Source organism: Plectropomus leopardus, chromosome 21 (assembly GCF_008729295.1).
Source record: "Plectropomus leopardus isolate mb chromosome 21, YSFRI_Pleo_2.0, whole genome shotgun sequence".
Classification (NCBI taxonomy): Eukaryota; Metazoa; Chordata; class Actinopteri; order Perciformes; family Serranidae; genus Plectropomus; species Plectropomus leopardus.
The window spans coordinates 9169873-9314051 of NC_056483.1; the positions used below are offsets into that span (position 1 = coordinate 9169873).

General features: G+C 40.5%; 2 protein-coding genes across 2 annotated transcripts; both read right to left on the minus strand.

Annotated features, from left to right (window-relative positions):
* Nucleotides 1-2441: 2441 nt before the first annotated feature.
* Nucleotides 2442-42301, minus strand: plod2 (procollagen-lysine, 2-oxoglutarate 5-dioxygenase 2). Its single transcript, XM_042510147.1, has 20 exons — nt 41768-42301; nt 27296-27387; nt 25437-25573; nt 22612-22775; nt 19875-19987; nt 19716-19779; nt 18940-19037; nt 17188-17289; nt 14627-14752; nt 14399-14520; nt 12893-12997; nt 11858-11983; nt 10913-11054; nt 9448-9510; nt 7612-7725; nt 7234-7299; nt 6930-7034; nt 4705-4851; nt 4364-4489; nt 2442-3557 (listed from the first exon to the last, which is right to left on the minus strand). Exons 1-20 carry the CDS (start codon nt 41868-41870, stop codon nt 3402-3404), a joined length of 2271 nt encoding a protein of 756 aa, XP_042366081.1. The 5' UTR covers nt 41871-42301; the 3' UTR covers nt 2442-3401.
* Nucleotides 42302-52211: 9910 nt separating this feature from the next.
* si:ch73-206p6.1 (phospholipid scramblase 1) lies at nt 52212-61911 on the minus strand. The gene is made up of 7 exons (XM_042510153.1): nt 61884-61911; nt 61171-61260; nt 57811-57853; nt 57479-57699; nt 57149-57310; nt 56490-56651; nt 52212-54697 (listed from the first exon to the last, which is right to left on the minus strand). The coding sequence occupies exons 2-7, from the start codon at nt 61237-61239 to the stop codon at nt 54668-54670; spliced, it is 687 nt and encodes a 228-aa protein (XP_042366087.1). The 5' UTR covers nt 61240-61260; nt 61884-61911; the 3' UTR covers nt 52212-54667.
* Between the last annotated feature and the right edge of the window lie 82268 nt (nt 61912-144179).

The following is a 144179-nucleotide window of genomic DNA, read 5'->3' on the forward strand; positions in this document are numbered from 1 at the left end:
ACTTGCTGGGAACTGCTCAGGACTGCCACATAGCAGGATTGCGTCCAAACCACAGACACCAGATATGACCACACATCAACCGGCCTCAGGCACTTGCTTCCTCGAATTATTGCAAACACTTAATTTAAATCCTTTGTTTAGTCAGGCCCAGAGTGAATGCCGCAGTAATGGCTAAATCACTGTATGTCACCGGGCACCCTGCAGTTAGTGGCACACTTGGATTTACTTTGGTGCAGGATCATGTTTCTCATCTCTAGAGCATTTGACCCCAAGCACGGTTATATAAACAGGGCGTTTTGGGCCTCCTGGTGTGTTCAACTTTGACTGTAAAAACGTGCACTCCGGAGCTAAATCTATTTTTTTTTTTAATGAAATGATCTAAAACAACCTGCCTTTGCTTTTCAAACACTCTCTGTTTGACTTTAGAAATAAACCTGGCTGAAAACATTTGCCTTTTGATGGAGCCATTCTTGTGAGAACCTGCTCGTTGAGAAGGTATGCAAGTTTTCCTGCATGCCTGGCTGGGATCAATGTCACCTTTCAGAGGGTCTGAACACAGGGCAGACTGGGGGAAATGATGGCCACAAAGGGCTCTTTCAGCAAGAGAGAGCCTTTCCCCCATGCTGACCTAAATCTCCTCCCTCTCTCCCTCTCTCCTCGCTGCCTCACAGCAGCTACTCAGACATTCAGCCTTCATCGATGCTTCACAGGGAGCTGAAACGTGTGACTAGGCAGGGAGTCAACCTTGCAGGGTAAATAAAAACATGGGCCTTGGGGGGTGGGTGAGGCAAGTCTCCAGAGGCCGTGGGTGCTAAAAAGTAATGGGATTTGATAGGAAAGTGAGATTTAAGATTAGGGATGTCTCAATCACATTTTTATGCCCAAACCCGATCCAAGTCATTCAATACTGAGATGCCGATAATCCGATACTTTTGTTTTCCTAGATAACACAGCTGCAGTGCACACTTCAAGAAGGCTTCTTTAACATTATTTAAAAAAAAAACTTGTTTCTGAGCTGTTCCTTGGGTGTTTTTTAAGCTTTCTATTTATTTATTTATTTTACATAACAGAATACAAAATGACAAGCCCCCACTTAAATCTTAATGGCCTCCTCACCGTCTTCAGGGAAATATCTCTGTCCCATGGAGAGTCCAGTGTTTGTTGCTCCTGTGTAGCCTGTGACTACTTATCTGAAGGATTTGTTTTTTGTTGAGTTTATTTTCATGGTCTGCACATCTTTTGGGGTGGATTATTCTCTAATAATAAATAAGTCATGTTGGCGTTTTGCCTGCAGAGCTTTTTTTTTTTTTTTACTACACAGTGGTCAGCGTGGCTGTAGTGAGCTGGGCACTGGTCTCCTCTGCTCTCACCTCAGAGTGGGGCAGAGAAACACCATGCGTCATAGCTGAAAGCAAAACACGTAACTCTCACCCTGAGCTGAAATGAAACAAGTGTTCATAACTTTGGGAAATAACATTAATAAACAGTCTTAACTTGCGTTTTTGTTTATGGTTTGTGGTGTTTCACGGTGGGTAGGGCTCAGCTGCTGCTCATAAGTTCAGCCGAGAGCAGAGATGGACAGCTGAATATTGCACTCTGCATTGCTCTGCATAAAAGTAAAAACATCACTGTGGCAACTGACACAAAACAAAGGATCCGATACTCTTTAAGCTAAAAATTCCCGATTCGGAACAGTCAAAAAATGCCTTAATCGACCCCCCAATCTGATCTCAAACATTGAATTAGGACATCCTTACTTAAGATGATGTTTCGTAAGTGAAGCAGTGATCTAAGTTTGAGATTGTATTTTGTTTCTAGTTGTTACACAGTAACTGCGCGCAGTTTTCTTGGTTATCCATCTCCAGCACTCAAAAGTTCGGCCCTGTTGCTCAATCCAGCACTGGCGCTCCCTTCTAAAGGACGATCGGTTTTCTGGAGGCCCCACCTCCCAAACTTTCCCCCTCTGCTCCATCATCAGTCTTTCAACCACCGTCTGCGCTCTTTCATACAGTTGCGTGTACATGTTTACATTGAGTCCTGAAGGTAAACTGAACTACATTTGCACTGATGTACATCATCACACCACACCCCAAACACTCCAGTGCTGCTCCCTGCAGCAGAGCAGTACTCCAGTCCAGACCAGGCCTGATTGTTTGTACATGTGACGTGTTCCGTGGAGAACAACTTGACAGAGCCTGAGATGAACTGATACAGTGATAACACAATGAAAGGTTGTCTGCGGTGGAGCGTGATCTTTTCCAGACATTGCTTTGCCTTTGCCAGAAGAATGAGCACAGAGGACTGAATTTCTCGGTATTGAATTCTGAGTGTCTGAATCTACGGTATGCTTAGTCAGTAGAAAAAGACTATTGTGTGCTTTGAATGCAAAATCACATTTTTTTCTGATGCAGATAATAATCAGAATAACACACTAGGAAAGATTTCATTTTTTATAAAGACTTTTATTAAATTCTGACAATAAGTTAAACAACTTGCTGAGTTTCAAAATCCATTCACACAAATCTCTCAGAAAAATATTGCAGAAAAATATCTTCAGAAAAGCAAACGAATGTTACCAATTTGCCAAAAAAAGAAGGGAGAAAAACCTTTCAAGTAAAACAGAATATTGAACTTCATTCGAACAAAATTCATGTTGTATCCTGCTGTCTTGTTTTCTGGTGTGAAAAATTCCAAAAATAGAATTCTTTGTCAAACTTTAATTTAATTACAATCACAAATGGAATTTAAAAATAGATTTCTTTTTCACTGGGCATGTAAAAAACTTCAATTAAAATCACAGATGGAATATGAACCATATCAGGGTAGAAAACACACTCCACCACATTGACTGTTTTGACACCAGGAATAGTTTTTTTAAACAGTGAGAAGTCTTTGTAGTATTAAAAATATCTGACATTTTACCTGAAACACAGACAGAGACATAAAGGGCATATGCAAGCTAGCATGGTTCAGCTAACCGCTAGCAAATCTACCAGTGTGTGCAAATGCCAGCTACCTTATCGTCGTTAAACCAGTATTGTGAAAGCCATGACAGGCTACAGTACAGTTATTAGTAGTAGAAAGTTGCTTGTAAATGACAAAAAAATGGTTTCAATGGAAATGCGAGTGCAGCACATTGTGTTCCCTGCTTCCTTGTGTTACCTGGTTCCTTTTTCCGTATCTATTGTGTGAATTTTGACACTTTCATTTCCACTTTACACTCTGTTTGACAGAGATTCCTTTAATGCAGTTATTTATTCTTTTAAAGCTTTTGCTTTGAAATATAACTGCATCAGCAAAAACATTTGGGACACACAACGTCAAATGACAGAACAAAACAAACAGGACGAAAAAAACGCAAAGCATGGCCAAAAGACTAATTTACGGTAAAATCCGATAGTTCAAGGGTCGATGAAGGACACTGCAATGTAGCGGGTGCCGTTGGTGGTGGGCAGGCCTTCGTGGAGGTGAGTCAGTCGTCCTGGGTGCATGAAGCTCCAACCTTTCCTCGGTGAATCTATGGAGCAGTTGTACCTATGAAAACGGCAACCTCCACCCTAAAACAAGAAAAGGACAGGGATAATAAAGGGTTAAGATTTCCCCAAAAAAGTCATTGTGTTGGCAACTACAGCAAAACTATGTCAAAACGTTTGTTCACTCTCACACAACAGCGCAATCCAAGTCTCATTTATCCAGTCGTCACAGTGCAAATGCGTTACACGTCTCTGCATGCGACTGTTTGTGCAGAAGTGTTTTAAATAGTGAGTTTTTGCCAAAATACACGTGTTTGCCAAGTCCTGAATATACCACTGAATAAATGACACTTTGATTACACTGCATGAGTTGTTTGAGAGTTTGTAAATGTAAATGTAAATAGTTTTTCTGTTGTTAAATGTGGACTTCAACTAGTCAAGAACGTTAGTCTGTTTTTGGATTCTTTGTTCACCAGAAAGGCATGTGAGAACAAGGTTGTCTTCCCGAATTCAACATAACGCGGAGTGAGTAACTGACATTTAATAGATCTTTTGGGGGGGTTGAGTTTTCCCTTTAATACAGTGCTGTAGTGGTTTTTAGCACTGTGGCCTCACAGGAAGAGGAGTTTGCATGTTCTCTCTGTTTTAGTGTGGGTTCTCCAGCTTCCTCCCACAGTCAAAAGACATGCAGGTCAGGTTATTTGGTGACTCTAAATTGGCCGTAGGTGTGAATGTGAGCGTGAATGTTTTTCTGTCTCTATGTGTCAGCTCTGTGATAATCTGTCCAGGGTGTCCTTTCACCCAATATTTGCTGGGATAGGCTCCGGCCTCCATGCGACCCTTCAGATGATAAGTGGTTTCAGCTAATGAATGAATGAATAATTTCTTACCTGAAAGTCCTTTTCTTTGTTATTAAGGGCGATGTTGATGGTGAAGGTGGAGGAGTCGTGATGGGGTCTCAAGTACGCTTGCCTCTCAGGCGTGTATTTTACCACAAAGTTCATTACAGCGTAACCCTGTGATGAGGCACAGAAATACATCAAGTAAGCTGACAGTTTGTGTATCTTTAAACACATCTGATGGAAAACCTGTAAGCCGTTAATAATCACTGCACATGTGAAGATGGGTTCCATGATCTGAGGAAACCTTTCCCTCAGTTGTAGCTTTTGGGCAAATAGAGGTGGTGTTCACTGTTTATTTTTCTTTTATTTCTCCACAAGGTCTCACTAACCTTTGTGTAGTAGCCAGAGAAAACTTTTAACGTGACAGGCGAGATGAACTCTCGAATGAAGTGTAGCCACTCTTTGTCATAGCCGATTTGCTTCATATGAATGTCGTCCGTCGGCACCGTCTCATAGCCGCCGGCGATCCGCTTGTCCTGAGAAAAAGGAGAGAAAAAAAAGCACACTGCAGTGTGATTAACGACGGAACAAATGACCCACCATCCTCTGTGTGCGATCACAAAGTGGTGATGATGATGACGTGTGTGTGTGTGTGTGTGTGTTTAAAACCGCAGGCTGTACTGTTGTCTGTCTGCATGAAGTTTAATGACCCATCCAGCTCAGCCTTTTTTCCCAAACAGAGGAAGTCAAAGTATCTTTACACTTTTAGTCTCCCAGGCAAACTTTTAGACACATTAATTACCAATTTCAAACTACATAAAACAGGCCACATGGAATAGACACCATAAACATAAAACACAACATCATAACCATTTATGTGGTTATATTTGAATGATGGACCTGGAGACGATGGTAATAAAATTAAGCATGTGTGTACAAGTACCCTAAACACCAGTCATGTGTCTGTGTGTGAGATTGTGCGTGTCATGACAGAAATTTGAACATTTAAACATTTTAAAGAATATTCCACTCACTACTCCCTACATCTGGCTAACATTTGACCCCTCTAACCCCAAAAAAGGGTGTAAGGTAGCTTGAAAGTAACAGCTCACCCAGGCATCAAAGACAACTTTAGACATGGTCGGTACAATTAAGTTTACAAGGCAACATAAGGGATTATTTCCTTTCTTCCACTTCTGTCTATTGATGTCTGGGTTGGATTAATTACAACAAACAATTAACCACAACAAGGCATTGAAGTTTACTATGACAATTATCTAACTCAGTTTAAAAGTTGTGGAAGTTTTTTGAAGCGTGCTGAATAAATTACAGTAAATGGCTTCTTCAGAAGGTTAGAAAATGAGCCCTGGGGTCTCCAACTGTGTGCAACTATTGCTGGGAATGATGTGTACAGTAATGGGCTGGCAACCTGTTGTTATTTAGTACTAAAATAATGAGTTTATTTGCAGTTTTTTTAGCCATGTGAGCATTCTTATGCACTAAACTGTGGTGCACATGGTAAATATTAAACCTGCTTAACATATTAGCATTATCATTGTGGGCATGTAATCATGTGACGTTAACTTTTAGCTCAAAGCACTGCTGTGCATAACCTTACAAAGGTGCTAGCATTGCTGTTAACTCTTAAGGCCCCCTTTAACACCTGGAGGGCAGGGGCAGTGCAAGTTTCACACTGACGCGCTTGTCATTTTCATTGCAAGCACTCACGATGTATAAGAAGCACATGTACTTGCACCCATAAGATGCGCCTATATAGGTGGGTTCACAACATGCATACACTCTGCTTGTTACACACACAGGGACGTGCAGATGGATTGCGGGTGGGTGAAGAAATTAATCATTAATAAGGAAAATATTCTCAAAAATGTGAACATTGCAGAGAGCAGAGAAGAGCTGCAGTCCGACTCCCCAAAAATATAATATATAGAAATACATTCTCTTTTCTCTGTCAGGTTTACAACTACAGTTTTTAGTTTTTCTGCTTAAATGTCCCACGATATTTGCTGCAGTGACATTATTGCTCACACTGCATTTCTCTCAGCAGAAAAATGCTCACTTCTCCAATTTGCAGAATCCGCCTCTTAAATAGCAATGCGCCAGGTGCATGTGCACCACTGAATTCATGTTACACTGAAAACACACCTATGATTAGCTAAGGGGCTCAATAAAACCCCTTTGCCCCTGGCACTTTACTTAACACCCAGATTATGCACCTTTGAACTCACAAAGGTGGAGTTGGGCATGCCTTACATGCACTTGTGCAATGCAGATTATATTATGCGCTGTAGATCATTTATATCAGGACCATTAGTCTTGTGTTAACTGTTAACAAAAAATTACGATTGGAGAAACACTTCTTTAGCTTTACATGATAGGCATATGTTCCATACTTTTTAATATCTATAGATTAAACAATTAATTCAAAAGTAGTTAAAGGATAATAACAATAGCAAGAATGTGCAGCCATAATATTATTCTTCACACAGTCTTCCCCTGACAAAGACGTGAACAGATCTGCAGAAAAAATATATGTGTGCCTGCTGTGTGTTGACTACAGCTCTGTGTTCAGTGAACCGGAGTTAACAGTACTGACCTCATGTTTGCCTCCAGACCATGAACCGTAGTTCTCCATCTCCTCAACTATTTCGTCACAGGCCTTCTCAGAAAAGACTGGGAACCAGAATACATCTGGGCAAGGCTGCAATACACACACATGCACAATGAGACCTCTGAGAATAGACTTGAGTCACACCTTCACCTGGAGCTGTAGCGACTGAAATGTAATACCCTGAGATGTTAAAAACAGATGTCTGGGATTTCTCTCCGACGTTATGTCATTGTCTTTCGCTGTCTGTATTTCCAACACATGCGGATACTCGAGCATAATAAATACAAACCTCCTCCAAGTAGTTCTCAGTGAAAATTCGAGTGTAGTTTTGGTGGATGTACTTCTCCTTCCAGTCCTGCAAGGAGAAAGAATTGTGGATTAGATTTTTTTTTTTTTTTTGGACTGTTAGCTGACCTACATACCTCACAGAGCTAATCCCCTCTCCCCACAGGGCAGGTCCCAGCGTGCCAAATACAGTAGTAAATCACAAAGCCTTATCAGTCAGGAGTCTTATCACGCTGAAGTCATTTCTTCAAAATTATCTCACATCTGTAATCTTTCCATTATGGCTAATAACCTTTACAGGTGGCTGACGTTTATCTCAGCTACTCAGAAAAAAATGACTTTCTTTGTGTACGGAGAACACTGAGAACACATAATGACTTACCACAGGGTTTTCAAATATCTGCCACAAGTCATTGTTATAATGAGAAATGTTATAATTGGCTGTGGAAATGAGCCTCCCAAAGTCGTGACGGTTTGTTATGTACATGAAGACTCCCTGCAGCAAACAGGAAAAAGTTGAGTTAGTTTCATGAAAAGTTGGGATCTCTTTATGTTTCACAGGCAGGATTTCTAACACATCTGTATCTACATACCCATAATACATAAATTCACTGCAGGTTATAATTATGTTAACTTTTTACGGCTTCAACACACATCAATGGTTAGCAATGGCATAAAAAGTTACTCACAAACTACTTCAAAGCTTCATTTGCCCCAAAATGATATAAAATTGAGATTTAACCCTTCGAAACCTGAGCAAATTTGCTTGATTTCTTTAAAAACATGGGAAGAGGGCAATGAGCAACAAAAGAAAAAAACATGACCCAAAGTTTAGCAAGGAATTAGTAAAAAAAGTACAAGAACATTATCTGAAAATTATTTTTAAAAAATGAAAAATGAAAAAGAATCATAAAAAACAAGACTTGAAAAAAATCCTAAAATATTACAATAACTTTGTAACATAAAATTACATGAAGAATTAAGATAATTCTATATGTATATTTTTCTTTTTCCCCTTGACATTTTTCCATAGCTTTTTTAAAAATATTGTAATAATTTCTTGCCCCCCTTTTTTTGGACAGAAACCACACCAATTTGCTCAGGTGTCCAAGGGTTAAATACTTGTGAAAGGTATCTAAAAGCAGCACAAGAACAGTGATATCACTAAAGTTTAAAGGGTTGAGTGTGTTTGAACACACTGAAATGAAGTAGGTTTAACTTAGATAGAACCAAAAGAGAGAGATAAATAATCTAAGATTATTTATGGGTGGTGGGGCTGCAGGGTGTTGGTGGGTTGGGGACAGGACAGGGTGGGGCAGTGAGGTGAGAGGAGTGGGAGAACAGGGACAGAGGGGTGCTGGGCAGCTTGGGACAAAGCAATTCCAGGAATGATATTCCATCTACAGTGAAGCACGGGGAGGGCGCCGTGTGGGGGTGGATTTGGACTCAATCAGACTAGGCTTTGAAGAGGAAAAGCGATGATGCATTAGACATGGTATTGCAATATCCAAGTGCAAGTGTCCAAATTGCAAATGTACAAAATGATCTTGTGAAAGCTGTGATTTAGTCGAAGATGGATTACACGAGTGAGAGGAAATATTATTGGAGCCTAGTCTGAGATCAGTCGGTGTGTTTAGAGGGAGCAGCTGGTTACATATGTTTCCTGGAAAGTTTGGCGGTTTTGGGGGTAAAGCATCAGGACAGGGGACTTGCAAGTGAACTGTCTCTCCAAACTTCTTTCTCCTCCTTGATCTCCTCTTGAAAAGCATCATAAAAACAGGACAGAATACAGGTCTTTCTCTGTCTACCTCAGACAAATATCTGCCTTTGGACCTAAACTGGTGCAAAAATATCAACATCAATTTCCAAAGAGCTGCCAGACATCCTGTTATCTTATGTATGGATATAGGCAGCACCACAGACAGCAACTCAATATAAAATTTTATTTATTCTATAAATATGTAACTGTCCAATCTGATATGATTGGTAATTGTCATAAAAATTCAAATGGAGAAGCATTAAATTTCATGGGCTTACTTTACTACACATTTGCAGAATTTAACTCATCATGGCCAAGAAATCCTCAATCAAATCTGGTCTTTTTCATGCGAAAAAGAGTCTGCCTATAAAATGAGCCAAAACTGGGATTGGCTTCTGAGTGCTAACCCATTGGAAATGGATGTTTCAGAAAACAGAATAATCAAAACAAATGAAAAACCTTTGGGGGCCTGAGCATATGGAATGATTCCGGAGAGGGGGAGTCTTTTTCTCTGTGACTGGTCTAAAATAAAGGAGAAGCATTATGTACATATGATAACATAAATGACTGTTTGAGAGTAAGAGACAGGGTGACAGTTAATATATGTCACATACATAGCAACTCAGGAGGAGAGGAAATGCGCCTGCATGAAAAAGGAGCAAGGTTCCCTCTGAAGCTGATGTTTTCGTGGGTTAACATGGGAGGCATGCACGCTGGGGAAAAAAAAGCCAAGCAATCCAAAAGTGCACCATGTTTGGATCAGGCATGGTAGTGTTTAGTACAGAGTGCAGGTGACATGTCAGTGGCATAAAACACAGCTGGATGGATAGTTTAGGAGTGGACAGAAAACACATAAACAACACAAACTTTTGTAAGCAAGCCAGCCAGGCATTGAAACTGGTTGCTCTGTCTGTGGTCATATGACAACAAAGGCAAGACAAAGTGAAGGATAATGAAATACAAGTGGAGCAGAGAACCTTAATGCACCATAGAGCAACCATAAACAAAGGTTCATGCCTTGATGACAGACAAAGACATTTCAGACCGCTTATACTTGCCAGGCTTTGGTTTCCGTTGAGCTGTTGACTTTGTCAGGGTTAAGAGATTCTAAACTAGCAGTACTGAAGCTTTTCTACATGTACATACAGAATTAACGCCTCATTCCCACAGAGCTCTGCGTACGTATGCGAGTCAACCAGAGGTCCATTTGTTCCTATAAAAACCCTCAGGAAAGCCTTTAAACCTTGCTTCCTATTTTTCCCAGTTGCCACATAGTAGCAAAAAAAATCCCCTATGGCCAAAAATGCATTTCCCCAAAGGACCACCATTATTAAAGAGACGTCTGAAAAACTGTTAACAGGAACCCTTAAAATGCAAACGAGGCCAATTATGACTCTTTCCATTACCAATGTACAGGGTGTCTGCAGGACCTTAAAACGTCTTAAATTTAATATTGCGAGTTCTTAATTGCCACAAAAATGTGATCTAATTTCAAAAAATGGATTTCAAACAGGCTGTTTATACTGTGCTACAGGAATTTACCATAAAAACGATTTCCCTAAAAGATTGATGAATGTAACACAGCTCTATTTATTTTAATTCAACTAAATGTTTCACAAAACTGGCTACACATCTGTCAAGCCAACCTCCTGATTTATTTATGGACGCTAAAGAACACTCAAAATTAACTTTTCCGGCATTTTTGCAGTGGCGTTTCAATCCATTCATGAAGACATGCATGTCCACATTCCTTACTAAAAAAAACAAAGTGTGTACCCTGTATACAACACTGAAAAATGGACACAAACTAAAGCTGTGTGGAAATGAGGCGTAAATGTTCTAATGTAAATATCCACTGTTACTTCACACTATGTTTACAATACTGAGACATGAATCCCTGAAGATGGAGGCTGAGCATTCTTACCATTTCTCTGGCATTTCTACAAAAAGCCATATCTGGGTCTAGTTTCTCCAGCACAAAGTAGTTCCTCTCTTTCAGCTCATTCCTCAAAACACTGCCCTTCACAAGGTATACATGTGCCATGAAAGGAATGTTCCACACACCCCTAGAAACAACAAGACATAGAGAAACAAAGTGCTCATTTTGCAGAAACCATTAAAATTCGCATTCTTGGAGTGCTGGAGGAGATTTGTTTATTGTAAAGCTCATGCCAGCCATGACTACAGGTGTTGTTGTAGGAGTTGTGGAGGGATGTGTTGAAGAACTACATGGTAAAATAAGGCAGGATGGTAATAAGGCTGGTAAAAGATATTTTCAGAATCTTGTGTATTTATTCACAGTTACATAGCAGAACATTTGTGAACTTTTTCTTCCTAAAATGTACACCCCTTTTCTCCCACTTTATAATGGCCAACTAATATCTTTGCCGGTCCCAACCGTTTCCCCTCATGCACACGAACCAACCGGCAGGAGTTGCTAGTGCAGCGACAATGACCTGATCCATTACTGTCTTCCTCACCACAGTTAGGCGGGTGATTAAATCTGGGTTTCCACTGTGGTGGGTGAATATTTACTCCTTTACGCCATCTGGTTGCCATTTCAACTTATTTTTAAACACATAAAAAGTGAGAGAGAAGAAGTGAATTTGACGACAGCTTCAGGCTCGGTGCTAAATTACTGCACAGGTTGATTGTGGCTTTAATGACTGTTCATATGTGTATTCTAGCATGTAGCTCATAATGAGGGTATCTTATGTGTTATGGCTTAACATGAATGGTTTCAGCACAAAAGGCAAGATTTATTCTAGTCATGGACACGCTGAGAGATGCAACACAAGTGTGTGAGCCATAGCAATGCCAAGCCAATGCTGTGTGTGTGTGTGTGTACCCTATTGCACTTGTGACTTACACACGTTTTCTCTGCACAATGTCGACATAATCTTCTGAGCGAGCGTAATAACCATCCAGACTCAAGGCTCCCCAGAAGTTGGACCACAGCTTGCCGTGACGAGTGACAAGGGGACCAATTATTTTTCTGTAGGGAAGCACGAGGCAGAGTGAAGAGATGGTAATTCTGTCAGAGCAGAAAAAAATCAGTGACATCTCACAGACAGGCAACCACCTAATGTACTGGGTCTCGCAGCGGTGCTGCATCCAGGCGATCAACCTCCGTGGAAAGATATGATCACTGCCAAGTCAGTAACAGATCGTAGAAGTGCATAATGCAAACCAGAGCTATAAATCATGCCCGACTGGATTAGGAATAACTGCTTGCTGCAGCAGGCCGGTTTTCCCTCAATCTGGTCGATTCTTTGAATTTGTATAAAATGCAGCAACACAGGATTGTTCCACTGCCGTTCTTTTAGTCTTACAAACCCAAACCACAATGAAAGGGATTTTTTTTTTTACGAAATAAACTGGGCAAACTTAAAATAATTGAGCCATAAATCACAGTGCTGGTTGATATGGATGCAGATGGATGCACCATGGTATACTAATGCAAAGCTTTCATGGCTCAGATAGATTGGACTTTCCTCCCACAACTTCAGTGCCAGCAGAGAATTCTCATGCCGTCTTTAAATATCCTAGAAAGGGTTTTTTGCATCGCATGCCTCCAACAGGTCACAATGCCACGCCACTGCCACAGTGAAATCTAGTTTATGGGGAGTTTTCTTCCCAATCACAAGCTGCAGAAGGGAAAAAAAGGTTTGCATGTTTGTTTTTTGTTTAATGCAAAGTGGCATTTCGGGGTTAGAGTAGTAGACTCTTTCACCGTTTCCATGTGGCCAAGCAAAAAACAGGAAGCCAGAGCAGATTATTTTTAAACTTTCATTCACTCCGCTGTAATGTTCCTGCGGTTTTGCCACTTTCAATGCTTCAACGATCACAACAACTACCAGGGAGGCTTGCTAGTGTGTTTTTATTTCAGCTACCTTATTATTACCTGTTCTGCTCAATGAGGAGCTTCAGCGTCTGACTGTTGGTGAGCATCACATCTGAATCAATGCTGAAGTAGTAGTCGCACGTGGCATCCTTACGGCAAAGGTCCCTAATGAAATCAAAAACACAGACATGCCAGGCAGAGAAAGTAGTGATTATTCAATTCAGGGCAGATAACAGTCAATGAAATATTTGAAAGTAATCATGGTCGCAAGTTGAAATTTATCAGCTCCTAAGTATAAGATGTCATTTTCAATTGCAGAGTCAGACTCTCACTGACTATCTTTAAGCCTCCAGTGGATAATGTGATTTAAGGAAGATTAGAGGCTGCTAATAAACCTTAGACTTCTTCATTATAGGGCTGTTCTGACCGATGCTTTTAGGCAGACTGTGTTTTTGATAGGATCTCTGTAATGAGGCCCCACAGATTGAGTTATCACCGTGACAACAGACTATTATTTAACACAGAGCAATGAGAGGGAAAGGGCCCTTATGAGAGGGAGAAATACAGCACCTTTTTGGCTGCTGTGTAATACATCACAGAGGCTACACAATATCTGCTGTGATCACGAGCCAAGAAATGACACATTATCACAAGTCCGGAGAGCTAACTATTGAGATGACAATATTTAAATCACACCACATATAGGTGCGTAAAACTTTTAGTTTAAAATAAACACCTGTTGGCCAAGAGGGCCCATCATTACCACCTGGGAAACAATGCATTAACATTTTCTGCAATATAAGAAGACTTTTATCAAATAGAAATCATGCAAAAGGTTTCTCAGTATGGAGTTGCCTGAGCTGGCAGCTCACATCCAACAGTGCTTAACAAAAGCAACACAACTGACAGCTAACAGTTTTAATCAAGGGGGGAGTGGAGGGTGCACACTACACTTCCTGCAATCCTGATATCTGTTGTAACTGCTGTATGAGCACAATGTAAAGCAGCAGCGATGAACTAGCCAATGGGACACACACATGCACTAACATGCACACACAGTCAGACCGTCTTACCACAACAAACCACAGAGAAGTTCAGATTACAAAACGCACAGAAGTAGCATGACTGTATTGTCTGCTCAGAACAACATTTCACTATATTTCTACAAAGGAAATAGTGGTTTAGTCTTAAAAAGGGATTCACTACTCCAACAACGAGGCTAAAAAATTTTAAATCAATCTTTCAAAAGTCGAAATCTCAAAAATAATTGGAAAAAAAAAAAAAATACAGAATGTCTCTCACATTATAATCATCATCCAAAGAGTCCCGTTACAGTTCTGAATCCTTCAGAACTGTTTTTTGTAAAATTGGTCAAAAATTCATCTGAGTGGCATTTTAAAAAAAAAAAAGTCTGAAAAAGTCTTCAAATCCTCTCGTCTCAAGCTGTAGGAACCATGCATTAGTTTTTCTTTAGGTTATGATTAATCAGGACCAAAACCACCATCATGTAGCTTAATCAATTCTGATCTTCAAACCCTCTGAGAGATGACAGATTTAGAGACATACATGCCCATGTTTCTGGCCTCTCCTTGGCTCAGATTTTCTTCTGGTCCCACAACCTTGAAACTGCTGAACACATTCCTGTTCTCTTCCCAGAACTTCTGGATGTGCTTCTCGTGGTAAACCTCCTGAGCAGGGAGCCAATATTAATGGATTAGAAGCCACATATGAGGAGCCATGCATGGTAGAGCTCTAGAAGATAGCCAAAGGGCGGCTGCAGCTGCAGACACTCACATTGTTGTGGATGAAAACTTTGAGTTTATCTTTGGGATAATCCAGGGTGAGCAGCCGCTGGAAGAATTCGGGAAGGAATGGAGTTGGCTGCTCGATGAATACTCCAACCAACACATTAGGGTGCTCCTGTTTAGATTAGAGAGGAGACAAATGAGTACTATTGTACACAGAACAGGTTTCAGAGAAGGAACATTGTTTAAGGTTAATCATGAATGATTTTACATTTCACGTCAGACATAAACAAACAGTGAAGCTGCGGCAGATGGTGTCCATGACAGCATTCTCTCTGCGTTACCATCACTTGATTAACTGATGCGGTCTCCATTCATTTTTGCAGTGATTCAACTGTTAGCGTTCATGATGAGTGCAATCAGGGCCAAAAAATATGAGTGGTTCTTTTGGCTCTACGGGGACAGTTGAAATCTAAGTAGGTATGCGCTGCTTTACGGAAATTCTAACTTCAAATCCAGATTGCCACGTATGACTCTTTTCAGAGAACAGCCCAAAATGTAAAATAAATGATGGTTCAGACAGTTGGGGCAAAGAAGATATATAGAGAAATGCAGCAAGAGGCGCAGAGAAGAAAGGAGGCAACATTTTCCCATGACACTCTGCTCCAGCCCACACAGTTCAGTCTGGACTCCTCATCTTCCAGTGACCAGTTCACAGCAAAGGTCTGGGCCAGGGATGAAAAAGGATCCGAGCAGAACCGTCTAATTTGCAAGTTCCGCAATGACTGTGTTGCAGGCACAAGCAGAGGGAACTTGAGCATCTTGCCAATCTGAACTTAAATTGTTACACACATACAGCCGGCAGTGAAAGGAAAGGAGTGGCAAAAAGGGCAGAGGAAAGTATAACTAAAGCTCCCATTAAAGCAGACAAAAGCAACAAAGACTTTTATTTGAACAAAGGAGACAAAACTTGGTAGTAAAGGGATCTGGATAGCTCAGTTTAGCGTAGTAATGTAGCACTAACAGTATCTTTGCAAAACCCAAGCTTATTCCTGAAACCAAAGTACACAAAGAAGCACGCTACATGGTCAGTGACCTGGGTTTACAACCACAAGAGAGGCTGGACACAGTGTGACCAGTGTTTTCACATGATCTGATCTCACAGACGTCTCTGTCGCAAACACACAGAGTGGCACAGCGGAATAAAATGTTTTTACTAACTCTATTATTGAGAAGCAGCATTTTTCAGCATTCATTATGGAAGGTCACTGAGAGCAGCTTTCACAGAGATGCCTTTCATGCAGCTGGGTTTGCATTGAATCGGCTCCAGTTCAGCTATTTCAGCACATTTATTGATGGAGCCAAAAGAATAACATGAAAGGATTTGTGACTCACCTACATTTTGTGATAGACATTGTGCTGTTTGTGCAGTGCAAAGATGTTTTTAATTGCAGTTGCACTTTTGAACAAGGCCGACATTTCTTTCTTTCAGAGGCTAGTATGCTAGTATCATATGAAACTTAAAGACCTGAGGAATCCAGTGGTACCAACCATGTCATGTTCACTTGTCGGGAAGAAGAGTCAATAAGACTCCAAAGTTAGGTTAAATTTTGATGATGGAAAAACAGCTTGGTCATTTCACAGGGGTCCCTTGCCCTCTGAAGATATCTGAATGAAAATATGCATACCCATGAGTCCTTACTTTAAAGACATGCCTACTTTGTTTGTCCCATACAGTTTTTTTTAATGTCATTTGATTCCTAATCAAGGCAATCAAAGATTTGCTTTACCTTATCAAATCTGGGCTTCATACCTATTTTGTAATGCAAAATAATGGAATTGAAAATATGATTAAAAAATGTCATTAATCGCGATTAGCTATTGAAAACTTGTGATTAATTATGATTAAAATATTCATTGTCTGACAGCCCAGATTTGTGCCAAAGTAATTAGTAGACACAAAATAGATGAAAACAGGGATAAAAGAACAGATTAAGTGAGATCTTATGCATGCTTCAGTGCTTTGTCCACCAAGAGAGAAGTAAAGTTGCACAACATTGTTGACAGACACATTTTTTAAAGCCTGTTTGTGATGTCTATACGTTGCCAGCCTTGGCTGAACTCTGTGACAAATTCTCAGCGTAACCACTATAACTTACTTTTGTGGATAAAACCCATACTGAGAAGCCCACTAAAGGCAGGCTGGTCGACAGTGACACCCCTTTAAATGAGCCCTTCTAAAAACCGCAGAAGCCATATCCTGCACCACAGCAGTACAGAGCTTCCTCTTCCCCGAGTAGTTTCCCTGGCACTTATGGTCTTTTAAAAGGGTCCAAAAGGACCAACGGGCACATAACCTATTATCATTGGAAAGGGAGTGTGTGCAGCACCAACAGTCTTGCATATCTGTTGAAAAGCTGGGCCTCAATCCTGCTGTCTAGACAGTCACTGATAGATGGATGGTTCACGCTGGAAGGCCAGGCGATGTTTCATCCTTTCCTGTGTCCAAAGGGAGGTGGCTTAGGAAAAAACTTTCCACCGCAGTGCTTTAAAAATGGACTAAAGGAGGACAGCAAATTGAAGGGAAATTACTTTATTTGAAGCGCTTACCTTTAACTGAGACAAGTCCAGAACGTCGTCATCACAGTGTTTACAGCCACGTTCGTAGTTCCATGTATCAGGGACATAGTTGGCCAAGTAGTTCAAGTACATCTGCAAAGGAAAGAATTCAGAGCAGGTGAACGCCAGGTTACAGAAGATTAATAGCAGCATAAGCAAAAACTTTCTGTGATTCAGCGGAGTTCCGTTTTATCATCGTGATGTGTTTATAAAAGCTTGGAATATGACTGTGGATATGAAATATACTTCTTTATTGTAGGAATAAATGACCAGGTAGGATGACCAAGCAGAATCACTTCAGACTAAAGTCCGACTGACCACACGGCTCTAATGTCATTATTATCTCTGCTCTGCATTTAGTGTGCAAGAAAAATTTGTGAAACACTTGTGGCAGATATAGTTGTTTTAGGCAGTGGTGTAATGTAATAAAGTAAGAATACTCTGTTACAATACTTAAGTATTTTGTGGGAGTATCTGTACTTGAGTTTTTATATTTTTGTCAACTTTCACTTTTACTCCACTGTATTCTTACATAAAGTGTATACTTTTACTCCAATGCGTTTCCCCATAAACATTTCAGTTACTTAATGCAAAATAAGGAAGGAACTGAGGAAGAGAAAAAGGGACTGATGGACAAGGAAAAACTTGATTTTATTCTTTAAATCCTTTTACTTGGAAGAAATACCTTATTTTCCTTATGTACTATAGGCTTCATTTAATAGGCAGCGTATGGTACCACTACTACTACTACTAATAATAATAAAAATTCTGACTGCTTGCTTTTTTGTTAACAGCATTTACTTGTACTTTTACTTTCAATACTTAAGTACATTCAGTATAATAAAATTGCTTAAGGACTGCAAATATCAGATACTTTAAGACGTTTGCTCAAGTAATATTCTAAAAGGGGACTTTAACTTCTACTAGAGTCGTTTTCTGGTAAGAAATCTGTGCTTTTACTCAAGTAAGGCTTTCAGGAACTTCATCCACCACTGAGCTCAGCGCACTGCTGTTTATGAATCTCATTAACATTGTGATCAAGAATTTCTAACCCAGTATGAAATATGGAAAATAATAGTGAACTAATGGTCAGGAATCCAACCAGGCAGCCTAAACGGTAGGAACCACTGCAAGGACGCGGACTCTGTGATCTACCATTTAGAGCTTCTCCTCCAGATGCTGAGACTTCTGGGAAGAATGACTCAACAATTTGGTGGGTTTGGTTTATTACCAAGTAAGGCCAGAGACAGGCGGCTGGTGGTGGAGCGAGACTTGTGAAGAGATGGAGGAAGGAAAAAGGCCAGAAAAATACATTGAGGGAAGGATGATGGTATCATTCGGACATCCTGCTTTTTAGCTTGCTGGGCTTGTCACTCTAATTTACAGAGAGCGAAAAGAAACTGGGGGACACATGGGCAAAAGAAATACAGACTAGTTTTGGCCAGACCTCTATCCTCCACTGAATAATGAGCTGATTTTTATGGCTAGGATCACTGGCAAGTGAGCAGTATGTATATTTCCTAAATGTGTGGGAATTTATGCACTGAAATTAAATCTGTGGTGATTAATGTCACTTGGATAAAACCTAAAAGACATGGGCCAGCAGAAACTCATCGGCAAATGGAAAAGAAAAGTTCAATAAGTGAACTCAAAGCTAGAGTCTCGATGACTACCTTAAAGGTGTCATGCAGTGCCATAAGTACGTTACGTGAGGTGTGCCCAGGGGTTAAACTTCTTACTCACTTTGGTGTTTCCGTTGCCATGGACAACCACTGGCAGGGAGTCGTACACTGTGTTTCTAACTCTTACGCGGTCTGTGCCAAACTTGAGAAGCACTTCATCTGCCAAAAAGGGAAACAAGAGACATTTTAGGCCAGGTTATGAAAATCGACTTACCACATGGGCTAGAGCTGTGAAGGTTTATAACTTACTGGGTGCACTGCCAAGCCTGCAAGTTCTCTGAAAATATGCAATCGTTCAGAGTGTGGGAGCGAAACAGCACAATGTTGGTTGAAGTTGGAGCAGCAAAAGCAGAGTTTCCCACAGACTTAGAATCTATATGTGTTTATGTGGTGTGAGCGGATGACATAGATGTGTGTGTGTGTGTGTGTGTGTGTCTGAAATTCTGTATCACCTCTCAAAACTGGGACGTTTTTGCCATGAACACAGCACAGGCAGAGCTCTCTAGTGGTTCTTTTTTTTCCTCAGTGGCATTTTGTGGAGTTCGACTCTTGGCCAATATTGATCTGAACGTTTAGACCCAACACAATTAATGTTTTGAGTTTTACTCTCACTGCGACTGATGTTCTGCTGCCCCATCTGTGCCCACATTACACTCTGCTCTCTGAGAGTGTGGTGCAATGCATAACTGCATAACTCCAAAAATATCAAATCAGTTTGAGGCAGCAGATGTTTTGACCGTGCAGATCGCCTCAATTAACAGAGTTTAAAATATTTGACAAAATTATACAGATTAGCAGCAAATTGAATTATGCAATTCAGTTTCTGTGATGTCTCACCAACAGCCCCATTTAGGTTCTGGAAAATCTGGCACTTGTGGTCCAAAGTCATATTGAGAGTTTGCTGAAAGACATGAAAAGAATATCTTAGCCATCCAAGATAAGTTTTACAGGGATGTATTTTGACATTAAGTGTTGGCGTTGACACAAGATACTTACTCGCTGTAAAGGATCCACGTATATTTTTGTGTAGAAAAGCTGGTCATCATCGTTGTCATGGAGGTTCCACTGTGAAACAATTCTGTTTACGTATGGGGCGTAGCCGATTATACCTGAAAGTAATAAACAGTGTGAAATACATCACCAGCGGTAAAGTACAGGGTTGAGCAAAGTTAACAAGGTCATATACAACCGGCAGGCTGTTGGTGATAATTACCGTATGCTGCTGGAATGTCTTAAACAAAATGTGATTTTTGGCAATAATCCCAAGCACACAAGAAATGGGCAGTGACTGTCTATTCCCACAGTGTGTAGATGGAAAGGAGTGCAATCATGGGCAGTAAGAAATGTACATTATAACCATCTCCCAAAAGTATGTATAGTATCTCACACCCTCCCTAAATGTACATTCGCATGGCAATCTTAACTCCAGTTTTCCCCGTCTCCTCTTTTTCCATCTTTTGCTCAAGGACACTGACCACAGTGACAGATTGCAGGGTTTGGTGATGTCGCTGGTGAGCAGCGTTTTGCATCCCATCATTTTAAGCCGTAGACACTGTAAACAAGTCGGCGGGTAGACATGACATAATCTAAATGGCAGGAGCGAGAAAAAGTTCAAAGGAAATCGTGACAGTTTATGCAGATCACATTGTCGGTAGCTTATCCACAAAATGATGGTTTTAAGGAATGCTGAGAAGTGCGTGCCTTTTTGACCCTATACAAACATTCACTGTTTTGCACCGCTCTGCCGGAAAACACACGGTAGAATATTCTGACTGCAAAGTTGTAAAGAAAGCGTGTAACATAGAACAATTGGACTTGTCTTCATAAAATGTGTCTGTTTTGTCAGACTGTTGAATTGATGGGTTTCATGTCCGTAGTTTCAGTAATTCTCAGCTTGGTTTATGAGCGTCATTTAATGTACTTCAGTAAACACACTCAGCCATACACAAACACAGCCCTACTGTATCTCGATTCTATCCCCTAAATACAGTACTCTCTGTGACACAGTAGTGAGAGTCCAGATGCTATAAAACATTACCCATGGTCACTTGGGCGGTAGCCGTAGGAACATAAACAAAACCTGCAATTTTATACAAACTGTGGCACATTCTAGGGGCCAAGACAGATCCACATGTCATGTCAATGACAATGACTGCTAAAAACAGTCTGTGATCAGTCTGAGACAGCTAGGCTCCAATATGGGAGGTCAGACCAGACTGATGACCACAGAGAAAGCAGTAATTCAATGTCCTGAACAACTGGCAGGATGCAGCTGGCTATGGATTATGGATGATGACTCACTGTTACGGTTTCTTTTGTTAAAAACATTTGAACACATTCAGTACTTTTTTACCTCTATCAGCATATTTGTGTACATTGCCCTTTAAAACCTGAGCGAATTGGCTTGATTTCTTTCAGAAAGAGTAAGTGACTTCATTCTCTGCTTAGGATGCCATTATTTCACTATATCCTCTGTTTTTTTAATGCTCTCAGTGTCATCTTCAGCTCCTTATGACAAAAATCTTCATTTATAATGTAGAGCATGCAAAATTTAGAAAGGGGGCCACTTAAAAATGGTTGAAAAGGTACAAGGTCACATTCAGTATTCACATGAATAGGCTTCTGTCACCTCCTGTCTACTTGGACAGGAAATTCCTCATGAAGCCAGCTTACAGGGAAAATAAACTTCTATTTTACGGGAAAGAGCAATAACAAAAGTCCAGTGGTTTTATATTTTAAAACTAACCCCAGTCTGTTGTCATTTCTTAATGTTGTTCCACTACTTTTGACCAGTAACACTGAGGCTGAACGTCTCCTCAGCCCCCTGAATTCCAAGGCCTGCAGGTCTTCAAACTTTGACAGCTGATAGTGGAACTTATGAACCCATGCACGCCCAGGTTGTTGCTTAAGACAAGGTTTTCAAATACTAGTCTACCCCAACATCAAATTGCTGTGCACATAATATAAATGAAATAGTTATCCAACGTTAGTTTGTAAAAAATCTTATCTTCATGTAATTAACGTTACTTTTTTACAATGTCCCATATTGACCCACATAATAACCACCACTTTACACTGGGATTATTTACTCTGTACAGATTAGTGTATGGGAAATGGTTTAGGTTAGGGTTACCCCATGACAAGAAAACTTTTTGTCACCTAGTAGTTAAGTAATTTAGGTCACTATTGCATTATCTACACCAGCGGTTCCCAACCGTTGGTTTGTGGTCCAAAAGTGGGACACAGGTCCATTCTGAATGGACCTCAAGTGACTCACACACATGTCAAGTTAGTAAAAACACACTTTATTTTGAATTTCTGACACAGGGCTTTTATACTGAAATGCCATTTCCTGCTGCCGAGCTACTTTTAATGCCCTGGTTTTGGTATTACCAAGTTTATTAACATGCTGTGCCCTTGCAGTGTTTTTATGTCACTGATCTTGAAGCAATAACATGCACTTTTTGGTTGCAGTACATGTTTACTAATTTGAAGTATTTGCACTCAATTGTAAAGCCCACGTGTCGTATACATTTTGTGATATGAAATTGAATGTGTTGTAATTTTTCTTATGAGTGGACCTCTAAGGATAAAATCTAGAAAATATGGCTTGACTAGCTGGGAAGCACTGATCTGAACATGTTGAAACAGAATACTGTTAGCCATGACAGAGGGAATTTAACAGGTTAAATATTTCAGCATTTCGATCATATTTCAAATATTTGAAACCCACCTCCAGAGTTGAGGTAGCGCTTGCCACTGCGGATTGAGGGGTACTTGTCAGCGAGTCGTTTATCTGGCCATATCAGTCCCTCTGCAGCAAAAATTACTTTGTGATTGGCTTGCTGGAACTTCCTGAGAATCTCCTCTGGTCCCCCAGCAAAGATAAGATCATAGCTAAAAGGGGGGAGTAAAGAAGAAACACAAAAGATTATTATCTTTTTTTCCCTTTAGGGACAGTGCAGCAGTTTTCTTAATGTGTCTTGCATCTATGGCCTAGGTTTCTACTTGCTTGAGACAGATATAAATCTAAATGTAAACAGTAAGCGTTCCTTGTGAGCATTGTGTAAAAAAGCATTGCTTTACTATAAGGTCTTTACAAAAGAGTCCTGCTTTGACAGACATAAGCCCACACAGTTCTGTGACGGACAGAGGAAAAAGTGCCTAACCCTTCAAATAGGCCTTGTGGTGACTTGTTAAAAAGCTTGCTCTTATTCAAAGAGCAGATATTTTGGGATGTGGAAACTCCTAATGTTTCAGACGACGGTGCTTGGAGGTGTGAAGTCATGACAGTAAAAACGCTGATTCATTTTGGCGACACAATTTCCAGAGTCACTGACTATAAAACAGCCTCTTCTGGATACGGCTTTGGTTCTGTGCTTCTGTCTTTGTACGCTGCATACTAGTCTAAAATTGGCCCACCCACCCCCCAAAAAATCCTTCACTATATACACGCAATTTATATTAAGTGGCAGGAAAAGTAAAAGACATCTTGAACCACCACGGTCAGGCATGTAATGAGAGGAAGAGAAGTCTAACGTAGGTGAGAAAGCCTGTAAGCTCTACTGTTTCCACATCTGGCTGACACATGTTCATAGAAGTACTCTCTGTTCCTTGTTAACTCATCAATCACAGTCATTGCTGCAGTATCAAGAGGACCTGTAATACATGACAACACATTCATGACAGTGTATTTAAATTAAATAAACAAATATAAGACTAATGTGGCCTTACAATGAACTGTCTGCTTTGCATTTGTCTTTTGGGTGTTGCCTATATTATCATCAAAGATTGCTACATCTCTTTGCTTCTATAACAGAACTTAAAGGTGCAAATTAGAGTCTGACTGTAATATTTGCTTTGATTTACTATGTAAGATCACTCGCAGTTTTTAACTCTTGGTACTCGGAATACATTTAATTAGAGGACTCATCCACATATGTTACCAGTGGAGTTGTGTCAATTGCTGACGAGACAGAAATCGCGGTTGTTGCTGCATGTAATGCAGATGTATGTGTCCTCTTTAAAGCTGGAGTGTGACTTTTACATATAAATGCACATCTTTTACAGTCATGGCCTTGCCAGACGAGTCAAGACATTCTCACTCCTAACTTATCGAATACCGATTCTTGGTAAGGGTACTAAAGCTACAGTTACAACACATGATAAATGATGCACAATGCACTCAGTGGTGTGTTTGTATTCTGTATGTCACCTGGGTTTCAACCATGAATCTAGTGGCCTTAACCCTTGTCACACCCAGCAAAAAAGCAAGAATATTTCTAAGTTTTATACCATTGAGAGGAAACATACTTTGTAAATTTAAGAGTGGGAACAAACACCTTTTCATACTGGCATTACAAAGGTGTGGCAATACTAATTACATTTCAATTTTAAAGTTCAGAAGTCATTATTATAACCACTTACATTTCTTTTGCTAATTCCAAATGTGCACAAAGCAAAAAATGTTGTGACTGTGACTTGAAGTTCAAGGTATGTGGCTTTTGAATCGCATGCAATCATTTTCTTTTCATTTTTGGAATTTCAGACCGCCAGCGCTCAGAAGCTCAACAACAGAGTGAATTAAATTCAATTCCACATGCAATCCATTAAGTGAATGAAATATGTACATATTAGAAAAAATGTATAAGGCTACGTCTGAATCAGACACTGTTTTTCAAAATACGTTTGAAAGTCTCATAATCTTCTGTCAAGTACAGATACAGGGTTTTTTATACCTGTTTCAAGGGTGTGACAACTTTGCATAGCAATTATAGGTTGCATTATTCATGTGACATGGTGCACTAAGTATCATCATCTTCTGCTCCATTTGAGGAAATATGGCCTGCAAAGCTGTTATTATTCTAAATCACTCACATTAACTCTGTGAAACTTTCCTTTGGCTCTGAAAACTCATCATTCAGCTACCTGCATGTGAAAATTACGCCCCTCATATACTTGCCGATGCTCTGTAATAATGCCTGAACATGAATGAGCGGAGGGCGGTTTAGAGCTACATGAATGAACAGGACCACCTCTCGCTGAGGAGGCATCGCTTTCAAAGCAATTATTACAGTCTGCGATTGTGAAACTTAGTTTAATTTGTAATTGATAGATTCACGCAGCAATTAAAGACGCTTTGCACCCTGTTCTTGTTATGGAACATTTAAAATCAAAGCTAAATCAGAACAAAGCTTAATGTCTGAGACAAGTAACATAAGTGATAAAGAAAAATAACAGTTTGATCTTTGTCTTTAGCATACTTGTTGGCTGCAGACATATGGAATCAGAATGAGGGACTTTACCTCTCTTATGTATTTCAAAGAAAGAGATCCCTGCAGAATATAAGATAGTGAGCACATATTGAAATACGCCATCCACAGGGGATCACTGAACACAGATTGATTTTGGCTTTGAGATATTCCCTACTGAATCTGAGTTAGTCAGACAACAAAGAAAAGGTAGTGTTGGTCTGAAGTTACCACTAAAATTGCAAAACCATACTCTTTATTAAGCTAAATACAGAAAAAAAGCAAAAGGCTTTATTCATCAACATACCTATCCACGGAAAGGACAACAAGATCTTCCTGGTCAGCCAGAGCCTCCATGGCCTCCTTCAGTAGTCTGACTTTTTGCCCTCCACCGATAGAGCGACCCACGTCACCACCCTTCCACGCTTCTCCCATTCCCAACACCTGAGACAGAGTACATGAAGCTCTAAATCTCAACATGAACTGGCTTGACACCTCACCAGACAGCAGCACTGTAAAAACACCCATCTTCAAGAAGTCTTCTTCAGTTTCTCACTCTAATTCTTTTTATCTCATAAACCCAGTTAGCAGTTTTGCCAGAGACGGGGACATTTTCACTTGTCTTCTAATATGAAAGACATTTACAAGAACTTTCCTGGGATAAGGCACAGTGAGATGGTCCACTAATACTAACAAGTAGCTAAAACGGCAGATTTATAGGCTCATAGTGCTGCCAAAATACACTTCCACACTATCTCAATTGTTGGGAAAACAACTATGAATGAAAAATAAGCACACAGCTGTGGGAGGCGATGTCGATAAGAGTGAGAGCCTTGGAGGTGAAGGCAGTTTCATACTGATAATCCAAATGGGCTAAGTTAAAGGTCCAGTGTGAAAGAGTTAGGGGGATATATAAGCTGAAATGATATTTAATATGTTAGGTACGTTTCCTTTACTGTATAATCACCTGATAATAACAGGGTGCCCCTTGAAAGTCGGAGATTTAAATCATCAGTTGGAGACCCCACAGTCCCCTGACATTGCTTCAAGTCGAGCTGTTTGGTTTTTTTTAAATGCTAGTCAGTGTGCTGTGCTTTGATGGGGACATTTTGGTCCCTAGATTTTGCTGAGGAGTGAACACAGAGAACAGAGAGCCATTTTCGTTTTAGCATTAACCACCATTGTAAGCAACCCCTTTGCAACAAAAGTGTTGGAAAAAAACATTTTTTCTGATGTGAAACTGCTTTATTCAGTGTTTTTATCAGTTAAAAACACCAGGTTTGCTTGTTTTGGAGAAGATTTTGGCTCCCACTTTAAACTTCCTAAATGTCTGGAACTGAAATTATCAGAGAAAAAAGGTGAGCACACATTAGCAGGTGTTAGATTAGTGGCCTGTCTCTGACATGCCAAACAATGTCAGAGAAACACTGATTTGTAACATGAAACTGTTATTCTGTGTTTTTACCAGCTTAAATCACCGGTTTGGTTTGTTTTGGAGAGAAGGATACCTCAGAAAGATAATTGGTAGAAACCTCCTGAATGATTAACACTCAAGGAATTCTGACCTGGAGAAGTTTCAGCTTGCAATCTGCAATCTTCATCGATAGCTGTCACTAAATCCGCTTAAATCTTAAACGCTGGACCTTAAACACTGAGTAACACCTGAGTTGAGTCATATTATCAGGTTGTTGGTATTCTTTGTTTACTTATAAGTCTCATGGGATATGCTGTACAAAGATAAGTGCACACCAAGCCCCAAAAAACAAAATAACCAAGCAAACTATAACAAGAAATTAACTCTTAGAGAGGTTTGCAAGTATGTGTCTGCACAAGATGGAGCACAAACAGGTGCAACAGAGTCACACGAGAGGCAAAGGACTGAGCGGGTGGTGCTCTAACTCTGACCTCCAAGCATGGGACTATTTTTTCCTTTTTTACTACTGGTTTCGACCTCAGAGGGGAATTCCGGACCGACACGGAGAAGTATCCCTTTAAGATGGATGTTTTTACAGCTTGCTCCATTTCATTGTTTCCTTTAACAGGCCTAATCAATCTTGGGAGGTGCCTGTTGAAAAACGTTTGGCTGCTTTGCGAGTGTAGCTTCGTTAGCTGGGACAAGCTGCGCATTTGTGGGTATAATTAAAAAATATGAGAAGACAATCTTACCTTAACAGTGTACTTGAAATAGTTTGCAGACTGCATAAAGCGTAGGAAGCCATCTGTTTCCTCGGTGGCAACAGTAAGGACGAGCAATTTTTCTGCAGGAGAAAGACACACATTTCCACAGCCTTACTTATGGGACTTATAAAGACATCACATATTTTTTGGCCTGCAAATTATAGGGATGTGCAGATATACTCTTGCAGCTGAAAATTGTGGCATTTTAAGTTGTGAATTTAGAGCAAATTCTTGGTTTCCACCAAAGGATGTCCACAGAAATGTGTCTAGTGTTTGACGCTTATATATAGGTATTGAGATTCCCAATTCTGTGAACCAAGTTCCTTGTAAACCTCAGACCTATGTCAACAAACTGGTAGCCAAACTGGTTTAACAGCCTAAAGCTACATCTCAAATTAGGACCATACTGTAGTTTGGATTTGACTCAGAAACACTTTTTTTTCTTTTTCGGTGAAAAGAACTTATATAAACTTCCAGGACATTTCCAGTGGCCGTGAGTGCTGATGTCTGAGGTTTAAGGAAGGGTTAGACCAAATACAAATTAGCACCATAGTCTCATGTGAAACTAGACAGAGGCGGACTACACCCACTACAAGCGTCTTTTCACTTGTTCTATTATGATTTGTAAAACCAACAGGGGATAGCCTTGATTGAAAAAACAAAAAGCTGCAATTCGTGATTGTGAGCCAAGGAAGGAAGTACCCTGGATCTCTGAATCCGGTTCACCAGACTGTCACTGCATGAAGAGGGAGTACTCGCTCGATTTAAGCTTCTAAAAGATCATTTCAAAAGTGCAAAATATTGCTCCGGCTCATACACAAGCAGGCTGACAAAACGTTAATAACACTTTAATATGGCTTTATAGGACCATTTAAATACTAATCCCACTTTTCAAGTTTCAAGAGCCCGTCTGCTTTCTATTTAATATACGACACTACGTTCCACTGAACCCTTGTAAATGATTTATTGGACATTGGCAAGTAGGATTGGAAGTGTTCTGGAGAACAAAGCAGGGTGCTATAAAGGGTCCAAATGTGTACTCTGCCCCAGAACACAGTTTAAAAGCTGTTTTACAGAGATTAACATGCCATTATTGTTTCATTTTTGTGAGAATTTGCCGATAGCCTGATGTTCATTTATAATTTATCTCGCTGACTGCACAGCAAATCTCAACATGCTCATAAAGATTCAGGCTATTAAAAAGACATGTGGTGATGTCAATTTTCATTCGGCGCAAACAAAACTCACACAAACTGGTCACCATGGAAAGGAGATGTTGAGATAGCGATATATACACAAATCCTCCAAAAAAGCTATTGGAGACAAAAATAATATACATGAAGTACGGCACAGACAGTGCTCTGCAGATGCTGAAAAGTCAGACATGAATTGAGATTCTTGACATTCACTGTGTCTGCACTTTATTTCTACACTGGAGATGTAACTAAACAAAGCCTGAGGGCATACAAGAGCCAAGGTCCTATTCTAAATCGTTATGTGTCAGTAAAATCAAAATCGCCCACCTCCCACCCACTCATCCACACTAAAGTCCATTACAAGCAGACTCTTGCAGCTCTTTTCCATCCATTTCCTGTCAATGTGACTTAGCCGTTCTCTCATCACAGTCTAGCCTGCGGCCCTGTCGTCGCTCTAATAGCCATACCAGTTCTCCTCTGACACAGGAGTTCTGTTACAGGTTAGAAATAGTTCCCAGTCTGCCTCTAACCTAACAGCATAAGGTGACAGATAGCAGAGAACTAGGCAGATTCAGAACGAAGGGTTTTAAATTAAGCACTGCACAGTGGGAAGGTGTGTCTGCAGTATGTTCTTGTTCTTGGCTTGGGATGATGATGTCTAGTGCAGGGAGGGGTTAGTGTCTCACATATTTGGGGAACACAATTTCTGGCAAATAGATATGCCAAACGTAATGTGTGCATGCATGACGACCAATTTGTCTGGCAAAAAGAAGCATTTTAAATCAAACCAATCACTTTTTCTCCCCATTTTTGCTGTGTGAGGCAAACACTGGGCAAAACGAAAGGAAACTCTTTTTTTTTTTTTTTGGAATTAAAATATATATTCATATTATTTGATATTGTTTAAATATGCGGGTAACGGAGCGCACTTTCAGGCAATCTCTCCTGGAAGCCATTCATAGTGTTATGTTCATGAAAAGAGACAAAAATAGTTGCATAACAAATGGAAAAAAAGAGTTTCAAAATGAGTTCAAACACAGCTTACTTTCTGATCTCTGTTCATCGGGCCAATGACAGCATGAAGTGTTTGTGAATGTTGGAATGTTGTAATTGGAAAGTTACTGAAATTGTCGGTCACAGCCCCCTCAATTCAGTGTCTGAAAGGTGTGGTGGGACGGGATGTCCGAAACTATTCTGCTGTCCGGCAAGCAGTTCAGACAGCGTGAACTAGTGCCTTAAGAATGTTCTGCTGCGATTTCTTGGCAATACATGGAGACCTTCAGGAAATTTCTTTTTTTCATAATACTGTGATTACAGCCAGGACACATGTTTTTTATTTCTGTCTGCATTGAGCTTGATTTTTTTGTGTGTGTTCTAATATAATGCAAAATCATCTCCAGTAGCTTTGTTTGTATTTGTACATAGAAATCCAGTGGTGAGCTGGATGTGGTGATCCCTGCTTTATCCAGTTAGTATGACTTAATTATTTCAATTTCCTAAACACTAAACTATTAGGGCTGTGCTTGTGCTTTTGCACGCGTACTGACAAACAAACACACTGTGTGCCAGTGATGTGGCAGGAAAAAAAATTGCCTTAAGGAACAAATAGGCTGACGGCTCACTCCAATTACCCCTCCATGACTTTGCCCTGACCTTATGGAGCCACACACTTTCCTACTGTCGTAAACATGCGGGCCACATCAGTGCATCCAAACAAGCAAGCTCCCAGTTAAGTACAGCCTGAGGATGCCAACTACCTTTGATTTAGAAAAGATGAGACAGACACTTTTGTTTCCTGCATTAAACTAGTTATTCAAACACATCAGCAAATCTTTCATGGCTTTTCCATACACAATTCTGGTGGAAAAAATCATCCCTTAGGATTTACAGAGGCCTCATGTGAACTGCGACTGGAAACCTTGGCTGGATGTTGTGACATTGTCTCCAAATACAACTGGAGTGCCTGAGGAAGAAATGTGATCTGCAAATTCTCTGCCAAGCCAAGGCCACACATCTATTTTTTTTTTTACAATATGTTAAACTGGGGGTTGTCAAAATGCTGCTTTGAATCCTTATTTTGATTTGGCTTTCCATCACATACCTGGTTTTCTCTCGTAATCAGTTTAGCACAATGTTCTAAGGAAGGTTATTAAAGGTCCAGTGTGCAGGATTTAGAAGCAGTTATTGGCAGAAATTGTATTTGCATTGAATGTATTCTATTTATAACTACATATGTTTTAGTTACCTTAGAATTTGCCGTTCATATCTATATATGGAGTGGATCCATGGAGTCCACCATGTTGTTTCTACAGTAGCCCAGAATGGACACACTGAGGAGAAATTTTAGTTCTGCAATTCAGTTTCACACACTGGGCCATTAAATTGTAAATCTTATTATTAATAGCAGGCTGAAAGCGACCAACTGTGCACGCTTTAAGAGTCAAGGTAGCAATTTCATGCTGAAAAAGTAGCAGATTATTTTAAGCCAACTTTGACCCACACTTTATGCCATTACACACACTGGTGATGGGCTGTAACAATTTTGTAAGACCAGGCTAGAAGTTCGTTACAGCTGAACCAACCTGATGGTGAAACATAGCAGATTTAAAACATACATTGTGTTTATCTTCTACTGCTATTGTATAAAAGGTAATGGAAGAAAATTCATCTGTTACAAATCCATTATGTCTTTGGGGTGAAAAAAAATGTGTATGTAAAATTTTAATGCATCAAGATGTATAAAGATGCACCAATAATCATTTTATAATCACATCATAGCCCTCTGAACTGGAATCAGATGAGGTGCTTATAGAGATTCCCACCAAAAGTTGTGCTCAGATGACATCCGATTATATGTTACACCAGATGATTTGCGCCAACTTACTTTATTATTGCATTTTAGGAATTAAAAATAAATAAATTTTTAAAAAATCTTAATCTTAAATCTTAAATTTTTGATATTCAAAAGTAAAATATAACCAGAATGTGCATGTATTATTTACAAAATCTAGCCAAGGTACAACCTACACCCCACTGTCATATTCAATTAGCTCATGATTCTACAACTGTGCTGGTTAGTTTTGCTTTTATCTCTAAAAAAAATCATCCGATTGAGCCAAAATGGCTCACTTAATTTCCCTTTTCTGCAAATTAGATCCAAAGAAAACAAAACAAGTGTGGATAACAACAGTACAAATCTACTTTCCAATCTAACGACAAATTTAAATCCTGAGGCAACTGTCCAATCCTTTGATGTGTTTTTTTTGTAAATCAGATGAGTAATGAAATACAACTGTGAGACAAGATGGCAACACTTTAAAGGAGAGGGTTTTTGATCGCAGTGATTGTGCAGGATAAATGTCTAGTCAGAGGGAACACAGGACCCGCTCATGTCTGTGCTGTATGAACAGCCCACAGCAGGAGAGGAATGCAGCCCATAGAGCCCCGCTGTAACTCTTCCCAAAGAAAGGCATGAACGCCAAGTGGTCTTTCACTCCCTCTCACTCTGTCTTTAGACCACATGGGACTCGCCGTCTAGGTAAACTTTCACACACCAATGAGCAAAAGTTCTGACTCACTGGCTGGGGCCTAAACTTAAGTAAGCATTTATTGTAGAACGGAAAGCGGTATCATGGGAATGTTCCCCGGCCTCCAGCATAAGGATAACAGGATCTTTCCTCTTCGACGAGACAGTCCTGGGCAGTGAACACAAACCGCTGTTCTTTCTATTTTAGTCATTCAAAGTAAACAATGTTAGCCAAAGGTGTCGGGGGGGAAGGAAAGTGCAAGAAGTTCAATAAATGGTCCACATTCCTTTGTCCTAGCATCTATTTGACTGCGCCAGCCTTTAATCTCAAGGTGAGGCAAAACATTATGACGTGAAGGGGAAACAGATTGCCTACAACCAAATCAGATCTGATTTATACCTGCTAGGATCACACAGTAATGCTTAATTCTGATTTTTTTCTTTTAATTGCAAACCAATGTGCCATGTCTGAACCTGGATATTTGCCTGAGGATGAGCTCCCTCCTGCAAAGCCTGCCCCTATCATATGAAATGTGACTTTAACTTCAACTCAAGCCAGTAGGCTGAAATAATGAAAGGTGACATCACGATCAGGGTACATGAGTACTGGTTAGAAATCGTTTAGATGTGCTGAGTGTAACACTCCCAGGTGTTTACACTCGATAGATGGGCCTTGGTGTTCAAGCTGTGCCAAACTCTCTGCAGTAATGTGCACTGCCACGTTGTACAGCTGAAACCCCTCACTGTATTAGTGAGTGTTTTCTTTTAAAGGGAATTTTGAGCCAAGTTGTGTAAGAATAAATTCACAGGAAGAAACAACACTGAATTTTTTTTGACTATTGTAACTCTTTCTTGTCTGGTATCAAACAAAAACCACTCTCCCGCCTTAAACTGGTTCAGAATGCAGCAGCTCGGCTCTCACGGGTTTTAACAGATGGCGTCACATCACCTAATCCTGATTTCTCTCCATTGACTTTCTGTCCGTTTTAGACATGCTTTTAATAATTTACCGATCACTTTTAAAGCTGGCATGGATCTGGCCCCAAGGTACATATCAGAAATGTTGACCCCATATTAACCAGTTCGCAGCCTTAGATCCTCTGGATTATCTTTCTATTCTTTGATCGTGATTATTATTAGTAGTAGTAATATAATTAGTAGTAGTAGTAGTAGTATGTAATGCACAGTGGATGTTGTCATAGCTTGGCCACCTTAGCCAGTAATACATGTTCCAAGTAAATGCAAGGTCATACATAAGCAGAGAGAAATAAAAAGGCAAATAAGGCTTTGGCCTAATTTTTCATCGCTGCAAGGGGAAGACCTGAAAATTTTGAGGACGTCAGTGTGTAAGCAAAAACACATGCACAATCCATACTTTGGACACTAATCAAGCCTAATGAGAACAATAGTCTCTCTGTCCACGGGGGCCTGCACAGCATTCCTGAGTCACTCAGATCCATTTTTTGTTAAGATAAAAGGGCAAGGTGTCATGTTCTTGTGTGATTTAAAGGTTTACTGTAACTCTGGCACTATATATACTTTAGTTTATGATTAAAACTGGTTGTCCATCTTATTGAAAATCACATTTAAATAGTGCTGTAATTGGATATTGGGTCACAGCTGGAACCAGGAAGGTGTTAATCTTGCCATCAGTGCAAACGTATATTTAATCCAGATGTAGAACAACGAAAGACTACTACTCTGGACTTCGTCAAATAGATGCGGGGAAGTGGGGAGAGGCAGTTTGCTTTTTTAAGCCTGCAATAAATGATTTTTTTGGCCACTTGGGGGCAGGATAAACAGATTGTGAATATATGTTAACCTAACATCACCTTTTAAGTTGATGTGGTGAATTTGTTCGCTAACAGTTGCTTATTAATATCAAGCAGTGAAGAGGCAACATTATTTGTAGCTCTTTTTCTTGGCCACCTGGTGTAAGCAAGTCCAATATTCCCTTACAGCTCTGATTTTGGTTCTCTACCAACTCCCAAGGGAAATATCTTGCTCTTTAGCTGCTAAATGTGTCTGTCTGCTGTTTGGTGCTGAGCAGGTAGAGCACAGTTGGTTTTTAAAGATTTTCCAGTCAAAACAGCTGCCTGCTGCTGCTGAAAACAATTTTGTGAAACCAAAACATTTAAATTGCAGATGAACAGCTTAACAATGAGCCGAAACTCTGTAAATCCCTGTAAAGCAGAGGGGATGTGCAGATTCAGGTGATAATTCTGCATATTCATCACCATGAGCAACCCCTTTCATGGTGTGAGATCATATAGCACGACTGTAAAAATGTAAAACATAGCCAGTTTAGGGTTAAAAGGCTGGGATATGCTCGGAAAGAAGTAGTTCTTACTAGAATTCGCCACTGTAATCTCGCTCCTGCCAGCTGGATTTGTGCCAGTTACCCCATGTTCCTGCAGTGTGCTTGTCTGTTCTCACCTGCACCCGCAGCCTGAAGGCTTGATAATGGCTGATAACATATGTACAGCCTATAACAGTCTGTTACAGTAGGCAGGGGTTTAATGTAAATACATTTGTACTGTAAGAGCAAATGTTTATCACAATCTGTGTCATATTTTCAGGTAAAAAACACTCCAGAAATGGTTGTTGTTACACCTTTTATATTGTCTTTCACTGAATGGAGAGAGCATTTGCAACAGCTGACTTGACACACATCGAGGGCCGGTAAAGAGACAGACTTGATGTATCCCAGTGAATGACGGGACGCACAGCACAGTTTATTTATTTTAAGTTTATCAGCTCTGCAAAGTTAATGTCCTGCGAGTTTTGCATTGCCAATGCCAATATAGTCATTAGATCGTACTGTGTTATCCAACAACACTGAAATACAAATGTGTTGATAACATAGACTGTATATAAAAATGGACAACATTACAGCTCCCGAAAAGTGAAGCCAAAGAACTTTAATTGCCCCCTGGTGGCTAACCCCGCCCCCTCCATGTTAGTGGATGGGACATGGGCCAAACTAAAAACTAAATTAAACTAAAACAGTTTTTTTCCCAGAAACTTTTCCCGTCATTTTAAGTAGTTATTATCACGCTGATGTTTAAGTTTGGTTTTAATTAGTTATTTGTTGCAATAAAAAGGGGGCGTGGCATTATGATTGACAGCTGTGCATGTCTGTTTCGATGTGATTTAGTCGGGCCATTGGAGCTCAGTTGGGAGTGTGTATGAGTGGGACCTTGATACCACAACTTCGCTCCCTGATCACTTTTATGCACGCTCTGGCTCAAAATGATGCCACCAGCACAAGATTGCAGAGCCCATATTTGGATATTTTAGCTTCTTTTTTGTACAGTGGGAGGAAGTGGAGACACTGCACTCATCTTAATATGTAGTCTGTAGTTTATATATCTGCTTCGAGCAGCACAATTGAAGGTGAAAAGCCAGTTGACAAAAGGACAGAACAGATGTGATTATATTTGTGTATGGCACTGAGTGTTTGTCTTTTTAGACATTTTGATTGCTACGTCCTCACATAAGTACCTCTATCATCCCTTCATTTCTCAGCCTTCAGCCAAATATAGCATGCTACTCCACCTACAGTTGCTTTAAAGATTTTCCAGCTTTAGAATACATTATACTTTTAATGTAAATACGAGCAGCATTGGCACAGAAGTAGCACTTCTGATGTCTAAAAGTCGGAAACCCCCAAACCTGCAGACATTCCTTTTCGCCTGAAACACACTATTCTTGCTATCTCTGTGAGTCATCCGTATGTTTGTAATTATCTTAGAGATGGATACGCAGGGGATAAGAAAACCTACAGCTTACGGGTTGGTTAGTCTGACATTATTTGAGCTGTCCGCAACTAATATAGAGCTTATTTTCTATAATTCCATAATTGATAAAACACACAATTTCCGTAACACTCGAGTTGTGTAGTGCATCTGCAGAAAACATCTGTGTTTTCAATTACACATGTCAAACCACAGGCACTTCAGCCCCAGGGATGTGGCATGATGTCACCAGTATTGGGCCAGGAAACAATTTTGTAGGCTCATCACACGTCATTTTAGATCAAGATTAACTTATTTATTTCACCCCACAAAGACAACTATAATGCTAAAAGAAATAACTAATTTTGTCTCATGCAGTGCTTTTGTCAGGGGTAATGATTACAGTTTAGGCATTTCTTCTGTTAGTCACAGTCTGGTTGTACTGCAGAGCTTTAAATCCTTCATTGTTGACAGTAACAAACCTAGTTTGACTCAGCATAATGCATTTAGAGGTTAACAGTTTAGGTTTAATCAGTTTGCTGTCATTTTCAATCTGAAATTGCTGTAATTGGAAAACGGAACTCAATATGCGAGAAACTATTATATTTTGATAAAAATTCCAGCAAAGGGGATGTGAGCCAAGTCTTGTAATGTACAACCACATGCTGCTTCTTTGAAACAGCTCCTGTTTTTCTACCTGGAAAGCGAATTGAAAATGCTTTAAAGAGGAGCAGTGAGCGACTCCCAAAGTACATGCTTTGGCACCTGCATGTTCCTCTCCACTAGCTGATGTATTTGAACAGGCTTCAGTGATTACAAAATACAAACTGAAATTGCTGGCTCATAAAAAAGGTAGAAAAAAGGCTGTACTTTGAAATTTTCTTGTTGAGATTCCTGCTATTTTTGTAAATCAGTTGGATTATAATCACATAAAGCAGTGATACTCAGCTTGTGTCCCATGGGTCAAATCAGGCCCCTGACAGTGTGCCGGGTGGCCCTCCAGCCATTTTCTAATTCACAGTTAAAATAAATACATTCACACTGGGATATTTTTTTTGTCCTTTGAATGTAAATAAGGTGTCAGAGTGTATAAAAGGATCAAAACTGAGCTTTTAATACAAAAAAAAACAGGCCAGGGGAGGATCCTCCTGACCCCACAACAGAAGTCAAATCTTAGAAATGGACACTTGACCTGAGTGGCTACTACTACTACTACTACTACTACTACTACTACTACTACTACTACTACTGCTACTACTACTAAAGATGAGTAAGGACAGCAATATTTGTTTATCAGCTGGCCCCCAGTCTCCTGTCAGTTTGCAGAAGTGGCCCCCTAAGCAAAGGAAGTGAAGTATCCCTGACCTTAAGTAATGAACAATAACATTTTAAAAACGGTAAATGTCTTTGTTTTATATGCAGGGTTCTTATTGTCATGGAAAACCTGGAATAATTATGGAATTTCACTATCTCATTTTCTAGGCCTTGAGAAGTCATAGAATTAGTAAAAATCATGTAAAGTTTCGGAGAAAGTCATTGAATTTTGATGTGTATTGTGAAATTAAATAACCTTCCATGCCATGTTAAAAACATAACCAACATTAACAAACTGGAAAGTTTAGTTCACATAAAAAAATGAACATTTGAAGTACAATATAGCACACAGTACTGTACATGTTATACGTTGCGGGTGGTCATTAAATTTAATTATGGGTCCTTGGAAAGTCATGAAAAAGTTATGAAATGTCGTCCATGAAAATGTGTGGGAACTCCTCAGTAAAAGCTACATGTTGGTCCTGCCAATGACAACTTATTTACTGTAGTAGTTTTATTTTCCTTCAGCTACTTCTGTCCCTTTAAAAACTAAATGAAACTGATATGTTATAATAAATATCAAAGGTTAAGTATATTTAATATGTTGACAATTACTAATGACTACATCTTAAACGTGGAACAATACTTGGCAGTTTGAACAGTGCACCATGTCAGCTTTATCGAGATTCGTGCAGCATAATTCTTGCCAAAGATCAGCAGCTGTTCATTCCCATTTTCACGACGTCATTTAAATGATCAGGTAATACAATAGGATATTTGTATTATAACCTCGGTCTTGACAACTTTGCGAAAACCTCATCTGTTTTCAATTTTGTTTAAGAGGAAGACATTGCATCATGGCAACTGTCTGCTTGATATCGTGCTGATTTTATCTCTTTGACAGCTGGCAGAATACCTCAGACACAGCGAAGAAAAAATGGGACAAAAAAAGCAGACGACTCAACGCATATTTTACTTAAACGGAGGAACAGAACCAACCTTGTGGTGATATAGTGACAATGTTCTGAGGCATGATTGCAGGCTTGGCTTGCCAACAGGGTTTGTTAGTTTGTTAGACTGGAATTACAGGCAATACAGAGCATCATTATACAGAATATACGGCATGGACAACTTAAGGTGGGGTTTCCTTTTCTTCTCTATAAAATGCTCCCTGCCAACACGTCAGTGTTGTCTGGGAAAGGTCTAATCTTAAGACGCCTTGGACATGTGGAGCAGACCAGATCATACTGAGTTATGGCATTTATCTTCTCCCAGACACATATTCACACTCGCTGAGAAATATGCCCCGCTAACTGAGAGGGATACAGAGTTTTTCTCAGAGTAAACAATGTCAGTCTGTTTCTTCTTTGTCTTTGAGATTACCTAAACTTTTACCATTTTCAGACAGAGGCATCATCATGTTTAACCCTTTGAAACCTGAGCAAATTGAGTTCTTAAAAAACATGAAAGAACGGCAAAAAAACAACTTAACAAGACATGGCCCAAAAATGTGCAAATAAATAAAATTGTAAAAGAGTCACAAGGAAATTACCTAAAAAAAAAAAAAAAAAAAAAAAAAAAAAAAAAAAAAAAAAAAAAAAAAAAAAAGCAAGCAAGAAAATGGCCTAACAAAGTGCTAAAATATATATATATATAATATTTATTTATTTAGCATTTTGATATAGTTTTCTGGACATTTTCTCTATTTCTGAATAATTTTCAGATCATCCTCTTTTTTTAAAACTAATTTTAAAATAATTTCCTTGTCACTTTTTACTTATTTCTCACAATTTGTGGGACATTTCTTGCCAAGTTGACCATTGCCTTTTTCCCTGATTTTTTTGAAAGAAATCAAACCAATTTTCTCAGGTTTCTTGTTTCTCAAGATTTTAAAGGGTTAAACTGATAACTGTCAGTTTCACTTATTGGGACACAAATATTGTAAAGTGAATTTGTACATTTTAAATGATCTAATAAAAATAATAATGCAAAAAATAAAATGTAGGATTATGTTTTTTAGCAGTCTATTCAGATTTGCGTGAAATAACCAAGACTCACACCACAAGAACTACATGTTAAATTAAACATATATTCTGCTGTTCACGTCAGTGAGAAATAAGTGAAAGGCTCCTTTCAGACGCCCGGGACAGTGGGGGGCTGCTCTGCCCACTTTTTGTAAGTTTTCCAAAACTGACAAACTAACAGCCACGTCCGCTGTTCACAGTGACTGGCAAGGTGCACATAGGTGAGAAACGGGCATCGCTCTGCATTCCTGCTTCTCTCACTATCCCTTTTCATGGCTGAATTGTACCGTCTGCTTCTGCGCTACAACCAATGAAGAGGCATTATTCTGTTAGAGAACAAATATCAGAATCTGCATTAACAGTCTGAATTAACGGAAAAACACTACACATCACCTTTCACAGCTGGCATTTAGAAAAAATCAGTGAATATGAAAACATGTTTCCTACCTGTACCTGTAATATTTTTTTTATAATTTGTAGCCTTTTAAGTCCTTTCAACTTTTTCTGCTTTGTAACACCCCGTTGCTATGACAACCAACATCTTGCCCCACCTAAAAATGAAGTCACTCAAAAACAGCACACACAACTTGCTCTTTTCGACGTGGCTTTCTAAAGGAGGACACGTCAACAAAGTTATTCCCTTCACTTTTCACCACAATACTCTGCATCCTCCTTTCTTCAGGAAAGAAAGGGAAAGTGTTGATTGAGAATTTTGGGGAAAAAGATGATTCATTAAGTTGCTATTCCAAACTGTTAACACCTCATACAATAGGTGCAATACACAAATGTCTGTTACATTACGACCCACAAAGGCCCCAAATGGCTGGAGTGTTTCATCACTACGTCACACTTAAAAACAAATGGCTTTTATTTGGAAAGGAAAAATAAGAAACAAAATTATGTGCGTATAACGTATAATGTGCAAGGCTATGCCTCATGCAATGAGTTTTGGCTCTTGTGCTTCAATAAAAGTTATGCAGTGTAACACATCTTGGAGTTAAACTGCATAAACAGTTAATTGAGTCAGTAGAATTACTCACCAGTGCCTTTTTTAGTGCATTCAAACGCATTTATTAGTGAAGAACAGTTTCATATAAAGAAAAGGTCTAGACCCCGTTTTGCTGTTTTGCACACTGAGGGAGTTTGCAGAAACATCTGTGCATGATGTTCCTTTGGCAATGAAACATATAGGAAAAATGGGGAAAAAAGACTCAATTCTGAATGTATGTTTTTGACCCCCACCCATTTTTAGACAGAAATCAGTTTGAACCTGAAGTACTTGTATTGCTCTAAAAAGAAAAGTGCTTTTAAACTACTGCAGCAAAGTAGCAAGGTGTAAAAATGTAATTTTACTAACATCAGTGCACCATGTGTTTTCAAACTTTCTCTCTATATATGGCGTCTGGTTAAACATTGTGAGATAGAGCTTATCAGGAATAAAATTAAACAGAATGCAATAATTCACAAGTTGACGTCATCAAATGAAATCATTGCACTCAGTCTGCATCATGTAAAGTATGAAAGCTGTCATTCACAACTGCTAATTTCCTCCATTCGTGAGAGATTAAGTAGGTTTAGTGTATTAATCCCAACAAGCTGCATCACTTTAACCTCATGATCCTTCCCAGGTGAACCAACAAGTCTCTCTTGAGCAAACATTTTAACCCTTGTAAAGTTAATGTGGCTGCTGTGTGGGAGACACCCAGTTAGACCAGGACAAAACGAGTCTGTGGAGAACTGAAGGCAGCTGTTGTACCCTGATAGACTGCCTCCCTCCAGCAAAATGCATCATTAAACAGATTTCCAGACTGAACTTATACACTGCAGCACTTATAACACCAACACTGGTATAAAAAGACATATGTGCCCACTTATGTTGTTGTTTGCAGTTTTTTACAAGATGCCACAGCTCCCTTTACAGGAGAAACATGGCCTGTGTTTAACTGAAATTATTTTAGGGCAATTTAGAGCAATTTAGCAACAGAGACATACCAACAAGTCAATAAAACCGTGACACAGAGGGGGCCATAAACCTATACATGTCCTGTATGTTTTAACAGCTGAGCACTCAAGCAGGTTTGGCTCTGCTCCACCAACCTTCAATTATAACAGGTTTACAGCCGCCCCTGTGTTTCTCAAGCACATAATTGCTTGTTTCCTATTAAAATCAAATACTGAGGGATTTCTCGCGCATTTCGATTCATGGTAAATGTCGGCTAATAACTGTCTGATTGTTCTGGTTTTCATTCAAGTCTAAATGTAGCCCTAAAGCAAGTGTAAACAAGTGGAACCAACCATAGTTTTTTCTCGCGCTGACATTTTACAGCGTGACATGTGTACATAAAAGTGAGAGCTGCGCGCTGCCAGACAACTTGAAATAAAAACAGGATTGTGAGAAACCGCAGACGGTTCTGTTGTGTTAAACACTATCATGTAATTTAAAGATGCAGCATATGTAGCGCTTGACACGCTCACATTTACGCACAGGCATGCAACTTGCACCTCTAACATGTGGCTGGTACTGACTTCTCCGAAAAAATATAATTTAAACATCTCACAACTAGCACAACAGTTAAAAAAAAAATAAATCAAAAGTTGTTGAGCAAACCAGGAATAACATGAACATGACAGCAAACAAAAGGAAGAAGAGAAACGTTTCTTACCTTTAGGAATAGGTGTAGGAGCTTGAGGTGTATCAGTAGACAAGACACAATTTGCAAACTTCACCCAGCATGAAAACACAAAACAAAACTTGAGGTACTCCATTGCTGTTACTGCGCGAGGACCCGGACAAAATAAGTGCGATCGGACTATTACCTCCCAGCCCGAAAGCAGTGGTCAGGATCGGCCCCGTAGGTTCGTAATGCACGGTCTCGCGATAATAAAATAACAAAGACTAAAAAAAAAAAAACATCCAATGGATATGAAGTTGACTGGTCGGGCGGCTCCAGAGACAGCTTGAGCTCCAGGGAATGGTAGTATAAGTACTGCAATTCAGAGAAATTAGAGCGCAACAGGCGTGGTTCCTTAATTGCAACTGCAGCCACTTGAGTTCCCGGTAAAGTTACCGCCCATTGAGGAGGCAGCTGACGAGAGATAACGGTGCTCACCCCTGACACAGGCACGTCCTGCGCGAAAGTTTGACTAAGCACAGCTGTATTTGAACCCCCACCTCCAGTCATTACCATTACATATCCCTCCCCTGGTCCCCTCCCCCTGAGCTCCAGCGCCTGTCAACCAACACTGCTCCCCTTCTGCAACACACTCCTGACAGACTCCTCATTCAGCCTCAGTGGAATAAAACTGCAAAAACACACATTTAAAATGCAGCAGCTCAACACACAATAAGATACTTTATTCTGTGTTTGTTTTGTAGTTGTTTTCTAGCATTAAAAATGCCTAACTGAGCAGTGGGAGTGTTCAGATGTCTTACTTCTGTTAACCATTTGAAACCTGGGCAAAACGGCTTGATTTCTTTCAAAAATATGTAAAGAACGCAATGGGCAATTTAAGAAATGACCCAGAAAATTGCAAGAAAGTAGTAAAATTTGCAAGAAAATTTCCCAAAAAAGAGAAAGAAACCAAAACAACAAACAGAAAACCAGAAAAGAAAAGCAATTTTTAACAAACAAACAAAAATGAAAAAAAGACAAAAAATGTGAAATTTAAAAAAAAAAACAAGGAAATAGCTTAACTCCTTAAAAATGATAATATTTTTTAAAATATTTTTAACAATAAAGTTACAATTATTTTGAATATAGTTCCTTGGAAACTTTTCCAAAACTTTTTAAAAAATAATTTTCTAATTCTATTAATTTCATGTGATTTACAGGATTTTTCTTGCCAAATTGTTCACTGCCTTTTTCTTACTATGTTTCTGAAAGAAATCAAATCAATTTGCTCCAGGTCTAAAGGTTTCAAATACTTGTGATTAGCATCTGAAAGCAGTACAAGAAAAGTGATGTCAGATAAGGTTTCAAAGGGTTAAATTAGATTAATTAGAAAAGCCACAGTGTGAAATTCTTAAACACAGTAAAAATGACAAATTTAGACAACAAAATGTAAGTATCAGAAGTGAAAATTATTTGGATGAATTAATGTGTAGACAGCTTTCTCAAGCTGTAGTCAGTGGAGGTGGAGCTCATTTTAAGTGCCTCGTATTCTGTTAAACAGTAAAAATAAACTATTAAAACTATAAAAAGTTAGTGTACAGGCTTATAAAATCCCCTCAACTTCTCTTCTCAAACTCAGTCGACTTAAAACTTTTGAAGCAGCCTAGACACTCACTTTTTTAAAGTTAAAACATATGCTTTTATTTATTTGTAACAGTGCATTCGTTTTTAAAGATGATCATATTTTTCATTTAAAAACTTAAATCTGTGGAAATACTCATGAGCATGTAAGGTACAATCAGTACTGGGGAGTAAGTTATATGTACTTAGTTTGCAAAAAAGATGTAACTGTAATGGATTACAGTTACTGAGAAAAAAATTACAGTTACTAATCAAAATGTTATTGTTTACAAAGGAGTTACATCCAAACGTGTTCTTTATAGTAAGACGTTTATATTAGAGTAAACCATTCAACTTGCTGCTTTACATGTTTTGGCTGTGCAGGAATGCCTTCTTTTGGCATATTCCCAGACATTTCAGCACTATTGCCCAGTTTAAAAGTTGATATAAAAGTTATCAAGAAGTAATCAAATGTAATGAGGTGCATTGCTTTAAAGTAAATAGTTAAATTACTTATTGCACTTTTAACAGGGTAACTAGTAATCTGTAACATAATACATTTCAAAAATAATCTTCCCAACACTGAGCACCGTTAGGCCTGTGTCAAAAGGCTTCAGCCCAGGAATACTTCATAAATAGCCCTGGATCTAAATACAAAGGTTATCTCTTTTCAAAAATAAAAATAGACCCAATAATAATTTTAAAAAAAAAACCCACGTCTGTCACTCCATTCATTTTTGTAGGTGAATATATGCACTAAGATACATTCCACCACTGTTATCATGAATACATTTAACTTTAAAACAGGCAGCCTTCAAGAGTGCATTAAGAAAAGCATAAAAATAGAGCTTGCTTTTCAAAAAAGAAGTTCCTGAGGAAGGATCCCACTGGACCTCTTTACCAGGGTCCATTGGAACTTTCCAGTGGGGCTGCAAATGCCAAATCAAAATTTCTGCCCATTAATTTTCTGCCGATTGATTAACCAACAAATCACTTCAGCTCTACTTTCACCTATTTCTATACAGCCTCATTTACATATATATTTATATATACAGAGCTCATTTAACCAACGTCACTTTATGAAACTGTAAACTGATACTGCAGATGTTAGCTGTTAGTCCAGCTTCTTGACAGCCGTAGACGTACACACACACACACACAAGGGAGAAATGAAGAGGAAAAACAGAAGCCAAATGTTAAATCCAGCTTCAGTCAACCGTTGGATTGTACTTGTGTCTCCCAGTGTGTTAGCTGACCCTGAGACCAGTGCTCTATCCCATTTGTGTCTCCAATTCCTTATTGGGAGCAACAGATTTGCCCCCCAGCACAAACCATCTCTGTCTGGTAAACACTTCACATGGCAGCTGCGATGACTGCCAGTGCCCAGATTGTTTTACTTAATGACATCACCGGCCCCATAGTTTCTGCATGCAGAGGGAGTAGAAACCAGACGTTTTTTACGAGATAAATTTCTTCTTTCCAGAGAAGTCCTGATAACCCCCTGAAAAAGTCGAGCCAGGCCAGAAAACACAACATAGAGTACTTGACTTGGACTTGAACTATTCTTTTTTTTTTTACTGTAATTCAGCATGAAACTGACACTAAAGTGAGCACTGGGACGGCACATTTATGGAAATTAGTGTGTCATGAGAAAATTGCCACTTTGCTTTGCTGTTTAACTTCAAATATAGAAGGCAGCCCTCCCTACTGTGCAGCTCAGACAAACACTAGTTAAAACAATACAGTCCAGATTTGCAAAGGTATTGATCCTATTATTTGCAATCAAAATGAGCCTTAAAGAATGGTTAATTGCATGACTCAGTGATAAATATCTAAGAGCGGTTTTGCCACATGGTTAGGGAACTCTCTGCATCTGGAAAGTGTAAGTGTTTGTGGTACAGAACCTCATGCATGCATCTTGGCAGCGTGCAATAGGGAATAAGCTATGTCTTGCTTCAGTTCACTGGCTCAAGTCTGATCACCCACCAAACGTTTGGAAATGCCAGTGAAATGTCCTCTGGATTTGATTACACCCTGACAAAATGTCCAGGGGTTATATGAGGGGTTTAATATCCCATCAGAGGCACGCACTTGGAGAAGTAAAACACAGTAAAGCCAATAAGAAATACAAGGAAATTTGCAGTCTTCTACCTTTCTAAGCTAAGCAAAACTGTGATGTTTTAAGTGCTCGTGGTGGTGGCACTGATGACACATTTTAATTTGAGATGCATGTGGTGTGGGTGAGAAAATTACATTTAATTACACCAAAATTGCCGCATAGAATGCACAGACTGGGAGACTGCTGTGGTAAGTGGGGTGAGGACGGAGAAAGCCAGGAGCTCATCAGGACACCTGCACATAATTATCCTCACTATATATCTGTCTGGGTATCAGCACAAAGTAGCAGACGTTAGACTGCAGCACACATGAAAATACAGCAAATACAGCTGTTTATCTAACCCTTAAAAGGAAGAAAAGACTGCTGGGAACTTTCTAATAGCACAGGTGGTGCGCTTTGGAGCCTGCTTTTTTAATTCTGGCTTATTTCAGTGCCAAATAAAACACACAAGCCTCCAGCCTCAGCTGTCCTTGCATTCGTATAAGACTAAACAGTGTTGCAGCCTCCTTGACCATCCTCTATTTTCAGCGCTGTTCTGGAGACAGTGGGTTTACAGGCGCTGTTTAAAGTTAATAAAGCTGAAAGAAGAAACAGATGATTCATTAGGGAGGCAGACTATAAAGAAAATGCCCAATAATGAAAATAAAACTAGAAATTCCTATGAGGAAAAAGAGAACTCATGAGAAAAGGGACTCATGGGAAAATGAAGCTGAATAGTTTCTCCATTTATTCAATGATTTTTTCCTTCTGACTGCCACGAATAATGTGGGGCATATAATCTAAAGAACTTTTTCCCGTCACTTATGTCAGTGGACTGTTTTAGGCGATATCTGTCAGTGGTTGGACACACCTTGGATTTCTACTTTCTTCTCTATTTTTGACGTAACCCTCTTTTGGTGGTGCAACCGGATGGTTTTGCAATTGCACTTGTGACTCACAAATCCTAGACACTTGGTCCCCTAAACCTTGCTCAGGAACCCACAATTGCAACATGACCGTTAAAGAATGGGTTTCATTTTTATCCCAGATGCTTTCATCACTCCGCAGAAGGTTTAATTACTAGTCCAAATCAATGGAGAGGGCGGCGCTCCTTTCCCCCACTCAGCTGGTCTTCCTGAGAATGCATCTTTACGTCATCCTTGGCTCAGATCTGTCAACGTTTGTCCCATTTATGAGGCCACGGGGCATCCGTTGGCCCAGGGTGTGGTCTAGGGGTTTTCTAGAAAGGGGTTTCATCAGCAACACGTTTAATCAAAGACCAGAGAACTTTAACAAGCACAGTAAGTGCGGTTTTTAATGTCACGCCAGAGTCAGGCCACAAAGGGGAAAAGCGGTTACGTGTGAATTAATTCACTTTGATCATGGGCAGTCTGCCCTCTATTGTCTCAGACTACAAGTCCGAGCTTACCATAAAGATTTGAGCAGAACATTACATTAACATGCACACTTGAAGATGTTTGCAATTTTCAAACCTGTGTCATTCTCAGTCCTATACATCTGCATTTCTTCTGTATAGACTGGAGTTTTTTGGGGCAGTGTTCCTTGAAAATTACACATAATGAGCTCTGTTGCTGGCCTTTCATTTGACTGTCATCATTAGGTGGCCACGTTAAAACCACAAAAGCGTTCCAGAAGTAGGTTGAGGGAAAAGGGCTCAGCTTTGCATTAATCCTGCCCTGTAGTGCATCTTTATCGCCCAAAAGAATCTGTTTATACACCACTAATTTGGTTTGCTAAATACAATTAGGAGAAAATGTACTCGTTGCTTGGACAGTGATTTTTCCAGTGCAGAAAGGTTGACATGTTGATACTTTCCAGAAGGCAAAGAGAGGAGGTCAGGGTAGATATACAAAGTTGAGGACTTTGACACCATGGCTTTAGATATCTGTGTTCCTCATGCTGTTTGGATTAAACACTTAGGCTCCAATGAGACAGAACGAGGAGGTTGCTGTCTTTTTTTTTTGCTTTTTTAAGCGTTGTTAGGCATTAGGTATCGCCTGTCCGTAGGCTAACCGCTAATTTGCTGTTAAGTAAACTTACAAATCCAGAATAGCATAAAAAATTGACAGTGTAGAGCACCGGAGGACAGGACACAAGGAAACAGAGATCTGTGTGGAAATATGAGACCCTCAGATAGAAATCACAACCATCTGCTGTAGGAGCTTCGCCCGGATGATGATCATTTAAAGGCTTATTTTAGGGCAAGCTGGCAAAAGTTTGAATCGGCTGTCAATTGTCACACCTTATTAGTCCAGGATAAGCAATCTGTTGAGATATGTCTTGCAGCTTTCTTAGGGTTCACACTGGACACAGGAGCGCCCTGATTTGTTAATTTCCACGCAGACGGCCATTAGCAGTTCACATCAGAAGCACATTTCTTCATGCGGGTCAACTATGACTCTCTTTCTCTGCTCCTTTCTGATCACATGGAGAGCTCCTTGTCTCTCTGTCCCTGTTTGCTTGTGTGTCTCTGGCTGTGTGTGTGTGTGTGTGTGTGTGTGTGCGCGCGCGCCCCTGTGTGCTTGCCTTACTCTGTGTGTCTGCCCCCTCCCTCTATGTTTAGACACAACTGGCAAGCATTGTTGAAGCCTTTGCTTTGTTTATAATAAAGTATTTAGTGTGTTGTCCAGCCACATTTGCTCGTAGAAAAAATAGACGAGACATCGAAACTGTTACATCCAGTTGACAGTTTTTCAGTCTGCTGTGGAGCTCAACACAGGTGCCGAAAGCAAGTAGCCGGCACTCCATGGAAAACGGTGTGCTTTGCGTCTGTTCTGCATCCAGCGTGAACCCAGAGTAACAGGCAAGCTAGAGGTGGCCCCTTTTATTCAAGCTTATATTTCAAGCTTAAAAACACAATCAGAAAACATAATCTAAGCAGCAGTATGCATCTACAAAACATATCTGAGTGTCTTTTAGGAGAAAGTGCTAGTGAGGTCTAACATGTCTCCATTCTTTGGTTTCTTCTGAGGAATGTCAGGGTTAAAGTAAATAACCAACCCCCCTTTTTTTATTTTACATCTCCTCTCTCTTCCCCCATCGTGTGTATATGGTGTTTTCCTAGTCTGCGTTTGCACAGATGTTGCCTGAGCCATTTGTTTATCTCAATGGGTTTAAAGCAAGAGAACTTCCAGATCCTGTATACTGTCTGTAGTGTGTAAACTACATATCATTTCTCAAGGGGTGTTGGGCTCAAAAAGTCATCACAGAGGAGTATATTTTCTTCCATATTGGCAAGAAGCAGAGCCGAACAATTGTTTCCATAAAGAGTCTGGTTTCACTGATTTGTTATCATAAACCCCTGCGGGACAGACTTGCATTCCCAATCAGCCTTCACAATGCCGTATAAAATTGGTTTTAAGTTCAATACCCAAAAATGTGTGCAGTAATTCAAGCCAGGAGTTCAGTGAAACAAACAATAGAGTATCCTCGGCCCGCAGCTCCTGAATGTGTCAGTTGTTGAGCACAATATGTCAAGTCAAGAGGCTTGCTGTTTGCCTCAACTGTCTTCTTCTGCTTCAATCACAGAGGAAGAGCATTTTAAAGTTGTTTGTATTGTTTGTTTCGCTCAGACATCAATCTCACTTGTGTAACCAACTGTCATTTGTAAGATATATACATAACACAGATTTGTCAGTTTTTGAAGCTTTAATATGTGTTTAATTATAAGTGGTATTAATTATAAGGGAAGTCTGACATGGGGTGTTGCTCAAAACAGAACCCTGCATACTGTAGCTGAGGAAAACATCTGTGTCTTTCCTAGTGTGGGAAATCTCAGCCAGCAAATCACTGCAGGAATGACATCAGTGACATCACCTGTGTGTGGTCTGGGCGTTTGAGTTTGTACTAAACATGGAGAATTTCTCAGTAATATCTGACAGCGCCACTTCTGCAAATCCAGCAATATGCATCATCTTACGGAAAACCTCTGGGGTGAATTCTCAGGAAGGATCCACAGTGCTTTCAGTAAGGGGGAGCACACTGAGGAGATGCGCATTAATCTTGGCCGAACACAGCTGTGTCTGACTTTCAGCTGGTTCTCAGTGGAGTTAATTGAAATGTGGGGTCACTAGGAGTTCAAATGTTAGAGTTTAACACTTTATGGTGCCATCCAAGCACTGGTATTACAACTGCAATTAATGGCAGACTACAGCGCCCATATAAACCATGGTCCAGATGCAGAGGAAACAAGAGAAAAAGTGCCTAAAAGATCATGTTTTACAGTCTATGTAGATAGTTCTCTAGTAAAGCACAATACTCCGATTTTAACTTTGGCCCAGTTTCTTTGTAACCAGAGAACTTGGGGGCAAGTTTTTGGGTTAAATCCAGAAATGTTTAACGTAGCAAGATTGGACACGTTATATTCTCATGAACTTCTGCTGTAACTTGAATGAAATTCAAGTGCTTGTCTTTCGATTGTCTGTCATGATGTGCATTTTAATGCGTGTAAACCTGGATCCAGGTGCAGATAAAATCTAATCAAGAATAGAAATCTCTCAGAGAGTACGCATCTCTGCCAAAGCTGTAGAGTGCTCATACACTTACTTTTTTTCTAATCTCAATTTATACTCTTTTACTTTAACCCTATTTTTTTTTAAGGAAACAGTTTATATTTTCTATTTAAAAATGCTGTCATCATAAAGAAACTGATGCCTAACATTTACTAAGACCACCAAACACAAAGGACGGCTGAGGTTGATGGGAGTGTCATTAGTTTTGTGAGTACTTGGATGTAAATAAATGAATTGAACACATTTAAAATGTATCAAAATGATGCTGTTAGATAGAAATAGTAAGTGTTTGTAATGTACATGTCTGCAAACCAAAGCGTTATTAATGTGTAATTAGGTTTAGATATAAAAAACCATCTGTTTAGGGTTGCTAAACCACCATATTGTAGCTTTAAATACCTGGTTTGGTCACTACCAATATGGCTTGAAATGTCCTGAATTCATCAAAAAATATCTTCTTTTGCTGCTCTCGAACAGTGGTCTGCTACTTGGCAGCCGTCTTCACTAGTTTTCTCACCATCCCTCCTCCTCCTGATGAAAAACTCAGCCATATAAATGTAATCTGAACTACATCATACATATGAAGCGTACGAATGTAACATAGCTGTGGTTTGCAGAAACTTACAATGCAGACAATTTATTCTGGGAACTGGGCTGGAAGTAAAGGGATTGTTGTTCGGTGCATGCAGAGGGGAACTTGAATGTTTGTGCCAAATTAAATGACAGTCCACTAGTTTTAAAGACACATCACTTGAAACTACAAATGCTGTCAGAGTATCACCAAATTTTACTGACTTCATCCTCTGGTAACCATGATTGTTTGCACTAAATTATGTGCCAATCCACCCAGTAGATGTTGACATATTTCTCAGGATTAGTGAAAACTTTGACCTGTTGGTTGTGCTAAGGAAAAGCCATCAGGATTATTTCAAATTTTATGACAACCAATATTCTCCGAGGCATTTACGTCTAGACCAAAGTGATGAACTAACCAAGAGGCAGACTGACAGACTAAGATTGCTGTCCTGACAGCAATTCTGATATTAGGACTAAAACTGTTCCCGTAATCAGGAGAAAATGGAATAAGAAATCATCCCTATCCATGTCCTCCCTGGCCCTGCATGTACACGCCTCCACGGTTCACATTGTTTTCCAACCACAGCTTAATTAACTGTAGCAGTCAGAGAAGTGCCGCGTCATATATTCCAGCAAGTCATGCCAAGCAATGTGTAAAAACTATCATTATCACAAAACGGGGGCTTTGCCATAACTCACAGAAATTTGTAGAAGTCTGAGATTGTGCAGTGTGCTCATGAGACTAAATGTAGAAGACCTGTGGCCTCAAATGTTATGTATTATAAGAATAATAACTCAATAATGTGGAGTGTTGACAGTATCCATGACCACAGTGACGTCACTGGGCTTTTTTAATCGGTCATTAATCAAAATTATAATGAAAAGTCACATTGTTGCACAGATGTAACAAAAAAAATACTGCAAACTGCAATGATTTAGCGCACCATTCAAGCCTTGCTCTTTATTCAGTGCCAAAGTATGTTTTTGATTTGTGTGATTAAAAAGAAAAAAAACCTTTAAAATGGCAGTTTTAAATGGGACTTCTTTAGGTTAAACGCAAGGTTATCAGCTGCAGGTTAACAGCTTACTTGTAAAAGGACAAAATTAAATGTTCTCATTTCCCTTTTCATGTTATCCTTCAAGGGCATATGTGTGTGGCGTAATCAGTCCACTCTGCAGGCTGGATTTTGCAGCAAAAAATAAATAAATAAATTCCATTCACATTTTATGACAGCCGTTTAAGAATGTTGCTCAAAAAAAGGTGAAGGTGGCAACTGCAGCAGCTGCTGAGCTCAACTAATTAACAAGCAAGGCTGAGTGGTTTTACATGACCGCTGACACGGTCTGACCATTGTAACATTTGCAGTTACTATCTGTAATGAAAGGACTGTAGCTCAGAAGGTCTCTAATGAAAAAAAAAAAAACGTTTTTGAGGGTCAGCAGTTTTTAATGCCAAATGGATTTGGTGACTGAAGGAACAAAAAACCCAAAAGCACCACACACATAACATTTTTTTTTTTATTGGAGTGTTTCCATGGACTATTTGCACAATTTAAGCTTAGCTCACAGAGTTAGTTTGCATTCATGACTCAAATAAGTTCACAGTATTAGTGCAAAAGTAGAAGAATAAGTACTCTAATTTTTATTTATACTATAACTTACTGGGAATGCCTAGATTCCCTTTGTATCACATTCTGACTTGAATTTTTGGCTTTTAAACACAATCGAAGAGCCTTCAGAGGACTTAGCACCAGCATCTTATACTATTGATCAGTTCAACCCAACAAGACATGCCAGATGATACAGGTAACCTTAATGGCATGGATTTAATTCAAATATACTTAAACAGAATAGTTTCTCAACAACTTAAGCCATGGACAGAAACTGCAAAAAAAACACCCATCTTAAGGACTTAATAATTATTTAGTCTTCAGATCAAGTTCTGAAAAATGCTGCTCATAAAGGGTAAGATAAATCCACTTATGGTAATTCTATAAACACGAGTCAATATATTATAAAACACTGTTGACACAAGAAAATTTAAGTCTACACAGGTAACACTATTCTTTAATACTTATTACAAAAATGCGTAATATCTGTTAGAAAATAACTTAAGATGGATTTTTTTTTACAGTTTTCTAGAACCCAAGATGACATGCAAGTCATTATCATGATGCTACAAAGGAGCTTCTGATGGCCTTAAAGGGATAGTTCAGATCTTTTGAATTGGGGTTCTTATCCATAGTAAGCGTATTACCTACAGTGGATGTCGGTAAGCGCATTGCCTGTTTGGAGAAGCGGGCTGGATTATCAGCACAGAAGCTAAATAATGTACTGCTGTGGAGGGGTCAGCTACGAAATGATTTGTTGCCCTCAGTTTAAGTGTATGCTATATTTAGTTTGTTTTTTACCACGTAACACTGCCAGATGGCAATATTCGACTGGAATGGAGGCTGTAATATCACTCCCAGACTCCCGCACATTCATTCATTTGTGGCAGCCCACCACAATCGAAACATCTGCTACCACAAATTGATTTTATATTTTAGAAGCTTAACCTGTCATTAGGAGTGCTATTGGAATATATCTATAGTGTTTTGTTATGCATTGCACTCTCGGAGCGCAGAGCATATTCTGGGCACAGACGGAGCAGTAGAACGCCAGGCACAGTGAAACTGAAACTTAATTGTGCTTGGTCTAAAAGGTTGCCTGTGAATGTGGATAAGGACCTCATGCAACCCCACTTCAAAAGATCCAAACCATCGTTAATGTTGATGTGGCATATATAATAGATAAAGTCTTTTCTACATTTTTTTTATACCTTCCCTAATCAGACTGATGGCCATACTTTGTTCAGTCATATTTGAATTTCACAGTAGAGCAGGGTGCACAGCAGTGTTAATTGCAGTTTGATGAAAATTGACGTTTTATTTAACTTTAACATATGGAGCTGGCACAAAATGTCAATGCAGCAGTGAGAGAAATCAATATGTAGTTGATATACCAGAAAATGTGCACGTGATATGGATATTTAGATAATTTAATGTTACAAAATCTCCTCCAAAATATTTCTCTCTTTATATTTATAGTATGAGGTGCAGGTGTGTAATTCCTGGAGCCAGCAGTAGCCAACACTATAATACAGTAGCATGCATTTTAACCTGAGTTTGTCCAAAAATAAATGTCATCAGACACTACTATTTCAATAAAAACCTATGGCATAAGCAGGTATTGAGTTTGTCTATTTGGGCCATGTTGGGTTATTCTTAAATGAAAAGCTAGCTCCCTCTTGTGGACAAGACTGGGATGGTACATCAAGCAACAACCCACCCGCGCCCAAATAAACAACCTTTTCAGAGTTGACTATGCATAATTATTATGGCGTTGAAAATTTACTTTTATCCTATGTTAGTTTATGTTTCCATTAAAACACACACAAGTACACTCATAGCACACATACACGCAAACAAAGCAGTGCACACATACACACACACATTACTCTTATGTTGACAAATTGTAACAGACTAAAATATAAATCCATAAATAAGGGCTTTGAATATTTGAACTACAAACTACAATTTTTATGAGTCTTTGAGTTCTCACATAATATATGCAGCTACAAGCATAGTGTTCTATATAAATAAATATCTTGTCTATTAATATGACCAAATTACACAAGTGCGACCCCCTTCTAAAGATCATGACAGCAATCTTTTTTTTATAAACTGTATAACAGCACCTGCCTGTGATAGTGTTATCATTTACTTGTATATGGATATTATCCTATAATGCAAGTTGTTTTCAGTAGGAACTAAAGGTTCTGGGCCTAGACGGGCTTTGCAGCCATAATGTAAACACAAATGAAGTTCCTCACAAAAACACTGCACTGTGCACTCACAGCCCAGAAACATGTTCAAACAACCAACCTGAGCAGCTAAGACTAAAACAAACCTTCTATTTCATTGTTCATGCAAAATTATAACATTTAGGTACCTCCTGGTACTTCCTTTAAACTATCTGTGTGAAGGTTGTTCTCGGTTAGGGCATTTGGGAGTGATCATAATGGCTTTGTGGCCTTTTCTTCCGGGAATGTTTATACGCTTACTTGGAGGTCCTGTTTGGCTCCTAGTTAGTTGTCTCAAAGAACATGAAATCCTGTAGAGAAGAACACCAAGAGGCAAATGTTAAAGGCAAAAAATGCATTACATTGACATAGACTGAGGGTAAAATACATCAGCTGAGGTGCAAATGTATTCACTGATATGTCATTGCTAAACCAGCTGTGAAAAAAGTCCTTAGATTTTAGCATTTTAGCAAATGTGGCTTCTCCAGAAAGTAGCTCTGAAAAGCTGTTTTGAATTTGTGGTGATCGGGGTGGTTTCAGGTCACAGTTCCCACAAAATGTAGGCTAAGTGGTGCATTAAGTGGTAGCTACATGAAGTTTCTAGCTACCAGTGAATTGGAAGACATCGTTCCCCATGAAAGCAGGGTCATATGAGGCTACTGCATCTGTAACAGCCACATTTTGGCACTCTTCTTTTGCACTGAGAGAATCCTAAAAGAGAAATATAACTTTACAAGTTCCTGTGTTACTTTTTTGACATGTTGATTTTAGAAAAGATTTGAATAACTGAAAGATGATCTTTTCATAAAGCTAGGCTGTCTATGTAGTAGAAAGACACAAATATACAGAGAAAAAGGGGCTACATCTTTTACTCAAGAGGTAGAAAACCTACAACCACCAGAATCCACAGCGTCACACTGGTCGAATAAACACTACCGCTGGCGGGTGACATAACGTGAACTCGTCTGTTTGTCTCGATGACCACCAGCTAGTAACAAATAATCTCATATTACAGCTGCAACATGTTTCTGAAAACATTTTAGGTGAAAAATAGGCAACGCAGTAACAGAATCTTGATTTATATTTAATTGGGCAACATTAGATTTACGGTTTGATCAGAGTTTGGTCTGAGTTTGGGCAGTTGTGAACAATAACAAAGCACATTTACTTAAGTGCTGTACTTAAGAAGTTCTTATTTGTAAATGTATTGCTTTCACTCTACTACATTTGAAAGACAAATATTGTAATTTTGTCTCCACTACATTATCATTACATCATATTTTTTTCACATTTGCTTTGAAGTCGGGGGACAGAAGTCCATAAACTGATCATGCAGTACCGTGTGTGGTTTGTTTGTCGAAGCGTATTTTCGTGCCTCTGTCTCGCACATGTGCTACTCAGATTGGGCAGCTCATTGTCATGCAGAGAGGAGAGGTCATCAGTAGGCGGTTGTATTTGGTAATGAGGTGCTTGTAATAGCTACAGCAGCAGATGGAGATAAAGATCACCATCAGATCACCCATGGCCATACTTCAAGTCCATGTTTGAAGTTTTTTAGATGAAAAATGATTGGTGTTGTTTGAAAAGTTTTCTCTGTTCATCGCGCACAAACTTGATTGCAGACTCATTGTGTTCTTTAAACTAATTGTGACAATACACAACAGTGTGTAGAGTTTTTTTTTTAATACTTTAAAATTAAGTATTCCAGTACTTCAGGTCAAGTTTTAATATGACTCAGCCACTCTCACATGTATTGCCGTCAGAATTGACCAGGAGTATCTATACTTTGACTCAAGTAATAGAGTTGTGTACTTTGTCCACCACTGAGTTAGAGAGAGAGAAAGAGGGAGAGAGGTAGGTTTTTCTCTTGATCCACTTTTTATACTCTTTGTGTCTGTGATGGTGGCATGGGTGGCGGGCAATATGAAAATGCAGAGGTGCAGCCTGTAGTTAGAGCCCGAAAACCAGCGGTGGAGTTTGACTGGGAGGGGAAGAGGTTTACCACAGTTCATTTACACATACTACCCAGATTATTATGATACAAAGCTAGTTGAAAATTGCCAAAGTATCCGTTAAAGGCACATAGAAATGATCATTACTTACAATGAGAAAACATGCACCGATCATGACAGCTTTCATTCTCACGTCCAGGTCCATGGGGAACTGGATGCCAAAGTTGTCTGAATCCGTGAACGCTTCCCGAAGAAGTCCTGTCCACTGCTTACTGACTTTTCCAATCTTGCTGACTTCATCCATCGTCAGAATCTGGAGCAGAAGTTAGAGAGAGGACACAATGTTGACATGTGTTGCATTCGGATGAAGATCAATCCCTAAAATTGTTTGGTTTTACTGGCAGCAGATCATGGAATGATTCATAATCCTATCCAATTTCAGCTCTTTGCCTGCTGCCACAGTTACTTGAATTTTCTATCCCAGTAATGACTTCAAAGAAGCGAGGGAGGAACCAGGATGGTAATATCATGCTTCAGTTACCCCTCCTCTGGGTTGGTAAAAGGTCTGTATCACTGACCCAAATCCCCTTCACAGCTCAATCTAATAAAAGCAGCTGAGCCGTGGAACAATGGCCACACTGTGCCACACAAGAGCATGCCCTGTGCGACGCCTTCATCCACTCTGATTGGAAACATATTTCCTGCTTCAGAGGCCGAGGAGGATCTCTTACAAAAAAATACCCAGAGGCCGAGAATGTTACCATGTTGTGTTTACACAAATTTAACTGATCTGTATTTAGATAAACTCACCTCAAAGTCAACATCTGGAAGGCAGCTCCACCCACAGAAGGGCCCGTGGATCTTTAGTACAGGCTCGGTGTGTTCGTCCGCGATTATGAATTTAGGCGAGAACGGGTGCCACTGTTGTGCAACGTACCCCACAGTGTTACCGGGGGGAGCTTGCACCTCCAGCTGAGTGAGGGATTGTGGGAGAACAGAGTGTGATTTGTAGTCATATCCTCGCAAGAAAAACTAGACGACACTGAATGTAAACAATAATGGATGTGGTGAACAAAAACCACCTCAACATTTTAATTTCACGGACAGAGCGTCAGCGTGTCTAAAGGTGGTGTCACTCACCTCTTGTAGACAACAAGGGAAGAAGCAAGACATGCACTTCAGCGGCCGGGTGACTGTGATGACCTCTTGTCCGAAATTGTCGAGGACATGGATGGTGAAGGGCCGCAAGGGGCCGCAACACTGTCGACTCAGACAGTCGTTCTCCTCGACGGCGTAGAACACATTCTGACCCATGCTGTTACGGACTTCATACTTGTTGTTGCTTTCAAAACCCACAAGAGCTGTGTGGACAAACAACATGTCATTACTATACAGACCCTGCAAAACCATCTGTACTTGAACTTGCAGCATCAATTATGCATTTTTTTCAAGACGTTTTTAACATACATTACCTTCAACAAGCTCTACTTTCTGTTTGATGAGTAGCTGATCCACCTAGAAAACCAGAAACACTGGGTTAAAATATATGTTTTTTTGCATAAGAATGAATCAGTTAGTTTATTAGTGTTCAATTAATCACCAACTAATTTAATAATTATTTAATCACTTTGATTTTTTCTTAGAAAAAAATTAATCAAAATTCTCTGATTCCAGCTTCTTAAATGTGAATATATTTTCTGCAGGGCGTAAGCATATGCAGTGGAGTCACTTCTGTTTTTAGTGGACCTTTATATTGTTTTGTTTTTTTCTGTGGACATTGTCATGTACTTCTCAAGCACCGCTGAACTGTGAAGTATTTTGCTCTGGCAGAGAAATTGTTTTCATGGTGCGGTTTCTGAGCTTTCAATCTGCAGACGTGAAGGCTGGTAGAGAACTCTATTCTTAAAATATTGTTTTTAAAGTAGACAATTTGACTTGGCATAATAGCAAAAATGCAGGTGTTTTTCATAACATAAACGATGGCACTATGTAAAAGCCTTGACAGTAGAGTAGCATGTACTATAGCAGGGCCCCTGAAACCGAAGCAGCCTTGTGGAACTGAGCCATCATGCAATTAATAATTTACATCTGTGCTTTTCCTGCTGTGACATGTTAACATGTGTTTTTGAAAAAGGCCTATCTTTTCTTAGCATGAATGCATTATAGCCTAGTGTCAGTAAGAAAACAAATGTTCGCTGCATGGGTCTTCAAAATCGGGCCTCCAGGCATAATATGGGGCAGCTTCAGACTTTATATTTTATGACATCATAAGTTTTAGACTTACTTTTCTCTGATTTCTGACTTTAAGAGAGTATCTTATGTTTATGTGTATTGATCTTTCCTGTCAGCCATGGGAATAACATATTGGAATTCTTAATTTAGATGGTGTTTCCCTTTTAGGTATGCTTTAAAACTAGTTAATTTGCATTGGTGAAATGTAACTAAGTACATTTACTCAATTACTTAAGTACACATTTAAGGTGCCTGTACTTTACTTGAGTCTTTTCTTTTCATGCCACTTTTTACTTCTACTTAGTGGTGACCAGGGCCTTCTCTGCTGGCCCTGTGAAAATCAAAATCATAATTTGTTTTTCATAATTAAACAGAAATGTGCCTGATATGTGTCTGCATGTAATTATTTGTTCAGTGTGCTACTTATCCACAAAACAAATATGTTTTTTTTCTCTTATGGGGCTGTGCTAGGATTTCCTGTGTCACTTCAATGCATCACAGCTCCTCAGACCAGCTCTTGTGGTAGTTTTAGCCTTTAGCTGGAGCCCAGACCTGCAAATTGATTACAACTTTGAGTGACAGTATTATCAACCAATCAGATTACGATATGTGTTGACAGTGTCGTCATCAGTTTTGAGCTTCACCTGGCGAGTTTTGACGTTAGCAAACGAGCTACGAAGTACTGAAGGGGAAACACGATGGCAGCTGCATTCACAAAGAAATAATAATAAAGAAATAATTACAAGAGGAAGACCTACACCTAAACTGGATGGATTTACTCAAGGTTTTGCGCGACATTTCACCCAAAGCAGCTATGAGCTATCAGTGGCTAACAGCTAGCACCGAGCGGAACAAGCTAATTTGCTGGCTATGTTTACTGGTTAACACCACTGGGGGGACTGGGATAGCTCTGGTTTTAGCAGCCTGGACAGCTTCACTTAGGCTGCTATTAAACAAAAACCCTCTGTAAACCGAGCTAATTACTTGGAATTACTACCTTTGCTATCAGACTGATGCTGCTTGTCACCACCGCCGTTGTTACTGGGACATCAGCTGTTGCTGAGGTGCGTAATGATGCGATCAAGAAAGAGACCAGCCGCACCAGTTACGAGACTTCAGCAATGCTGCCTGGCTGTCATATGTCCTCAGGTACGTCAGTGAAAAAAGATGTAAAAGAGATATTTTTAAAGTTCGAGCAACACTGATTGAAAATTGTATGGCATCTTTGAGAAGACAGTGGAGGCCGCACACAAACAGAGAGCTGCAAACAGCATCCTTGCACAAATTAAGAATCGTTTTGCAGATCACAAGAGGCTGCTGTTTGTTGCATTGCTTGTTTCGCAACTTTTAAGACAATTCAAGCAGACATGTCCCGAGTCAGAGCTCAGGAGCCTGAATGGCAGCTACTGAGCACAGTTTGACCTTCCCAGACTAGGAGCTGAACTCAAAGTGAAAACTTTCAGAGCCCAAGTGATGTGACATTTCTGAGGAGCACGGGGCTTGCAGACAGTATGTCACAACTTTATGCCCTCACGTGCTTTTTCGTGACAATCCCGGTGTCCGCAGCCTCGGTTGAGCGATCTTTCTGGGCTCTCAAACGCATCAAAACATATGAAAGGAATAAGACTGGACAAACACGACTGTTTGCTTCTGTCTCCATAGATGAGGAGCTGCTCATTCATCTAAAGCAGGAAGCACAACTGCACGAGGAGGTCATTGAACGTTTCATCAGATGTGACGGGTGAGTGCATTTTTTTTTTCAGATAAAGTTATTGTATTGTTGTGGTTTATACAACAGTGTGCATTGTTGGTTGCGTGTGATAAGTATTGTTGGGTACAGATTTAATTTTTCTTATTGAACTAAAGGCCGTGCAGTGATGATATTATGGTTGTATTTATTGTATGAAAAGTTTTTTCTGCCATGTTGTGTTGGTGTGCAATCTGGTTGCTTGGAGACATGTAGGATGACCTGATGGTGGTGCTGCAATCGCTGCTCACGGTGTTGCTGTTGTTAAAGATCAGTTTTTTGTGTTGGTGTTGATGCAGTGGTGCAAATAGCATTGCCATAAAGTGACAAATTAAGATTTTTGCATAAAAAGCATAAGAAAAGTGTCTAAAATATCATTACAAGTACAGCTGAAACAATTAGTCCATTCATCAAATTAACAATTGGCAGAATATTATTATAAATATTTCAGTCTAATTTAGTTTTTATGAGTTTATTTATTTATTTTTATTTTTTAAATTTTATGTAGGTTGGGTACTTTTACTCTTAATACTTTAAGTACATGTTCTCAATTATATTACTTTTACTTGAGTCATATTTTCAATGCTGGAGTTTTACTTGTATTCTTACAGTGTGGTATTAGTACTTTCATTTCAACAAAGGTCTGAATACTTGGGCTGTATTCTGTACTGGAGTGTTTGGTGATATTCTAGGCATGTTGTGATGATATAATAATATTATATTATGGGGGTGAAGGTAAACGATATTTTTTCATTTCTTCTTCCATCGATGGGCAAATAAACAGACTCTATGTTGGCAGCAGGGTACTAGATTAAATGACTCTGACACGTGAAAGGGAAAAAAAAAACCTTACCTGGGTCAGGTATTCTAATCCTGGTGGACATCCTGGTATTCCCGGGGTGGGCACAGAGTACATATTCATTTTGCTGGACTCGAGGGAGACCTGTTGATAAATGAAGTGATTAAAACTGAGATACAGCGCCATCTGCTGCTCATGTAGGTGACACATAAACAAAGGGACACGAGTGAGTCGTGGTTAATAACATTTATCTCTGTATGCCCGCTTTAATGCTAAAGTAACCGTGATCACAACTGGTCTTTATACTATGTTATCAATGGCTTCCTTAGTGTGTAAACAGTCAGCGAGGCAGCTGACGGACAGTGTGGGGGAGCTGCTGCTGCTGAGGGGCGACACGGTGGGCGACACATTTAATCCTGGTTGTATCTGGAAGTGACGCTTCTGACGGGAAGACACCACCATGAGAAATCCTCTTATTCCGTTTGTTTACACGTCATAAACAGGCCTAAAGCCAACGCACGCTGCGCCGCCCGTCCGATATGTAGGCCATCTCAGTGCAGATCTCTGTTAGTGATTATATTAAGACTGTGATGTTAACAGCCAGTGAATGTTCATCTGCTGGAGAGAGCGCACGCCGACGTCTGATCCGCCTACTTTTTTCATTCAGAGGAAACGGCGACATGTTAAAAAAGATCGTTTTTTTTCCGTCATCAGTTTACATGTCACATAAAACAGAAAGCTGTTTTTCCAAAATTAGGATTACTCACCGATATTTCACCTGCTACCCCAAAATAATAACAGGCCACTCCGGAACCAAGCCTCTGGAATAAACCTATGATCTCATTGGTCGACGTCACCCTACTTCCCATTTCCACGCGCCAATGACAAGGCAGGGATATAGAAAGAGAACCCAACAGAGCAGATCAGAATATACTAGAACACAATATAATAGAACATATCACATTGTCATTGAGTGCCAATTTCCATAATTTAACAGCCCGCAAAAGCCCATAAAATGTAAAGTGAATTGTATAGGTTAGTTTTGCAGCAATAAGTTATTATTTTTCTGGAATTTCTGATCACGCCAGAAGCTCAAAAAGGGTATTTTTGGGGGGGTAGGCTTCAGACATATTTATAGTGATGATAAAATAACAGATGTTATTTGTTGCCACCAATAAGTCACATGTGAAACAATAATTGTAATAACCCCAACAACTACATCATATACTGTATTTTATTTCAGATAACAGGGTCACTATTGTTGTTTTGTTATTGTGAATTAGTTTTGCATCTTTAAAAAGGCATATAATTAAATAAAAAATGCAGTCATTCTTCATTTTCTGCCAAAGAATCTGCTGTATTGCATGTAATCCACACTCAGTTCTTTACCTCTTTATATCTGCCGCACAGGTTGACCTTGTTGCACATGCACACTGTTGCTAAAATTACCCATATAAGTATTAACGGAGAAGTGGGAGACAACATAACTGGCATATGGTGATCATGGAGGATTCATGTTGACACACAAGTATATATGAAGCTGGCAGATCTTGTTGAACTCTTTTAAATCTTAGTCTTTCAGTTGTTTTGTATTGATCAATCCGATAAGCCACAGTTTTATTGTAGGTCATATGATACTTTGCTGTGTTTATAGATGTTATTTGATTTAGAGAATGCTAAGCAGAAGGAAAATATGGTGATGGAGTAAAAACTTGTAAACATGAATAAATTCCACATTTGCTTATAAGAATATGTTGGACCGGGCCCCTAAGGTATTTGTCGCCAGAGCGATGTAACAATGAACATTGCCGTTCATTTTAGATCATGGTAGTGGGGGTAGTAGTGTTTGCTGAACATGTTGTTGTTTTTGTTATTGTGTGTCTTTGGTGAATGCAAACTAACCCTTTACATAGCTTGCCACTGTAGGAAACGCTTGTCTGCAGAGTAATTAGCAAGCTCTGAATGTGTATATGTGTGCTACAGTGCACCAGCATAAATGTAGGTCATAAGCTTATTATAGTTAAATGCAAGTGCAATGCAAATGTTCTGAGAATATTGTGTTTTTAACTCTTTATGTCCTTGTATAGATCCTAATAATCACAATTTGAGACTATGCGTATACTGGGCAGAATATGACACTGACAACAGCTGATAAAAATCATAAAAAAAACATTTGTATAATGATGACAACATATGTGTCATACGTGTATGACACATGTAATACAACACATGAAGACTGAATCCATGCTGCTCTTCAAGAATAGCATTGGTCGTCTGTTAAAGTTGTATTTATACTATCAAATGTCAGGCAGTGATTGTGTTACATCTACTGTATTCTAGCAAATTGCACGTTATGAGAGACATTATACTTTTGCTGCCCCAACAATGCAGTGGGAGAATAATTGTTGACAGCTGCGACCACAGAACTGTACTCCATGTCACTCAGCTGCACACACAAGCAATGGAGACATGCAAGTTAAAAGTCAGCTGCGGGCTCACTATTCTAATCTGACAAGTTCAATGTTAAGTGTGATATTGTTAAAGAAAAATCTAATTTAAATAAACACTGAGCTTCCACAGTAACATTTTAACCCCTTTTTTTTTTTTTTTTACATTTTTCATGGAAGTAGCTGGAATTTTTTAATGTGAAAAACAAGGTGTAATATTATTTAAAATTATATTTTTGAATCTTCTGCTGCGATGCATCACGTATATCTGAAAAACATTGGTTTATAACGGTTCAAATAAATCATGCTGTTACAAACTTTAAGGCAGTAACATAACTACATGTTAAAGAGAAGGCACTCAAGCAATGTGCACTTGAAATTCATGTGATGGGTTATTATATTTTGTATCCACTGGAGAGCAGTGTTGAGCTAATGATGCTCGGCTTCATGGCCATTACTAAGACTAATGCAGAAATTGCCTTTTCATTGTTAAACAAAATAGTCCCAAATAGACACACACTAACATACACGCACACACAGTTCACACACACAAATACACTTACTTCCCAGTTACAAATGACATGACGTTGTTGGGCCGAGTATCCTTATTTGCGAATACAAATTACCTGATTTCCTCAAGCACTACTGATTTCTCCAAGAAACACTAATGAGAACAAATGATGACTCGCACGCAGATCTGCTGACACTTCAGGAACAGACAACCAAAAACATGTTTTAATTGATTCGAGTTAGTGTAATTGCTTACAGTGACCTGACATAACCTAGAAAACACTACGCATATAATAGGTAGTGGGTTTTCTGCCCTACAACAAATGTATGCATTTTTTATAAAAGCTATACATTTTTTGTTTTTTTCAGTATATATTTAAATGAGCCTCAAACATAACATGTAAAATAAAGCTAAACTGTCGGTAGCACCAAGGGCCCTTTTTATCACCCCAACTGTCCAACCACAACCCCAAAACTTATGTTCTTCATCAGTGAGATCAAAACAAAGTAATGCAATGACTTTGAAATGGTGGCGTTGTGTGCTCCCATCTGAATAAACACACCGGACAGTCAGGGGTCTTTGAAAGCCAGTCAGATTGTCTTTCTGACTCAGAGAGCCCAGTTACTCCCACCAGGGGTTTGTGTGTGTGCGTGCGTGTGTGCGTGTGTGTGTGTGTGTGTGTGTGTGTGTGTGTGTGTGTGTGTGTGTGTGTGTGTGTGTGTGTGTGTGTGTGTGTGTGTGTATACCAATTGTAGGTTGTGCTCTCTACATTCCTACCTGTTTTACAATTTTTCTGTGTGTTTGTGTGTTTTTTTTTTTAGTTTTTTTTGCGTTAAGGTGGTGCTCTTTACCCGCATGGGTAATCTTTCGTGCACTCCTAACGAGGTTGTCATATTGGGCGCATAATGAGGAGCCTAAAGATGAATGTAAAAATGCCTCCATTACACCGCTTTCATCCTCTTGTTCATTAGGTTAGCATAAGGTTACAATACATTACACCGGTCCCAATGTTCCACACACAAAATTGCACGTGTCACCGAGGGCTTGTGTGTTAGTTTGCCATGATAGTATTCACTCATGTGCACACAAACACGCACACTGTGTTGCTATACCTGCCATGAGTTAACCGTTAGATGAACCTCGACATAACGCTTATTCTCAGCTTAAATTTGATTTTTTTTCAAGGGGATGTTTTGACAGTAGTTTTGATAAATGTCCCCATCATTTCTTTTCTGACACATTATGTTCGTAATTCACACCCACACACACAAAAAAAATGCAAATCTCTTGTGCATGTTTTCATCTTCTGTGGATGTCCAAATTTGCCACATTCGCCGCTTTTGTTATTCCGTCTCTGTCTCTTCACCTCTGCCCATCCCTCACCTCCCTCCCCTCGTTTCATTTCTCCCATTTCTGCACCCCTGTCAAGTGCTTTGTTTGCTGTGACTTTCCATGCGGTTATCTGAGCGCAGACAGTATGCCTCACCCTGGCACAGGACCTCAGTTTCCACGGCAACTTTATAATTGTTTTGGATGCGTTCCAAACGCCACTGGATACCGAGGCATTATTGATGTCAAAAGAAACATGTATGAAATGAGGAGATGTGGAGGCGTCCATATGGTTCTGTACACAGCCTCATGCAAAGCCATTTAACCGTTTTTCAATGGGAGTTTTGTGATACCGCTGAATAGATCCCACATGTGTCGCATGATATTTCATAATTTTGATCTTTCTGTTTCACAAAGGGATAATGGCAAGCATCACAAGCCACTGAACTGTGCAATATTTCCCCTATTCATGTCATTAAGTCATTGTCACAGTATGCACTGCTGGGTTGAGTATGGCGACCTTGCTGAATACAATATGTCCATCATGACAAAAAAAATAAAATAAATTGAATGGTGAAAATGAGAATGAGGTCCATGTGAACACATGAGGGGAAATAGAAGGCACCAAAAGCTTTCTCCAGTTGCCGTAAAGTGCGTCGCTGCCGGCCTCATTCACTTCAAGTAGTCTTTGTTTTGACAGGAGAGGCGGCATGAGTTATCCCAGTGCTTGTCACCATAACCATATTGTGACCCCCTCCTCCCCCTTTATCCCCCACCAAGTCCCTCACACACACACACACACATACACACATATGCACAGCCTCGCAGCACCTCTGCGCCATGAGCTGTGGCCACATTAACCACTACGCCGCAACACTCATTAAAATAACATATAGTGTCAACAGCAGTGTGGCCCCAAGTGGATAAACCCAAAATGCTCCGTCTTAACTTAATCCACAGACTTGTCTCCACATCAGAGAATTGCCCTCCGAGCAGCAGGTTCGCTCCTTACTTTTGCTCATGAAACTTTGCCTCTTTTGGCTCTGTTTTATCACAGAATGTGTGATATATATATAAAAGAAGAACTGAAATGAGGTCCTGACTGATCTTTTTCTCTGATCTCAAAGCCTTCCCTCCCTCTGCTTAATTTATGACCTGTGAGGAGGAACCCAGGGAGTGAGAAGTGAGTGAGACTGGTGTGAAAGCCCTGAATAGAGCAGGGGCAACAGGCCCTCCAAATAACACAAAAGAGGCACCACAGCTGTTTGGAGGCAACACAAGCCTTCGCGAGGAACTGTCTTCTGCACCGGGCTCCCAGACTGGCGCTCATGCTGACTTTGTAAGCCGAGTTGTTATATGAATACTGTAACACAATCGTCACATTAAATTAGTGAGTGAAAAACCTTCCAAGAAATGTGAAAAAAAAGTTAAAAAGACGACAACTAATATTACCAAAACAAGTCGGCCTATTTTGCTTGAATGAGAAACTGTAATTTTTTGTCACTGATATTTATTATTGGCCGTTAAGGTGGCTAAAAAGAGGATGCTCACACTGTGACATTTGCCTTTGAATTATTTGATCTTTCCATGATGCTAGCAAGCAAACATGAAGAGAGAAAGATGTAAATGAGGTGGAGGGGAGAGATCAAACCTGCTCTATTCCATAGTGAGAGCCAAGAGGAGGGAAAGAAAAACAGCACAACAGCCGATCACCTTTACAGAGGGCTGGATCATTCGAGGACCCCGCTGAGCCGCAGGAAAGTGTCACCAGGCCTTCGTGAGCTCGCTGTCAAGTGCCGGTTACTGACTGTCAACTGCAGCTAAAAATGATTTCAGAATCCGGGGTTAGAAGTTCAGCGCGCTGTTTTCTTCCCCCAGACTGAGGGGAAAACGCTGTCACCATTGCCGGGCCTGTAATAATTTATTCCCCCCTGTACAAAACTCTGTTGGCTCCCCGTTCCTGCGTCTGCTTCTTAGTTTTGCACTCACGCCCATTAGCTAGCCACATGCAGGACACGTGTGAACTCTCAGGATGATGGCGGATTCTCTGTATAACTTAATTGCAGCTAATTTTTATCGCCATGACCGTGTTGGAAGAGGCACTATTGTAAAACTGCTCACTGTTGAGCATCTTTGTTTGTAGTTGCATGTGTTGTCAGCATGATTGAGCATGGAAATCGTCCATGCAACCTTAAAATCATTTTCAGCCTTCTAGATGCACAAACTTGATACCCGATCATCAGAATAGAATTATGAAATGACTTAAATATACAGATGATACTTGAAATATGTGCTCCTTTTGAACTTGGCAGTGGTGGATGAAGTATCCGAAAGCCATACTTGAGTGAAAGTACAGATCCAGAAAACAACTTTGGTAAAATTTAAAGTCACCTATTAGAGTATTACTTGAGGAAAAGTCTCAAATATCCAATATTAACTGTACTTAAGTATCAAACATTATTTTATAACATAAAATATACTAAAGTATTGATAGTAAAGGTACAAGTACATGCTGTTCATAAAAAGTGGTCTAAATTTTGAGACTCATGAAGTTTATTTGTTTTTAACACATTCCACCTCAAAAATGAAGCTTACATTACACTTGAAGAAAAACTTTTTTTTTTCCACCTCAAGGATTTAAAGAACAAAATCTAGTTTTCCTCTCCATCCCATTTCTTCATTCGTCCCTTCCACCCCCCCCCCCCCTTTTCCTTCCCTATTTTGTAGGGGAAATGCAGCTGAGTAAAAGTAAATATTTTATTTTGTGGAATAAAAGCGAAAGCTGCGAGATATATGAAAACTCAGGTAACGTACAGATACTCCCCAAAAAATACTCAAGTACTGTAAGGAAGCATTATTACTTTGTTACATGGCACCACTGGAACTTGAATGCAAAAGAGCGTTGTCTGCTCTCTTTTTCCATCGCTCTGTCTTTCCCATCCATCCATAGAGAGAGTATCCGGAGCCATCTGCAGACCACGATCCATCCCCAAACACTGGGATCACAAAGGTGTTATTTTTCAAAGCTGGCCCTGTCCACCTCCTGCCGAGGGTTTGCGGCTGCGGTTCAAGGGAAGGTGGGAAACTTCTGAGGCCCTGTTCCCCTTGTACCCCCCTCCCTGTCGCCTGCCTCCTCAGGGGCAGCCCTTTGAGGGTGTCATAACTGCGGCCTGTATAACATGGGTTACTGCTGACGGCGGTTGGTCACAGTTGATGAAGCCTTTAAAGAAGCCTCCCCTCTCATGGTTTCTGTTAAAATTCTGGAGAGCAGGAGCGAGGCCTGGCTCCCAGACAATTACAGACGTAGTAATGGGAGGACTCTGGAGTAGGCCCTGCATTTTGTCTTGTGATGGGTAGAGGGTGCTCCAAGTCCATTTTTGAGGAGAATGTTGTGTGTTGCAACCCTACACTACCGCCTTCTCTCACCCCCTCAAAAAAAATGAAATCACCCTCTCCATTTTAGTTTTGTGCCTCTATGCTTGCAAGTTGTCTACACAAAATGAGTCCTCCATGTTTTGTGCTGCATGGCGGTCTCTGTTTCACAAAACTAAAGGAGGGGGGGGTCCATGCAGACTATGAAATATGCTGTAAATGGACAAAGCTGCAGAACATGCAGCTGTTGTGGTGCCATCCTGTTGTCTTGCGGGGTTGGGGGAGGGTGTACGCAAGGTAAAATGGGACAGAAAGCCATGACAGTCTGGTGGTAATAGCATGAGAGCATTCGCAGCACCTGGTACTCACCTCTTTCTCTGGAGAGTCCCTGCGGACACGGTGTCCCGCTGGCACACCGTAAAACTTGATTGTGTAAAACACCATCACGCTGAGACTGATAAAAGGAAAAATAAGAGGTGTTTTTATTTTCAAATTTCGGTTGGACCAGCAAAGGAGGAAATAAAATTGTTGTTTAAATAATATTTTATATTGTATTTATTTTCAAAGGCCTTGTAGATTTATGACAAATGTTTGTTGAAGTGCAGAAACTTCATTTAATTAATTGTAGTGTTCTCCTTTTTCTTAAAAAAACAACAACTTAGTTGCACTGCCACATGCTCTTATATTATAGACAAAGATTTGTTCATGACATATGGTTTCTAAAATGTTAGGGTTATGGAAAGTTATAGATATTTAGCATATAAAAATTAATTTAGATTTTATTTTTTTACTTTCCACCCATTCACTTTTTCCCTCCTAAATCTGTATGTTCTACTTACTGAGAGTAACTACATATTTAGTTTTAGATTTAAATTATGTGTAACGTATTAATAAATCAAAAAGTGATTTTATTTTGACAGAAAAATGTTTCATACCAAGTAGCGCAGATGCATGGACGTGTTCTAATTAGTAACATTTGACGTGTGTTCTGCAGATTGTGTCTGCAAATGTAGTGCTATTTAAAAATAAAATAAAAAGAGATGGAGTAAGTGTTTTTTTATTTCCAATATTTGTAAATTTATAATATATCTAAAATATTTTGCCATTTCTATTTTTTAGGGTGTCACTTTTTTTTCTAATTTTACTACAATTGATTTTCATTCTTGCATTCTTGGGATTTGGTATTAAATTTAAATGCAAATAACTGAAAAAGATGCCTGTGAAGATAAATATTCTGAGGGTAGTGCGCCTGTATTGAATGTTAAATGAGAAACAACTGCACACGTACAGTGAGTGTGCTGTTTCTCCACGTGTGCGTGTCGAACTTGGCTTGACCAGACAGATAACCGCGCGGCGGCCACCGTGCCCTGTGTGAGTCGGCGTCGGTGCAAAGTGCAAAGGCCAGTGCGGTTCAGGACTTCTCCTCAGGCCGGTGCTACGTGAGCTGCAGCATGTGGACGACGTGCTTGGACCTGAGGAGCCTCAGCGCCGCACAATGCTCCTCTGTTCTTCATGCTGTACTTCTATCTCGCTCTCTCTTTGTCTCTCTCTTTCTGCACACACACACACACACACACACACACTCATACAAGCACACTGAAGAGTTCTCTCCACACAGTTGGAAAGACAGGGGTCAGTGACTGGATGCTCCCAGCTGAGTACTTCAGTGCAGCCCTTGTCTCAAACACACACACACACACACACACACACACACACACACACACACACACACTGTGTCAATGTCTTTTTCCATGCTGGCACTCTGCACAAAGCTCTGGCAGTGTTGTAGTCTGCATTTCTCTCTGAAACTTGAGCTGAATGTTTTTCTCATTCATTATATAATCAGTAAAAATTGTTTCACTAAAGCATCGGAGGCAATGCTGACTGTTGCTTAGAACAACAATCTTGACATTAAAATGTTTTTATAGTATCTTTAAACACTTTCTCATCTAACCCAAAACCTTTTGTGTTTTCTATTTGTGGCTTGATTTTATTGTAATTATGTTTACTAAGCCTATACCGAGGACTTATTAGTCACAGAAAAATATAACAGATAATGTTCTTAATTAAAGTCAAAGTGCCAAGTGATTAAGTCATTATTTAAGAGATTCTCTAATTCCTCTGTCGTCATTGCTCTTATACAGGTGCTGCGGGATATTCGGTGTCTTAACTGGCGCACAACTGAGATCTAGCTGCTTTCAAACCCCAGAGCAAAGCAACATTCAGCCTGGAATCTTACTTTGGGATCTCCGTAAAATGAGTAATTTCTTTGTGAGATCCATTTATGTTTATTTTACAATAAAGCGACCTTTAATGGTTCTGGAAAATTGAAACCAGGCATACAAGACAGTTGAAAACAAGGTTTGCGCAGTGAATGGGTATTTCATTAATCCTATAAGGGATGTCCCGCAGTGATTAGCTGGAAAGCCCATAAAGGTACTGAGTTTCACTTTATTACAAGGCAAGCTTTTCATATTATAGTAAATTGTAATAACCTGCAATAAAAATAATGTTTAACAAAAAAACAAACAAAAAGTATGAAGGGAGTGATTAAATTATGCATGAGTAATAGACTCTTGCAGAAGTTTTTTTCTAAACTGACGGACCGTGGTTCGGCAGATGATTCAATCGACAACCTCTCAATGCTCCGCTGAATTAATTACCGCCATAATGCTGTAGTATCGATCAAAAACACAGTGATCCCGTGGCCGTTAATCATTTGTGTCAAAATGGGAGAAACATAACCCAGCCAGGCAGTGCAGGGGGCGTGCAGAGGAAGTGGAATGCATGAGGAACAGGGAGGTTGATCCCTCCGCTGCTTTGACGTCAGGCATCCATCTACTGGTGTTATTCCTTAATCTGATTCACTTGGCTGCTCAGCAGACCAGTGTTGCCTGTTGGAAAGGTTTCATGTGTGTGATGGATGCTATTGTCAGAAATGCCAAGGTCAATATGCGACGCAGCAGCAAAAAAAAAAGAGGACTTTCTTATTTCAAAAGTGCTTCCCATGTATCATCATCTCTGCAATCTGACCTTGCTTCCCTCTGTAATAACATTCAGAGGGAGGACAACTGCTGGGTGCATGCTCATGGGCTGGCGTTGATCTTTAAAACGGGTCATGGCGCCGCAGAGAAGAGGCCTGTGTCACTCATGACAGTATGCAGGCGTATTACTTACACCGAGACAGATTTGGAAATGGAGTTGTACTGTCTGGCGTGAATGCTGGGGGACAATTATGTCTTGATTTGAGCATCTTAGCAGAGGGGCCACCGTTTGACTGCACGCTCTTTGTACAAGAGCAATTAGCTGATATGGAGGCACATCATTACATCATCATGTAAACAGATTTAGAGAAATGAAATGTCAATTTTGGCAAATGACAGACAATAAAGAAATTGTTGCATGAACAGATAAGAAATCCAATCCAACAGTTTGTCAGTTTGACTGACAATGTCAGCCTTGGTTACTTTTGCTTCGCGTGATACGATTCACTCAACCGCATCACCATTAAAACTTAATCTCAGCACTGGCAGTTATTGATGCCACATGAGGCAGGCGGTGGGCAAACTTCGTGTGAAAGTGGGATTTTCTTGTCAACACATCGTAGTGCTGGAACTATACGAGCTGATGCAATTCTGGTCATATTAAGGACAACTTCTTGACTTTTTTTTAAAGAACATATAAAAAAATACTCTGCTCTGTATTATAATTTGTGTCTGATATGATTTTTCCAAGGTTAGAATTTCTTAACATTAATTAAAGAACATCTATAACATACACAAATGTTGTTTGTTTAACACAGAGACATAAGATGTTTCCTATGTGTATTAAATTCCTACACCCCTCTGCCAGCCCTGTCTTCTAGAAATTACAGTTATATGGGTAATTACCTCTGAAACAAAAATACATTTTAAGGGACACGTGCAGTGCGAATTACAGTATCTGGCAAAAATGTTAATACTAAATGTATCGGGAAAATGAATTTCAGTTGTTTTCCAGTGACATTATTTTTTATTGCCTTTTTTAAATCAGCATTTAACCAAAATAATGAGCTTTCACTTACCTTAAAGGTCTAGTGCGTTGGATTTAGTTGCATCTAGCGGTGAGGTTGCAGAATGCAGCTGAAACTTCTCCCATCAGCTTGTAGGGGAACTGCGGCCAACGTTAATACACAAATGGCCTTATCAGAGCCAGTGTGTGATTTGTCAGTTCCAGACTAGAGTGTGGCAGACTCAGTTGAAGAGGACCTGCTTCATATCACAATCTTTCCCAAACTTTAGCCAGTTTACAATTTTGCCGAAAGCCCTGAAAGGAGTCTGGACATGAACACAAAATTCCTGCAGTTCCTGCACCTTGTACGCCCATCATCTTCCCCAAACACCTCCTTCCAAAGCCTACGCGTCATGAATGCAGTGTTGTTGTTTTTGTCGTTGTTTCAGTAGCAGCAGTAACATACAAACTTTATTCTTAGGAGACAGAGTTGCATTGTGTTTCAAAAATGGCTTATAAATCTACCTTGTACCTTGTATGATTGGCCTCCAGACTAGTAGTGATGTCACAAAATCATGTTCCTGGATATATATCATTAAGCTCAGATTAAAGGTGAGAAACTTTCCCCTGTCAGCAGTTGATTGTAAAATCAGCCATACACCATTCTTCACAGTGGATCAAACATCTAACTAAAGTCATAATAAGCAAAACAAATTTTCATTCTTAGGGAACTTTAATATATTAGAACCAAGTTTAAGTCGTAACTTTTACCGTCCACTCAGTTGATAGCTTTATTACTGATAGTTTTAATGGGATTGTCTGATGAGTGAAAAAACATTACATGGTGTGTTATAACAAGGCTGTTATCACCCGACAAGGTGGACATCACACCATCAAATTTCATTTCTGAGCGATGTAAGGAAATGGCCACTAACCCGAGCCGTGTTTCCCCACTGAGTCCTCATCTCCGACTGTCCACTGATTCACCGCTCCCACAGGGGAGACTGACCTCTTCAACCACCTGGGGACGACCCCCCTACGCACAGTTAAATATGCTCACAGGAAGGAACCACAGAGGAGAAAATCATGTCATTAAGACTCTCCACCAGGCCGCTCTGTCCAGCGTCCTTTCCTCTAAGGCCAGGGAATAAGAAATACCCCAAGACTCGGAAAATGACTTCAATTAAGCATAATGTTAATCACTATTGCTCAGAACAAAAGTCAAGCTGAGAAATCCCTTGATGGAAATTGTTATAATTGCCCTAACAACGGGAATGAATATTTCTCCCTGCTTAATTACATGTGACTTAATATTTAAATATACCATTTGCGGGTTTTAAAGTATCTTAATCACAGCCATTAATTTTAAATATCTAGCATTTGGAGTGGCGGGGGAGCAGACAAACACCTTTTACAGTGTGACTGGTTACATGTGGCAGGTAACGTTAGCAGAATGTCAGGTATGTATTATGCACGAGGCGCTGCTGACAGGGCCTGTATGCCGCGACAAGAACAGGTAATTGTGCTTTCCTCGTGCGGTAGGAGGTAGGGAGCGATCTGTTACACACAAGCTGGAGTCTGACTTGTAGCTCTGACCCATCCATCGTAAACAATGACATTTTTCAGACTAAACTCAGACTGGATTTTCATCATTATGATGAAATAAGTAGTACTGAAATGAAAATAAGTTGATTTGCCAGGACATTTATCGCTAACAGTTTTGATAATAAATTAATAGTTGAAGCCATTTATCAAGCGAAATTGCCAAACATCAGCCCCTAAATGTGAGAATTTTCAGTGTTTTTATGTGTATATTCTTGTAAATTAAATATATTTGAGTTTTGCACTGTTTGTCAGACAAAGAAAAACGATATTTGAAGACATCACCTCAGTCTCTGGGAATTGCAATAAACAATTTTCACTTTTTTTTAGACTTTTTTTCTATATCAATCAACAGATTACTCCATAATGTTAGCAATCATATGCTGAACCTCTGTGACCAAGAACCAGATATTCTGCAAAAATGAATGCAGTCCTTGTCATCAAATTGTCATTCCCTCCTTTCCCCTCGCTGTGGTCATTTAGGAACTCGTGGCTGGGCTTCTCGAGGTTCAGGGGTGGCAACCCCAGAGTCCTGGCCAGCTGCCAACAGTGACTGTCCCAATCTGGCCACCTAAATCACCGCCTCATCTAATTGGCCAAATCACCCGCTGTTCTCAGACCCCCGCTGCTGCGTGGCAAAGGCCTTCTGAGGAATCAGACAATGTTTGCAAACTGTTAATGTTGTGTTTGGTCAGTGTGCAGATAGAGACGCTTCAAACTGTTGGGAATATACAGTTATTAGGTCTAGGGAATAAATTTAGGATCGGTAAAATCCTTATTTTATCCAGCCTGACATAGCTAGACCAAGGAAGCTCTCAGTTCATTTTCGACTTCCAAGGTTTATTATCAACTGGTTATCAACGTGTGATGTAGCGCTGAGCAACCAGTGACCATGTCTGCCTGGTGTAGATGGCCAATCACGGCACATTAGGGCGGGACTTTGCACTTAGAGAAAAAAATAACGCCTTAGAGACAGAAAAATGAGTACTGCAGGCAGAGATGAGCTGGTGTATTATGAGTTATTATGAGTCTTAGGACTGATTGACCCATTCAACGGCCATTAACATTAACATTTTGTTGAATATTTGCGACATTTGCCACCACCTAGATCTATACCCTCATCCGAGGCTTCTGTGCTTACCATGGCGGCCCTTCTACTTTGCCAGATTTTCACAAATGTACAACAAACACGTTTCTTCTCAGCGAAAGCTTTACAGTTCATCATTATTTTAGTGGAAATATACAGACTATTTTGTTCAATACTGACAAAATAACGGCTTCAACAGAAACTTCCACATCGGCTGCAGCGATCTTGGTTGTTTTCGAAAATGCCTCAACAGCGCTCCATTTTACGGTCTTCGTCTCAAACACGCCTCATATTAGTTAAACGGTTGTGATTGGCCCGTCCCGTCTCAGGCCGCTAGAAATCCGTCCAATCCGGAGAGGTACCTGACGCATCTGCCAGAGCAAATAAAAGCTCCCAGATCCGTCTTGTTCCCAGGCAAAATTTCATCCATTTCATGTTTGAATTTCAACAGTCAGAATAAGTTTCCAGTTTCAGAGCAATTACTGCAATATACACAAATCAACCAGACACTGGGATGCTGCATTTCCACCATGCTGTCACTTATCGAGAGTTGACAATAAGCTGAAATGCTGCAGGGCTCACAAACACACAGACATTTCACAGAGAAGCACACACATCAACAGACAACCGTGTGCACACACACGAGTTAAGCAGGCCTTTGGGTCACGCAGTGTGAGTGAAAAACAGAGAGTGGGAGTGAGCGAGCAGCTGCAGGAGCCATGGGGTGGGTTGGGCCTTACGGCGAGCAGCGAGGGGCTGGGGGAGGCTTAGGGGATGGAGGAGGCTGCGGAGGCTGGGGAGGGCTGCGGGGAGACCCGGAGCTAGGGGCCGCCTGTTTAATTGGAGCTCATTTACACAGCAGTGGAGCAGGAGACACCTGAAGGGCCTTCCCTGCCTTATCAGCTAAATGACTCCCGCTCCACATCTTCCACAAGTCGGATTTTTCTTCGTGTTTATTCACTTGTTTCTCTCTCAGAAGACTCAGAATACCGTTCTTGTGATATTGCAGCTTTTTGCACACGTGTGGATCGCCTGTCTTCTCAAAACTTTACAATAAAGCACATAGTAAAAGTTCTCATTAACAACATAGAAGAAGACAGCAGCAGAAGCAGTTCTGAGCTGCACATACAAGTTGTTGACATCCCTCGTAAACTGAATTACAAATGATATGCACCTTTCAAACATTATGCCGTTGTAATATAATTAAATCAGCCAGTGTTGACAATGATAACACCCACCATACCACCTTCCTGTAGCTCTGAAAAGAAGGTAGAGGATGGCGAGGTGGAAAAACAGGAGGCAGCGGTGAGGTTAGGGGGAGCATGATGAGGAGGAAGACGAGGAGGAGGAGGAGGAGGAGAGGAGCCAAAAGAAGGAACAACTTACTGTAATCATAGTCATGTTCAATCAGACACCTGCTATTAAGTTGATAAATACACTTTTCCCAGTGTGAGTCCGGATACACTGAGTACCCCTAAGGCACTGTTCTGCTCTTTAACTACCTACTCTGCCTGGCTTCTTCACTCAACCACTGACTCTCTTCCCATTAACTCACATTTCACCCAGTCTCACAAGATGTCCCGAAATCCATTCCTTATAGGGCACTGTATGATTGACTAAATGCAGTCTTCGATGGTGAGACTGAGAACAGATTTGGTGAGTGGTTTTTCTAGCTGTTGGAGAGTGAAAGGGTAGGGATTTGGGGACATTTTTACTCCATTAGTAAGTACTATTTTGTCCTTTTTTCCCTTCGTGCTTACGGTAATAAGAAAAAATGGGAGCGGAGTGTGAGTGTGTGTTGCTGGGGGGGTTAGGAGAGGGAGGGTGTATGGAGAGGTTGTTGTGTTTGAGGCAGGGAGGGTGCACAGACAAAGCTTGCCTCCTTAATCTCTTGTCTCGCCTTTTCAGCTCCAGTCGGTGCCCACATGCTGGTGACGGGGCCAAGAGGATGCCTCCTGTAGAGAATCTTACTCAGCACGGTGTCATGGCCGCCACGACATCTGATAAACATTAAGTACAGGCTGTGATGCCTAAGTGTTATTATTGTTGTTTATTTATTTTATGTCCCCTTAGTGTTTTACAGTCAGCTCAGCTTGTCCGCTGCTGTAGTTTGGTAAAATAACGGAGTGATACGGAGGTTTGTCTTTTAGGGATGACTTTTCTCTGGACCAGAGGAGAGTGTTAAGTATCTGTCTTTCGCCCAGGGTGCAGATTTTAATGGACTCTGGGATTTAAAGGTCCAGTTTATACAATTTAGGGGGTTATATTAGCAAGAAGGGAATATAATATAATCACCTGAAAACAGAAATCATTGTGTTTTTGTACATTATACAAAAACATTGTACATTAGAATGAGCCGTTTGTATCTAAAATAAGGAGCAGGTCCTTGTCTACAGAGATTGCGTTGTTGTACCACCATGTTTCTACAGCAGCCCAAAATTAACAAACCAAACATTAGCTCTACATATTTGCGTTTTTTGCATTAACAGTTTAAATTACAGTGTCCAGTTGTTTTGGAGAGAAGGAAACTCCTACAGACAATTCAAAAAAATCCTCCTGAAATTCTGGTTCAAAAAAACGTGAGCGCACATTAGCAGGTGCTTGTGGACAGTCTGCAACATGCCAAAAGAAAGAGAAATATTCATTTGTAATGTAAAACTGCTTTAGTCATTGTTTTTCCTGGCTTTAATCACCTGAGACCTGATGCATAAATGATGTTACGCCAAAAAACACCTTTTCACACACCTAAACTGGTATTTATAAAGCAGGAATGTGCGCACCTCACGCTGACTTAGAGCAGACGAACACGCGGTTTTAGCTGAGATTACTGGAGGTGAGATGATACGGATAAAATTACATGTAGGCAAAGTTGAGAGATGCATAACATTGTTTTTGTTTGGCAGTTTCACCGATTTTGTTAGCATTTTTGCAGCTTACACAGCATTCTCTAAAATGTCACTCAAATAAGCATTTATAACCTTATTTTGAAATTATTTACAAGTGAACTCATCGCTTTTAATTTACATTCATCTCCTTGTTAGTGATCATTTAAGTTTATTCTGTGAAGCACTTCCTAAAGTCAGTTTCGACATAAGAAATGTGATGAATAAGGACAACAATACCGCACATAATGACAGCTGCACTGGCACTGACCTCGTAATGCAACACAAGTGATGAAACTGCTCTTTTCTTACTGTATTTCTCATCGACAGGCGTAATGAAAGGTGGAGGGGCACATGTGGGTGTTTAGAAGCATTTCTATATGTGAAAATGATTGAGATTTATGAAGCCGCATCAGGCATATGCACAGCTTTGTTAGTCTGACAAAAATAATGCATATGTACATTTCTGCATTTTTGCATACACATAGTTTAAGTCAGGAATCCATGCATAGTTTTATGTATTTCGCCTTTAATTAGCCAAGAAAACTCCAGATAACTTTGTTTTTCCTGCTTGGGAGTCAATCACCTGAACTTGTGTTACAAACAAAAATACCTTCCAGCATCTTTGGTCCTCCTGGCAAATATTACACCCCCTGCCTGGCTGCCTCTGGCATGATTACAGGCCATGGGGATGTGGTGAGGCTGCTGTGTGCAGCAAAGGCCATCTGATCAATAATAAGAGCATACAATTTGCTTCTACTGCTGATTTTTTCATGTGTCTTTTGGCAAAATAAAGTTGTTCAAAATTCAACTACAAATAAATTTTCCCCCCAGTAAATGAGCTGATAAGCGTCCTGTGATCAGCAGTCTAACAATATTGTATTTGGGTTGTCTAAATTCCTTGCATCAATATTATGAATGTTCTAAAGAATGAGCAAAACAAACTTGTGGAAACAGCATGGTTAAAAGCCAGACTTCCCAATGTTATTGAAATCTAAACTTGCTTTGAAACCTGAATATCCTGTGTACATTGTCCCGAAAATGTTTTCCTTAAGTTCCTCTGAGCTTTAGAAGAAAATTCATAACTTTGCGGTCAAAGTTCAAAACCATCCCCGGCTTGAACATCTGAAAAAAAAGAAAGTGGCATAACATACAATTCCCCTCTTAAAATCGCACATGTCACTGATTGAGTTGCAAACTGGCTGGGGCGAGATGCGTCTGGAGGCGTCGGAGGGGGGTCTCTCTCCATCTTTTTCTCTTACTCTCCCTCTCTCTTCCTCTATCTATCTATCGGCTGAGTGGAATTCATCATCTGTTGCGAGGGTGCGGCGCATGATAAGCATGCAAGCGGGTGAGCCGGGCCCGCTATATCACTGGGAATGAATGAACGACCTCACTTTGACCCAACCAGGGGAGAAAAACACATGTTCTGCTGGTCTTGGCTGGCTGGCTACCTGCAGAGAGGGTTGGGAATTCCTCCAGCAGGAGGGATGGGGAGATGGAGAGATGGAGGAGGTGGAGAAGGAGGAGGAGGAGGAGGAGGAGGAAGAGAGTCGGGCTCCATGTGTCTGCGGCGCCCTCACATTAACTTGGAGAGGATGTTGGCATATTGTCCTTTTGTCAGACATGGCTGGTGTCTTGTTGAAGGGGTTAAATAATTTAAGGTGTATGGAAGTTAGGAGATAAATTTGGGTGAGGAGGGATTCTAAAGCGAGGGAGGTTGCGTTATATTAGTGGTACATTAAACATGTTACGGGGAACAGTGTGTGAGAGTGTTAACCTTTGCTCCGTAATAGACATTTAACATGAAGTTATAAAGCTGCTAAGCTCTCTTAGACCGATCTCACACTGCAAATCCTGCGTTTCCTGCTATGAGCTCAGCAAGCTCTATGGCTACCTATTGTTTTTTATTACGTGTGAAGCATTTTCCCATTCTCGTAATCTATGGAGGGAGTTGGAGCTCTTTGTCCAGCATCACCTCAATTCAGAATCAGTTCCCATACTTTCTGCACCTATGTTCCCGTGAAATGCAGCTCTGGATTTTATTACTAGTGAGTTTGTGTGTATCTGTGTTCCCATATGTTTATATGCAAGATCCAGCAGTCATCTACTCTTAAAAAAAAATACTTTAAATCACCTTAACCTAAATTTAAAGTTCCCATGTTATGCTTCTTTTCAGGTTCATACGTAAATGTTTGTTTTCTTCTAGAACATATTTACATGCTTGAATTGAAAATGTTGCAAAACATGTAAAACATTCTAACAAGAAATACAAAGGGACCCATTTAAAATGTTTGTTTAAGTTTGAAACAGTTTTTATAGCAGCCCCTAGTTGTGACATCACAAGTTCACGGGACTTCTGCCGGCTCATTTAAAGGCACAGTCTACAGGCTGTGTGCATTTCTCTGTGAACTGAGCATTTTGATGCTTTCACAGTATTAATACAGCACCTATACCTGCTTTATATTAAAATCAGACAGGGAAATCTAACTTTTTACAATATGGGGCCTTTAAGATAACCCAGTGTGCAAATATGTGCATATGTGTGCACGTGTTGCTACATGCATGCTTACAGTTGTAATCCTTGTACATGTGATTTCCACAGTGATGAAATTTCTGTAATGTTTTTGAAACATTTTCAACATACAACGTAATAAGTTTTAGCTGAAAAAAGTTAGTTTGTAGGCTGCCATACAATTTTAAGTTGACTGAATTTGAGAAGACAAATTGAGGTAATTTTGTGATGATTCAACTTGTCTTCTCAAATTTAGTCAAGTCAAACATTAAGGCAACCTGGACACTGACTTTTTTAAGTGAAAACAAATAGTTTCTCGTTACAGTGTACATTGTTTTGGTTATTGTTTAAAATGTGTTCATAAAAATCCCGTGGAGACCGGACCAGCATAACGTCATTGCTGAGGCAGCGCCACCTTTTGGGGGAAAGAAACATGCTGTCAGAAACAGGAACATGCTGAAAAGCTGTTTTGTAACGGGTTACCTGAGGTTTTGCAATGAACCTATGTGTGCCGTGCTGGTCTGTTTCCATATGCAGCTAGTTGGTGACGGGAATGTCTAACAAGACTCTTAAGTTTGCAAGCTCTAGCAGTTATTTGCAAACACCTGTGAAGTGCCTGTTTAATGTGTGGCTGTATCTGTGTATATAGGGCAACATATTTGAACTACTTTGTAGAAATGGGGTAAAATGTTATGGAAAAGGCATGGGAAAGTTTTGAAAATGTATTGGTAGAATGTGTGGGAACCCTGATGTAAGTACATTGTGTGTGTGTGTTTGTAGAGCAGTCTGTTTGCGAATATTTTACGCACATGGAGAATCGCTGTTAGCACCACCGTCAGAGCCCATATACTGCAGCTACCCGACTGTGTTTCAGTGTCAGACTGTTACAAACTGTGGAGAGGGGGCCTTGGCCTCATGTCTGGACATGGAGCTGGAGAATGTAGAAAAGGCGGCATGTGGCAGTGGAGGTATGGATGGCTACGGGAGGGCGTGGTCAGTGGATAAAGAGACCGATTCCTGTTGCCGGGCTGTGGGATGAAGGGCGGAAAAGGGGTTGGTAAGGGGGTTGCTGGAGGCGGTCCACATCGCCCCTTTATTTACTTTGACCCCAGGTCCGCGGGAGGCCCGGGGAGGGCACATGCCAAACTCCCCAGGCGGGCAGAGCTGCCCTGCCCTCGCTCTCACCTCTCTGCCCGCCCCTCTGTCTCCAGTTAGATATATGTGTGTTTGGAGCCTGGGCTGCATGAGCGCCTCTTCTCTCAGATATCCAGGTTAAGACAGTTAGTCTCAGCTGAAATCATGTTTGCATATGAGTGTCTGCGTTTGAAAAACTGCATAACAGTAACATTTATAGTAGAGATCACTGAATAGGTGATTTTATTGGTCCAAGGTTCTGTGCAACCTTGTGTTATAATAATAGTTTTATTAGTTTTTCAAATGTCTTCATTTTTTTTTATTAAAAAAAGCCATAATCAACAGTTCATCCAAGTCTTTATATTCCTCATTTGGTCATAATGCATTTAATGTATCTGAATTTGGTGCACAATACTTTTCCCCTTTGCATTTCACCATAAACCAACTATGATTTATTTCTTCTCTACAATAGCTGCAGGGAAATTCTTAGACAAATTAATTTCTCAGTCACAAGCAACAAGACACATTAAACTTTAATCTTAAATAAATGTGACATGTGTTATTTGAGGATGCGATTTTATAAATGCGTATAACTAATTGGTAAATTATGCATAGGCCTCATCAATCCCTTCCTTAATAAAATCACAATTAGAAGCAGAAATGCAGGATGATAGGGAGGGAAAAAAAGGGAAAAGGAGAAAGAGCAGTGGCTCTTAAGATGTTAATTATTCTAATGAGGCAAAGTGTACCTGCCTGATGTCAATGTCATCACAGTAGTAATTATTACCATGGTAATGCTATTGCCATGGCGAATCAGAGTGTGATTTATTTCGTTAAAGCAATTAAGCGCTGTGATTAGAAATACAAACATAAATGCAAATTTAAACAGATTTTTCACTTTTATTGGCCGTTTCCATTTTTTAGTGCACATTCCTCTTAGCAACCTTTGACACGACCCTCCGCAGTCTCCAGCGTTTTAATAGTTCAATTTCAAAAATCGCATTTGGAGTCACATTTCTTTAGATTGTTATTGTCAAAGATTTTGGACTCAAGGAAATAAACGAAGGCAAAAGCAGAATGCTGAAGCAATCCTCTTGGCTCTATATGAAAAGGATTGGTGTTTATTAGTAAGAGTTTTATTATTTTCTATAAACAAACATACTTTTTCACCCTGACATGTCTGACAGCGGAGGTTAGCCTCATGTTGACACCACGGACTGACTGCTTTTCAGTATCGAGGGATTTGGAATCGAGAAGTCTTGTTTAGCGAGGGGGACGGTTAATTGATTGTCAAATCATGTCATGGTGTAGAGGGTAACTGAGATGACTCCGGGGCAAATATGTCCTCGTGAACACGCTGCCCTCCTGCCCGGTGAGCGCAGCGGAGTCAGACGCAGCACAGTGGCAGTGCTGAAAATGTCACCCCAAGATGACAGTCATATTCCATTACAGCTATCGCTCAATATCTTCATGCAGGGCAAATTATAGCGTTTCAACGGAGCATAAAGCAACAAAGGAAAAGCCATATGGATATAAAATAAACTGAAATTATTTCTGTGAAGACTTTATAACTCTCAAATTGTACTCTGTTTGAAGATTTGATAGTTAATCATGATTTCACAGTTGCTTTTACACTCGACAGAGAATAAAAAAGTTCAAAAATGAAATGTTTTGTGTTGAGAGTAACATGCTGTGACATATTGAATGACCATTACTTCACTGTAAACTGCTTTGCCATTGAAAGCCAGTGACAAAAATCCATCCAATTCCAGTTGTTGTAAGTACCCAGAATATATTGGACTTCTATGGGGACGCGAATGAAGCTGCTGGGCATCCAGCGTATTTCAGCTCCATCTTGTTTCTTGCCGAAAGGCTCTGGCGTGGGCCTGTGGTTGCCAGGCGCCTCCTGAGGTGACTCTATCAGAGCCAGTCAAGCCTGAAATCAATCACTCACACCCATCAAAGGCTGCCCTGCACCGCCATTGTGACTGAGCCATCTGGGCCTCAACACACTGTCTACATTTATCTCTATGAACTATATGTGCTTGCTTGTGTGTGTGTGTATTTGCATGTATATCTGTGTGCTTTTTTGCAAATGAGATGAAAGTAATAGAGTAAAAATTAATAAGGCATACTGTATAGCAGCAGTTGTGGATGCAGGAGGAAGCAGAGGCAGGCCTCAACATCCATCACACGAGCACTCTCCTCTACACCTGTTCACAGCTCTCCACTACATGCCTCTCCTGCATGGTATCATCTGCTTGAACTAGTTTTCCTGTGTGGAGGCCCTTCTCCTTTGGCCCCCGCTTCGGCCAGTCTCCCGGTCTCCAGTCCGTCCTCTCAGTGCTGAGCACTAACTGTCCCGGCACTAGCAGGCAGGCAGAGTGGAGTGGCGCTGAGTGTGTGTGGCAGCTGCCATTGGAGGGCAGTAGAGCACCAGCGCATCCATCTCCATCAAAGTGGCCCCCTTAGCCCCAGAGGGTGCCCGAGTGTAAAGCAGTACTTAGAGGGATGTTAGGAGCGCAGAGACGGGCTGGGGGGAATGTGGACAGGTCAGGCCAACATTGGACTCGTGCAGCTCTATGGACTCTGTGCAGCATGTGCGCTCACAGCTCTATGTGAGGAGACAGACTGTAACAAGTACATGAAAGGGGAAAATAATTCCACTTAAACATAAACAGCAGTGAATATTAAAGGTGTAATATCAACGAAAAATAGTGATGAAAGCTACTATGAAATGACTATTTTACTTTTTTTTTTTTTTTGCATTTAGTGAGTGGGTCAGAATATTTCAAAATATGTTTAATAACCTCATATTGTGTAATATTAATGGTGGTCATCAGTGTAGAATTCAGCACATGAAATTGCAAATTACCAACTTTAAAGAGGCATTTACCGCCCTGTTTCAAAACATAATTAAATTTTAAGATTAAATGCCAGCTCCCAGATTTTAAAGCACATCCGTTCTGATCATAAACTTATTCTTTCTGTCCTTTGAACAAACAACTCCCCGTCGCTTTTTCCAGAAGGACATCTAAGGTCAGCACTATATAGCCAGGACCAGTCAATGCACTTCAATACCACCGTTTGAAAGCCATTTAGAAAAAGAAAAAGTAAAAAGTACATCTGTCATTTTTTTTTTCTGGACCTACACCCTCTAATCCTTTTCTCAATAACAGTTCAATACTGTAAGGATATCGTGCCAATATCCATCAGCCTCACTGTCACATGTATTATTCAAATCCCCTCATATGCATTTGGCCGATAATCTACCTTAATTTAAAATGAGCCTTAAACCCTATTTAATACTGTACAGACACACTGTTATATGAATACTTATGCTTCCAGATTGAAAGTCATTTAAAAAATCTGAAATAGCTGTTAAATATATGCCATTCTGATACTAATTAAAAAGTCCAAAGTTATTAAAAAGTTTATCATTTTTGTATAGGATGAATGTTTTTCAAGTCACAACACAGTGATGTTTTATAACATAAAGATAAAGACAATTAACAATATTATCTAAATAGTCTACAAATCATTTCGAATAAGAGGCATTACTTTTAATGATTTGTACAGTTTATTTATGCAGATTTACTTACATTATTTGTCTTACAGGATCATTAATTGTGATATCCTTAATGGCTGTTGCACCAATACTATCTACATCTCTTTTGCAGTTTGCTTTTTAATATTCATTTTAATTCTAACGTATAACACCAGATTTAACCGGTTACACTGATGCAAAAAATTACACACTTTTTAAAAAGAAAAAAATATAATTGGGTGCAGTTAGAACAACCAGAACTACTTGAAAGTAAGCAATTAAGACAGATGTGTATGAAAAGAAATATTAAAAACAGCAGGTCCAGCACATTGTCCTACATTGAAGTAGCTCCCAATTCACTTAAAACAAAACCAGCCTTGAAAACTTTCATCTCAGGAAGAAAAACACATGTTCCTTGTTTTCTGCTTTTACATTAATGTCCATGTTTTCTCCATTCCATTTAGACGGAGAACTGGGATGCCCCAGTCCCGAGTGCAATGTCCCAGACCTTGGCCGGCTCTTTTATGTAAACAGAAACTCCTCGCTGTGAAGGGGTCCCATAGTTAAGAATTCCACTTAGAGAGCACGTTGAACTCTGCCGCGATACGGGCAGATTCATGTTCTTTGCTCTGTGCTTTAAAGCTGCTTCATGTAGCTCTAAATGTAGCCTCAATACCCAGTTGGCTGAGGATAAGTACAATAAACAATGGGCAATAAGTCACAAACTACTGCAGTTTTTAGGATTTAATACATTTGTAAATTTTGTCAGAGCTTCAGTTGAATCCATGCAGATGAATATATTTATGTGCATAAGAAGTGTGTTAATTTAATGCAGGGTCAATATTTAACTCCAATTATTATTTCACTACACAAGGCTGTGTGGTATCAAGATAAACTTTGAGAGATTAATTTGCTGAAGAACTGTGTATAAAAAAAGTCATTAGAAAAACATTAAGAAGTGCTTTCTAATCTGCGCATTCAATTTTTTTAATTCTTATTGTGCTTATATTGAATATGCAAATGATTAATTTCAGTTAGTGTAGCAATCCAAAATAAGCAAATTTGGATATATCTCTATATGTTTTGAAATTTCTTTTTAAATAGTGTTTTTACCCCTTATGTGTATAAATAATTTACAGTTTACACACTTGCAATGTATGCATTCCTTTGTGGGGTTTTTTTTGTCAGGATGTGTTTTTTGATGGCGTTGCCAGATACAGCAGGAAACAGAACTTTGCATGATGACGGCAGCATTTTCCAAACACTGTTGCCATGTTTACAAGTGCCAGAGGGCGAAAAAGGACCTTTTATTTCCCTCCTGCTAATTGTTTGATTTCCTGTTGCCGCTGGAGAGCTGGGCGTTCTGCAGGGGAAGAGCGAAGGCCCAGGTTGGCACAGGAGCTTGCACACTCTCACTCCATTTGTCTCAAACACTGAGATGGCTCCGGGCTAGCCTCTCTCTCTGGAGCTTTGTAGAAATACCAAACAGTGACATCTGACGTTGTCTGTCTACAGTTCCTTTTTTTGTCATCTACATTTTTTTTTTTTTTTTACCCCTCCGCCATCTCAAGCTGTTATTGACTTGCAGTGCTTGTCATTGTTTGTTTTGTAGGCCTCACCTCACTAATAAGGTAAGGACATAACTCTAGATGTCTGTATGTTTATCATACAGTGGAATCGCTGAGAGCATGAAATGCTTAATCATAAATCTTGCTTCTCAAGTGCATATTTTAGAGGGAGGGTCCCTCCACTTGGCGTTCTGATTTCTGGACTGTCATTGTGTCTATCTGGAACTTGTCATCGGTTCGTTTGCATAGAGATACGATCCTCTCATCCCATACTGATCCCAGTTCTTATTCCAGCAGGTGGTGGGCTTTAAAAGTTCTTGTTTGTAAGCTGCCGTGGGAGAGATGACACATTTACGATGAGCAGTGCAGGCCAAACAGGCAGGGAAGATTCCCCGCTTGTGGCGCGCGGCGCAGTGCAGTGCATTGTGGGCTTCCTTCTGGCCATAACACCACATAGGGCGCTGGACTCACCTACCACTGTTTAATCACAGAGGGCTATTCTCATGTAAATGTATGTTAATCAGGACACAAGGAGATTGTTTTAATCGGATTGCTGGTTTTTGTTTTGTTTTCCTCTGCCTTCAGAACTTGGGAGTGCATCGAGAACAATAAGTGCCATTGTCAGGTGGCAGTAAGCCAGTAATTCCTCTTGCAGCTTTTTGACGTTAGCACAATCCCACCGACAGACAGATTCTCTGCGGGGACCTCCACGGTGATTGGGCTTCTGTGCAATCTCACCCCTGAACCTGGGTGCTGTCCTTTTAAATTAACTTTAAGAGAGGCTGCATAGTTGGGCTACCATATCTCACACATTTGAAACGCAGCCATGAAAAGGGCAGCTGTAAAAAATAAAAAATAAGAACAGTAAAAATACATTTTTTTTCCAGGAGTTCCCAAGAAAAAGTTGCAATTCAGTCAGAACATAACTTTGGCTTGATGTAACTTTGGTGATAAACTGCTTTAGTGTAACCACCTGTGCAGATTTGAGCAAATAAATGCAATAAACAAAGAACTTTTAAGATTAATTTCAATGTTTATCTTCTGCTTATTAACCCAAAAGTGCCTTTGCATCACTACATAATGCTATAAGAGCATGGATGTAAGTAAATTAGAGTCCAAAGCTGATATACATTTAATGAAATTGCATTACACCATCATACGTGCGATGAGGAGAACATCAACGGCTGTCAAGTGACTGACTTGTGCCACATCGCCTTGGGTTTTGTGTGACGGATGCCCCTGCCAGTGCCAGTGCATTTCTGCCTGCCAGCAGGCCTTTAATCCCTCCTAATGGGGGTTGTCATCTCACCGCTAATTTAAATGCTCCAACCACGAAGCTCCCCCACCTGGCTGAGCTAATCCCAGTGCGAAGGGCCCCCTTCCCCACAGCTAGCCGCCTCGTTTTGGGGCCCAGGGGCCCGGGGGCCTCACCACCCTCCTACACAACAACAGCATCTTTCAATCATCTCTCCCTGATTGTATTAATCTTATCTGTGTTTAATTACATTTTTTAAGATTATTGCTGTATGCCATCTTTGCACACTGTGGGGGCCGCAGAGGGCTGCTCATTTCGGATGCATTTTCATTTGGGCACAAATCCCCATCAAAGACTGCCAGAAATTATAGGAGAGCCATTTTTTCATGGTTGGGGGAGTTTGTAAACTTGATCCTATAGCCTGAAGTCATACATGCTGGTTATAGTTCAGTTTACATTGTCATAGACAGTTTTAGTTTTCTTAAGACTGCCAGTAATAAAGACTTATTTTTTCAGATATTAGATTTAATATACATTAAGATCCTGTGGTGTAAAAACTATTGAGACCTTTTGTTGGCTAAAAATTGTAATAAAAAGTGTTAAAAGTGGGCAATAAATTGATAGCATGATATGAGATAAGATTTCGCCTTTGAGTTTAGATATGGTAAAATTACAGTGAGGTGTTAATTTTTATGAACTTATCAGACTGTTCTTTTATCTGCCTTTTTCAATATAGTCATTATGTCCACATCACTGATGGTTATTTATCAAAAATCTCATTGTATAAATAGTGTGAAAGCATCAATAGGCAACCCTACAAAATTGTCACAGTTGAGGTATTTGGACAACAATTTTGTGATGTTTGATTTTCTTCATATCATCCAGACCTAGACAAAAGAAAAAAAGCCTCAATGACAATTAAAAACCTTCTGTTTACAATATTATTTTTAAGAATAAATGTGCAAAAGTATAATTTGTTACTTTTTGCACTTAAATGTGCAAAAAGTAACAGGGTTTTATATTCAGACATGGCCCTGATGGCCCTTTGATTGTTATATTATTAAGTATATTATCATTGATTTCATGTGGAGGTATGTTTTTTACAATATAGTTGAGCTATAGACAATTTGAACTACATAATATGCTTTTTGGTTGTTTAATCTATAAAAGTGTGTTATATTTTATAACTTCACCACTTTTGTGTGTATAATATTATTCTTCGTGGTAACCAGTACTCATAACTGTAAAATAAATGTAATTGAATAAAAAGAGAAATATTTCCCTCAGAAATAAAGTGGAGGAGAAGTTCAAGTAAAAAGTAAAAATGTACTAAATGTATTTTAGTTGCACTCCACCACTCAGAAGACCGGAAGCTTCTTTTCGCACAAAGTGAACATGAAACATTCAGGTTTTAAAGTCCGTGTCATTCAGGTGTGCAGTGCCTCATTAAAAATTCAGGACTCTGTCTTGTACTAACAGTGAGTCATTTTGTTTGTGTCATTGTGTATTATTTACAGAACCCCGATGAAAGTGGAGAATAGCCGAAGAAAACATATGAATCTTTTTTATTTGTGTGATATGCAGAAATTTTGTTAACCCGAGGATAAAGGGCCGGAGGGCGCTGGTGCTTCTTCTGCAGGTGCATTTAATTAACCAGGAGCTAATTCTCCGTGTTAGGATGATGTGTCTCCAGATCTCGACATGTCGCAGAGGATGCACATGGTCCAGATTAACATTAACAGTACCTAACAGGTGTTTCTGCATCTCCATCGTCATGATTTCCCCCAACTCTGCCTAATGAAGCTGCGATGGCTGAGAGTGATTGCAATCAGAGATATGCTTTTTTGTGTCTCCACACAAGTAAACAATCAGCCATCTGGTCAGCTGAAGAGTTTCTGTTTGATTGCAAACTCAGCACTAGATTTCTTGGCGCTGACCTACTGCACTCGAAACATCCTGTAGCAATTACAGCTTCGATACAGAAATGATATCTTTATACAGAAATAAGTGTTTTAAATAACTGCTGTTTAGTGGTCCATCCTACTGCACGACTGCATTACAACACTCACTCACCACTTGTGTTTTGTTAATAAAATGTACCGTAGCAAATATGAAGGTGTTGCAAACTGCATGGCAGAATATTTACATACAGTAGCTATGAAATCTGTCTTCAGCCCGGCACATTCATCTGTAATGGTGTTATGCTGTGACTGTAAGGCTTGTAGCAATCAGCAGGACCTTGTGTACCGCTTTAATATGGAATGGGGGGTGGCGGCGGGCACACACAGAGCCTGTTGATGATTTTTTTTTTCCCCATGCATATTTGTGGGAGTGATCTGAGGTTGAATTTGTGTGTTTTTCTATCTTAAGGTGCGAGTTAAATGCTTGTGTAAGTACAGCGAGGCGAGGGCCGGAGGGTTTCCGTGTAGTAGCTCCCCCTGAACCGGGGATGCCGGGTTCACTGCCCGACAGGGGACGGTGCAGCTAATTATTAAAACATTTTCAAAAAAAGATTTGATGTTCAAAGGTGCTGCACCTGAAAAGAGGTGACACCGTGTGCAGCTACATCACATAAGATTACATGCACATTATTGTTAACGCTTCAAGTGGTGCTGTAAAATAAATGTGATAGCAAGCTTGGCTCATTTGAATAATTTTCAGAGTGCGAAGACAGATATGGGTTTTTGGAGCAGAGGGGGTGGCGTTCCAAGAGGGACAAAGGGATGAGACTTGGCAGCACATGAAAATGATCGTTTGACTTCAAACATCCCCATTTAATCAGACACCAGAAACCTGTGATTTCATATGCTAGTGCATTTGATCCTTCCATGTCTCTTTTCTTGTTGAGTGCTTGTACAATCCAAAGTTAAATAGCTGAAGCGTCTCAAACGCTGATTGGCTGTAACATCCCTACACCTCACCGAGGCCAAGATTCCAGGTTAATGAGGAAAATTAACACATGACAACAGTTTCTTGATGTCATTAGCCGGCAAGTCCGTAAACTTTTGATGTGGTGTATAATTCTCCCAGCACACTGAGCGTCTTTGTAGCCATCGCCGATCAGATCACTTCAGAAGCTCCATTACCAGCCACGCTGGCCTAACACTGGAAGAGGAGCCCTGTAATGACTCCCTTCAACAAAGAATCACTGATAAAAGGATTAACTAATTAAATTAACAGAGTAAAGTACTTTATAACTGTTAATTATGTGGTTCCCTTGGCTGCTCTGGGCCACTAGCACCCTTTGTCTGAAAGCCCCTTGTCTGTACTAATTGATCTCTGGGGAGCTTTTGGTGTTTGCGTATGAGTGTGCGTGGGTGTATGTATGTGTGCGTTGGAGGGTGCCTTACACAATCAAGTGGCACGTATAAACAAACTGACAATTTACTTTGGTGTGGAGTGACACTTTGTAGGACGTGGGGACACTTGCTTTAATGACCTTGAATGTGCCACCAGAGAATAGAGCCTCTCTCAAGGATCGGGCCCCTCAGGAGCCTCGACGTGCTCTCTTTGGGGGCCCAGCTATCTTTTACATTGAAAAGACACTTGGAATTGAAAGCTGTGGTTAAACTTTTTAATATTTTCTGTTTTCTGATGCCATTAAAATTAATTTTGTCACACAGAGCCAAAACCAATGCTTGCAGCACGATCCCAGAGTGCACTATGCGGCTTTATAGAAAACCACAAAGAGCTTGTTTTGTTTTTACGCCCCATCTTTAAACTTTTCATACCATCACAAGGAGGCAGAAGCAGAGGCTCTTTTATCCTCGATGGTGTCTCCTCTAACGCGTGGCCAATCACATTATTAACCTCCACGGCTGCAGTCAAAAGGCTGATAGATGTGACCTGGTCTGCCATCCATTCCCGCCTGAGCCACCTCCATCGTTTCCCAGTCCCTCTTTTAACCTCTTCTCTTCTTCCAACGGGCCCGGCCACCAAAATCCTAAAGACGTCCTTGACAAGTGATCCATCAGTTGGCAATTACAACATCTGTCGCCATGACAAAGCTGCCTGCAAAGATGGCTCCGACACTCTCTTTTGGGGCGACTCTTCCTCCCCCGCGATTATGTCTGGGGTCTAGGGGGGAGATGCAGAGTTGGTGGGGTCGTGTGGGTTGGAGGGGGTTAGCCACTTTGTGCAGTAAAAAGGGGCCGCCCCACAACACAGACAGACATGTTGACAGCAAACACAAACATAGCAAAACAAATGGTTCACGCCTACCTCTTTAGATTTCCATTCAAATGCACTCCACAACTCTGTGAAAGTGCTCTATCTTCTATAGAGGGAAGAACCTACCAGCTGCCATCGTCTCTCCTCACTATAAAGAGGACCTTTCACTCGGGAACAATGAGACGGCTTCTCTTGTCTCTTGGCCCGGAGTCTCCGCCGCACCATGTTTAATTTCAATAGCCATAGATCAATGTGGAACAACACTCCAGTAGTGGTAGGGCTCATCTGAATCAGCCGACGAGACTTTTGTTAAAGTCAGCAAACATGCATTCAAATAGTGATTCAGCAATAACATTCAGTCGCCGTTGCAGAATCCAGCATTTAACCAGCAGGCATCTCATTTGTGACACCTACACACTTTTCAGAGAGTTCCCTAATCTGTGAAGGTGTGTTTTGAGGGGGATAAATCCTATTTCAGGTGGATACATTTGCAGATGATGCCTTTCATGCTGTCTTTTCTGTGGCTCAGTGGGAGGAAGGTGTGGGACTTTGCCTTGCTTTTCTTTCGCCCCTTTAAGTGGAGCACCGGATAGATGGCATGACATCACGGGCCAAGCCGGCAGCACAATGCAAAGGTCATGCGGCCCATTGATCTAGGGGGCCCCTGATAGAAACCCCTTGTATTATGGGTCCGCGCACGCGGGGTCTTACACACACTGAGCCATAGAAACAGACCACAAATGGAGCCTTGTTGTCTTCCCATTCAGGGCCTGCAATCAGCGGATTTACACTTTGATGTGGAGCTGAGGAATAAAGCCCTTTCGAGCACTGACCTTTATCGACTGACGGATTAAAATCCATAGCCCTCTCTCTCTCTCTCTCTCACTCTCCAAACTACATATCTAAGTTACAGTCCAGCTAGCTTGCCACTGAAGCTGAGCATTTCTAAAGCCAGTCCTTTTCATTCTCTTTATTCTCTTCTTTGCTCTCACCCTGACTTTTGTGCTTGGCTGCTAACATAGAACAAGATTTCTTTTTCTCGTCGGGAAGCGACAAGACACAGTTGAAGGTTGGCGGCTGTTTGAAAGGTTTTATTTAGAAAACTGAGAACAAATAAAAGAGGTAACAATCACAGCTACAGTCTACTGCCTTGCTCAATGTCAGAGCTGTTTCAGTTAATATGTTTACAAGTAAACAAAATAGTTAGTTTTTTGCCCTCATTCAAGACAATATTCCTACTAAGCTGTTTACATGTCCAATGAAAATGAATACTCTCCCGTTTACATGCAGACATGCATACTCTGATTAACGTACCCTTACATGTCGTTTATCGCATACAAATATGGAAACTTAGAACAAGTCAAGCCACTCGTCATTTTACATCCTGCAACAAAACAGAATTTTTTCACTGTTTCATACTGATGGCAGACGTGTTGGACTCTCTCTTTCCTTCCTTCACCAAAAGGTCACTGCTGTGATATTTGCACATATCCAAAAACCTTCTGATATCTAAGTCTTTTATAAAGTTTAAAAGCAGGGGTGTGTCTTCTTCAAACCAGAAATTCTGGACTTTCTTTTGCATGCATCTCTACCCCACAGCTTTGGCAAGTTGGTTTGTGTACAACGTATCTATGACAACGCATAGTGCTAACAGTAAACAGACAAGAAGTTTTGTGTCTCAAATTGTGGCGAAAACCCCAGTGTAGACGGCTATTCTGAATTGGCTGTATACATGCCTCAATAATGCTCCCAAATCCCAAATAATACCAGCATATCCCACGTCTTAATGGGAAAATGCATAATTTGGATAACGGCCTAATTCAGAATATTTAAATGGAGTGTGCTGCTCATATGACCACATCAAATTCAGAATATTGTCATATTCTGTATAATAGGGGGAATATTGGTGTGCATGTGACCACAGCTGTTGATCATCCTGTACAACACATGCAGAAAAAACTGTGTATTTGACATTACGTTTAGCACTTTCAATACCTCAGCTCTCTCAGCAAGAGTACCAATCTGATACCAGAGCTTTCTTTTCCCAAACATAAAATCTTGACTAACAACATTCACAAAACAATCATATTCCATGTGACTAAGTTACATCTGCTCTTCTTTATAAAGTCAGTATTGGCGCTGATGCTGATCCGGATCAGTGCATCCTCATTATTTTCACAGATCAATTTTCTGTTTTATTTGGCGAAATGTGCCTCACAGATGTACAGTAATGGCCCTTGAGGCTTTATAAGTGGAACAGTTTCCATCACACTCACTGTGGACCAGACACAACCACACAGCTTCCATTTTATGCCTCCTAACGCCTGGCTTCCCTTCTATTGTCTTTAAAACCATCCCTGATGCCCACTTGGACACTTGGCTGTCTGCTGTTTTCCCAGAGGAGCCAGCTTGAACCAAATTAACAGAAACAGAATCTATCACTTCTCTGTCCACTATCAGGCCAACTGGTTTTGATGGCCCCATTTTGCTTTGTCAGAAACATGCCAAAGCCTGCTGTAATCCGCTAAAGAACACTTAACAACCAAGTAATGTCACGGTAGACCAGCGGCCTGTATGCTATGACGCACTTAAAAAATCTCGCAGCCATATCCACTTAATTCAGCTAGTGCTTTAGGAAGGCCCACCTGAGAATTGTGAGACTGCCTGCAGAGAGTCAACCATCAGCATTAGAGAGCATTACCGCCGCGCAGCAAAAAAACACTCTGGCTTTTTCTCACATGAAAATGCTAGCCTACACTCCTCTCCCAGAGCTCTTGTAAGTGCAACAAGAATTTGTATCTCTGTTTACTGCCGGTTTTCCAGGCCCTCAACACCAATTTGACCGCCGATACACAAGTTGTATTCAAGTAATTACTGTTCTGTTACTGTGAGCCTTCGTTAGAGAGTCATTAATTTGTTAGCTAAGCAATCATGGTTTTAGATCTCTAACTGCGAGTTGAAGAGGTTCGCACAGATCGTGAATCCATCCTTTGTTTTCAGCACGCGACGTGAAAGGTCTTAGAGCAAAACAATTACATCACACGGCAACAAGGCTCTGAGTGTACAACAATGACAGAGAATTGTGCCTTCAGGCAGAAAACACTTTACACACTGGAGATGGGGAATGAGGGGAGGGTATTTTCTGGTTGACGAGCATAAGGTACATGGTCCATTCAGACAAATGGGGAGAAACAACAAGGTACACTGAGAGAAAGCTGCAACAACAACAGCAAAAAACAGTTCCATGAAATATTAATGGGATATATTTACTGACAAGCTTCTATAACCGGCAGCTCTCTTCAGGGACCTCAGGGAGAGAGAGCTTGTGCTTGACTGACAACCACTAGGTGCAGAGGTACATGAACATGACCTGCACACACAGACACAGAAACACACTCACGCACTTGTGAAATTATGACTGGACAGCAGCAAGGACGGCCCCTCTCATACCTCCAGGGGACGCTGAGAGCGGTCTCTGTGTGTATTCTGAGAATGCAGCAGACATGACAAAAATGTCCGCGTATGGCTGCACACACAATATCTTCGTCTTTTCTCGTCTCGTGTCGTGAAAACACCCCCATGATTTCAACACTCAGATAGGAAAGGGGTGTTATGTATGTATTATGTAAGGATAAGATAAGACTCCTGCGTGCACTGACACATCCTTTTTCCTCCTCGCTGTCTCCCTTGGCCCCGCTTCCGAAATCTCGCTCCGTCCCAGAAATTCTAAACTTTGCTTACCTAATTTTTGCAGCATATTTCTTTGCCACAGGAGGTGGTTATGACAAATTAGAAGTCTACAAATGTTCTGATGGTGTAAAGGCTCCAGCTGTCACCAGGGAGATGGTGATCAGGTTTCCAAGCTGCATGGTCTCTTGGCGCCACAAAGAGTTCCATATGGTCATCCAAATGCTGCACCTAAATCTGCTCCCAATCTCCACCCCGGAGCTGAGCACTTCTACTGAATTAGTCACAAGGCTTCTGAGCATATGAGCTACAAGACAACAAAAATCATATGCCCTTCATGGGAAAAATAATAAACATGTAAACATATCATTCACATTTCTTGCATCTCAGACTACTGACTTTGTGTACATGGCAAATGATCCAGTTCACAGACCATGATTTGCACTGGGGGGCAAGTTTGTTGCCATTGCATATAAGTAATACTTTGGGAATTTTGTAAGGGATAATAAACTGGATTTTCTGATATGCAACTTAACAGACCAGGCTTAAAAAAGGATAGCCAGTTAAGGATTGGATGATATGAAGAAAATCAAATATCGCGATATTTTTGACCAAATACCTCAATATCAATATTTCAGTAATATTGTAGGGTTGATTAGTGGAGCTCTTACATAATATTTACATTTTTGATTCATGATAATCAGCAATGTGGATATTACAGTCTGATAAATCAGCACCAGTAGGGAGTTTAATAGCTATCGTTACTGGCAGAACTTGCTCCTGATTGTCGCAGATGGCTGTGCAACGTCCACCGTTCAGGCCAGGATTCATATCTCCGACCATGAGCTGAAGAGGAAGTGAAGTGTTCAGTGGGAACTAAGCTGATTAGTGGGTACAACTCCTGAGAGAGCATGTATTCTCCACTTTAACGTGTACTTACATGAAGTTTCTGCCTGGACTGCAACAGCGCTGAAGCAAAAAGACTGAGTCTTCCTGTTTCACATTAAAAGCCCACATTCAAAATAAAAGACCTCATGTGTTTCATACGCAGTCCAGCCATATAGGCGTAATAGGTTTTGACCTGGTTTTGATTTTTTATGTTTTATAAATCATTGAGTATTGTGAAAATGCAAAATTACACCTGTCGTAAGCATTTTTTGAAATTACATGAAACATTTTTACCAATTTCAAAACATTCTAAAGTAATTGTGGTAGCATAATTATAATTATTTGTCATCACATTATATTCGCCTTCAAAAATCCAATACTGATCGACCTCTCAGATATAATAACAAAGTGGCTAAAGGCAAATAATACAACAGTCTGGTCAGTTTTGAAAATGATTTCACTTTAGGCCTTTTAGCCTTTAAATCCAGGAAAAGATTATATTGTGATATCCAGAATCCAAGAGGATATATAGTCTCATGCAAGGATGATAACAATGAATCGACAATCGATTAACTGGTTGTTAAGAATTTAATTGAACTTATGATATTTAATCAGTCAATCAGTCGACAGGGTATGATGTATAGTCAAAGTATGGTGTAGTATGTTGCTGTGAGCTTTGACTGAGGAAGAAAATACTTTTGGTATTGTTTGAAATAAGCAAAAAAAAAAGTTCAAATAACGAATTGATTGTTAATTTTATCAACAATCAATCAAGGAAAGTGCTTATGGTTTGCAACCCTATTCTCATGTCATAATATTGATATATTGCCCAGCCCTGAGCCAACTGATTATTTTCTATTGTTTATCAAGACACCTTTGATGTATTTTAACATTTGTGGGCACAAAAACCGAAGCTGTTATTCAGATGCCATCATTAATTTTCTTAAGTTTGTAAGCACCCCAATGGTTGGGTCTATTGACTTGTGACAGCTAAATGGTAACAGTTTAACTCACTTCTTAGTTTAGGGAATGCAGGTTACATTATCAGTTTCTGACATTTTTTGCCTTATATTACACAGTTGGATGTGCTGGAGATTGTTCTGGTGATACTGGGATGGCAGTTTCAGTGGGTGCAGGACATGTTGACATGAACACAAAAAAATTTCATGATGAGAGGGAAAAAAAGAAGAAAAAAAGCCAACTTGTGTCATGTTCTTCACCAAACCTGTCAACCCGCTTCAACAGAACATCTCCCCCATAGCCTCCCGATCATCTCATGGCTGAACACTGAAGAGCAGGGGATTGGTGATCTATAATTAACCGGTGGGTCGGTGTTGATGTCATTGACACAGCGTGGAGGTAGAAGGTGGCAGTGCCAAGGCACCTGTTGTTGTGGAGTGTGGCATCTGATATCATTACCTACCCAGCCGGAGCGCCAATGTCCCCGCTGGGTCGCGAACTGTCCAAGCTACCAACCACACTCACCTTTCACACACACACACACACAGTCGCACACACAAATACAGGCTCACACACTGACACACGCATCATCCACTGTCATCATGTCCTCCTTTACATAACTGACTCTGACGGCTCTAACACCTAGAGGGCAGAGATCCACGGAGAGTTTCAATTATTGTTAATGATATTTTGATGGTAGCTGGTTAACTTATGCAACCGTCAGTATACAGCTGTACAAATATGTGATGGTGAAATCGTCAAAATCTACAATATGTGGGTGGATAGCCCAAAGGGGTTCAAGGAACGCTCCAATATTTTGAGAATTTTTGCGATCAGACCAGCAGTCCAATGAGAATGGTGTGTTAAGACTTAGTGAACTGTAAGCCTTAATTTATCAAAGGTGAGAAATAAAATATACCTTTAAACAACTCCAAAGCAAGATTAAATATAAGATGGAGCTATATACACCTCATATTTTGTTTTCTAGAAGCTAATCCCCACTAAATTCACTATTACTTGGGCTCATGAATAGATGTACCAAAGCATATGAGACTCATACACATGTGCAATTAGTGTCCCTGATGCATCTTAGCAAGCACATATTTGCTCCTAAAAACACACACAAATATCTAAATGCATCTTTATTTTTACACATGACTGTATGCCAGGGCTGCGACTAATCTGCCGGTTATTTTTATGAAAAGAATAAAGAAAAATGCTCATTACAGTTTCCCAGAACCCAAAATGCTTAACATTTTTGCTGGAAAAACCACTGAAACTGTGAATCAGTTATCAAAATAGTTGACTTTTTTTTTTCAATGGATGAACCAAATAAAATTTAACTAATTAATTACCAATTAAACATCAAATTCTTACAGTTCTAGTTTATATAAAGACTGAAGACACGTCTCCACTTAGTCCCATTGTACAAAATAAAGACAGATATGATATATCCCAGATATGGCCACTGCTGCACTGGTCATTTGGAGCCAGAGTCTGTGCAATCCCAGTCTCTGCGTTATTGCGTCCCGATTGTTCAATAGCAAGGAGTGCCGTTAATCCTAAATATGCGATTAACACACACAGCTGTCAATCAGGAAATAAAAACCCCTTTTTATCGCATCAAATAACCAATTAAAACCAAACTTATTATAAGAATTAACAGGTGAACATACACCAGTGTGATAAAAACAATGCTAAATGACACAAACTAACTAACTTTGGGGGAAAAATAATTTTACTATTATCTTTTAGTTTGGCCCATGTCCCATCTGCTAACATAAGAGGGCGGAGACTGTGACTCACAGCTGAGAAAGCGCTCATGTCGTCCACCTTTATTATACAATCAGTAATTTGAAGATAATTCCAGTTAAAGGATTAGTGTGGAAGATTTAATGGTATCTAGTGGTGAGAATGCAGATTGCAACTACCTGAAACTTCTACCGTGTGCCAAGTACAAAAAATAACTACAGTGGCCGATGCAAAAACCTGAATGGCCAGTATTGGTTTGTCTATTCTGAGCTACAGTAGAAACAACATCGCGAACTCCTAATGCAGACAACAACAACTCATTATAAGGTAACAAAAACACAATATTTAAGGCGATTATGCATTAATTAAAACATAATTATGAACATTATATTCCATTTCTGTCAAAATGTCCCCCTAAATCCAAGACTCTGGACATTTAATTTAAAGGTTAATTTTTTCGGTCATTGGTCGTTTTTTTTTCATTCTCACTAGGCTATAGCTATCTGAAAACACAGTGATGTCACAAGTGAACCAGAGCAAAGACAGGTCGTAATTAGGCCGACAGCTTATCCAGGTGGACATCTGACTTCTTTTTAGCAATGTGGTCACAGTGTTTAAGTTTTTGGAAGGTGTTTCTATCTCCTCTAGCTTTGACTCTTTTTACTAGCTGGGCTAAACACATGAAAACCTATATTGTTTTTCTCATCAGAAGATGCTTTGGAAGCAAAATGTCAGACCGTTCCTATAACAATCCTCTTAGGCAGCGGTTTCTTATTTGATAGATAAAGAAATTTTTACCAAGAGATTATGCAGCTGATGTGATGATCTCGTGCTGTTGACTTCTGTCAGAAAATATTGGAGGGAGGGGGACCGCTGCATGCAGAAGTATGAAAAATGAATAGAACATTTACAGTGAGACAATGTGACCGTTCCGGGTGAATGCCATTTATTAGTGTAGCAGCTTTCCCAAGCAGATCAGAATGCCTAAGCCCTGGGCACTGACAGGGATTTCACAGCCCAAACTGATTTTCAGGCTGGCAGGGTTCTCACACACACACACACGCACACTCACACAAAAACCTGGCAATATCATGACACGTTGATAGAATGTTAATTTGTTAATGTATTGCATTTTTGACGTAACTATGTTTTGTCGAAGTTTAACTCGAGTGTTCCTGCAGACACTGCTGCGATCAGCGACTATGAACACCTTCTTAATAACATCTTTAATGAATCATTATTGTAGATGCTTGCACCAATAAATTAACAGACATATTTAAAAAAGACTTTGATGTCAGACTTTTTTTTTTAATTCGAATAACCCAAACCCCTGGGCAAGCAAATCCCATAATGTTATGTGTTTTTTTTCTTTTTTTTATGAATCGGTGACTCCCCAGATACGCAATAAAGACACAGCAGTGCTCTACATTATTGATTCAGTTTCTAACAACCCAGAGTGTCTTTATTCACTGCAATTGGTGATGAAGGAATCACACACACTTATTTAAAAAATCATTGCACCAATTAGTGAAGTTGGAGCCTCTCCTTCTGCTTTAATAAGTCCTGCGAGATCTGATTTATAATAAGAGCAGCGCTGTGTTCACTGTTGCGATGGCTTATTGCTAATTTGAAATCATTGACTGTGTTACTGAACATTCAGGTGGTATGTCACACATCATGGATATGTACACAGACGATCTTGTACAAGGGCAATGAAGCGCACAAATAAAGATACATCTACTGGGAGGATATTAGTTTTCTGTCAGGAAATAAACAAGAAATTTACTGTGTTTATTAGGTTTTGTTGAACTTTTTGTGTTTGCTTATGTGAAATCAGCAATCATGATGACTTAACAAACAAAATATCAACTTTCTGTGCAAGAAAGAGCCTCTCTCTCAGTCTCTCTCGGCCATTATCTGGTGCAGCGTGAGTGGTGTGTCTTCAGGGAGCTGCCTTTTCATTAATGTCCCTCAGAGTTAAAGCCCGATGTCCTCTGGGACTGCATGTCATTGGCTGACAAGGTTTAGGGATTTGAGTGAATTTTCCTGCAATAATGGAAATATCCAAAGCCCCCGAGACAAACAGACAGGAGACTGGCAGGAAATATCTTAATCTACATTGACCCTTTGTTGGCACAGTCCCATACCCTTAGTGAGAAGAACATGTGCGTGTACGCCCAGCATACCTGCACACGCACAGTAGAGTACATCTGGATTGTATTGCAGTGACCGTAGGCCCCTGAGTGTGCGGCCTCAGTGGCAGTGCGTGGGTGAGAGCCAGGGTCCAGTGCACCACGGTGGGGGCTCTCCATCACTCTGCCTCCTGGCTTGACAGGCCCTGGCTCTGGGGCCCGTCAAGGTCTTGCTGAGTGCACTCAAACTGTGCACTGCTGAGGAAGGGATTCTGTATCCTTCTAATGGATTACTCACCCACATCACCTGTCTGAGTGGATTCTTTTGACCGACAGACACACACCGCATGCAGACGTGTACCCGAGAACAGTCATGTGCACGGGTACTTTCTAGGAAAGTTGAAAGCAAAAAAAAAATTCCTTTTGCAATTCCAACATCATGTGCAATCTAAGCTGTTATGAAGACATTTCTCACCAAAGAAAAATAATGCACCACCCAAAAGATTGGCCTTTGCTCACACTGGATGGCAAGTAAAGTCGCTTCCTCCTTTAACTAAAAAGGTCAGATGCATGCCTCCGTCATTTACTCTTAATTCGGACAGAGAGAGAGAGAGGCTGGTGTCACGCTGCTGGACACCTGCGGACCTCGGTCAGGGCCGCAGCCCTAATCAGCCTAATACATATGTGTCACATCCAATGACCCACAGGCTCTTTTCATAATAAAGGTCACTCGGTGAGAGATACTCTGTCCCCCCAGGTACTCCTTAATGGGCAGCCACCGTCACTTTTATAACCAAGTGCACTCAACTGACTCACTCCAGCATGTACGTAATCTACTGCACATTAACCAATTCAATATCGATTTTTTTTTTAATCAACATTTTGTATACTAACTTTTGTGATTTGGAAAAACAAAAAAATATGACAATGAAGTCCTTTTAAAGGAAGAAACATTTTGCAAGTTTACTGTCAACACCCCCCACTTAAAATTTGCTTTGAATGTGTAACCTCTGTATGCACAAACCCACAACATAATCTCTGAATGTTTATAAGATATTGTAATATTGGTGTGTTTTCCTGTTTGTAAATGCTGCATTACAGTAAAGTGCTGTGATTTTCTGAAGTTACCAGGCTCTTCTAGCTGTTATATAATTTACCTTTACACTCGTACTCTGTCTATCCACATTACTGATTATTAATTTAAAAATGATGTTGCATAAATATTTTGTGAAAGCACCAATATTAAATCAAAAATATCATGATATTTGATTTTCTTCATAATGCCCAGCCCTAGCTGAGTTACTTTTCAAGCTTCTTAAATGAGAAGGAGTTTTTTTCAGTTTGAGATCATTGAGTATGTTTACATGGACATGAATAACACATTTATGATCAGGTTTTTGGAGTATCCTGTGTTTTTTGAGCATGTAAACAGCATATTCCATCTATGAGAAACGTAAAAGTGTTAGCTGGAGTACTCAGTACTAGAGTACCAGTGTGTATACAAGGAATATGAGTAATCCAAATTCTCTGTGCCCACATAAACACCATATCCCGAATATGATCATAACTGGGATCAACCTCATAAATGGGCCACTCATGTCCACGTAATCACAGTCATTCTAAACTAAATATCTTTGGTTTTTGGACTGCTGACAAAATGAGCAATTTTAATACATTTCTGGGATGGCACTGGAAAATTGATAAATGCATTTTATTTAATTATTTTGTGCAATTTTAAGTCACTTTTCAAATTCATTATTAGCTTTGTATATCTATTTTTTGATTATTTGGTCTTTAATCAAAATCGGTGCTGAAAAACATTGGGGAGAGAGATGGAGAATGACATGAGACAAAAGTCCTCTGCCAGAAGTGGACCCGTTATCGCAATTACAGTATATGGTATGTGTCTTTAACCACTAGTCTTCATTTTTTGTTATACTTTATTGACAAAATGATCAATCCAGAAAATAGAAATAATCATTGGTTGCAGCCCTTTAAATGTATAGTCAAAGATAAATAGAAATAATATCAAATTTCCACACCTGCCGTTATTTCTCCCTCCAGATCAGGTCATGGTTAAGGTTAAGACCATGTATTCCTTTCCACTCTGACAGACACTGTACATCATTTTCAGAAAACAGTGAAATGCTATTTCCAGTAAATAATGGCTATAGAGGTCAGCTATTGATCCGCTGCTGAAGGGGACCTTAGGGGCATGTTAAGGAGGGCTATTGCTGCTTGTCAATGATCCCTTTATGGCCTTTGACTCGACAGGTGTGCCGCTATAAATCAAGGTTAAACTAGTCCTCTAATAGCAAATCAATGACAGTCGATAGATATTATCATGTGATTATAATTCAGTCAAGTAAACCATTAGTCAAAACTTAAATAGTCTCTCCAGTGTGTCTGAGCTGAGGAGAAAGCTGCGGAGTCTCTGTGAGGCTTTTGTGTTGATGCGGACTCTTTTCTAAGTTCGCCTCTAAGTCATGCTATTGTGAAATGGCAAGGTCTTCCATTAGTTTAACTGAGGAGGTTGCTGAGATTTGAGAGAACAACGTAGAAGTTATATTGAGATAACCTTTACACAAGAGTAGATATTTCACCTGCATTAAGATTACCCCGAGAGTAACCCACTTGTTATTTAGCTCTAAGCCTCCTCTATCAATGTGCTTCTACCGATTTGAAAGCAGCATCAGTCAAACGTGTCTGCTATGCAACTAAATGGGGCACAGGGACATATCTATCTAACTATAACCTTTGCAGTACTGATATTTATGATAAAGACCATTAGGCATTTGTGAGTTGCTTGCGCAAGGGCTTTAAGGCTAACAACGATCGTGAAGCGAGCTGCTATCCGGGGGTTTACACGGATGTCTGTGTCATCCGTCTGCGATACAACACAGCCTGTGATGAAAATGTCATTATAGGTGGGGAATTTCTGAGAAGCTAGGGTACAAATATTGTCTCTGTAACCTCTGTTATGAAAGCACAAAGGATTATGGGATCAGTACATAATGTTTTCTCTTTCTTTTTTCCTTCTTTTACTCATTTTCTTTCTCTTAAGAGGCCACGTCTTTGATGCCAGTCCCTCTGCTTCAGTCATCGCCAGCTGGACAGCTCTGTAATTACCTCGCTGTCTTGAAGGACAGTCTACACTTTATAAGGAGCTAAGTACAAGAGAGAGAAAGTTCTGACTTTAACTTGAACAATGCATTTCACTGGCAGTAGTAATAAATCTAATGTATACTTTGTTCACATGTATATATCGTGCTTAATTCTGCATTAAAGTGGTTAAAATCTTTCGACTAATTTGATTTAAAAAAGAAAAAGTCCATGTACACCAATATAATTGATGGTAATTTCATTCAGTAGTCACTCCACATGATCAAGTGCAGCTAGAATCCAGTGTCTTAGGTTGCACGTCTCAATGCTAATGTGCAAAAATGTAAACTACAATCCAAATCAAATTCAAAAGTGTCCTATCAATTGCATCAACACAGCAGCGGGAAGCCCTGTCTTTTATTTTGCATATTCATATGATTACTCTTCCGACGGACAAATACATTCACGTCAACGCCATTGTCCTTTGATTCCACACGATAAAAGCCTATCTCATTTCATTCTTGCACCTTTCTAGTCCAAACCTAGACACTCTGATTTGGGAAAATGTAATTCTAATTTATCATTTTTCTGCCCGAGGCAAAACTCTCTCAAGCCTGGGGCTGTTTGAAAAGCAGTTGGACACAAAGACAGACCCTGGGAACTTTGCCCATGCAGTCAATCAGTCAGACACCCCAGAGTGCCCAGACCCGAACAGCTTGTTTTTTGTCCACGGATATCAAACAAATTCTCCTCTCCCGTTAGATAATAAAAACATATAAATAGGAGTGAGTTGTTTCCGTCTTTTTTTAATTTTTTTTTTTTTTTTTTTACTTGAGATGGTTGGTGGATACGCAGTGTCGCTGTGGTCAGGGGCTGGGCAGCAGGGTGGACATCAAAAGCCGGCAGAGGTCTGTGACGGTGAATGCAGCTGGTGTCTGAGTCTCGGTGCTGGACAGAGCTACAGGCAGGGCCTCAGCTGCCCCACAATAAAGACACACAGGGGAAGGCAGAGCCTTCAAAGGCTAGACAAATACACACTCAGCCATACACAGACAAATACACACACTCAGGAACACACAGGCAAACAAGCACATGAAGACAAACAACAATGCCCCCCCGAAAAATTATTTTCACCACCAAAATATCATGCAGTTTTTACACACAAATCATGAAATCATGCTGCGTTTCAACCTTTTCTTCTTCTTTTTTTCCTGCTTAACTTCTCCTAAAATGAGGTTTTCTCCTGATTTTTGAAAGAAATACTGCTGCTTTGCAAATACGTATATATAGAAGATATGTTTGCATCTGTGCAACTTATTTTAAAACAATGAAACTGTTTGAGTGTCTTAAAATTTGGGCTATCTAGGGACCCCCAGGGCCCCAGGGAGATTAAGAGATTCACCAGCAAAATGATAATAACCTTAATTAAATGGAAATTATTAATTACAGAATTATGATGAATATATTTACATCAGATGCTCTGTACTCTGTCTCCTTGTTAAATCCAATATGTTTTCTTTTACTGTGACTCTGAACTCATGCGGATCTCTTTGAGATTTCTTGATACGAGACAACTCATGATAAACTGTATTTGTGACTTTGAAATAGTACAATGGATTTTTTTTTTTCATCCGTGTCTGTGGAGGAGGGAGGAATCTGAAGGACAAAGAGTGAAATCCTGAAGGCATGCTGTGGACAGCGTCATGTCTGCTGTGGTCCTGACTTCACAGTGGGACTCTGTGTCTCTGCTGCTGACAGTTTTTCCCTTGTGTCCACTCTGGGAAAGTATCTCAAAGGTTCTGACTTGGCGTGACGCACAAACAACACTGACCACTTTTTGAGTTTTGACTTTGGCGAATGCAAAACAAAGGACAGTTTGGATTGTAGCAGTTGTTTGTCGATTTGAACACGGGACAACCAAATGTTTTCTTTTGATTAATAATGCCTCCTCACATCCCTTCATAGCCATTCGTGAAAAGATGATCTCAGAGGACAGTTTTCCAATCTGTGGACTCTCAGTTCCACGTTTAGCCTGTAGAGGGCATGCCTAAACAGCAATCTGGTCCAGCTCAGTGGGGAGTCCAGAGACATACAATATCCCCACAGAAGAAAAGCACAGGGCGACTTTCATCTGTCTATAAAGGGAGGAAATGGTTTTACTGGATAGAAGAACACTAATATTACAATATGAAGCTCGGAGCTGATTAACTCAGATTTTACAACATAGCCATTTAGCAGTGGATTTTTTTAAACGTGGGATTTAAACTAGAGAAATATTACCTTAAATAACTCATAGCAACTTTGTCACCATGTACAACTTTATTAATGGCATTAGATTATTAAACTGATAACTAAAAATGCACTTTTGTCAAAATACAATGTCTTTACTTTCACTCAGAGGGATTTAAACAAACGACTCATTAGAATAACGTCCTCTTTCCTCTCTGAACGGGTTAGAGGTCCTGAATAAAACATGACTTATCTATTGCGATCACGTTAGTCGGCCCATTATTCATTTAACCATTTATTTATTACTCCATTCATCTACATAAATATTTAACAATGTCTTGGCATCTTTATGGACTGCTTGCTCTGCTGCTCAATTACAAGGAGCAGTGTCCTACCATGACCATATGCCTTCTATCTGGCGACACTATATCTCCACAATTTATGGATGCCAACTCGCAGCAATATCATTCTGTTGGCTTTTATGTATATCTATGTAGTATTAATCTGGGCCTAATGACTGGCAACAATATGTTCCAGCCTGTGTCCCCAACAGGACCACTATTGTATACATATAATATGGCGTAAAATAAACTGAGGGTTGTTTTTTGTCATTGTATAAATTAAATTGGGTGCCCATATGGGGTCCTCATGAGAAGCGTGCAGAATCCTGCAGACTGCAAGTAACTTGACGTGAATAGATGTATGGTTTATTACTCACACAACACATATTCACGCTATATACTATAAGCCCTTACAAGTTTTCACTTCCCCTCCTACAACAAAAGCCCCTGCTCGTTTGGGAGGGGAGCATGGAAGCATGCAGAACCGAGGGGAAGCGAGGAACCGTAAACACCCGCCATGGGTCCTCCTTTAAAGTGATGAACAGCAATAAAAGCAGCACTGGTTGTCTGCTGAGAGACAAAAAGAGCATTTGACCACCTGGGTGCACATCATTTTCTCATGTCGTTTCTCAAGCATGACTATCAGGAGATGTCCCCCTTAACATTATATGTGGCTAACTCAACCCAATCCCCAAGTCACGTATAGCTTCTTTTATTTTGGGGCTACACAGTTCGCTATGTCATACCTGCTTCAGCAGCAAAAGAAATCTCTCCAGAGCTCTGTGACACTTTCACATGTCACTTTTCCTGCTAGGTCACCACCAACCACAGCCCGCAATTTGATCATCTGAGCTCCTCATTATCGCCTGAAAACAGAGAGAAGCCAAAATGACCTTTTTTTTTTTGAGGTGGCAAAGGGAGTCTGTCGAACTGGAATTAGACCGCTTAACTCCCTGTGATCACTTACTTTCCCACACATCGATTGTTATAGCTAAATATGAAGTTAGAATTTGAGGAAAAAAATATTTTTAGATCTGTTCATTCAATCTCACATTCATGGCTCACAAAAAGGAAAAAAAAAAAAGCAAAATCACCCAGATGCCTTTTAGAGTATGTTGCTGATTTAAATTGCAGGAACTCTGAAAATCAACAGCAAATCAAACGTGCGAAACACATATAACCCACCCCCATATCCCCAAAATGGGCTTTTTGTCAATTACAATCAAAGGCACTTTCACTGGTGTCTCACCCTTTCCCTCTGCCGTCACTTTCACTGTTACCTTAAACTACAGAATATGATATATGGTGAATCCTCAATAGAAATCCATGCATTAGCAACAGCATTTTTAGTTTAATATGTTGTTGGTTTATGTCTGTCATTATTAACCCTTTAGTGAAGGATGGCCAGCCAGGGCCACTGATCCGCTTTGTGAGCTACATTAAGTTTTCTTCCAAATTAAATTAAATCCAAATTAAACAGAATCCTTTTTTTGCTTCCTAGATAATTGCTCAATGACCCAATCAAAAATGTATTTACTAGGGTTTAGTACCAAACGCTTGACTTACTTTGTGTCCAAAACCAAATTATGTTTGTACTACTGAGTACCAATTCTTATTAAATCAGTTGGTCACAAATTTTGCTATAAATGCACCTTGATGAGAACAGAGGCTTCAGACAGGAGGCACAAGCACTGCAAAACACCCTGAAGCCAGGAAGGCGGCTATTGACGTTCTGCAGTCAGTGAAACTAAATGCATTCATTATGAATTAGGCTATACATAGTCAATTGTAAAATAACATTGGGCTGTCTTAATTATTTTAAGGACCATTAAACAACAGAAAGACTGGTGGTCAGTAGCCTGAGAGGGATGTGAGGATTCTTAAAATAACATTTGTAGGCTACAGATGTGAAACCCTGAATAAAGGCTGTGTGTCTGCTCTGACCTGAAAGCTGCTGGGATGTTTTTGATGTGTTGATGAAGTTTGAGTGTGAAAGGTGCACTCAGCGGGTTTATGTACAGCAGCAAACTGATATGATGCTGATTTACAGGAGAATTCATCTAAAATGAAGGTTGGACCATGAACAGAAATTACAGATCGCCTGTGTAATATTTTAAAAGTTGTCATTATTGTCATTAATACAATAATTGGAGACTGTGAACAAACTAACAACCGTATCTAATAAGATATGAATGGAAATAACATGCGCTTCTGTGACGTCGTGTGCAGACTGAAGGCTGATGGAAAAAAAGTCAAAAAACCGTCTGACTTGATCGCAGTTTTTTGTCAGCGCCCCCTGCTGCGGCCGCCTGCGGTGACGCGCAGGTCAGCTCGAGCGAACCTTTTTTTGTCCGCGTCGCCATGACGGCAGTGAACATGAACGTCACTCTCGCGATAGTGAACGTGGTCCGTTTTACGGCACGCGGGAATTTACGACACCCGGCATATTGCTAACAAATCTACAAATCTGCTTACTTTATCGCACGAAGACCCACCTGTCTGCCAGCGACGAGCGTATTTGGCGTACCGAAAATGAAAAGAGGTGAAAACTAATGGAGGAAAGGACGGGACACTTTTTGAAGCCAGTAAGCTAACGCATTTAGCATGTTAGCACTTTGCAGACCGTGAGCAACGGACTTAATATGACAATATTTACAACGTGGATTATCTATTTCTTTTTTTATCAAAACCCCTTTCGATTTTTTTGATCTGTGGACACTTGTGGACTAAAGGATTATAAACAATCGAGGGACGGATGTGTATTGGGACTTTGACCGCTGCAAAGGTAGGGAGTCGCCACTTTTTTGTCTCGTTTGTTGGTTTGTTGTTCTCTAAACAGTGTAACTAACTCTTACGGGGTAGACTACAAACCAGTGGGCTTTAAGAGGCTTTAAATGTCCTTTATTAAGCTAAAAAATGCAATTTCTGAAGAAACTGTGAGTGTGAATGCTCAGCTGACGCTACGATGCAATGCTCAATGCTAATTAGCTTACACTGCAGTGCTCGCGTGAATTTGTTTAAAGATGGTGAAGTATTGTGATTACCTGAAAAAGCTGAATTAGTATGAATGTCATTAATATGCTGAATGATACTTATCATGTGGAATATGTTTAAGCTTGCTGAAAAGCTTACGCTACGCTGCAATGCTTGCTTGAATTTGTTAAAAGATGGTGAAATAATCAGAGTTGTAGAAAGACTTTAAAGGGGTCTAGTTACTTTGAATATGGCTGAAATATTGAATAATACCCAGAAAATATACAGAAGTGTGTCTGAAAGGTGTTGGTGTAGGTTAAAAGCTGTTTGCAGAGCAGCTGGTTGTCTGATTTTGCTAGTAGCCTGTCCCATATCGTGTGTGCCTGTCTGTTTCTGTGTCTGATTGTTGGTGTGTCCAGCAGAGATTTGAGGTGACCTGCTCCTCTACCGGCCCTCGGTCAAAAATAATACCTCCAAGTCACTTAAACATATACTGTAGGGAAGAGGAGAATCTGATGAACATTTCTTTGTTAAATTTGTGTCTGATGAGTTAAATATTTGAGCGTGGTCAGAGGTTAAAGACAGGCATGATCTTCTGCTCTGCAGAGATTTCTGGGCTCAGTTTACATTGACTAATATGGGGCAGTTGGTGGATTTTCTTTCACTTTGGCGCTCACTGTAGGATCTGTGCAAGTCCGATTGCTTCCAGAGTCACATTATTTGAAAAACCAGACTTTTACTATATTTTCACCAAAGATGGTGTGTTTTGAGCAAAAGTTGTAGCCGTGATGATGAGTTATAGATAAAAGTTTGGGGGGCAGTCTGCACTCTGGCAGATGGGTCCTCCACTATAGCTCTGATCATTACGTCCTATAGAGACCGATGTTAAATCTTGAAGTGAACCTTTTGACCAAGTTTGAATATTTCGAAAACTATAAATGATATTGAAAAGTTGTATGCAGGCTCTAATCTAGACAAGATGTGCAATATTTTCAAAATTGAATGGAGTTTTTAGGTTAAAGTGTAAAGGAGGAGACACATTTTGCAAATGCTTGAAACAAGTTGACTTTTGTCAAGTCTTAACATTCCAACCCATAGACACCCATGTTAAATTGTAAAATTGGCAATTTTGACCATGCTCTGAAAAGGTTTGAATATTTTAGAAAGTATGAATGTTGTTTGAAAGTTGAATGCAAGTATGAATGTAGACAGGAGGTGGAATATTTTAAAGGTGGATTTTCTGGGTGAATGTATGAATGAGTAGAAAGGAGTTGAGTATGATTGAAAAAAGTTGAAGTTTTTGCAACTCTGAATTGGGAAAAATGCCTGAAAAACATTTAATATTTTGGAAAATATGAATGATATAAAACAGTTGAATGAGGGCAGCCATGTCCTAATTGAGATGAATTATTTGATGTTTGAATGGAGTTTGTAGGTTGAAGTATGTTGAAATTATGAAGTGCAGATACAAGTGGCATTCACACCCAATGAATGTCTGATAACCAGACCCGGTGTCTAATTGGGACCTGCGTTTGTCAAAATGTGTAGTGCACCCAGCTACTAAAAAGGGCCCCAGCGTCAGATAGGGACTTGGCTATTAATTGAAGTTTTAAGGTATATTTCTGTGCATGCATGCGCGTAGGTACTTTTCTTTTTGTCAGTCACCAGGCTATAGCGTTCCTGTCAATAGAGCAGATGTCTTGCTGAATCTTGGATGAAATCCAAGAAGCAGAATCCACAGTACAGCAGTCTCAATTTCTGCAGCCTGCTCAGCTGCACTACATATATACATACACGTTTTTGCAATAGATGACGAGTGAGAATTTTAAAAACCTCACATTGCTGCTATCTCTTTGTAAATACAACCCCTCTCTATCTCTCCGTCTAAGTTAGTTGACCAGTGGTGTCCTGCTGGCTCAGGTTGGCCTGAGAAGTTTGCCTGGCGCATGGGTGACATGTCTGGCATGCCACTGCTGGCTCTTTTTGATAGCACGGAGAGTGTGTGACTGGCAGGCCATGTTTCTCATGTCTCCGGTCCCTGAAACAGCCATCACTCCGAGTGGATGTTTTCAATCCCCCAGCTCCGTACCCCTTGCAGCTCAGAGAGAAGGTCAAGTTTGGCCCATCAGTCACTGAACAAAGGGCGGGGCCTAGCAGCTGGTGGCCATCAACGGCCGCTAAGATGTTCAGTAGTCCCAGCCCTATCATATGTCTGACCTATTTGCAGTGTTTGTAGTGTCCTTTTATTACGCTGAAATGGAGTCATAAGAATAATATAAGGGGGAAAACGATGTGCGTCCTAATCAAAACTAAAACGTAAAATTCTCTTAAGTTTTCATAAAGTTTTGATAATTTGTGTATCAAACTCAGTGTGATCAACTTCAAAATTGTGCTTCCATGTAGATCTATAACATTTTTGACCTCACATGAAGAATGCTTCACACACGGGTCATATGTTTGTGCACTGACACATTCAGCCGCACGTCACATGAGTTCAAAGCAGGAAACCCACGAGGCTGTCATTTGTGTGTTTACCCAAGTTTGGGTCAGTGTTTTCAGGTGCAAATACACCTTTACATGCCCTTCTTTCACCACTCATAGACCCACACACACACGTACACACACCCCATTTACACCCGAACCCATACCTATATTGACGCACACTTTCCCTGGTGTTGTTTTAGCAGGGGGAGAGCAGCAATGGTCTGGAACAGGCCTGTTTTTTAGTGCGGGTCAAACTTTGGCCAGGACTTAAGGCAGCAGCCATCCGATCCCTCCCGAGGTGCCTCTGGTCTGGGACCCATTTGAACCTCCACCTGCTGGGAGAACTTCACTTTAGATACATTGTTCAGGCCTCTCTGAACACTGGAGGAGAGGTGGGACATTATGTTAAAGTCAACACCACAGGATCAGTCCGCTCTTTGTACTGGGCTTTGAGGGTGACCTCCGTTCTTGGACTATGTTAAGTGAAGATGAAGTGCAGTAACTCATGTGGTCACACACATGAACTGAACAGAATGTGGTTTTTTTCTTTTTAATCGGACACCTTTTGGTCTAAGCATTTGTTTTAGTTTTTTAGTTGTAATAAGTCAGTAGGGTTCTATAGTCAACATAATACATGCACGACACATCCTCAACCTTAAGCAACAGAATAGATTGTTTGCCAAGTAAGTATATGGAAATTGTAAAGTATCAGTGACAGACGCATGTACTAATGATCGCAGCTTTTAACATGTGGCTAATGTTGGGAAGCGGCCATGATTACGCAACAGAATTACTTGCTTAGGCTTCGAAAATAGATCGTGGTTTAGCTTAGAGTAAATTTATGTTTTGACTTTTGATTCCACACTGGACAGAGACGGCAATCTAACTGGGCGAAAGTCCTATGTTTGTTTGACCCGTCCACATGACCAGTCTCCTCTCCATGTTGACTTTGTTGCTGTTTCTACTACACCTGCCTTCTCCTCTGCTCCGGTCATAATTACTATGGCTAGGAGGTTTTGCCACCTCACAATGAACGTTAATATGGGCCGTAATAAGCTTCCTGCACAGGCGACCTATACAGCAACTGTTTTGGGGAGGGGTGGGCTGTACATGTGACCTTTTGCAATACATGACACAATAGAAAGGGGTAAACTGTTAAGCGATTTTGCAGGTTTACATGAGGTAGCTACACTGCAGGGTTTCCCACACATTCATTTATTTGTGGCGGCAGCGTCTAAAAGGTTGCATTCAGTCACCAAGAGCTTCTCCTCACATCCATCGATCTGATCAGATCAGTTGTGATTGATCAGTTATCCACCCTGCGAGTGATAAACTGCAGCTCGATTAAATGCATTAGCTAAAACAAAGTGTTTGCACTTGTCATCTGCTTTTTGTATCCATACACTGAATCTGTACGTAATTTAGCTTTAGCAAAATACACACATTGATACCACAATATCAAATAACGCATACCTCGATAGAAGATTTTGTCTCCCACTCTTAGTGAAACATTTAAATACAAACAACCCTGATCATCCTCCAAGTTTAGAAACTGTAATAAAGCAATGAACGTTATCTTAATTAATACAGTATCTTAATCTTGAAGCTGATTCATCTTTGATCCACTTACTTTTTTTCAATTGTTTTTTTTTCCTCCATAAAAATCATGCAGCAGTGTGCACTGTCCACTGTATAAATAGGTACTACTCCCGGCTGCATGTTCAGGTTTTCTGTGTTGTTTTCTGCCCGTGCACTCTGCTTGTCGGAAGAGGCAGGATGAGAAGTCATCCATCTCTAGCTAACAGCCACCAGTCTGGCCCCATGCTGGAGCCCCAGAGAGAGGAAGCGATCGCTCACAGCACAGGAGCACATTCCCCCTCAACACAGGGGGGGACAAGGCCATTTAACCCATCAAGGCCCGGTCTACTTTGCTTTGCTCTCACATGCGACTGTGTATGTGTGTGTCTGCAGTAGTGTATGGTTCTGTCACCGCGTGCACACGTGTCTGTATGTATGTTAATGCGTGCACAGTCATTAGTGCCATGTTCCAGTTTTGTGTTTGTGTTGGTGGGCTCGTCACTACACCTCGCCTGCCGGTAAGCAGTTAAATAGCCATCCTGGGGTCAGACCACATATACAGTAGCACACTACATCCCTCACATCCCCCCACCTCTGTACCCCCTAACCCCCATCTCTCCTTGATCCTCAATATATAATTCCCAGAGCACCCACCCCCTGTCTCTGTCCTACTGGCATGACGATAGCATCCCTGGACACACAGAGACTTGCGGTATAACCAGCCTGAGGAATTGACACTCCAAGTGTTTCTCCACACTTTTTCTAATGGCATTGTGAGCCCCCCGCCACTGCTGGGATGGAAGGTGTTTAGCACCTTACTGTTTTTACTTTGACAGAGGAGGGACACTAGCACTCCCCTGGCTATATAGGCCTAGACCAGTTCCACTGTTATCATTTCCACTGTGGGCACGCTTCCTCCCATTGAATCACAGGTATTTATGTGGGTGGCGGTTTGGCTCGGCTAGCTGTGCTAGCTCTGTAAGCCGAGGCTTGGTTTGAGGTTTCAGGCAGGTAGAAATGTGGACAAAAGCATGTCGAGGTGACATCAAGGTGAAAAGCTCCATCTGTATATGGACAAATGCCTGAGACAGACAAATGTGTGATAGAGAGATAATGGTTGACCATGCACCATTACAGAAATAGAACTGTCCGTGAAGAATGAGACGACGATGGAGGGAACGCTGGAAATGAGAGAGGTCTTGCGTGGTGAATACATATGCACTGACGCCATTGAGTGAGAAGGAGACGAGAACTGAACGGGTAGTTAGGTCAAGAAATGAAAGAAAATGGAGTCAATAAATGTTAGGCAGAATGACTTTTAAACAATAAAATTGACGACCCTTGTCTGTAGAGGTAAAGTGTGGACGTTGTGAGCCATGACCAAAAAGCTATTGTTGACTAACGTGAACCGAGTGCGTTATCTTTGACCCCTGCGGCTAGAAATGGAAAAACAGAGTGAAGGGAGGAAGCAAATATGAATTACAGACAAACATGTGGTAGTATAGCAATGGAAGGAAAAGAAATGAGTCTTTAGACATTCAGAGTCAATTCTCTAAATGATCGCACAGTAGTAAGTATCCTCAGGTAATATATTTGTATTCATAAAGAAAGTGCAAAACACTTTTTTCCCTTCACAAGCAGCGCTCTCCATGACAGAACGACATTCTGGGAGAAGACAGACTGCAAAGGTCATAATTATTTGCGGTCATGCTGCTCCTCACTTAACAGATGGAGACAACCTGAGTCAACATTTTTCAATTAAAAAAGAGAACACAAACAAACAGAGGGGAAGAGAAAACACACTCGCGCCCACACAAAGATGTACACACAAGCTGGAGAAACGGAAATGACCTTGAGGACCTGATACCTCATTAAAAGTGATGCTCCAAGCCTGCAAACAGGCTAATTAGACAAATCCTGCTCACACTTAGCAGTAGTACACATGGTGGGGGGTGTGAGGGATCGGATCATGTTTGTGTATGCTGTAAAAAAGCGTGTTTTAGCTAAATCTTGGTGCAAATGTCTAAAGTCAATTAGATCTGTGAAACAGTAGGGCAAACTGATACAGAGATAGTTTGAATTAACTCGCTAACACATGGATGTATTAATCTTTAGTTATGGATGGATGATGGTCTAACTCACTGATAGAACAGAAACTCCATATGAGGGGAGGATTAAAATGAAATATGAATTATCTCCATTTGATTTTATACGCAAAATACATGATATGATATGGTACAAAAATTTAAAAAATTAGTTCTTTGCCCTTAAAAATATTGGTGTGCAAGTTTTAGTTTAAAGGGTTGTCTAAACTTTTACCACATAGTTTTATAAATGTGTTCATTAGTTATTTTATTTTAAACTTGTGTTCACATATGAAATTCTATTTAGAGGTATATTGTGGTAAATAATTGAGGCTGCATGGGGCTGGCTAATTCAAATGGGATCTATTATGTTTTATATGTGTGTGTGTGTGTGTGTGTGTGTAAATTTAATCATTTAATTTAATCCCCGTGAGCAAAAAATATTCTGAATACTGTGTTTCCATAGATGTTTTTCTGCTTTTGACACAAACTGACGTCAGTTTGTGGGGATATCTACTTCAGGTACGCTACTGCAAGCGTTTACTTATATAAAGTCCAACATACGGCTAGCTGTATATGCTAACATTTGGGAAACATGCAATCGTGCTTGCTGCTGTTGTTAATGTCTTCCCAGTTTTGGATAATAGTCCTGCTGGAAGATTTTGGTTTAGAAGCTTTTATTGATGATTTTCGGCGGCAGAAAGCGCCACTTTACTCCGTCACAGCCATTTCTAGGTTGCAATAATGGTGCAGAGACACTGAGATACAGAAGACACGGAAACACTGACCAATCAGAGCAGAGAGGGCTTTTTTTGGGAGGGGTGAAGCATTTCAGACAAAGGGTGAATACAGGTGTCCCAGTACAGACAGTATAACGAACATAGTGTTTTTGCACATTTAAACATGTAAACATGTTCCAGTAGGAAATGACTGCATTATGGTATGTTCCCTTTAAGTGGGCCAACAAACGTGACAACAGCGAGTTAGTGATAATTTAACTTAATGAATGAAATCATTTTTAAGCACAGTAACATCTGGCCACGCACAGTTTGAGTTTGTGTTCCCAAGTTTTGAAATATCGAACCTCTCAAACAAGTTTTTTCGGCGATTCAGGTGGACCGACCCTTTAACAGCAAAGAAATATTGCAAAGCAATATCAGTAATAGCAACTTTTTTTGATTGACAGCAGCATCCTGGTAAACATCATCTCAAGCTGACAGCCCTCGAGAACTTAGCCAGAATGTGACAGCCATCACAGACCCACATCCACACATGAAAGGGCTTTGTGTTGTGAAGCCCCTCTACTGAGACAGAAGAGGACATGTTGTTCTCAGTTAGAAACAGACATTCAGAGAGACTGGAAGAGAGGAAAGAGAGAGTGTGTGTGTGTATGCACGCATGTGTGTATGTGTGCGCGTACGTGCGTGCAGCCTTACTGCGATAGGACAAGGAGTGCTGATTTAGACATAGCCAACCCAAACACAGATGCCCCAGTCCTTCCTTCCTGTGGGTAACAGAAGGAGACACAATGTGTTCAAGAGGCCGGAGCTGACAAAGGGATTAATCCGACGACAACAAATGTTGCAATCTCTGGCATAAGTCGCAGCAGAAAAATACATATCATATGGTCGTAACAGCCCTGACACAGACAAACATGCACAGAGCCAGAAATGTCAAAAAAAAAAAGAAAAAAATCATGAAAGAAGCTGCGGAGTAACTTAATCGTTTGCCGTCCTAGATGTATGAGTGTCACATATTTTACCTTCAAAAAAACCTATTCCTTTAGCTGGAAATGAATCTGCAGCAGCAATTTTTTTTTTTTTATTGACATATAGTATCTCCCACTGGTAATCTGTCGATCTCGCTATTATCTCTTGCTTTCTCGCCATTGTTGGATCTCACATCTTTCCCTCTATCTCTTCCTGTGTCTGTCTTTTTCCCTCACACCCTGTCTGAACGTTGTTTTGGGGCGCTGATATGAACCTGTGAACATCTGCCCGCGATACAGTGGGAGGAACAGACGAGAGAGACTGAGATGAGGTTGAGTTCATGTGAACCACCCATGGTGCCGGACTGTTACGGCCATCAGTAAATCTATCATCTGACTGCTATCAAAGGTTCTCTCTCTGCCTCTGTGTCCGTTTGTACGTGTGTGTGTGTGTGTGTGTGTGTGTGTGTTCATGTTTTTCTGTGCAAGCCTGTCTGTGTGTTTTCTTCTCAAATAACATAATCCCATAAGAGGATGGGAGAGACATTTTTTGAGGATAAGGGGAGAAAAGAGAGGAAAAAATGATGGCAGTGAGGAGAGAAAAGGCGATGAAGGGAGGGAGGGGGGCAGAGTAGAGCAGGAGAAAAGCATTAGTAGTTCCAGCCAGCTGCCAAATGATGCCCTTGATTGCCTCTCTTCTTGTGCAGAAACAGAAGGTGTGAGGGGTGATTAGGCCTGGGCCCGATCCCTGATGAACAGATGTTAATAACAAAGCCCATGTTCATTGTGGTTAATAGCCAAGCGCGCCAGGGCTGGCTGCTGAGGCTAGGGGAAAATCTGCCTCCATAGCTCTTCTCCTCCCCTCTCCCTTCATGGGAGAGAGATAGGCTCCCTCTACTAATGTTTTGGCTGTACACTAACGTAATGAGCATGGTATTTGCAAGAAAAGGTAATGATAATCAGTCACGGGGGCAGAAAAAACGCAGCAAATGATGGTGCGTCGCATTCAGGAGATAGAGGAGCTCAGGGTTTGTGCTGTTAACTTTTAGTTGATGATAGCCTTTTGATGATATGAGAGATAAAGGGATGTTAATAAAGCTGGGCTGCGTGGCTGAAATCACTGTTGCCTCATCTTTGATCCTATTAGGCTATTGTCTTCAGGCGGTAATGACAACAACTGTAATGTGCGGTGGAATCGTCATAATTCAGTTTCATCAAAATCATTCAAATCTCAACTATACAGAGCAAAACTCAGCAGCTCAAGCTAAATCATTGGCTTAAAATTTCTAAATATATCTTGTAAAAATATAATAGGGGTCAGAGGTCAAGTCGTAAAGGGTTAACAGTGTGGATAAATACATCATCATCCTTGTTTATGAAAGACAAAGCCACAATAGCTCCCAGAATGCCACATTCTCACGATAACACAGTTTACTTATAAAACATTCAAATGCGATGAATTATTGAAGTGAAGCAGATGTTGCAAATTGAATACTTTTGCTCTGTTTCCATCGCTGAGGAAAAACTTGCTATTCTTCCCCAAGTATGTATACGCCGGCACCAATTCTCTTTTCTCTCTGTGTACACAGCATGGAGGGGAGACTCATCTTGCACTCAAATATCTCCGTGGGGAATGGAAAGATGGCATAGATGCATGCCGAGGCCACTCCTTTTATCCGGGCCTCGGAAAGAGAAACATTGGCACCGTTGACAGGGAAAATGTGACATTTCCTGCACTGTGATACCTCACATCTTCAAATTGATGCCTTGTCTGAAATAGACAGAAGGAGGTGTAATGAATGTGCTTTGGTGACACAAAGACATGCCACCAGGACATTGTGAGATCTCGGCTCAGGAGCATTCTGACTGGTTCGCTTTTTAAAGCACAGAGGGCCAGCTGTTTATGTTATTCAAATTTAGAAGTGGTTGGAGAAAATGTTTGTCCATCTACTGTAGCGAGAGATAATAATTTGGACGAAAGCATCCATTTCTGAAACCGCTCTTTATGCTATTTTAGTCAATCAGACTACATTGAAATGTATTTTCCATGACACTGCTTGAATTCCTCTTTATATACAGCTGAAACTTGGACAAAAGATTCAAATGACTGTCATTTTCTTCAGTATTCACACTGTCATCTCCGCATATCGTCTGAATCATTTCTCCTTTATGTGAAATCTGTAGCTGGTAGGGGACTGTGTTACTGTATGCGTGGCGTACAGACACACTCATGGGAGGTCATGGGAGTTTTAAGCTGACAATCAACAGACCAGCTGTCACTCATAGCCCCATCACCAGCCGCGCCACGTCGAGTCTTGTGACGACCACATGACTACAATGGCACATTTCTGTTCTTTTCTTTGACGGGTGTGTATCAGCGTGATGGATTGGCATTACGGGAAATCTTTCATCAAGACCCAAAGATCCATTGTAATCATCCTCATTGTGAGACATGAAGGTGCATGCACTTTTTTCAGATAGGAAAGTCACATGCTGTATGTATGTATAGATCAGATGAGCTCTTTGAATCACCCCGTTATTTACGTTACAGTTTATTTTAAACTGTAAGTCAATTAACACTATTGACTGAATATGAATGCATTTATTTTTTTTTATCAAATTTATTCATATACACTGTACTGCAATTTTATGCTACAGTTTAATTTTAGCTTGTATTCATCTTCTATCTTTTCTCGATGCCTTTTGGCCTTACGTAAAAAGTGTAGAAAACGGCTACACAAATAAGTTCCTATTCATACTGCAGCCGCAAATGTCCACACAGAAGCTTGACATTTTTAAACTAAAATCTATCCATTACTTTTGGCCAACTATTTAAAATGCATTACTTTTAGCTTAGATTCAGTATTTTCAGCTAGGGATGTCACTTTCTGTCTGCTTTTGATAGCAGAACACCCATTAACTGGCCACTAACAAGTTCATTTTTAAGAAAAAAAACACAAAATGACTTGAAATACAAGAGGCCTTTTGGTATGGCACGCGACTGACTGTGATGTTTAGCACCGCATTTCAAATTGTTATACATTTGAAGATTTTGTAATGTAAATGTCTTGCCTTTTATCATATTTTGCGTTGGCTTTGCTAATAGCTCCCACCAAACCCGTCAGGTGCACAGTGCAGAGTGACCAAGGCGAGCTAACCAGCGGAGAGCGGAGGGCGAGCAGCGCACTCTATCTTTCCTCATGTAAACTAGCGAGCCAGGTATCGGCCTCCCACCAGATCTGGATGGTGTGCAGTGCAGCAAACTGAAGCGTAGTGAAAGTAACTCATAGACCGACATGCATAACTGGTTAGAATTATTCTTAAGTGATCAATGACTTAGCCAACACGCAAGTGCCAAAACCTGCAGTTCCTTGAATGACCACTTGAGTCTGGCTCTAGACATAACTCCCTTTTTTGATAGGTAGGCCGTAGATTGACAGGAAACGTGGGAGAGAGAAGGGGAATGCAGCAAAGGGCCACAGGGCAGAAATGAACCCTGGCCTCAGCATATGGGACGCACACTTTACCAGGTGAGGTAGAGGTCGCCCCGCAGCAATGCTTTTTTATATAGAACAAATAAAGACAGGCACAATGCCGGCCTAGTGTGTGATTTTAGACAGCATGCTGCTGTTCCAGAAGCAACAGTGGTGTGATGGTGTGATGTGTGACACAACAGGGTTGACCTATAGTGAGACGTATGCATAGTGCAACAACAATCATTTAGCTGTTTGTTGTTGCTATATTTTGGAGCTCCTGAATCTCATTGTTTACCCAATTTACAGATATTTTTGGTCACTGCTCTTCTTTTTTTAGTTAGCTGCTTACTACAACTAGCTGCTTTTTAAATCTTCCGGCCATTGGCCACACATTTAACACGTTATCAGAGTGTTGCATCAGTCCCGTCCTGCTGGGTGTCCCTTTTAACACATAATGGCGAGGCAGAATAACGGTGTGACATTCCCACCTTGAACAGGCTGTGTGAAAAAAGTTCATGAGTCAGATCCAGCCCTTGCCCCTCTGACTCCAAAAAAACAAAAAAAAGATGGTGACAACCAATATGCCATTGTGGAAGCTTCAAAATGGGACTCAACAAACCGATAAATGACGTCACAGTAGCTACGCTCAGTATTTTCATAGTCTACATAATAATCTTGAGGTAGTTTCTTCATAAGCAAAGGTGGTTTAAAATCCCTGTCGATGCACATCTTATACCTGTACGTGACGTTTTCTGCTCTCGACTATATTTTTTGCAAAGTTTATTATTTTTTAGGTCACATGTGGCTTGAAGGAACAGTAATACATGCTCGAAATGTGTCCGCTGTAATATCTCAGGGCACAAAAATTACATTTGAATGCTGAAATTCAGTGATATCCTCCTTTAAAAAGAAAATATGATATAGATGACAGCCCTGGTTCCTCCTTTAAATTGAAAGGAGACAATGCTAGTTAAGAGTTATATTCCCAGCAGTGTGCTTCCTCTCACAGGCGTCAAGCACCACTGTTTAATGTACACTCATGCCCCATCTACCTTCTCTTCCATTATTCCACTCTCCAAACCTCCGTCTCATGCGCACTTTCCCCAGGCCCCATGCTGTCCCTCTCTATTTATTGAATACATCTTTTACTCTGCAACATTTTTCCACCTGAGCTGGCAGTTGCAACTTTTATGGGGGTGTTGTGCACACAGGGCCACCGAGAGAAGAGGACCCTCGTACTTTCATTGCACGCATCATGCTCCAGCGAACGAGGGCCATCTAGGCTGAAATGAACTAACAGGGAAGATGACTTAGACCTTACCCGTTTTTTTTTCGTTGTTGTTGTTCTCTTGTTTATATTATTTAAGACGGAGTGATAGCAGCACTTGGTATTGGCCCCACTTCACTTCATGAAAAAATAACAACAAGTCAATAGAAGGCCACCAGCTGAGAGGAGATAGAATAGGGATTTGAAAGGGTAAGTAAACAGCAACCTGATCAACAAAACAATCTATTATTCAATGCCATTTTTGGCAGGATCAGTTTTTACATGGCCCCAATTTATCAAGCAAGCCAAGCAGAAAGAAAACGCATAAACAAGCTTTCAATGTGGTAAAAAAAAAAGAGATATCTTTTGATGGTGACAAGTTGCTTGTAAGCATCATCAGAAACACTCAAATAAAACTACTTAATGCCCATCAGGATGCTTTTTTTTTTTTTTTACTAAATCCAATACAGCTACAGAACAAGAAGATATTAACTCGATCTATAACCCCGTTATGTTTCTGTGCATCATCTCCGTCCACATTTTACGTGTAAGTTCTGTCAGGTGCAACTTTCCAAACATGATGTAACTCTATCAGATGCAGGTCAAAACAGGCCGAGCGTTGATGTGAAATTCACTCCATTAGAGTGAAGCCCGGCTTTGTATTCATGGCAAAGGCGAGGCTTTCCAGCAGAATTACACCAGCTTTGTGTAAATAATCAAGGGCTGACCTGTGGGGTTAAACCCCGTAATTGAAGTGATACTTCAAAGAGACGACTACCACCTTCTCTAGGCGGCAAAACGCCGCGTGGAGCAAGCAAGACAGACGGGAGGGGGGGGGGGGCACCAGTTCCTACACCGCGCATAAACACAGACAGACCTTCACACACTCACGCACACACATGGGGGCAGAAGAAGGAGGTAATGGGGTGCCCAGATTGGATGACACTGTGGGAGTGCCTATTCTGTCATACAAGTGCTTTCTCTGCCTCTCTTTCTCTCTCCTGTCTAGTAAATGGCTAAAACGCCAAATTGCATCTCAGGCATTAATGAATACATGAATTGAACATGTGATGCCTTTGCTATTTCCTGTTACAAGCGTGCGTAACGTGCAGACAAACTCATGATGCAATGAAACTTAAAGTATTTGAAAAAAGAGGAAAGTTTTGAATGATTTTGGAGGGTGATATGCTTCCACTCACATGAAACGGCCGAGAATATTTGTTATGCATAGTGACGCCAGTGTCTGGAAAAGGTGTTAATGGGGTCAAAATCAGAAAATGTATTATTTTGCATATATTTAATGTCTCTTTTACAGTATTCACACAACCATTTATCATTATTCATGACTATTTGTTTCCACTGACAAATGGGGTCACATGGTTACCGTGAAGCATTCATTCATCATTTCTGCCGCAAATATATCATTCTCATGCTGTGGTCCAAAATTACACATGTATGAAAATACAAAAAAAATATGTTGTATGAAATGCTTTGACTCCATCAATCCCCTGCTGACCCAGAAAATCCACAGAGCAAGGAGTGATTTTGCAAATTTCTGTCCTCCAATTTCAGTAGCACTGAAACCCTAAGCAGTGATACTCAACATGAACTGTTTCACACTGGAAATGTTTTAGTACTTTTATTGTACAGCAGGTGCCAGAGTGCACAAAAGAGCATCAAAATAGAGTTTGTTTATCTTAAAAAGTGCCAGTGGAGGATCCCCCACACCTCATGACAGAGGTCCTAGCTAAGCCCCTAATGTCGTAAAATCCTAGAAATGCCCTAAAATCCTAGAATTGTCCTAAATCCTGTAATTGAATAAATATAGTAAGTATAAGTAAAGTAGAAGAAGTAAGTAAATTCAAGAAATTTACTAAAATCCCAGAACTGTCCTAAGATCCTAGAATTGTCCTAAAATCCTAGAAATGTCCTAAAATCCTAGAAGTATGTATGTGGCTGCTGCGATGGGCCCCTGGCCTCTTGTCATTTTGCAAAAGTGGCCCCCAAGGAAAGAAAGTTGTGTATCCCTGCTCTTAATGCTGAGTGAGTGTGTGAATACCGATCTTTTTCTTCAACAGTATCAAAGTTCAGAAAAATAATAAAAAATAGCGACCCACAAAAGTCCCCCCCCAACAAAAATGTAATGTAATAAATCCTGAAAAATGAGCATTCTTTTAAACTTCCCTCTCCCTATTTTCAAGCAAAAAACCCTCCCATCAAGAAACAAAACAGCCCTCTGACCCACAAAAATCTAGAAAAATCTACATCGTAGAACAATCTGAACAATGAGGGAGTTTGCAAATTCCCTTCTTCCTGTTTTGACAGCATCAAAAACCCCTCTGACCCAAAGCCATCCCCATGGCGACGAGGACCACATGCAGCCCAGATGCTGAGCCATTCACACACAACTCGCCTCGCTCTGCCACAGCACATCGTCACTGTACCGCCAAACGCTCCATGCCGGCGAGCTCGGAGACATTTGCCCCACTGCAATTCAATTAGAGGCTGTAAACATGTGACAAAGGCAAAGACAGACAGACGGGCAGCCACGACTGAAAATTAATCAGTGGGGTGGTGGTGGGTAAGGAACTGTGCTGTCTGTCAGGGGCTGCGAGTAGTGACTGGCACTGCTGTAATCACTCATTTACAGTAGTGATCACCATAGTGCATTGTGGGGGATGGATGTATAGAAGTGTACAACCCACTATCTCCCTCATCTCGCCCGCCTCTCATCCTCCCACCCCCCTAGCTTCACACACACCTCCAGCAAAGAGTAGCAACCAGCGGAGAGAGGCAGATTGATCCCTGGATTCTGCGTAGCTACGGGCCTCCTTCCCTCATTAATTCTGCTGATTCCACCAGATGGGAAACAAAATATTAATTTTATTCAGCCCTAGGCGTGGGCTCTCTGTTAAGGTGTTCACTAAATCACCACGGTTTCATCAGGATGCTCTGATATTGCAGCCTGGCTTCAAAATTGCCGGGCCGGTGGGTGGGACAAAGGTTCAAATTGTCATAAATGTAATTAATTGTACGGCAAGAATGATTAATATATCAGAAATAGAGGAACTGACGTGACTAGAGAAGATGCCTAGCCATGCCTTCAACGTGGCAGTACGTGCTCGTTTGAATTATGCAAATTAATTGACTCTTTCAATGTGGCATAAAATGCTAGTGCAACTACATTGCATGGTACATTAGTCTGTTCATCCAATAAAACTGCATTCTTTACAAGTGAATCCTTGACTCAGAGGGCTCTGGGATACAATTCATTTTCGGCACAGATGTGAGAGTCTGGCAGCATTTGGCAGAAGGTTTCAGGCGGAAAGTGGGGCGAGGACGGAAGGGGTGGGGGCTTAGAGAGAGATGTACAGTGTGGTTATACATGTATGACTGTTGGTGTTTGTCTGCTGACCCCACTGACAACCAGACTGGCACGAAACCCCCTGCACATTTGCGATGTAATCTTCGTAGCTTCGGTGCACTGTGCTTTCAGTTTTCCCCCCGTCACCCCTTTTGTTTCGGAATGAGATGACAACTTAGTTTGTTGGTCACATCTAAAGAACCATGGATCATTGATTTCATTGCAATGTTGCAGCGCTGCCCTCCCACCCGCAGAGCCATAGTGGAAACTGGCAATGACAAGGCATGTGCTCAGATGCACAATACACATGCATGCACACAAACAAACACACGGCTAATTATAAGCACCGCTTTGCCACAGTCAAACTCCAGTGAAGGATGATGATTTCGGAAAAGGCGCAGAATTACGGACAAATAGGCAATATGATGAATTCCTGTCCAAAATTAAGCATCCACCATGTGAAAATTTGAATAATCGCCAACAGAGGCAAGAATAAATCACTGAAGAAATGTATTTTAATCTTTATTTGATATGGCTGAATATTTTCTATCACCTGTTCAGAATTCTAATACAACTCAGTTCAGCATATACATCAATACCATCCCTGTTTGACTTCTGACCACCTCACCAGAGTCTAAGTATCTCGCTTTATGCCCCCTCATGAAGTCAAACGACACTACACCTGCCGTTCACTTAACTGAGAGAAGATGGAGAGAGGAGGAGCGATACCTTGCCACCTAATGAAAGCCCAGCATACCACTCTTCCACCACTGCCCTCCACCTCCCACTCCTCCCCACCCTCCCTCTCTGAAACCACCTCCTCACCCCTTCAGCCGCTCTCCCCACCCCCACTTTGATATACATGTGTCAAGGCAAAGTGACAAATAGCACATATTAATTAGGCACTAGGCCGGGCGAGATTGCTGTTATTAACGGTGGAAAGGGGTAAGGTTGGATTTAATTGCCTGTGACATCAAAGTCAAGTGACTGGTATTTCAAGCATCATTTAAAATGTTTGATATTGAGGCCATTGTACTCACATAAAAAGCATCTAAAAATATAAAGGAGACTGATGGGGAGGAAAATACCTACATGCGTCTGCTGCAGCTATCTGGAAGCTAATAACATTTCTCCTCTGATAAATTGACTAGATCCTGATGGAAAGTGTATTGTGGTCGCCCCTGACTGACTATCACTCCCTCTCTCTCTCTTTCTCTCCCCCTCTCTCTCTGATTTGCCATCTACTCTCACTTTTTATATCACTCGTGTGCTGGGAGGAGAAAAAAAAGAATCATTACAATATCAAGTACGGACGTGGAGGGAGTAAATTTGCTTGGTTGGTTTGGAAGGCACATGTAACGGTGTTTTTATTACCTACTAAAAAAAAATAAATGAGGAACGCATATCATGTTTGTGTTACTTTGTGGTGGTAAATGCTAAATAATATCAGCGTTTGCACAAAAAAAGGGATTAAACCTTCCACTCTTTACATGCAGAGCTGCTAGTGTTGTATAAATAAAATGTTTAGAAGGTTAAAACATAGATGCAACACTCACCTAGATTTTCAGCGTTGAAAACGGCTTCTATAATCGTCTGTGTGTCGTGATGACTGATTATCTGGGGCCCCTATCAGATTGTAGACAGTGCTTTTAGCTGTTAACTGTTGCCATGGCAATCCTGTTCTCCTGTTGGGCGTTCTGCTAACCCTGAAATTAGTGCCGAGGTGTGGCGCCACCCCAAACTGCGCTCCACTCTTTCGCTGAGCCTGCCCCTGATTCGCTGTCCACAACAACAACAACCCCAAAAACCTGTTGAAAAGATAAGCTCCCCTGGAAGCTGTTGCCGGCTCCGGCACTCCATGAAAGGCAGGTGAAAGTGATAAATGGCAGATATATAGTCTCAAATAGTCAGAACCATCACCCACTGTATGCCTTTTAAAGGTTTTAGAGCTTTTCTTGGAAACAGAACAGCTCTAGATCCTTCTAACATCTGCATGTCGCAGCCATTTCACTTTTACCATCAGGCGTGGGCCGCCTGAAACAAGCCCCAACGGGGTCCCTACAGCAGTCCATTCAGACCGCTGCTGTCACGCTCCTGTCTACATTAATCTGAGGCCCTGCTCAGTGGAAGGCTTATAAAAGCTCAACACTGGTCATTACAGGACATGGTGGCCATGTTGAAAAGCTCCACTTCCTCTTTATCTCATCTCTCATTTAGCAAGGCGCAGCAACTTTTTCGCTGCAATGACTTCATCCTTCTTCATTTTAATGGCCCGTTAATGCTAACATCGTCAGTACCTCTTCCCTGCATGGAAATAACCAAACCCGGTAGACGGAGTGCCATTTCTCGGCACGCAATAAGACACACCAGGTGCGCTCAGTCTCAAATTAGCCGATCAACAGGGAGGCAAAACTGGCATCCTGATGATCCTAGGCGCCAGCATGGCACATCATTTAGAAAATGGCCTATTATTTTTGTGCAAGCATTAAAAATAATTTACTGTCTTTAAAGTCTTTGATTTCCCCAAAGACATGACACAATGTACAACAACTTGACATTTTATTGTGTTGCAAAAAAAAAAAAAACTACAGAAAACACTGCAGAGGAAACTTAAAAACACCCACTAGTTATGTTTGAGAATTTATTACTGCATGTGGTGTTATGTAAGTTTTCAATGGATGCCAGCCCACATTAAAGTCACAATCGTGTGCATGCTTTTATTTAGACAACATGCAATCGCAAATTGTTTTTTTTTATTATGTACATTTTTAAAGAATCGTGCACTTTTCGACCTGCTGTTTTCTACATTCAGTGTTATAATTCTACCTTTGCTGCCTTCACCTGCTGTTAGCTACATGTATTCTATCGTCACATATACTCAAGGCATGTGTTCTCACCGTGCAAACGGTGTGCAGTAGGCAGGGTCACTTCCTGCATTAGTAATGTGTCATTATGTTGCTCTTGACAACGGCATTACTGTAGTTTAGCCCTGTGAACGTGAGAGGTAAATATTACAAATACACAACACAAAGTAGATGAGATAGTTTGAATTTGTAGCAAATATGTGCACAAAGATTCGTTGATTTATGTGCAAAATTGTGCAAAACACACCAATTTCTTGTGTTTGACATTGCTCCTCATCTTTTGCATCATGTGTCTTGCGATGATGACTTGGATCATACGCTGACAAAGAGACAAAGAGAGACGATGAGAGAGCCACAGTGCAGTCAGGGGCCACTTGGAGAGGTGAAAAAGGGGAAATACATATTGATAAGATGCGGCGGTAGGCCCCTGTAGTCCCTTTCCCAAGACAGGCCACAGACTGGAATTATAATGAGTGGGATTAACACCCCCTACCACTGCTGTTTCTAACCCCACAGCCCCCCTACCCAACCCTCAGCACACGTACACACACACACACACACACACACACACACACAAACACACGCACAAGCACTTCTACTCTCGAATCTGCCCTGAACGAAGGACAGGAAGCCAAGTGCCAGCGAGGAACATACTGACATTAATTAACAACATCTGACACAGATGCCACGCTTGTACTCGCTCTAGAGGTGGTCCCGCACATTATTTCATTTTGGTTATTTCCTTTCATTTTTTTCCTCCCCTTTTTCTCTCCTTGCTTGATTCACTTCTTAATCTCCTTGACATGCTGTCCTCTCTTTGCAATCCGAACGCGAGGTTTGAACTGGCTTTGAATGCAATTAACTTTCCACTTGTCAGGCACTTTTGTTTAATTTTGAATAACCCTTTGCTCATAATAAGGAAGCTATCAAATCTCATCGCAGAGATACATGCGGCGATATTCATCGACATTCACACCTTTGCTTTGCTCTAATCTATTTGCTCTTTCTGATACCCCAAATATTGTGACACCAGACACAACACCGAGGCCCCTTTGCTGCGGCCCCGTTGCTCCGTGCACCACCCAGAAGCCGCGTTTCACAAAGAAGAGCCATTTAGCAACACGGCACACGAGGCAAAGGTCAAGCTTTCAGTGGAAGGTAGAGAAAGAAAAGGCCATCAGACGCGCGGTAATTAGCCCGAGCTTCTACTGTGCTGAAGTTACACCATGCCAACGTGAAGAGTGCAAGTGACACATGTGCTCAGTCCCGAATCTGCTCCACTAATCAGCCAACCTCAAACTGAAATAGATGTGTGACTTGCCAACTTGTCTGCAGACGTGTTGATAAGTGGCACATATGTCAAGCCATTATTTGTGATGCAACTCAAAGAGAAAGAGCATGCCGAGTGCTACAGCCATATACTGTACAAGAACAAAGAGCAGAGGTGAGAATGGGTAATAATCCCTTGCTGTCTTGAGGGACCATTCACCCATCAGGGGCCCCTGCGTGCGTTCCCGGGGACGGTCTGAGGAAAGATGGCATTTTCTAAACTGGCCAGACACTTTCTGCCGCCTCTGCTGTTTCTCTTTGGTGGCAAGAATGACCTGGACTCCCTCCTGACCTGCCTCCGGTAATGACCGTCGTACATCATGTCTTAAGTGCTGCAGCCCTGGTCGGCTGATGTCACTGGCCTGTCCGGCGCTCATTTCCATGTGACCCACCGAGTGCTGGACTGGGGCCACGGCAGGGAAATTAAAAATGCATCATGTGATTCATCTTCTGAATGACTCCCAGCACACAAGGGAGCTGACCACTGGGGATAAGTCATCACAAAGGACCCTGATGGCTCTCCTGTCTGTCCAGGTGTCAGCCACTGATGCTGAGACTTTGTTATGATTTGCTCAACAAGCAAAGAAATATATTATTGTCAAACTAGACACATGAGTGCAAAAGGTCTGCAATTCAGATATGATCATTACTGACCAAAGATTTTATTTCTTTTAATAAATCTTCCAGACAACATGTAAGAACAGCTTTGAATTTCACTCATCGATGATCAATAATATCCCATTTGCTGACATGTTGACAGTTTTAATTTCTCCTGAGCTGGAGGATAAAACACCTGTCAATATTACCAGAAAGTCCACAACCCACAAGCTGAAGGGGTGGGGCTGCTCAAACGTTATGCTGCCGCCACCTGCTGGTAAGCAGCTTTTGAAGCCGTCTCCCCCCTCCCCTTCTCTGCCATTCAAACCCACCAACCCCCCAAAGTAACCAACAGTAAAATCTCCCCTGCCTTAGCTTCACTCCCCAGCCTTTTTTTTTTTTCTCTTTTACAAATCCCAAAGCTGGATAAGTGTTTATTTTTTAGCCTGTAAAAAATATTTCCTTTCACCTTTTAAAAAGCTGCCCACATAATTTGAGTAGAAATATGGGCCTGTGTAATTCAAGCAGAGGTGTGTGTTGCAGATATGAAGGTCAGTGTAGACAAATGGTCAGTGATTGTGGAGGATATCCTGTTTCAAGTTACGCAACGTTAATTATTCCGATAGAAAAGGAGGCTCTCTCACATTTAAGGAGGCACCTGATGAGGAGGCCATTGTGCCTGCACAAAGGCCACGTGTTTTCCTTAAATCTCTTTAAGTCGCCACTCAAACACTCCTGAGGCATATCTGCAGCAGGCCCGAGTCCAGCAACAGACAAAGAGACTTCTCAGCCATTTATCTTAAAGCTGGCGTAAGGTGCCTCCGCCACATTACTCTAAACACTGTCTTTTCAATCGAATAAAATAAATTCTAGTGCTCTCGCTAATGGTCACATCGAACATTGACCACGGGAGGTAAGTCTAACAAAATTAGTATGCAAAAGACCTGCCCTCGCGAGGCCTATAATTTCCTTGCAAATGATTTCCGTATTTGAGGATGAAAGGAAAAAAAAGAGACAATGGCATTTTGAGCGTGCATGCGTGTGCAGCCTCCCAATAGAAGCTACATTTAAATAACTTAACCCATGACAGCAGGTGGGATTGGATGAAATAAGGTAAAAATGCAGAGTGGAAAGATCCGACACTCTGCATCTTTGATATTTAGTTGATAGGCTTTGGCATGACGCCCCGACGGTGTGAGCTGAGGACAAAAACAAGTGCCTCAGAGACAGTCAGCCTTAAGAAAGCCCTGCATTTGCTCTTTCCCCTACATTATGTGCAGCGGGCAAGCTGGTTGCTGCATGCTGTGACATCTTTTTCAAGAGTTAACTTAATTAAACCTATATCCGCCTTACATTGTTTTGCCCAGACAGACCTTTAACTTTGAAATAAAGGTCTGCCATCGCCTGCGACTGCCTTTCACGGAACAAAAGTTTTTCATTTGTAGGGAAAAAGCAAAAAAATAAATAGAAAAAAATTGTAGGAATATGATAATAATAATAATTATAATTGTAACTAACTTAATTAAAGTGTCTCTTCATTTTGCTGAGCTGCACAGGCCTATAGGCTTCATGCAAGGCTGCATTTATCCAGACCACAAGTCTATGAATGTTAATTGCACCGTTTCCGAATCATAAATACCAACATAAATCACTGGACTATACAATATTATGCTCTACTTTTTATGTCCCCTACGTGGTCTGCAGGAGTACATCCTCATCACTATAAATCACATCCCTGCAGCTTCCAGGACTGTTGCAGGGACCAAACGATGCCCGCACATTTTCCACAGCTTACAGACAATTTCATGGTATTAATTTTAATGTACATAAAAGATGAAGCTGGACTTCCCATGTTCAATGTCCATTTAATAATCAATCATGACTTATAATGTGCATTGCGGTATATTAAAATCTGGCCTGGGTAATTGTAATTTCTTTGATATGTCATTGAAATAAACGATGGCAGAGAGGTTTGTTAAAAAATGTCTTATAAAATGTCAATTATTTTTTATTAACCATTGTTATAATTATTAAATTGCAAAATAAAATTCCCATTGAAGATATATTATTTCAACTTCAATCTTAAGAATTACTGGTTTAATTTATTGAATATGCAAGCATTTGACAAGCAGTCAAAATATTTGTCAAGTTTTAAAAAGAGTAGACACTGACTGTGAAGTGTGAGACAGTTTAAAGTGTTTGAAATCTTGAAAGTTACAAATAAATTAGTGAAATTACATTTTTATGGTAACTGCTATTTTCTGGTTCTAATTTGGTCCCTTATTTTTATATCTAGGAAATTAAATAATTGAAGTAGAATTTAAAGAAGAATTTAAGTATTTTAAAATGTAATTTGGGGTCATAATTTATTAATAATTCATAAAACCAAAGGTTTATTTAGAAAAAAAAAAATAAGAACAGAAAAACAAAGACATTAAGCCTGCTTTTATGTTCTTAAAGGCAAAATGTCTACAGTTATGTTTTATTTGTAATTATGTCTTTACAGATGTTCAGTCTACAAAGTGAAAGTGTTTCAAATTTAAAGAAATCTATTTATTTTATTTGGAACAATAAAGCATTTATTTTAAATATGTAACTCACTTAAAAAGTAGGAAACAGATTTTAAAGATGTCACCAAAACAGCAACCATTTTAAATCCAACCCAGAAAATTATTGTTGCATTTTGACCTTTACATTTTCTGACACCTGAGAGTACAAAGCTTTTCTTCAGCTAAACCTCATGTAAGTTTTGGCTGTTTTCAGGCCTCCTGCTCACAAGCAGAGTGAGCACAGAGGAGTGGGCGCCTCAGCCCTCCAGTGTACACGTCTCTCTATGAGTCTGTGTCATAACCTCCATCAGGGTTTCATATTTCCCTCTTCCCTCATCTGTCCCAGCATGGTAGCCTTAATATGCATGTCTCCGTACCGACACGCTCAGACTAAATGGCCACATTTGCACATCTTTTTTGCAGCCTATGTCCAATCCCCTCGCTCCGTTAATGCGAGTTAATTTCTTCCTCCAAAATAATACTTTGGCAAATCATTTCTTACAAAGTGCTACATCATTTATTGTGAGGACTTCGGTGAACTTCTTTGAAAAATTAATGCCTTTAATTTTGGTTGATGGCAACATCAGTGCAGCTCTGTAAATTGCACTTTAATGAGATTTTGCTACAGGGGATAATCTGCAACTGACAGAAAAAACATCTTGAAAACATCTGTAGACCTATGATTTCACTCTGACGATTCGACCCCCCGTAAATCTCGGAGCAGAAGGATGAGCAGAAAAATGGTCACTTGATAAGCACAACTTTATGATCTAAACTGCTCAAAGTTAAAGTACAAGAAGTAAACTTTAAGAATGTGTTATCGCTCATCTGAATGGGCAAATAGGACAGGAGCAGGCGAAGCATGGGATCCTTAATGAGATCCTTGCAAAAAGACCCTGACTGAAACCTTGGGAAAGTCAAAATAATATTCATACTTATTAACTAGTGTCCACTGTAACATTCTTCAATAAGTATAACTCACAAATCACAGGAATCACTGCAATTTACGGGAAGAAAAATCATAAAAAGAACAAAAATTGACTGTCTAATTTTGAGAGCAAAAGATTGTCCTAACCAGCAGGCCAACTTTTGCATCTGATAATAAAATACAATCCACGCAGAAATATTTGATCATAAAGAAACCTCTCTACCCTTTGCAACCAATCCAAATTGAGCCCATCTGAAGCACTGTGGTGTAGTGCTTCCTTCCTTGGGGTGTCTGGACAAAGTCCCATTGCGTGACTCTTCCAAGGAGAGACAGATTTGGACGGCGTCCAGCAAAAGTATAGACGCGATCATCTGCAGCCTGAGCTAAGCCAAAGTCCCCCCAAATTAAAGCTGACACATTCAATCTCGTCAACATGGTATTTTTAATGTGTCTTTCTCACACTGTCACCTGATCTCTTTGCAGCACCATGTTAATCTCATCTCTTTTAAAGGTTTTTATTCTCTCGTTACGCAGCTTTAACCCCACTGTTCTCCATTTAGAAATGAGTGGCACTGAGAAATCTGCAAGGTGAACTGTGAATGTCTCATTACTGTTTTACAGATGTGTCCCGAAATTTCCACCTGGTCTGTATTTTCCTCATTCGCTCTTTATTTCCCCGTCTATGTTTTGTCTGCCTCTTGCTTGACTCTCGCTGTCATGGAAACAATAGCTTGCCTGAGCTAATTACAGAGCAGACAGCAAACTGCAAGGTGGGATGTGGTGAGGAATGCTTGCTCTCATAATGAATGCAACGTCGGATTGGAGGCAAGTGATGGAGTCCCACCCTGTTTGATTTGGGTCCTGATTTTTCGAAATTCCTGACATTTATTGGCCCATCCTTATTCAATCCGTAAAGAGCGTAATGTTTTCCATGTGCAACCTCACAACCCTGCAGCGGAGAAAGACATGTTTCCAAATGTTTCATGGTGAGAGTTTGTCTCATATGAAAGCGGTTCCTTCACTCAGTTTCCCCCGTCTGCTTCTGATAGCAAACAACATTACACCTATTCCAGCACACGCCCTACCTTTACAATTTGGGAAAACAAAAAACAGTCCCCACTGGAGGCTGAGGAGAGATTTTAGAGTCGTATTAAACTAACAATAAATGTTGTGTTCATGGTTTCATGTGCAGCCATGCTTTTCACTTCTGTTTTCCCCCCAACTTCTTTTTTTCCCCAAGAGTGACACAATTAAATCAGCTCCAGTGATTGGTGCTGTGGTCAGTGCCAAGTTGGGATCACGCTCCCAGCACGGTCCTGGGTCTTCTGCGGCTTGAGCAGACAACTCTTGTCTGGTTGGTGGCCGAGCCGCGCTGTCGGGATGGCAGCACCTGTCAGAGCCAGGCGCATCATGCCAGCATCTCACTAGGAGCTCCTGAACCCAAAAGAAATGACGGCCTTGTGCTGCATAAATGTGGCATCTCTCCTCGCCGCAGACACTTCAACCAGAAATACACCGCGCCCGGCCGCTGAGAGCCGTGTGGAAATACAGCACAGTGTGTGTTTGCGTGTGATTGCATGCCCTCGTTGTGCAAGTTGGTCTTGGTCTCTTGCTCTCCCCTCTCTGTCTCTCTCCATCTCTCGCATGATTTCCCTGACTCGGGCTCCCCAGGGGTTAGTCATCTTGGTCATCAGCTCCACTCGCAGGTCAATTGTAGCAGCAAGTGGTCGGCCAAACAATGCAGAAAAAAGAGAAAAAAAACGTTATAGCCATGATCCACCACCGCGCTCGTATCACCGGCGCATGACAAGATCAGAGCAGAAAGCTGGCCATAAACAAGCCAATGAGTGGTGTGAGAGATTTGCTGGAGCACTTAAAATGGATGAAGAGAATACGTGAAAAATGGAGAAACAGAAACCAGTTATATGTATTTGCATTAAGCGTGCCTCTGTGCATCTGTGAGTGACTGTGGCGGGCTTTTTTCTCGCTGAGCTCCAGTAGGGGAAACAGTCCTGCCGGGGCAAATTAACTAGAGAGCCTTTGCACACAGGCCCCGTAGACTAATGAAGAGGCCCAGAGGATATTTGCAGGGTCACACAAAGGAGGTGGTATAGATGCTGAATGAAAATTGGGCATTAAGCAGGGTGCCATGGGTAGCCTCAAACTACTTCAGGCTTTGCTTCTAGGGAACCATCACAGAAAGAGCATTGCCATTTTTTATTTAATAAATTTCTTTCAAGAAATGAGATGATTATTCACAGAATATCTGCATGTTTAGTAGCGAAACTGTCATCATCTCTCTTACCCTGCAGACCCACAAAAAGAAAAATTAACATTTATTCTGGGCCACAGGACTTTTATTGGCTCCATATGCCGGCTAAAAACCCACAGGAAATTTCAATTTGAAGCCACTTAACTTCAGCACTATTGCAGTTGTCTCCAACAATGAGGCATTTAGGTTTTAAGTGTTAAGAGTGAATCAAAGAGTGCCAGTGTCAAACGCTGCTTACCAGTCCAGTGCAGTGGCCACGAGGCATCAGTGTGAACGCTGGCATCCACTGATGTTTTACAACACTCCTGCTTACAACAGGATTCCAACTGTTTGCCCAATGTGGGGCAAAATGAAATTAATAGCACTGACCATACATTTTGTCCCAAAAGCTATTGTGATTCAGAAACCTGTGGCGTAATAATACAGCAATTCTTGAGTTACTGTATTTGAGAATCATAATGATATTTAAAATGTGTTCTTTTCATTTCTTTTTTTTTTACCTGCATACAAATCCGCCGCTAATACAATTATGCTCTTCCAGCTACAATTCTTTGCAGGCTAGTTTTCACCATCAATATGCTGTGTAGTCATTTTCCAGAGGAGAAATTATTAAATTGTTCATCAGATTTTGGATCTCTGTTTTTTTTGCTCAGCTGAACAGAAGCTGCAATTACAGAATCTAACTATCCGTTTACTTGATGAATTTCATTCCACTGTGTTGTTTGATAAATAAGGAAATGCGTCGACGCTTGCACTACGTATAGTAATTAAAGTGAAAAATACTGTCACAATGTAAATCCTTAATTGGACTCCCAGAGAGATATTGAAAATTTGTCTTTAATAATAGGTGATGACTGGGGACAGAAAAACAAAGCGTGTTGAAATGTGGCTCTCGTAGTTCAATTAATCACAGCATAGAAAACAACCAATTTAGCATAGCTCATTCAGGGAATCACCAGGTCCAGGTAATACACTTTTAATCATCTTACATTCAGAGTCTCAGTACAACAGTGAAATAAAGAGAAGTTTCACTCTCTGGGTGGATAATGTTTCTCTGGATGTTGCAAAATGATCCATTTTAATAAGACACTATTAATAATTAATCACTAAGAGGTCTGCCATATTTGGACTACACTTGTGATACTTGTGCTATTTGTTATGTGGCTAAAAAGCAGATGAGGTGCCCTTCTAAAGACTTATACCTTGAATAACCAGAGGTGTGGAACTCACATGACTTGAACTCGAGTCAGGCTTGAGTCACCAATGACTCATAACTTCACTTGGACTTGAGCTTTTTGACTTGAAAACACTTGATACCTTAAAAAGTGTGCCACAAGTCAATTAATTTCCCTTAACTTCCTGAGTCATCTAAGGCTAAGTCTATTAATTCCCACCAAATTAGCGCTTCCCCAGATGATCCACTTTGTCTGGACCAGTCAAACAACATCCAGTCAAGTTGCAAGAAAGTACCACAAAGAAATAACATAACATAACTGAGGGCCAGTTAGAAAAAAATATACCAAATATAATTTCATTGATGTCCAAAAACTATGCAATGGTCAACATAAAAAAACAAATGCAAAGCAGGGAAAATGTCGGGGTTGAAAATGACAGAGGAAGACCCAACAACTTCCAACTTCATTTGTCATTGTAAATAGTAGTAGTTCCCCCAAACTGAAAGCTTAAAAAGTATGTTATTTAAAAAGTTTGCCATGAATCAATTCATTACTCTTCATTTCCTCCAATGATTAACATCAACACTGTTCATTCCCAGTAAGTCGACACTTAATTCCCCAGATTCACTTAAAATCCAATAGCATCCAATAAAGTAGCAGGAGAGAACCATGAAAAACTAATGTTACTACAGAGAGCCAGTTGGAAAAAAAATATACCAAAGTTTGTAAAATTTGCAAAATTACAGACGGATACAAAACCTCCTTCAGCATATTTGGTTAAACAAATAACTTTAAATATTAAAAATAAGCTTTTGTTTTCTTTTGTAAATTAATCAGATTAGTAATAAACATAGACTGTATAAATAATGGACGTAGTTACCGTGACGTCACCTACTGATTTATGGACTGTAGTTTTGCAGTTTTTCAGTATTTTGACTGTTGCCATTGTGAGTGTGGAAGAGTGAGAGGTAGATCTGACTAAAAGCTGAGGACAGTCTTTGCCTGTCGCTCAAGCAGCCCCACCTTTAACTTTGGACCTTATGTAAAGGGATGAATCGTATAAAAAATTACCTCCTGTACAGCTGTCATGAATGTTTTTTGTACCAGGCTGTAAAGATGTTTATTTCAGCTGTAAAGTTAGGCATTTTCACATGGTGGTCTTTGGGTATTTACTCTGTTTTTGAGCCGGCCTCAAGTGGCCATTAGAGGAACTGCAGTTTTTGGTACTTCCGCATTGACTTCACTTTTCAGTCTTGATTCTTACTGTTTGGTAATCTGCTTTTTAAAAAGGCATAACATTTGATGAAGAACACATTTTGACTTGGACTTCATCAAACCTTTATATGACTTGTTTAGGACTTGAAACCCTAAGTTTAGGACGTGGAACTTGACTTGGGACTTGAGTACATAGACTTCAGACTCACTTGCGACTTGCAAAACAGTGACTTGGTCCTGTCTCTGCCAGTGAGGTGTGCGTCAGTGAGTCCATAAACAGAGTGCTAAAGTATCCGGTCAGGATCTTATTAGCCGGGTCAATCAAATCATATGTGTGAATTGACCTCACATTCCTCTGCGTTGACGAGTCAGAGCTGTGCACTTGGTAAAACAATCTCGCATCAAAGATAAAAGTTTTCTGGTGTTTACTATTCTCTCATTAACTACGCTCCCAGCCATCTGTGGAGTGCCGCAAACACACCTGCTTCACCCTGGGCTTGTAATGGCTTTTCTCAATGTGCATGTGGGTCTCCGACTATCTCAAGGAGCGAGGGCTGTTATAGACCTGTCATTCCAGGATCATCAACCAGACGCACAGCACCTTGTATTCCGCTTGCATAATTATGGATATTGTAAAGCATTCAAAATGATCAATTTAGCAGGCTCTGTCACCAGAGGAGTTATTAAGCCACTTTGTGTTGATTTCAATGTTCATAATGTGGCGTATTAAAGCACACCCGACTGTGTGAATTTAGAGCTCTGTTGCAGAACATGGACTTGTACAGCTCGAGGCAGGATGCGAGTATTTGTTAGCAGAGTCAGTCAAAGCAATATCCATTATAAATCAACAAAATCTCTGAAACCTTAACATGCTTTCTACCACATTGTCACAATATTCAAATATTTTTCCGCATCACATACTGATTGCAAAAAAGGAATGAGCTCAGAAGAGTAATGTCTGAAAGTAGATTTTTGTTCATTATTAACAGCAAATTGGATGGTCCTCCATGGGTGGAAAAGTTTCGGAGGAGACGTCTAACATCATGCAGACTCCTTTTGAATAAGAACTCTTGGCACCTTTGAAGTGTCACACTTTTAATTGAACTGCTTCCCAAAAAGCAGAAGCAGTGAACCACATCAGGTGCTGAGATGAATGAACTCCAGCAAATGAACTTTGGCAAGACCTCTTTGGATCCTTTGAACTTGCAACAGGGTCTGTTTCTGGTCCGTCAGGGGAGGGTGCAGTGTTGTGGTCACTCTGTGGTATGGTCAACAGGCTTTGGCCCCTCCACTTCTCTCTGCCAATGTATCTGTTTCCAAGTGGGACTGACACAGGCCTGAGACGAACCCTGCTGTGGTCCTCTGAAACTAGAGACCCTTGAAGTGGACGTCTGCCTGTGTCCAGTCTGCTCCCACAAACCCTGTCAGATCCAAGGACTCCAAATGTGGCCTTCTGCATGAAGACATTTTGGACACAGCCTGCTCGGTTGGTCATGTCCCTGCCCCCGATGCCTTGGCCCTCTCCACACCACCACCTCGACCACGCTAAGCACCAGCAGCCTCATGCAGACCAGGGAGCAGACCACCCTGGGCTGGTCAGCAACCCCTGCTTACACCTGCCATAAAACTTAAAAGCTACAGTCTCATCCCCCGGCTTTGAAGTGTTCAAAGCATAGCTTAGTGACCTTTGATGCGACTTTGGCCGCAACACATGTTCTGCACTCATGTATAAACGCAGGCCTCTCAGTAGACAAGGCGGGATTGTTTACCTACATGTGCAAAACGTAAGGGCCAATGCATGGCAGCCATGCATGGAGCCTCTATTCCCACACGTCAAGTTCCCCGCGGTGGGAAACCGACATGAGTCGAGCCGGACACTGCTTTGAGCTAACATAATCAGCCGCCATGTGTTCGGCATTACTTTTCTCTGTGCCCTAGCACTGACCACCAGGCCACAGTCTTTCTTAGATGTGGATAGAGGCAGCGATTAAGTCACTTGCCTTTAAATGTTATATAAGATATTCAGAAGTGAAAAGTAGCAAAACACAATGTGTCTGCAGCACCAAGTATCAAAATCTGTAAAGCAGATATTTGTTGTTCTAAAACACAGTTTTGCCACTTTAAGACTGAATTTTATTTGAGTTCTAGCAACTGTTAGTCACCTCTGCCATATCTTTACAATACTGATATCGAGTTATTTGGTCAAAAATATTGGGATATTTGATATTCTCCCTATTGCCCCGCTTGTTCCTCAGTGTAAGGTTTGGAAAGACATACATAAGAAGTTATGGAATCGGTGCTTAAATCAGATATCGTACCGGCGTTGTATAAAAAAAAAAGAAAAGATACCCACCTCTACTTCATGTAAAATGCAGGCTTTTCATTATGCATACTTCTGTGTGACTGATTTGAGGGCAAACTATTGCGTTTTAACCTGACATCTGCAGGGAACGATAGTTACTTTATAAAGAAAAATGCACAATGCAACATATGAAAAGATCATAAATGCATTGCAACAATGTTTGATATAGTAGTAGGTCCTTTGGAATCAGATATATTTTTATATTAATTTATGTTTACTTATAAGCCTGATACCTGCATTAAATGACAATATTAATAATTAATAATATTAAACATTGCTGCTTTTCTGAAGTAATGGAAGTGGGCTCCTCTGTATATCATTTTCTAGGGTCAGTTATGGCAGCAACAGTCTGGAAATGCTTCCAAAATATGTGACATAGCATTCTTTACATTTGCTAAATGCAGCGTGTATCATTCAGCTGAGCTCCATAATATACTGGTGTTATTTTTTGAGTGTAAACTTAAATTTGATGAGTTATAGTTGTCCACTGGCATCTTGAACATGTACACACAGTTACGACTCTAATCATGTTTACAGTCCATGTGTCAAAGATTATATTCCCCCCTCTGCCTCGTCCTCTCTCTCACAAATAGCATTGCCCCGTTCACTGTACATTATAAATAGCTAGCTGTTTTACAAGGCATTAAATATTTGACAGAACAGTAAGCTCATAATTACACAAGACCATGGCTGTGTATAAATGTCAAACAAAGCAGGCTGATATATAGCCGGCCATGGGGTTTACATGCTTCACATGCTAGTGTCTGAATGACAAGGCTCAAGATGATGTAATTATAACACAAGAGGCTTTATAAGTGCGTGAACCGTCACAGTATGCACACAGTTAAAATAGCACACGTTTGAGTCCGGAGTAACCTGTTAGCAAAACATAGGGTTGCCTTTAAGTACGCAATGCGTGCCAGACCTGCTGTGCATAGTGTAGGTACCCTAACATTGAGTCTCAATTACAGTTTAAATAGTGCACAAAGGATAAATTGAAACATAATCAGGCAGCTTTTTGTTTTCCTGCTCAGTCCCTGCACCAATCAGAGAGCGGCTCCTGCTGATGTCAGCCCCGTCCCTGCTCGCTGGAGCCAGAGGAGCTGGCCTTTTGCTAACTATAGAATGAGAAATCCCGAGCGCGTTTCTTTTGGCCTCAGGGCGGCTGTGCGGCCCACACAAATGTTGATGAGGATGAAACGGCTCGACTGTGCGGTGTGTGCACTGTGACCTATGGAATGTGCCTGCAAAGAGGATTCTCAGGCTGAATTTCTCAGAGGATTTCACTCCCTTGACACTGTGTTAAACCAGCGTTTATTCACTTGAGTTTACCCTGCAATTTATAGCAGACTGTGACACGGATACTGCAATATGAAATGTCATACCTGGTCTGTGCTTCCTTTTCTTGCACAAGGAAGCTGCATAAAGTCCCTCTTGTGCCTTTTCAGTGTGTCCTGGTCCCCATTCAAGGCCCTGAAAAGTAGCAGTCGTTTCATGTTTTGCAAAAACTTGTAAACTTTCACACAAAGCATGCACAATAGCCAAGACAGGAAGCCACAACTGTATTGTCGCTCAGCCCAAAACACTTGGACATGGCGAGTACACAGCGCATGAGACAGCAATGCCGTAACATTAAAACAGTATGAGGGAGAAGCTGTCAAGTGTGGCTGTCAACACCTCTATTTCAGCAGACATGACAGGCCCTTTAAAGCTTGATGGATATAAATCAGGAGGCCATTTTGAAACAACAGGGTCATATTCAATCCCTGTTGAAAGTGTGTGTGTCCACATAAACCCTGCCAGCATGGGACTCCCCGAGGGCACGCCGGCCTCCCCTTCCCATCTCTGCCAGGCAGCAGTTTAATATCAAATTCTTCTAATTGTGTCCAATATTACCTCATTACTGTTGATTAAAATGCTTTAAGCTTATTTCTGCTGTTTATGCTCAACTTTGAGGAATTGTATTTTTGGACTGAAGCATTTATATACAGAAATCTGACTTATAAGAGAGGAAATAGAGGGAAAATATATTTGTTGTTTTGGGTCCTGACCACTGCTATTAAGACAGCTTAGATTTGCAGTAAAAAAAATGACAAATATAGGGTAAAGTCAAGTAATGTGGGACATCGAGTAAAATTGAACAAATAAGGTTTTATAAATGGGTGCTTTTAATATTTGCAGCCAACCACCAAACATGTTATATTATTGCTGCAAATGTACCTCATGTGAAGTAGTCATTTTCTGTAGTAATGGGCAGAGCAAAGAGTCAATAAACTAGTGATCCCAGGAGTTGCCATGTGGCATGTTGATTTTTTCTTTTTGGTAATTACAGTACTGC

Bases quoted from the DNA above. Each gene is read 5' to 3' on its own strand.
- plod2 (XM_042510147.1), bottom strand. From the start codon at position 41,870: ATGGAGTACCTCAAGTTTTGTTTTGTGTTTTCATGCTGGGTGAAGTTT. The intron at 27,388-41,767 runs GTAAGAAACGTT...TTTCTCCTGCAG, and splicing joins TCCTACACCTATTCCTAAAG to AAAAATTGCTCGTCCTTACT. The intron at 22,776-25,436 runs GTATGTTGATGA...CCCCCCTTTTAG, and splicing joins GTTGTCCTTTCCGTGGATAG to CTATGATCTTATCTTTGCTG.
- si:ch73-206p6.1 (XM_042510153.1), bottom strand. From the start codon at position 61,239: ATGAATATGTACTCTGTGCCCACCCCGGGAATACCAGGATGTCCACCA. The intron at 57,854-61,170 runs GTAAGGTTTTTT...CTGGTTTTCTAG, and splicing joins GATTAGAATACCTGACCCAG to GTGGATCAGCTACTCATCAA. The intron at 57,700-57,810 runs GTAATGTATGTT...TTGTCCACACAG, and splicing joins GAAAGTAGAGCTTGTTGAAG to CTCTTGTGGGTTTTGAAAGC.